The sequence below is a fragment of the Rosa chinensis genome, chromosome 1 (assembly GCF_002994745.2).
Source record: "Rosa chinensis cultivar Old Blush chromosome 1, RchiOBHm-V2, whole genome shotgun sequence".
In the NCBI taxonomy this organism is placed as follows: Eukaryota; Viridiplantae; Streptophyta; class Magnoliopsida; order Rosales; family Rosaceae; genus Rosa; species Rosa chinensis.
Window position 1 is genome coordinate 9,344,073 of NC_037088.1, and position 124,868 is coordinate 9,468,940.

The window sequence follows — 124,868 nt, forward strand, 5'->3', positions numbered from 1 at the left end:
CTTGCTTATTTGAAGATATTTGAGACTTGGATTTGTATATATTTGATTTAGAGGAATTGCATACTGTGAGGAGAATAATAAGGTGGAGAAGTTCTGCGGCAAGGTCAGTCCGTTTTGCTGCTGGAATTTTGAGATATTTTTTAATGTCATTTAAGGGTGTTGAATCTCTGTGCATATCATAATCAGCTAGACTGTTAGGTTACCAACATTGCTTTTTCTTCTGAGTTCAAATGAATTTGTTTTTTTGCATTCAGTCATTTTCAGAGACAGGTTTTTCTTTTGTTTGTTTTTAGTTGCATATGGTTTTGTGCAATTTGTCCTTAGTTTCTTAGAGTATTTTTCATGTTCTTTGATTCTGGATCTGTTTGTTAAGCATTAATAGTTGTTTCTTCCATGTTTGGTTTATGGATTTGCTTCTGACAACTGTTATCAATATATAGGTATGTATATACATATATATGTATATGTATGTGAGTCAATCTAGCAATGACAGATCAACCCTATTGTAGTAGGATTTATATTAGGATTACAGGACCACTCCGTTATGCAATTAGGTAGAGAAACCCCATTGTTTAGACCTAGCTAGGCCACATGCTTCAAATTATGATCCATCCCACACCTATTAATCTACAAAACAGCTTTAGGACAAATTGACCACGGACTTGAAAACCAAGTCCATGGTCAATTTGTCTATCTATTTGATCATCTAAGTAATCACTTGTTACAACTCTCCTGCATCCCTATATGCTTAGCTTAGCCTGGCTTCTGAAATTGAATTATTTCACCTACTTGGCTTTCATACAAAATTCATCTAGACGTTTCCATTGTCTGTATCTAATTTATCCAAGTTTGGATTTGTTAATTTCTCACTGAAGATGCTAACGACAAAGTTGTTGGAAAACTTGATTGAAAGCTATAATTGACACAAAGTGGCTACTGAATGACTTCGATATTTTATTCATTGACTGAAGGGAATATAAATAGCAATACACGAAACAAACTTCTCAGAAAAAACTGGAATCCTAATCCCTCAAGTAAACAAACCCGTCTACTGTTGAGATACTCCTAAAGACCAGGTAAACTCCTATTGACTAGATAAACTCCAGTTGACTAGAACAACTAGTACTTATTCAAATAACAAATCAACATATAGTAAACAAACTAACCAACAAACAGTAAACAAACTAACTCAAACATCCCCCTTAAACTGATGCCTTAAATTTCTTTAAGTATCAGTTTACATAGAAAGCTCCAGCAACCATCATCTGCTCCATTGCCAACCACTTCTTTCCTTGAACACACACCCAGTAGACCTCGGAGTTTTACAAACACAGCTGACCTAAGAGGCTTGGTCAGTAAGTCTGCAAATTGATCTTCCGTTCTACAATGAACCATATCAATCACACCATCCTTGCACAGATCACGCAAGAAGTGGTATCTAACATCTATATGCTTGCTCCTTCCATGAAAAACCAGATTCTTTGAGAGCTTGATTGCAGATATGTTGTCGCAATAAATTGTTGTTGGACCTTGTTGCTCATAACTCAACTCCTCAAGCAACTTCCTCAGCCAAATGGCCTGACTAGCACAAGCTGTTGCTGCGACAAACTCAGCCTCCGTAGTTGATAGGGTCACAATTGGCTGTTTCTTTGAAGCCCATGAAACTGGTCCTGACCCCATCATAAAAACATAAGCAGATGTGCTTCTTCTATCATTAACATCACCAGCATAATCACTATCTGTGAATCCAACAAGCTCTGACTTTTCTCCCCTCTTATAAAGAACACCAAAATCAAATGTACCTTTTACATAGCGCAAGATTCTTTTTGCAGCAGGGAGATGTTGCTCTGTTGGACGTTCCATAAACCTGCTAATGAGACTTACTGAAAGCATGATATCAGGCCTTGTGGCTGTAAGATACATCAGACTTCCAACAATTTGCTTAAAGAACGTGCTACCAACTTTCTTGCCATCAGGATCCATAGTTAACTTCAATCCCGGTTCTGCTGGAATTGCAACTGCATTACAATCCTTCATTTCAAATTTCTCCAAAACCTCCAGAGCATACTTTCTTTGTGTGATGAAAATTCCAGCCGATGATTGTAGTACTTCTATACCAAGAAAATAGTGCAATCTTTCCAGATCAGTCATCTCGAACTCAGCCATCATAGAGTTCTTAAATTTAGTGAACATATCATCATCATTGCCTGTGTAGATGAGGTCGTCTACATACAAACAGACCGCCAAAAACTTTCCTGCAATTCCAGATTTAATGTAGAGAGTATGCTCATATGGACACCTTTGAAAGCCAGCATTAGAAAAGTAGGTATCTATACGACTATACCAAGCACGTGGTGCTTGTTTTAGACCGTATAGAGCCTTCTTTAACCTATATACCTTCTCCTCACTTCCCTTTTTCACATAACCAAGGGGTTGATCAATATATACCTGCTCTTGAAGCTCTCCATGCAGAAAAGCTGATTTCACATCAAGTTGGTAAATAGGCCATGAGTGTTGTGCAGCCATCGAAATCACAAGTCGAATGGTATCCATCCTAGCCACTGGAGCAAACACTTCCTTATAATCCACTCCAAACTTCTGTTTGTACCCTTTTGCAACCAACCGTGCCTTATGTTTGTCCACTGCACCCTTTTCATTGAGCTTGGTTTTATACACCCATTTCACACCAATTGTTTTCTGCCCTTTCAGAAGGTCCGTCAGCTCCCAAGTATCATTCTTCTCTATAGCTTTGATTTCTGAATCCATGGCTTTCTGCCACTTAGGTTCCTTCACTGCTTCTTCAAATGCTATAGGGTCACAGTCTGCAAATAAGGCAAAATGAGCAGCAATATCATCATCAGACAACTCACCTCCACTTTCATAATCCACCATCCATGCCGGCCTCTCTCTTGTGCGTTGAATTCTTGTACTAGATGGATCTGTTGACTGGCCTTCATTTTGATTATTAGCAGATGAATCTTCATTAGATGATTGCAGCTGCTGGTTTGACTCTTTCTCAGTTTCTTCTTCATCAGGGAACACAGAAACTTGCTGCTGCTCCATTCCATTCCCATGAGTTGTCTTCATCAAACACCACATCACGACTGATAATTAACTTGTTGGTAATAGGATCAAACAACCTGTACGCCTTAGATTCCTCACTGACTCCAAGGAAGACACATTTCAAACCTTTGTCATCAAGCTTTTGTCTCTTCTCATCTGGAACATGTGCATAAGCTAGGCAACCGAAGACTTTGAAATGATCAACAGATGGTTTGTTCCCAGTCCAAGCTTCTTCTGGTGTCTTATCTTTAACAACAAGAGTGGGGCTTTTATTCAGAACATGAACACTCCAATTAACTGCTTCTACCCAAAAGCTCTTTGGAATATTTCTTTTCACCAACATGCTTCGCACCATGTTCAAAACTGTGCGATTTTTCCTCTCTGATACACCATTTTGCTGTGGTGAGTATGCCGCTGTAAGTTGTCTTCGTATTCCATGCATTGCACAAAAGTTTGCAAAATCATGTGAGTTATACTCACCACCACGATCTGTACGAAGTATCTTAATGGTCTTCCCAGAAGCATTCTCAACTGAGGCTTTAAATCTTTTAAACATAGAAAGAGCTTCTGATTTATGTTGCAAGAAATAAACCCAAGTCTTTCTACTACAGTCATCAATAAAAGTAATGAAATACCTCTTATTGCTGTTTGATGATGGACTGATCGGTCCACATATATCAGAGTGGACCAGCTGCAACACATCCTTAGCCCTCCATGCATTCCCTCTTGGAAAGGAATCTCGATGTTGCTTCCAATAACACATTCTTCACAGATTCTTGATGGACAAATGATTTTAGGAAGGCCTCTCACCATATGTTTCTGCTGCAAGGTCTTTAAGCCATTGAAATGCAAGTGTCCATAGCGAAGATGCCATAACCAAGTTGCGTCATCCACCTTTGTACTAAAGCAGCTTTGAGTATCATTCATAATATGTAATGGAAACAACCGGTTACCAGTCATGTTGACTTGTGCAATTAAACCCCTTACTGGATGTTGAATGCGACAGCAACCTCTTTGCATGATGACAGTGTACCCTTTTTCTTGCAACTGACCCAAACTTATCAGATTACTTGTTAACTCTGGAACATAAAATACATCACATATTTTGATAATGTGATCACCAATTTTCAGCTTGATATTTCCCTTCCCCATGACAGATATTCTAGAATTGTTTCCAAGCTTCACAGTCTCATTAAATGACTCATCCAATTCAGAAAATAAAGACTTGTTACCGCACATATGGTTGCTGCAGCCAGAGTCCAGGTACCACAAGTTTGACTTTGCCTCCTTATCATGATAGGCCATCAACAAGGTTTCTTCTTCTTTCTCTTCTTTCTCAGCAAAGTTGGACTTCTCTCCTCTGTCATATCGCAAATTAGCAGTACATTCAGACTTAAAATGCCCATACCCGTGACAGCGGTAGCACTCAATGTTGGACTTGTCAAAACCTCATCTACCTATGCCACTGCCATCCCGGTTGCCTCTACCTCCTCTTCCTGTCCATGCACCTCGACCTCTGCCCCTTGAGAATTCACCATTAGCTGCAACCTTCAAAGCAGCCTGCTCCGCTTCAGTACTCCGGTTGAGTTTTTGCTCATGAACAAGCAACGAACTCTGCAACTCATCAACTGACAGCTCATCTATATCCTTGGATTCTTCAATGGAGCAGACTATGTAGTTAAATTTCTCAGTCATAGAGCGGAGAATTTTCTCCACTATGGTGACATCTTGCATCCGGTCACCATGTATCCGCATCTTGTTGGCAATTGACATAGTCCTTGAAAAGTAATCTGAAACAGACTCACCATGTTTCATTTCAAGAGTCTCAAACTCTCTACGAAGTGCCTGGAGTTGCGAACGCTTAACCCTTGCATTCCCTTGGTACTTTTTCTTCATTGAATCCCATATTTGCTTAGATGTGTCCTTCACCAGAATGGTCTCAAGGACAGAACGATCAATTGCTTGGAATAGGTAATTCTTTACCTTGAGATCCTTCAGCTTCAGTTCTTCCAATGTTCTCCTCTGTGCAGCCGTCATCACCTCTCCGGCAGGGGGTTCTGCGATCCCGGTTTCAACGAGGCTCCAATACTCCTTTGACCTCAAAAAATTCTCCATTAGCATACTCCAATGATCATAGTGACCACCGAAGCGAGGGATGGAAGGTTGCAAATAGTTGTTGTCTGCTGACATACTTGCTGCTGCAAGTCACAAAGCTTCTGCTTTCTTTACCTCAGGCCCAGTGGGGGCTCTGATACCATAATGTTGGAAAACTTGATTGAAAGCTATAATTGACACAAAGTGGCTACTGAATGACTTCGATATTTTATTCATTGACTGAGGGGAATATAAATAGCAATACACGAAACAAACTTCTCAGAAAAAACTGGAATCCTAATCCCTCAAGTAAACAAACCCGTCTACTGTTGAGATACTCCTAAAGACCAGGTAAACTCCTATTGACTAGATAAACTCCAGTTGACTAGAACAACTAGTACTTATTCAAATAACAAATCAACATATAGTAAACAAACTAACCAACAAACAGTAAACAAACTAACTCAAACAAAAGTTGGGTTCTATTATATTGCATGCACACCATCTGTACTCCAAAACTGAAATGCCAGAAGCATGAAATAACCAAGCATTAATTTGGTTTGTTTTATCGAGCATGAAATTTGCAAAGGCTACTTATCTTTTGGTGAGTTCATCATGAAAATCACTAGCTAGCTAATTTATCTTTTGGTGAGTTCATCATGAAAATCACTAGCTAGCTAATACAGATGCTAATGAAGTAGATGCCAGAGCATGCATGCTTTGGGCATTTACAGGGTTTCAGTTTTGCTTTGGTTTCAGTTTGCCTTGGTTTCCAGTAAGTGGTATAACGCAAACAAAACACTATCTTATAAGTTAGTGAGGATGACCTCATGAATTGCATGCAGTTTCCTACCTCAAAGCTTTTTCTTCCATTTTGATAGAAATTCCAAACTCCAGAGGGGCTTGAAGTTGGAGAAGAGAATATGACCAAAAACCGGACTCAGGATTCAAATTTATATCCATGAATAGCTCACTATTATGGGATAGCCATTTAAGACTATGGTTAAAAGATATCCATGTACTGTTAGAGGGTTGTTGATCATAGTGTTCATGAAGATGTGCACAGCAACTACTGCATAACAAAATATTGCTTTGTTGGATATAAAGTCCTTTCAATAGGTTTGTTCTGCTTTAAGTTGTCAAGAACTAAGTGAAGCATGTAATTTTCTCTTCTATAGTTTCAATAATCATGTAAAATAGATGGCAACCAAGAATTCTTCCTTCATAAGTGATGCATTGGTTTCTGGCATTATTGATCAACTGAATTTGCTACATGATAAGTTGCTGTTTTTGTTTTGTGTTTTTTTTTTCTTCTGCTTTTTAGGCAATTACCTGACCATCTCATTTTAAGAGCTTAAAAGCTTTTTATGCACACTCATTGCTTGGAGAATGATATGGTTTTTGCTGCTGTTACTTTGTTCAAAAATCAGCAACTTCCTATGCTTAAAGATGCTTTAAAAAATATATCTAATGGCAAAAGAATACTATTTCTCCCTCCGACTCAAAATAAATCTGTCGTAAATTTAATTATTGTTTTCATTGCCTTTTTTCAGATCTTTATTTAAAAAGCAAAAGGATTCTGTTTTTTGCTGCTGTCACTTTGTTCTAAGTTTTGAAGCATCCCAGTTTCCTATTTTTAATCAGTTATGCATCCTTTATTATTTCTTACTCAATTTTGATATAAAATTTGTGTCTTTATGTGTCTTGAGTTACTATAGTGATGAAGTAGCTAGCTTTAAGCTTAATTTCAGGATTTCATTTTTGTTATGTGTAGCCTTTTCAGTTCCGATCCAAACAAGAGGAAAGCTCATTTTTCTATTATTGCTACTCTGTTAGTTGTTTTCCCATCTGAATATCTTATATCTAAATTGTAAATACTATATGATTTATTTTACACATTTGATATAAAATTACATGATTACTTGATTAGAGTCTTTAGTTTGATTCAACATTTCAAATTTTGATGATAGTTCTGGAATAGAAAGCACAAGAGGAAAAATTTAATCCCAAGGTTTCAAAATTTTTACTATTTGACTTTTATTCTTCTTTTGTCAAAGTTTCAATTTTTTTTTGTTTTGTTTATAAATTTGTTCCATATTTGAATGACTATAGCTGATTGGTTTAGCTATATATGTATACACAATCAACAGTTTGCTTTATTACTACAGTGTTTGAATAAAAGAACGAAAAAAGTAATAATTCTAAGTTTGGTTTGGAGAGCAACGATTACAAATTTGAAAATTCTTTTTTGCTATTATGTTCTTTTTCTCTTAATTTTGTTTGTGCTGAGATTAGAGGTATAAGTATTTAATTGGAATAATTTTATTAATTTTAGTAACTTAAAAACTTTTATCAACTTCGTTTAAATCAAATCAACTGTTTTTCTCTATAATGTCTTTTTAATTTATCAAAACTCAAAATTAAAGTAAAGTACTACAGCCTCTTATTTAGATATAGACTTGAACAATTTAAAGAATTCCAAGTCATAATATTTTTCTACTGTTTGAAAGCTTTGGTATTTCTATTGTTCAACAATGCGTTTACATAATAATCTGAGGTTTGATTTATCTATTTGAAATTATATGCTATGTTTTGTTAGCAAAATTTACAGTTTCTTTTGGTTTCTGATTTAAGTAAAACTATATGACTGTACTCTCAAATTCTCTGACTGTTTATTTCTCATTTATATTTCTTATCAAACCTGCACTTTTGCATTGATATTGATCTTAAGATTCCATGTTAGATTTTTGACTTTGGAATCAATTTGCATGTTTTGCGTGATTGAGCTGAAAGATTCAGGCTTTATGATTTTCTATTGGGCATTGATTGTGTTCTTGTGCATGTTTAATCTGATTTTTGAGGGATTTGTCTGTGCATTATTGGGGGTTCTTATCTGGGTTTGTTATTATTAAGTCGATGTTTTGAGGCCAATTCTGACTTCGTGTATGATTATTTGTATCATGAACCTTTCAAGTACTTGACAGTTGACAAGCTCTAGTTTACAAGTAAATTGATGAGTGCTGCCTTGTACAGATTCTTAAAATACTCTATATAGCCTCCATCTGAGGAAGGTGTTTGCCTGTAATTTTTCTTCTGTTATACTATAGTTTTAGAATTGCTTTTTCCAGTTTCCCACTACTTTATGGAACAGGGGGTAACTATATACCCTGTACTACCCTGCATTTGCTTTAAGCAATTCTCTGCTTCAAAAATTTAGCTGCAGTTTGTGGTAATTTAGCTACTTCATGGTTTTAAAGTTTCCTTTTTCTGATTGTTCACCACTTCAGCAAACAAAGCTATTCTTGTATTAGAATAATGTTGATCCTCATTGTTTGTTTTTTTGGTTGTATAGACCATGTGGTCTGCAATAATTTGTTGCCCAGAGTAAAACATATGTCTACTTCACCAATCTTGCTATAGTTTGTAATAACATCTTTCTCAAATTCTTCCACTTATGTGATTGGACCAAAACTTTTTCTATGGCTATCTTTTGTTTTTGATTGAAGATGTGTGTGCATGAGTGTGTGTTCAGACCATCTCTGAAACTTCATTTGTATGCATGACCCCTTTTCATATATTTTATCAAACTCTGGGTTTCATATCTTTTGTGGCCTATTACCTTGGTAGAAAGACAGCAGATGTTGCCAAGTAAATTTGCATGTTCCTTACTAGCCTGATGTTATTGTGCTATTGTCAATCTCAATTTGAGCTGAGGTTTGACGGCATTTATAAAGACTTACTTAGCTATACGCTCTCGTGTTTATCTATGCTTATTTATTTTATAACTAACTACTCTTGAAAGATATGAATTCATTGTGAAGTGACCAATGTGTGTCGAAGCTATTCCGGCTTCCAGAAATGAGTTGAATGTCATGATACTTGTAGCACATTGTGTGGAGATAGAACATAAAGACATCTGATTTGTGTGTTGGGGCTCTTTAATGTTTTCTTGAATATCCGTTCCAAGATAAAGCCACCTCTACACTAAATAATGTTCGTACTTGGGGACCCTAAGTACAAAAAATCCCCCAAGTACGAAGATTTTTGTTTGGGAATTAAATACTACACACTAGATGTGTTGGTGCATTAAAAGAATGTCTGGAGGAAATTTAGTTGGTCATTCACACAACCACATCCCTAAGTTCGAAGATTTTTGTTTGGGAAGTAAATACTACACATTGGATGTGTCGGTTCATTGAAAGAATATCTCAAGTGAATTTAGTTGGCCATTCTATACAGCCATGCTGCGAACCATCTCTATCTCCCGGACTCCTCTGAGGTCCCTCTTCCAAAACCGAGCTCATCATTGTTCAATCCCAAACCAAACCGCATTACCACCGTCCGCCTCTTCCAGTTTGATCTCCTATTCTCTTTACTCGACGTCAGCAAAGCAAGAGAAGGAGGACAGAAATGAGGTTGTTTCGCTTTTCAACAGAGATCCAGCTGCCCCTCCGAGGCTCTTTGTGGTCCAGCCCCGGCTTCGTCCCGATTCTATCTTGCACGCTAAGCTCAACGAAGCTCTCAGCCTCGCCAACTCTCTTGAAGAACAGCGAAATGGTTGCTTCGAAAACAATTTGTGCGATAAGGAAACACCACCGCACGTTGTTGTTCAAAACCCAATAGTGAGGCACCAAACTCGTGCAGGTCAGCTTTCACATTCCTTTTTGATTCAATTCAGTGATTCTTCATTTAAATTTTGATTTAAAGGATTGCAATAATGTCATTTGTTTAGTGTCTGGAAAAATTCACAATTACACCTTGTGCAGATACATATTTTGGAAAAGGAACTTTGGAAGCTGTTAAGTGTTATCTGAATGCTGCAGAAGAAAAGGAAAGACTTTTTTTTTTTTTACTTTACTTCTTTTTTATTTTTTTTTCTCTTCGGTTTTAATCCACATCGTTATGGAATGTTAATGTGCATTTCGAATTCAACAGGATCAAGTGGATGCTGTTTTTGTGAATACAACTTTGTCTGGAATTCAGCAGAGGAACTTGGAGGCAAGTAGTGCTGCTTATTCAACTTTGTTCCTTTGTTTGGTGGATGGAGATATTGATTTGTAGTAGTGCTGTTTTGAATGGCAGAGAGTGTTGGGCAAACCAGTCTTGGACCGTGTGGGTCTTATAATAGAGATTTTCAATGCTCATGCTTGCACAAAGGAGGGAAAGCTTCAGGTATAATTGCAATATTTGGTTGAGTTAGTATGGTAGTGGGACTTTTGAATGACCTTTGTATGGCCATTGGCCCTTTTTTCCAGGCCGAGTTAGCAGCACTAATGTATAAGAAAACAAGACTTATACGAACGCGTGGTCCAAGTGGACGCTTAGGTTTTGGAATGGGTGGAGAAGCCGAAGTTGTTAGCGCCCGAGGGTATTGTATTCTTTAACTTGGAAAAATAAATAGACTAAACATTTACCTAAGTTTGTGGCACATATAACACTAAGAAATGATTTTGACGGTTGATGGGTGCTATTTCAGGAGAGGAAATGCTGGACCTGGATTCATTAGTGGGGCAGGAGAAACTGAACTTCAACTTCAACGACGAAGGTTCATTTCCTGATACTGATATCTTATGTTATCTCTATGCTGGACACTTTGGTTTTTATGTTCCCTTGACTGCAAGTGGCTCTTTCTTAGCTTATGAAGTCAAAGAAATCATTTTTTTTTTTCATAAGGTCAGATGTTTGACAAGTTTCTGCTAAAATATCATTGGATAGTTTACACCAATCTAAATGGCATTTTGCACTAATCAGCCACTTAAAGTCCTGATGATGAAAATTATTCTCTCATTTTTTGTTGGTTTTCTTTTTCTTTTCTCGATTGAAGTTCATAGTTTAGTAAATTATTGAAAACTAGTAGGAGTAAAGTGTCAATGACTACTATTTAGACATCTTGAAGGCATTTCCTTGCATAATTGCATCCACTTAATATCACTATCATCTCAGAATTATAGAAAGGAGTAGTCTGCTACAGAAAATTCAGATGTTTGACAAGTTCCGTGCTAAAATATCATTGGATAGTTTACACCAATTTAAATGGCATTTTGCATGTCTCAGCCATTTAATATCCTGATGATGAAAATTTTTCTCTTTTTCTGTGGTTGTTTGTTTTCTTTTGCAGTTCTTTTTCTTTTCTCGGTTGAAGTTCATAGTTGAGTACATTATTGAAAACCAGATCTTAGAAGTGAAGTGTCAATGAGTGTCAATGACTACTATTTAGACATCTTTAAGGCATATATCCCTTGCATACTTACTTAATATCACTATCGTCTCAGAATTTTAGAAAGGAGGAGTAGTCTGCTACAACAAATTAAGGATGTTCGTCGTACTCGAGCTGTGCAACGTGCTTCTCGCAAGAGGCATGGAAGCTCTGGTCAAGGCTTAGCTACTGTTGCTGTTGTGGGGTATACAAATGCTGTACGTGGTCTAACTTGGTTTTAATTTTTTTCTTTTCTTGTTGCTATTACACAAGTGTCCCAACATATTTCACTTATTGTGACAGGGGAAATCTACATTGGTGAGTGCCCTCTCACATAGTGATCTCTACAGTGATTCTCGGTAAAATATTTAACTTAATAAAGTACTCTTTTATAGATAATTATTTGGTTATCTGAGCCTTGATGTTCACTTTTAATATCTTATTGCTCATGTATTGTATTTTTTCAGATTGTTTGCAACAGTTGACCCTAGATTGAGAAGTGTACTTCTTCCTTCAGGGTAATATGGTTGAAACTTGAAACTGACAACTATTTCTAGTGCTAATGTATATTGACATTTTAGTGATGAGTTTTTATTGGATGACTTTCTAGAGCTTCTTTACCACTTATTCTGAGTTTCTAATGTTCAGGAGGAAAGTGCTTGTTAGCGATACGGTAGGATTTATTTCAGATTTGCCAGTGCAGGTATGTAGAAACCATGTTCTCTGCTTTCCTCATTTATTCTATCTTATCTTTAATCCTCTTCATTACTACTGGAAAACCTGCTTGTGCAGTTAGTGGAAGCTTTTCATGCGACTTTAGAAGAAGTTGTGGAGGCTGATCTGCTTGTGGTATGATTAGTTACTTTTCCTTTATTTCAGGGCTTAGGCATTTACATTTTAATGAGATCTTATGACAACACATTAAGATGCAATAAATGAAGTCAATCTTTTGACATATCTCTGAGATTCTGTTTTGATATCGTCCATCATATGATATGAATTGACAATGAAATACATAGAACACAGCATGGAGATGAACTATTCACTAATAGTCGATGTGGTACACAGGCCATGTCTAATGGTCATAGCTTTATCCTTGCAGCATGTGTTGGATTGCACTGCTCCTAATCTTGAGGAGCACCGATCAACGGTGTTACATGTTCTTGAGCAAATCGGCGTATCCAAGGAGAAGCTTGAGAATATGATTGAAGTTTGGAATAAGGTATCGGTACTGTTCCCAGTTGTACACTTTCCAAAACATAATGAAACTAAAAAAACTGATGCAATTGTATCTTTTTCAATTCTGCAGATTGACAGTGAGGGAGAGGATATGGGAATGGATGTTAATGAATCTCTTGATGATGGTGAAGATGGTGAGGTGAGCAGCCTCTCAGGAGAAGATGATGATGTGGAGTCTGAGCTGTCAACAGGAGCAGCAAACTGTAGGGCTGATGATCCTTTGTCTGAGCTGTCAGCAGAGAATCCCGAAGCCATGGATGACCAAGAACTCGATTCAGAAGATAACCAAGATCATTGGGGTGAAGAAGGTGGTTTCAGCATGGGCCCTAAGACTCTGAATGACCGACAAAGTGAGTACCCTAAGGACTGGGCAGTGGAAAAGCAATTGCAATCACGAGCTCCATCTGGTCCACATGTTAGAACTTCTGCCATAACAGGAGTCGGCTTGCAAGAGTTGTTAGAGCTCATTGATGAGAAACTGAAAGTCCCAAATGTTCTGGAAAAGGGTGTATTTGATCGAAAATGGAGGCCCTCTCGTACAGAGGAGGCGGGTCTAGCAGTTGAACAATGATAAATGCATGTGAAGATGTTTGTTCAATTATGCCATCTCTGAAGAAAGACAGGCTTCGGATTGGAAGGCCCGGCCTATTGACAGGGGTAACCGACAACTATAGAGCAATTCTTCAGGAAGCAATGGTGGCTCATGGGAGAATAAATGTCAAGAAGGGACTCATCTTTCTAGCATCAAAGTTTCTTACAAGTACATTAGTTTGAACACCTTCTAGCCTTAGCCGTTGGGCGGTTACTTCCGGTGCCCTTTGTGTGCTTTCTGTACCTAGTAGAAAACAAAAGCAATTTTGGGTGAAGAAATCTGGAATGTCTCGGTTTACACTTTTTTTTTTTATTGGTCTGTGTGTGTGTGAGATAGGTGGATAGGCAAGGAGGAGCTCCTTCCTATCCTCTTATCTATACTATTATTAAGAGAAGAGAATTTGTCGAATAGAATTTTTTTATCAAAATATCCCTCAAATATTAAAAAACATTTAAACTGAAATATTTGAGAAAGACAAAATAGTCAATTCACAAATAAAAGAAAAACAAAAGAAATTTAAAAAAAATTCAAAAATAAAAAATAAAATATGTGCAGCAATTTTCTCCACATTCTGTGGAATAACTTCCCACATAATTATCCACGCCCATAGGGTGTGTTTGGTGTCTAGTAATAAGAAAAAGAAGACTAAATTACAATGGCGGATTAAGCCAAAATCTCTCAAAAGAACAAAATTAGACAAACATGGAACTAGCCACAAAGTTTCTTACTATTAATTTTTCTTTTTAAGTTGCAAATATCAGTAGCCAAAAACCTCGTGCAAATCCACCATGAAAGCCGGCGAGTTTTGGAGTTTGATCTCCAGATATATTAACAGATCTGGAGGAGAAGAAAGGAGATGAAGAAAACAGAGGAAAGAAAGAAGAAATAGAATAATCGGAGAAGGAACAATTGAGATATTGGGCTATTGATATTTGCAACTTAAAAAGAAAAATTAATAGTAAGAAACTTTGTGGCTGGAAATCTTGAATGAAGAAGAAAGAGAGAGAGAGAGAGAGAAATACTTTTTTTTTTTTTTGGATATTAATGAAATTTCATTAATAATTACCAATGAGAGTAAACTCAATGGAAGGTGCCCAAAACAAGGCCCGAGTACAAATAAACCTAATAAGGAAAATTATAACTCAACCATAATTCACATGGATAGGGCAAAAGAGTGTAACCCTAAAAATTAAAATAAACATCAACTCCTACACTAGCACAATAGCCGCCGCCCAACCTTTTCCGCACAACCGTCGCTGCAGTCGCTGCCGCTGCCGCTACCGCCGCCAGAAGCCAAGAGGATGCGAGAAGTGCTGAATCGAAGTGATGAGTACCGAATAGCCGTTGTGAACAATCCCAAAAAGCAAATCCAATCAAAACCAAAATTAAAGGGGATGAGAGAAAAGAACCAATACCACACACACACACTCTCTTCTCCATCAGAGAGACTCAAACTGGGAAGGGAAGACAGCCATCGAGATGGGACAAAAGCCAAAAGCAAAGAAAAAATCCAGCGGAGAATGGGGGGTGAAACACCCATGCGTGAGCACCCATAGTCCATACGGTAAGTGACTTGCACTTTTAAGAGGTAGCCACGAAATCCTTCATGGAGAAGGTCTTTGGTAGATGGAGGGGAGCTGGTGTGAGGTGATGGGTGAGGGGAATCATGGAGTTTTTTGGATCTGAAATTTTTTTGGGTTGATCGGCAAAGAAAGGAGGAACAAAGTCCTCTATAACTAGACATAAGCCAGCAAAATCACCACAAGATGGGTGTAATTCACCACAGGGGTGTGAGAGAAGCAAGAAAAAAAGATGAAAGACAGAGGAACTGAGAAAAAGAGAGGCCAAAATGAGAGAGCCCGCCCCCAACTCTCAAGCCTTCGATCTAGATCCGAAGGGATCAAGATCCGGGCAAAGAGAAGGGGGAGGGAGATGGGTTTTCTCAGATCTGTTTTCTCTCTCTAGATTTTAGAGAGAGACGCTCCTAAACCCTATACTTTTAGAGATTGCAAAACACGAGAAGGATGATGATAAAGTGTTTTTAAACTATTATACAGATATATGCTATTTTTGTTTGCAATATACCAATACCATGCAAGTGGTCTGGTGGTTGGGGCTTTCATTTGCATATGTGTTGGGGTGGGTTCGAGTCTCTCCAACCTCAAAGTCTGGAGTTTATTTTGAATTTTTTCATATCCGGTTGGCCAGGGTCATTTTGGGAATTTGACTTCCATGTGGGCCCCACTTTTGCTAAGTTGGAATGCCATGTCAGCACCTTAAGGTCTGAAATTGACGAAATAAAGACGGAGGGCCTATTGGACAAGAAGATGATATTGTGGGGGTGCTTTGAATGAAATTGAAAGTCGAGGGACTGAATCGATGTTTGGCTCATACCACAGGGTACTAAACAGTTGGTATTTGACTTCCATGTGTGCCCTACTTTTGCTGAGTTGGAATGCCATGTCAGCAGCTTATCGTCTGAAATTGACGAATCTCGACGGAGGGACCTATTGAACGAGAAGATGATATTGTGGGGGTGTTTTTGATGAAATTGAAAGTCGAGGGACTGAATCGATATTTGGCCCATACCACAGGGTACTAAACATTATCTAGCCCTTCAAACATATATGGGCATTTGAAGGTTGCCTGTCTACATATGATGAGACTAATATTTATTGTGGCTCTGTTGATTTATGGGTCATGAGAGATTATGATGTTGTTGATTCCTGGACTAAGCTATTTAACATGAAGGTTTCCAATCAGCCTGACAATATTACTGATTTCATGCCGATCTTGGTTATGAAAACGAGAATATTGTAAAAATATGTCCTCCAAATGGCATGAGATGACTAGTCGGCGGTACCATCTCATCATCAAATATTTTATCATGTGATGATTTAAAATAGTTTTTGAGATGCTCATACCAGTTTACAGTTTAAAATAATTTTCTTGAACTCGTCATGCATGCTTGGTTTTTATATGAAAGTAAAGTTTGGAGATCATTAAATTTCTTGCGATTATTTATTTTCGTTCACTCACTCCAACAATTTTTCTAAATGCTTTCCCTTGGACTTTTAGGTTTTTCGTGCCTAGTTTACAGATTAGTTGAGATCGAGCGTGCGTAGGAGTTGAGGCATAGTGTCCACCACTTCCATTCTTGTTGTAGGTTACACATTCAACCTACTTGTACCTTATTCAGTTCATTGTCTAGATTGCTCTGATTGTCAACTTTCAGTGTATTAATAATAATAACAATAATTTGAGACTCGAGATTTGAATTTAAGTTTTCTTGTATATCTTGGGGGAGTTGAATTACTAAGGAGAGCATGTAGGCCCTTGGAGTTATAGTTGGAAATTGTATAAGTGTTTATTTGTTTTTACAGGTTTGCTAGCCCATTTTTAGGGGTGATTATGCCGCAATTTTGGTGGAATTCTCCTAAAGTGGGCCTCGTTGAGCCACTTCAGATTTCCTCGTGAAATCTGGAGCGGGTCCTGTGTTATGTTCTGGATCTCAAGTTACTGGTTTACTAGTCTTTCAGACAGTAAACGATAACTGTTTTTACTTTCAACTCTGTTTCGATCTTTTAGGGGGCCCTAAAAGTTGACTTTTTGTATCGTTTGTCATTTGAAGAAATTTTCTTCTGGAAACTCGTAGAGGACATTAAACCCAGTCTGTGCATATGTGGTTCGTTTAAATCGGATTTCGTATGCGAAAGTTATGGACGAAAAAGTAAAGTTACTGTTCATGGTAACTTTTTATATGATGCGGGAAGCGTGAACACGATAGTAAATTAGTAAAAGGCTCCGTCAAGCGTCGAAAGCCATATGAGATGAGCTAGAATCCATTAGCAATTACGGGCACAGCCATAAGAAAGATAGAGAAACTTCTCTAATATTTGGTTTTTTATTGATAACTTGAATGAAAATTACAATTTAAGAGGTGCCTTATATAGGGCACATAGCATAAACCTAATACAACTAGAAAACAAAAAGAATAATTTATTATAGACTAAAACTAAAAAACCTAATTAAACCTTATTAAATAAAAATCAGAAATAAAATCCTAGATACTGAAGAATATATATTACGCTTGGAATCCCAATCAAGATTTTGCTCGAGAATCCCGATATATCCAAAAGAGTAATTGATGATTAATTCTATCATTAAGAAGCTATTTGAATATCAATTTTCAATATTCAAATTATTCTTTTTAATGTGAAGACACTTCTTTCTTTTTGAGATTTTTGGTTGAAATTCGCTAAAATCTCGTCCTACATCACTATATATATGAAAAGTTACTGTGGTAGGTTTCATTTTCAAAAACCTACCCCCCGTTACCTTCTCTCTCCCCGTTACTAAGACTTGAAATTGAGCTTTGTCACAGTTATGAAAGATGTTTAGAATGTTGAGATGATCATGTTGTTGAATTTTGGTGACCGTAATCGAAGTTGGTCGGTGACGCTTTCGGCAGTTCCTGGCGGCTGGTTTTGGTCTGTTGGGTAGTGCATGTTGTTATGGATGTATAGATATATGTTTGGTCGAAATCGGAGGAGGTTTCGGTATAAATCGGAATTTCTGAAGTTTTGAATTTCCGAGTAGTGATTCAAGAAGATCAGACTGTTGGATTTTCTTCAATTTTCACTGGGATTTTAGAATAATTAATTTGGCGTAAACCTGGAAGTTAGGATTGATTCCGATGTGATTTTCGATTAGTTAATGAATAATTCGTGCAAGGGTTTTCAGATTTTATTTTAGAATCGTATTTAATTTGTTGAATTATTGTTTACGGATTATAATTGTACAGAGCGACGTACCGAGCTACTGTTCGACGAATAAACCTGTATGCGTGCTCGCCTAAATAGTACTGTGAGTGGACTTTTGTTTTAAATTAATGATGCATGTAGTATTATATTTTAATTATTAAATTATCGTGTTGATTTATGACTTATTTATAATTTATTAGAATTTCTTGGCATTATATTTCCGACAAGTTATTTATGAGTTATCGAGAATTCTTGATGCCATGTTTTTCGAATATTGATTTATATGATGATATACGAGTACGAATGATTTATTGAGATTTATTTATGATTTACAAGATTATTAGTGGATTTCCTTTCTGAGGGCTTTCATTATTTATCGAGGCTATATTAAAGTATGAGTTATTGAGATTTGGTTTCGGAAAGTGATTGATTGAGTAAATATTATGAGAAGTAAGGATTTTTGAGTATTTGAGTATCATTGATTTGTCGAGATTTCATGATGTTAATGTCTAAAGTTCAGCGGTAGCTAAACCTTGGTTAACGCTGGTCCGGGGGGCGGACCGCTACTCGGATATGATCGATACTCCCGCTACCTGTCAAGTAAAATACAAAGGGCGTCAAAGGGAGACTGCGCTGGGCGGTCTTCTCTTCTCTGATGCCTAAGTTAGTCAATGTATTTATGTTGACAGAATAACAGTAGGTAAGTAGTAAATGCGTAATTAATGAGGAGAGAGGAGAGAGCCTTTTATAGGTGAGGAGAGAGCTGATCTTCTCGATGTTTTCGATGTGGGACTGATATGCTTCAGTCCCCAGCTTCTGGAGATTCTGATGCTATCTTGTCGTTGCGTGTGGCGGCGCGTCAGCAGTGATCTGGGGGTAAGCCGGGGCTCAGGCGGTAGCCTGGTTGCATGTGTTCCCGTAGGTCACTCCTTTGGCTGGAGTTGGTACAGCTGGTGGTAGCATGAGCGTGGCTCATTATAGCTAATTATGCTTGCAAATGCTTATGTAAGTACAAGTCCCCCAAGTCCCCAGTCAAGGAGGGCAATCTTGGTTAGGGAGTTGCCTAGCGGTTCGAAGCGTTACTTCCGCTAGACTTGCAAAAGCATAATTAGAGTCAGTGCGTTGTCAACCATGGACTTACTGAGCAAATGCTTAATACCCTTTCGGGTGGGCCCTGCTAGGCCCTCCAGGGACTCCCCCACTCCCCGGCTAAGATAGACCTCTGTTTGGGCGGTGTATTGTTTGTTGAGGGGAGCTGCGTGGAGCAGAGGGTGTTGGGTAGCGAGCCCAATCTTTGATACCCGAGTGGCGGGGGTCAACATGCTTGATCAAGGCCGTCGTAGGCTGTTGACAAGTCCCCCTATCCTGTAGGGACGTAGCTTCTGCGACGCCGCGTGGCAGTCGTCGTAGGTTTGACTATAACGCTGCGTGGCGGTCGACGTCATAATCTGGCGTTACCTTGAGAATCGCCATTGGCGGAAGTTCCTCCGCTGATAGTAAGTGGCACGAAGTGTCGCAGGGACCTGGCTGGTTGCCGTTCAACAGACTGTCGCTTGCGGGAGGGAGAAGTTATGCTAGCGGAGTTGCGTTTAGTGGAGACTCTCGCTTGCAAGAAGAAGAGAGAAGTTCCGCTAGCGGAGTTGCGTTTAGTGGAGACTCTCGCTTGCAAGAAGAAGAGAGAAGTTCCGCTAGCGGAGTTACGCTTGGCGGAGACTCACTTGCAAGAAGAAGGGAGAAGTTCCGCTAGTGGAGTTGCTCTTAGCAGAGACTCGCTTGCAAGAAGAAGGGAGAAGTTCCGCTAGCAGTGTTGCGCTTAGCGGAGACTATCTCGCTGATTTGTAATCTTCCTCTTCAATGGTTACTTCGGGTAGACGCTTCGTTGACGATGCCCAACACTTGGCCGTCACGTATTGGGTTAGCGTGCGTGATAACGTCTCCTCAGCATGCCCGTCTCTTCGCCATTAATGAGAGTAATTATTGATTTTGTAATCGAGGCGTCACCTCGGTTAATCCGGAGAGTAAGTGAGTTCGTGGGGCACTTGTACGGTTGTGGTGCGATGTCGTTTTTCAGCGGACGGCCTAGATTGGTTTGATGTTGACATAAAAGAGAGGAAAACCGAGTAGTTTGACACTTTGCCCTTTGAACTAATATCGTTGTCTTCAAACTTCGCTCTGAGATCCAAGAAGAAGATTCTATGATTCCGTGAAGTTATCGATTTTTAGAGGATGAAGACTTCTTGAAGCGACGATGAGCATCCATGTGCACACCAGAGTTTCCATCTTTGAGGTTGGTAGCCTGAATCTCGTCCCTGTTCTATTGGATTTTTTTTTTTTGTTTAAGTCAGTTCTGGTTTTGTGGTTTCGAAGTGATTTCTACCATTCCCGTGTATCTAAGGGTCCAAAATTGTGTTTGAGGGTGGGTTTTAGGTGTTTGACAGAGGTTGAGGTTTCTTGCCTTGCTAGATGGTCGAATCTAGGTTTTGAGTGTGGATGAGTTTTGTTCTTGTTTTGGCATTTTCTGGGTTTTCTGGGAGTGGGTGTTCTTGATGTTCTTGGCTACAATCTGACATAGGCACAGTTTAGATCATTGTTGAACTGACTTACTTGGGTTTTAGGGTTTGTGATGGCTAACGCCATAGAGATCTTAAGCAGTGAGGATTCCGAGTCTGACGTGTCGCTCAGCGTGGCAGATAGGATATTTATTGACTCGTTGCGTCCATATGCCCATGCAGGAACCTCACTGTCTGAACCGGTAGATATTGAGCCGCTGCAGACCATACCTTGGGAGGTAGCAATGGGTCTTGCTGGGCGTCCAGAGAGCTCTACGGCAAGGGAGGACGTTGCCGCTCGTAATAGGTGCGAGGAGAGGCTAGCGAGCAATAGAGCTGCTAGCGGTTCTGTTAGCGGGGGAGAGGCTAGCGGTGAAGAGATAGAGTCCGCCTGGGTTCTATGTGACGGTACTGCAGTTGATGAGTCGGGAGGATCGATGACTGTGGCTGCCGTCAACTGTCTGAAGTAGGTGTTCCGCCTGCTTGGAGTGGTGAAGTTGCACCCACCAACCGCTGATGAGAAGGCTTCCATTCTACCGGAGGGGTATGCTGCCGTGCACGAGGCTATCTTTCGCCAGCGAGTGGCATTCCCACTACTGCCAAATCTCTGAATTTTGGTTTGCGAGTTTGGCCTCGCCTTTGGGCAAATTTGCCCTAAGGCCATCTCCAATGGGGGGCTAAGAGCTTGATATAGCCCAAAAAATAGTGGAAACCATCTCCAATTGAGGGCTATGCTATTACAAAAATGAGTTTGGAGGGGGGAAAAGGGCTATGGGCTGGGGTATATATGGCCCCTTGTTTAGCCCTTGGGCTTGTGCTGTGTGGGGACCACGCTGTACACAAAAAACCCAATCTGATGTATTTGCATGGCTGATGTCAGCATCAGCTAAGTCTAACTGTAGGGATACTTTTTTCTTTTTTTTGGTCGGCTAAAAAGTAGCCGTTTGGAATTTTTTTTTTTGGTCAGTTTTAAACTAGCCGTTGGGCAATGGTTTTTTTTTTTCCTGCTTGAATGCAACGGCTAATTTGCAGAAAAAATAATTAAAAAATCTATCAAATATTCCTATAAATACCTCCTCACTCCCATTTTCATTTCTCACCTTCACTCATATTTTTTTTCTACCTCCTCACTGCAATACTACTTGTTTCTCATTGTGCAATTTCTCTAATATCTTCTTTGTTCAAAAATGACCTTCACCACAAAAAAATTAGGAAATTGGATGCCAAAAGAAGATGAAGCTCTTACTACTGCTTATGTCAAAGTCTCGGAAGATATGGAGAAGGGTACCAACCAATCAAAGGAAGGGCTTTGGGCACGAATCCAACAAACATACTTGGAGTATTATGAAGGCACCAAACTTCCGAAGGCAAGATCGGAAGAGAGTTGTAATTCTCGATGGAAAAAACATATATTTCCAAACATGAACAAATGACACCAATGTCTCAAGCGTTCCGAAAGGAGGGATCAAAGCGGAGCTAATCTCCAAGATATAGTGAGTTTTTATTTTTATTAATTTAATGTTTTATTTATTAGGGAGAAAAATTGTAAACATATTTTTTTTAGTGTTTGTTGTGTAATTTAATTTTGTGACAATTTTTGTTATTGATTGAATTTGATAGCAACGGCAAGCCGAGTGTTTCTATAGGGACGACTCCGGCGGACAACCATTTAAGTTTGGTAATTGTTATAATTTGTGAAAAGATTGGGTGACGTTTCAAGATCCACCTCAAGAACAATTTGGTCCAACACCGGTTCAACGAAACACCTCAATTTCTTTGGAGGAGGATAAGGATCCCATTGAGGATTCTCCTACTTCATCTCAAATGCAAATTCCTAGGCCTATGGGAAGAAATGCCACAAGAAAAACAAGACAAAAGGGCGAAGAGGCGGAAGTCAAAGCCATTGGAGAAGAAATGGTTGCCAGAATGAGAGAAATGGCGGCACAAATGAAAGAGGCGGAAGAGGAAAGGAAGAGAAGAGAGAAGAAAAGGGAGGATCGAAGAGAGGTTGCTAGGTTAGAGGCTATTTTAATGATGCAAACCATTGATTTTACTCCAAGGAGTAAAGAGTATTTTGATGGGAAGAAAAGAGAAGCTCTCCACAAATTCCAAGGATGTGAATTGTTTCCAAATTCCGGTAAGACATCCGATGTCTATCGTCCACAAATGCCATCCGATGAAAATGAGGGTTAATTTATTTAATCAATTTAAATTTGTGCTTAGGTTAAGTGTTTGGGTTATGAAGATTAAGTTGTTGTAGGTTATGAAGATGTATTTTTCAAGTTGAGAAATAAATTGGTAGGAAATTTATTTGATATTTATATTCAAGGTACATTGGGGTCATACATTAAAAAAAAGTGTATAATTGAAACAACTTTTAGTCATCATAATTAAACAAGCCACACAAAAATATAACAATGAGAAAACAAGCTACAAATTATGACAATAAATTGTCAATTATTGCAACCACACACACAAACAAAACAAAGATAAAAAACGACGCTCATAAGTAGGTGCTCATCGATGTCCTTGGCCTCTAATTTCCCAAAGATGCTTGATAAGATCTTGTTGTAGATCATTATTTTCAGCTCTAGAGCGTATTAGCCTATAACAATGCATGTATTCCTCCATTGAGATTTGGCCGGTTCTCGGGTTGCGAGCTAAATTTGGATCATCATAAATTCTTGCCTGGGTTCTTCTTGACCTATTTGGATCAGGTTCATCACCGTCGGAATCACCATCATAATAGTCATGACGCTCATCCTCGACGATCAGATTATGAAGTATTATGTATGTAAGCATAATTGAGTTGAGTTTTACGAGACTCCACTCCCTAGCAGGTTGTCGAATGATTGCAAACCGTGCTCGTAGAATCCCAAATGCCCTTTCAACATCCTTTCTGTATGCATCTTGTTTAGTGGAAAAATACACTTCTTCTTCAGTTACAGGACGCCTAATTGATTGGACAAGCGTCGCCCATTTTGGATAAATACCATCAGCAAGATAATAACCCATATTGTGATCCTTACCATTGATTTCATAATCCAGGTATGGTGATTCGCCAGCTGTGAGGGCATCAAATAATGGTGAATGCCCGAGAACAGTGATATCATTTTGCGCTCCTAGGATCCCCAAAAATGCATGCCATATCCAAGTGTCAAAATCTGCCACGGCTTCCAGAACAATGGTGGGTTTTTTTGCTTTGCCGCTAAAGCTTCCCTGCCACCTTGTGGGACAATTCTTCCACCGCCAATGCATGCAGTCTAATGACCCGATCATCCCTGGAAACCCTCATTTCTCAGCTTGTTGTAGAAGCCTATCCAAATCATCTGAGGTGGGTGTCCGGAGGTAACGTCCCTGGCAGATTGTGACAATGGTATGACAAAATTGTCCCATGTTCTCGATCGCAATTGACTCAGGCATCCTAAAGGATTCATCCAAGGAATCTGCTGAGTATGCATTGGCAAGCATACGGAATGCACATGTTATCTTTTAATGGGGCGAGAAGCTGGGTTGGCCGGCGTTATCATATGACTGCCTAAAATAGGAGTTGGCAGTCTGAACATCGTCTAGCATGCGAAGGAAAACTTCGCGCCTCATTCTGTAGCGTCGTTTGAATTCGACCTCATTAAACACTGGATTATCCAAGAAGTAGTCATTCAACAACCTTTGGTTTGCTTGCCCACGTTGTCGATTTTTGTAAGCGCGACCTGCAAGTGAGCCACCCCACTGTGGTTGTTGATGAAGTTGCTCATAAGGCTACCAATTTGCAGCATCCGCCATCATTTTATTTGCAATTTGGAGCCTTGCATCAACTTCTTCCTCCTCTTCCTCTTCTTTGGAGGTCATCTCCTCCCACTTGGCAGCCCAATTGGAATTCATTGCAGAAATTGATTAAAATATCTACGAAAGAAAGTGATTGAAGAGGAAGTAGTTGAGATGGTGAAGAATGTAACCCAAGACTTGCCTTTTATTGAGTTTTAGAGCGGAAGATAAGATGTGCCACATGGACATAAAATCTGCTCAAAAATCTCGATAACGAATTATATCTTGACACGTGGCGAGCAAAATCTAAGCTGAAAATTTTGAGAAGATGACATCGGGACAAGCGTCGCATAAAATCTAGTCGAAAATCTCGAAAATGAATTATATCTTGACACGTGGCACGTAAAATCCAATCTGAAAATTTTGACAAGATGACATCGGGATAAACACTCAAACAAATCTAATCAAGAATCTGAATAATTACTAACAACGTGACATGTGGCACGATAAAATCTTATCTAAAAAATTAATAACATTTGATCAAAAAAATAATTATATAAGTGGAAATAGTAGCATAGTTATAAAATACTATATATTAGAAATACATAATGAAAAACAATAAAATAATAGGGAATTTAAAATTATAGCCGTAAGGGTTGGAGATGGTAAAAATTATAGCCCGCACTATTTGCATCAATAGTGATTATGGGGGGCTAAAATTTAGCCTGGGGGGTATTTTAGCCCCCCACAGCTGGAGATGGCCTAACATGTGGCGGTTGCTGATGGCGCTTAACTCGCTATGGTGCTTGTCCCGTTGCGAGGGCCCAACCGTGGCGGAGGTACTACATTTCTACGAGTTGGTGTACATGAAGCGCCAAGGTTGCAGCAGGCAAGTGAACTTGAGCCGCCGCCAGGGGGCGCCCAAACTAATCGAGAACTTGAAAGATTCCATGTCTCCCTGGCGGGGGACCTTCTGCGTTGCCACCGCTAGATGGGAATATCAAGCGGGGTCAAATGAAGGGGCGCTGACATTTAGAATTAAGTCGGAGTTCCAACCTATCTGAGGTTGTCGCTGGCGTCCGCCACCCAGAGTTGGTTGTTTTGCTTGTATTAGGATCTCTATTTTGTTCTAACGATTACTTCATTGTTTTTGTAACGGGCCTGCGCTATAACCTGACGCGCGAGGAAGAGTGTCGCGTGGCAAGGATCAGAGGCTGTTGGCAGAATCGCAATCTGCTTGACCCTCGTCTTCTCACCAGGTTGGAGTTGTTGGTCGCTCAATAGTTGACGCGCGCCCTTGGTAAGTAACTTTAGCTGATCCGTGACTTAGCTCAGCTTGTGTCAAGCTGACCTATTGTTCTTGTGCAAATTCTCCATCGGGTAACAAAGCGAGTCGCGACGCCATGGCCAAATCCATGGACCGTGCAGAGACAATTTCCTGGAGAGCATGTACGCAACTGGGTGGGCGGCCCAACAGACCGTCGTTGATCCCCAGACACTGGCGGTGAGCCAGTCCAAGATTCCAGTGGTGTTGCCGATGCCTCATCACTAGCATCTCGGCCCCAATGGTTCGCCCGTGGCTCAGGCTATGACTGGCTTCAATCGTGGGGTTGCCAGCGGGAGCTAGGCCCCTGCTGCTCCCTTGTAGCTGAAAGAGAGAGCGCCGGCCAATAGGCGTGGGCCCCAAAAGAAGAGGATGGCACCCTCGAAGGAGCCCGTTACCATTGCGGGGTTGGAGCAGCAGATGACGTCGGGGCCTGTCACTACCACCACTGGTGCGACACGGGCGGTTCTGCAGAGAAAATGGCTACATAATGACGCTGACAAAGAAGAAGAGGTCGACGATGCGGAGGTCATTAGTGTCCGCCAGTAGAAGAAGGCGAGACAAGCCCCGTCGAAGGTGGCCGTGGCCGTCTCTGGGGAGGTTCAGGCGAGTGGCCTAGATTCTTTTGGCACCTACGCCGAATTCTTGATGGATCCAGAGCAGGAGTTCCTCTTTTATCTCTGCGAGCGGTTGGGGTTCGGCGGTTTGGATGGGACCGTTTGCCCGACGGCCCTCCAGCAGTCGCCATTCAGCTTGGCATTTGGGCATCTGTCCGTCGGGCTGCATGAGCTGTTCCTTGCCGCTTCAGACCAGTCTTGGGTTGAGCGACAGCTGAGGGAGGAGGTCAAAGGTCTCCAGAAGGAGATGGGGGAGGCCAAGGACAAGCTGGCGGATGTTAAGGAGCCCCTGACGAAGGCAGATTGCGATGCCATGGATGCTCGATGCAAGCTGAGTGTCACCATTGAGCGGGACCTCGAGCGGAACGATTATGTCTCCCAGTTAGAGCAAGAAATAGCCCTGTTGAAGGATCAAGTGGTGGTTAAGGTTAAGAAAGTCGAGATCCTTCAGTGGGATTCTGCCGCTAAATCTGTGGAGGTGAAGCGGTTGGAGGGTGAGGTTGCCTGTCTAGAAGCTGAGAGGAACCACCCTGAGGTCACCGCTGTAGAGGCGTTCAAGCTATCGGCGAAATATAAGCAAGCAATGATCGATGCGGCGAAGGCCGGTGCAGTTGCTAATTTGGACCTACTGAAGCAGAAGGGCGCCATTGATTGGGTGAAAGCGTCCCAATCCGCCGGCCTGTCTGGTCTGCGGGAAGTCGAGAGCAATGTGGTTCCTACTCCAGCTGGGGGTGTCTGCTCGGGTAGTGGAGAGAGTGGTGAGTGTCCGGCGGATGATCCTCACCGGACTCCACCTCCTACCCAATCCGAAGTTTCCCGCGCTGACTTCATGGTCACTCATACCCGAGCGGATGGCGCCATGATGACGCCAAGCCCTACAGTTCATGGATCTGATCAGACGAGCCGTCTGGATGGGTAACAACCACCGCTGGGGGGTGATAATGTCGTCGCTACCCTCGAGAAAGTTGTTCCATAGCTTTTGTAGTGCCGCTGAGGCTTTGCTCTTTCTTTTTTTTTTAGTGTCGCTAGGGCTTTTTGTACTTTTGACAATATTTTTGGGTGGGGAGTCCCAACCCTGAATATACTTTTGACATACCGCTAGAGTTTTGACTTAGGCTTTTGTCGATCAACGAAACATTAAAGGAATTAAAATTGTTCCAAGTGCACGATGTAGCGGACGTGGTCCGCTGAATATTGTTGGCTTTGCCAGTTAATTCTTGTGCTTAGAGTTGGTGAGAATGGTTTGAATAATTCCTCGTTTCATTGATAGCTGGCAGATCAGCGTTTACAAAAGCGGGGTTGTACCTGTTGGGTAGCTTCCCTTAGCTAAACATAGAACAAAAATTTAGCTAAGTCAAGATGCTCTTGTGTAGCAGCATGACTATTTGTAATAATACGGAAGGTGTTCGGTATTCCAAGGGTGGGTCATTGTGACGCCATCCTTGTCCATTAAGTAGAAGGTGCCGGGGCTAACGACTTCCACAATTTTGTATGGTCCTTCCCAAGTTGGGCGGAGTGCCGTTGGCGGTGGAATGACTTCCTTCATTACCCAGTCTCCCAGTTGGAGGTTCCGGGCTTTGACTCTGGTGTTGGAGAAATGCGATACCCGCTGCTTGTTTTGTAAGTTGTGCAAATGGGCCTTGTGTTGTTTCTCCTCGAGGAGGTCCTTGTCAAGGCTAACGCCCTCACCGTTGGTCTCGGAGCAGTAGCCCTCGACCCTAGCAGTAGGTTGGGTGACCTCAATGGGTAGGACGGCCTCCGTGCCGTACATCATACAGAATAGTGTTTCACCAGTGGCAGAAGTTGGGGTAGTCCTGATGGCCCACAGAACTTCCGGGAGTTTCTCCGCCCATAAACCCTTGCAGTCATCGAGTTTCTTTTTCAGCAGCTTCTTGATTATCTTGTTTGCTACTTCGACTTGGCCGTTGGTTTGGGGGTGAGAGACAGCTACAAAGCTCATCTTGGTGCCCAGGTTAGCGGTGAAAGATATGAGTTCCTTGTTGTTGAACTGCGTGCCATTGTCTGTGATGAGGGTGTGGGGCACGCCGTAGCGGTAATATATTTTCTTCCAGAAGAAGTGGGTTACCTTGGCGGTAGTTATTGCCGTCAGCGGTTCTGCCTCGATCCACAAGCTATTGTAGTCTATGGAGACAATGATGTACTTGAACTGACCCCTGGTGTTTGGAAATTTGCCGAGCAAGTCTAGGCCCCACATGGAGTGAATCCACGGACCAATGATGATTGACAAAGGATCCGCCGGCGCATGGGGGAGGTCAGCGTACTGTTGGCATTTGTGGCAAGACCTGGAAACCTTCCTGGCGTCGTCGCCAAGTGTGGGCCAAAAGTAGCCATGTTGCATTGTGTGGTTGGCCAGAGATTTGGCGCCGGAATGGTTTCCACACTCCTCAACGTGTATCATTGCAAGAACGACCTTTCCTTCCTTTGGGGTCAGACACCGGAGGTTGGGATGAGTGAATCCCTGGCGGTAAAGCTTACCATTCTAGATGTTATAGCGGGTTGCTCTCCTCTTGAGCTATCGTGCTTCGACCTTATCCCCTAGCAGTGTCCTATTACGCTTGTATTCGATGATTTCATCCATCCAACTGGGATTGACTTCAATGTTGAAAATCTCCGCTAGGGTTTTCGTGGTACTTGGCTTGTCAAGGCACTTCACCCTTGTGTCCGCTGGACTTTGGTGTGGTTGAGCGGTTGCTAGTCTTGCTAGTGAATCAGCCTTAGCGTTTTTTTCCCTGGGGATCTGTGTCATGGTGTGAAATTTGAATTTTTTGAGGAGCGTCTTGATATACCCCAAATATGCCACTAACTGTTGGTCCTTGGCTTGGAAACTGTCATTGATCTGGTTAACGACTAGCTGGGAGTCGCTGAATATGTTGACACTGTTAGCCCCTGAGTCGATGGCAAAGAGTAAGCCGGCAATGAGCGCTTCATACTCTGCCATGTTGTTTGAGGCTTTGAAATTGAACTTTAACGCGTATTCCACGTTTAGTCCCCCTGGTCCCATCAAGATGACTCCGGCGCCGCAGGCCTTGGCGCAAGCAGAGCCATCTACGTGAAGGTTCCAGTCTGACTGCTATTAGGGGGCTAGTTCCTCAGCGGTTACCACTTTTGTGTTGGCCTACTATGCCCTTAGGTTGGGTTCATCCTAACGCTCGGTCAGTTCAGCGCTGAAATCTGCCACTACCTGGCCCTTCATGGCGGTTCTTGGCTTGTAGTCAATGTCGAACTCGCTAAGCTCGATGACCCACTTGCTGAGGCGCCCTGAGTGTTCAGGATTTTTCATTATCTACCTTAGCGGTTGGTTTGTTAAGACATGAATTGTGTGGGCCTGAAAGTATTGGCGGAGTCGTCTAGCAGAAACAATGAGTGCGAGAGCGAGCTACTCCAGGAGAGGATATCTTGTTTCCGCCCCGTTCATGCCTCTACCGGTGTAGAATACAGGGAGCTCTTCCTAGCCCTCTAGCTGGACAATGGCGCAGCTTACCGCTGTCTGTGATACCGCTAGGTATATGTACAATGTTTCCCCTTGCACAGGAATGCAAAGAAATGGGACTGCTGCCAGGTATTCTTTCAAGCTCTAGAACGCCGCCTCACAGTCCGGGTTCCAGTCAATTACTTTCTTGTGGGTTGTCTTCAGAACTTTGAAAAATGGGGGACATCTGTTAGTAAGTCTGGAGATGAACCGAGAAAGGGCGGTTAGTTTTCCTTGGAGGCTCTGGACGTGTACCTTCCACTCCGGGGCCTTCATGTTGAGGATGGCTTGCACCTTGTCATGGTTGGCCTCTATGCCCCGCTTACTGACGATGTAGCCCAGAAATTTGCTAGCGGTGACTCAAAGAAACATTTTTCCTGGTTGAGGCACATACCATAGGCCAGGAGGATAGCAAATATGATTATGAGGTTTGCCACGTGTCCACTGGCTTTGATGCTCTTGACCAACATGTCGTCCATATAAACCTTTATTATCTTGCTGAGATGATCAGTAAACATTGCATTCATCAGCCGCTGATAAATTGCCCCAGCGTTCTTCAAACTGAAAGGCATGACATTATAGTAGTATAGGCCCTTATCAGTTGTCAAGGTGGTTCATTCTTGGTCGGCTGGGTGCATCTTGATTTGATTATAGCCGGAGAAGGCGTCCATCATGTTGAGTAGCTCGTGTCCAGCGGTTGCAACGACCAATTGATCAATGCGGGGTAGCGGGAAGCTATCCTTGGGACATACCTTGTTGAGACCCTTAAAGTCTACGCACATCCACCACTTGCCACTAGGCTTCTTAACCATGACCAAGTTGGAAATCCATTGAGGATAATTGATTTGGCAGATGAACACGATGCCTTGGAGCTTGGCGATTTCCTCCCCTATTGCACGATATCTCTCTTCGTCAAAGGCCCTTCGCCGCTGCTTGACTAGATAGAACGATGGCTTTATGCTCAGCTTGTGCGTGATGATTTCAGGGGAGATGCCTGGCATATCAGTGTAGGACCATGCAAAGACAGCGGCGTTGTCATGTAGAAACTGAGTGAGCGCTGCCGCTATCTCTGTGGCTAGCTGAGCGCCTATGCAGATTGTCCGCTCAGGGTGCTCGTCGGAGATGCTGATTACCCTCAAGGATGTTTCGGGGCTGACAGGCTCATTTTTCACATACTTTGCCTCGTCATCCTTAGGGTCCTCAAAGATATTTGGTGCTGGTACATGGCTTTATACCTTAAGATCTCATGGCGACGTGTCGACCTCGACACAGTTATTGCATAACACTTTCATGCCAGCTGCTGACTTCCTTTCACACAGCCTGTCCCATTGGGAGTAGGGAACTTCATGAGAAGCATGTACCCTGCTATGATACACTTTAGTTTGTTGAGCGCTAGTCGATCAATGATGGCATTGTATAAGTTGAAGCAATCGACAACGATGAACTCTATATGTATTTCTACTGTGCATGGGCTTGAGCCGATAACCAGGCGCATATAGTCAGAACCAAGCGGTTGCTTGAAGTCGCCAGAGAAGCTGAGCAGTGGCTCATGATCCTGGAGTAACTTTCTGTTCCGCTGGAGTTGGTTGTAGCAGCCATTGAAGATGACATTGACAGCGGGGCCGCTGTCAACAAGGACCCTTTCCACTGACCATTTATCGAGCATGGCGTCGATCAAGAATGGATCGTCGTGGGGTAGATGCACTCCATGCTCTTCTTCCTCTGAGAAGGTGATGGGTTCCCAACCAGATCGTGGGAGCTTAGCAGATCACTCATAGCTGATGTTGCAAACTTCCTTGGGGTGGTTAGCGCGTGCATAACGCTTTCTTTCCCTATGAGACATGTTTGTGATTAGAGCACCGCCTTCGATGGTGTTGATGTGGCGCATGGGTTCAATGTTGGCGACCACGGGTGGTGGTTGGCGCACCTTGAACCGCTCCATCTTGCCGTCATGGTACAAAGTCTCAATTGCCGTTTTGAGAGCATTACAGTTGTTGGTGTTGTGATCGCTGTCTTCATGGTATTTGCACCACTTGCTAGTGTTTCTGGGCTTTCCCACCCTTGGGTACTTTCTTGGGGGTGGCAGCAGAATCTGGTCCTTGCACTGGTCGTATATCTCCTCACATAATGTTGTGAGGACTGTAACACTACATACCTCTGGGAGGACTCCATCTGTTTATTACGGTTATCCCCATGAGATGAGCAGTTGCCCTTGTTGTAATGGTGGTCCTTCTGCCGCTTGCTTTGGTAGTTGCCCTGTTGCCACTCTCTCTTCTTATCAGTTGGCAGCGAAGCAAGGTTTTGTTAGCGGTCTCCTGATGGATGGAGGAAGGCTGGGTGGCCTTTACCGGTGTTGGCGGAGGAGGTAGGGTCTCTGCATATGTGATGAATTCTGCCTGTGCATGGATGATGGCTTCGCACATGAAGTGGTCATACGCAGCGTTTGGGTGGTTGTAGTTGAGATGATAGAGAAATGGCCCCTTTAGGAGTCCTTGCTTGAAGGCTACCAGCGCCATTGTTTTATCAAGATCTTGGCACTAAGATGCCGTCGCTCGCCACCTGGTGACGAATGCCTTCAATGTTTCCTTTGCACCCTGTTTGACGTTGAATAACTGACTTGTGTTGTGATGTCCGACGGCCAACAGGATGAACCAGAAGAGGAAAGAGTTTGATAGTGCGTGGAATGAGTCGATGGATCCTGGCGGGCACTCAAAAAACCAACTCATTGCCTCACTATCCAGCGTTTCGCTGAACAAGTGGCAGAGGGTCGCGTCATCAAACCCCTTGTTGTTAGTGACTTTTTTGAAGGTGTCCATATGGACAAAGGGGTCAGTCATGCTGTCGTAATGCGACATCTTTGGTGTCATTGCATGTGTCGGTCGGATGGCATGCAGGATCCTAGCGGTGAATGGTTCGATCCTAGACGCGAAGAGCGGGTTTGAGATTGGCGTTGGGGCTCCTGCCTCCACTTGGATTAGCCTTTGTTCTAATTGCTGTACCTTTTCTAAGATTTGGGCGGTTGCGTTGCCGGTGGGTCCCACTTGGAGATTCCGCTGGAACAGTTCCCACCTGGGGATAGGTGGATTTCCTTAAGTTCTAGCCCTAATTGCCGAGCGGTTGGTGTGTGACTGTGACTCCGCCTCCTGCTCCAACATTAGTCTGGGTTGAGGAGGTGGGCCCATTCCCAATAGTTCTGGTAGGTTCAGCGATACCTGCATCTGTATGATTGGTACGGGTACCAATCCGCCGGCATTGGGTCAACTGCATCTGGTGCTCCGCGATTGCTCGCTTTGCGCTAGGTTAGCATTTGCTTCCAGCACCTTCTTCAGTTCGTCAAATCTTAACATCAGTGTGGCCACCTAGTTTTGGGCCTCGGCCTTTTCTCTGCGCTCCTGCTCGCTCTCCCTATTTGCCTTGTAGAGGTCTGCCAGTGCCAGCTCATACATAGCGACAAGGTCCTGCACAGGTGGGCGACTGCCACTCGGCCGAGCCTCCGCTGATGTTTGAGTTGGCGGGACTTGGGGAGTAATCTGGGGTTCCACGTTGGGGTTGACCAGTGTGTTGAATAGTGAACGGTTAACGTTAACCGCTGGGTTAACGTTAGTCCTTGGGTTGGTGGGATGGGGGTTGGGGGATTGACCGGCCTGCTCTTCAACGTTTGCCCCGCTACCGTTAGTCATGGTGGTTGTTTATGGTGAGATGACCTTTTGCTCAAGGATTCCCACAGACGGCACCAATGTTAATGTATAAAGTTTAGCGGTAGCTAAACCTTGGTTAACGCTGGTCTAGGGGGCGAACCGCTACTTGGATATGATCGATACTCCCACTACCTGTCAAGTAAAATACAAAGGGGGTCAAAGGGAGACCGCGCTGGGCGGTCTTCTCTTCTCCGATGCCTAAGTTAGTCAATGTATTTATGTTGACAGAATAATAGTAGGTAAGTAGTAAATGCGTAATTAATGAGGAGACAGGAGAGAACCTTTTATAGGTGAGGAGGGAGCTGATCTTCTCCATTTTTCGATGTGGGACTGATATGCTTCAGTCCCCAGCTTCTGGAGCTTCTGATGCTATCTTGGTACTACGTGTGACGGCGCGTCATCGGTGATCTGAGGGTAAGCCGAGGCTCAGGTGGTAGCCTGCTCAGCTATGTTCCCGTAGGTCACTTCTTTGGCGGGAGTTGGTACCGCTGGCGGTAGCATGAGCGTGGCTCATTATAGCTAATTATGCTTGCAAATGCTTATGTAAGTACACATGAGTTAAATATTTATGATTTATGGAGATTGAGTTTAGTTTAATTGAGGAGGTAATATGTTAGTGCATGCATGCATTACCTAGTCGACAGTCCCCTCCAGGTAATAGTCTGGTCAGCAGTACCCTCCAGGCTATATTCCGATCGGCAGTACCCTCTAATGCGTCATCTGGTCGGCAGTCACTTCCAGGTAGCATGAGATAGCTAGTCGGCAGTACAGTTTAACTATCTATGGTTAATCGGTAGTACCCTCTGACCATTACCTCCTTGTGTTCTGGTCGACAGTACCCTCCGATGCGTCCCTGGTCAGTAGTCCCCTCCAGGTGACATAAGATGACTAGTCGGCAGTCCCTTGTAGTCATCGCTTATTTTACGATACGAGCATTTTATGAGATTTCAAGAGTCGAGTTGAGATTCAGTTTCAGAGAATGATTAAGAGTATTTTCAAGATTTTACTGCATGCGTAGTTTTTAAGATAATAATTTGGGAAAGCATTAAATCTTATATTTGTTTTCCTTCAAGATTACTTACTTTTCGTCCACACACTCTAACGGTTTTTAAATACTTTTCCCCTGGGCCCTTCGGTTTCAAATGCCCAGCTTGCAGGCTAGATTAGTCGAGGTCAGGCGTACATGGAATTGAGGCATAGATGTCACTCTTCCGCATTGTAGGACTTATCGATCCTTTACTTTTCTATTTTATTTTTCTGTATACCTTGTGTCTTAGATTGCTCTGATAACTTGTGGGGTTAATGTCGTTAAGTTGAGACTTGTGTAATGTGAATTGGGAGATGTTGTGATTTGGGGAGCAGGGTGGCTCCAGGAGTTGATGATGGTGTTTGATATTAGAAGTGTAAATGTCTTTCTACAGGTTTTGGGTAGTCTACATTTAGGGGAAGGTCCTCCAAATTTTTGGTAGAATTTCTTCTAAGGTGGGCCCCCCAGTGCCACTTCTGATTTCAGGGTGAAATCCGGGGCGGGTCTTGTTATCCTGTCATTTGTATCGAAATATTCTACGATTCATCCATGTGTTCTTCATTTTACATCTTACACATTCTACATCTTCAAAAGGAAAAAGAAAAAAAAAAGAGTTGCAGGAGGATTGCTTTCATCTTGTTAACCTTGTTGCTAATTGATTATCTCCCTACCGGATCGATGATCTCGGAGAAAATTGTGCCAGTCAACCCTTGGACGGATTCGTTCGATCCACTGCTTTGCTCACCAGAATAAGACCCTTCGTTGTCCTTGATCAATGCAATCCTATCTTGAACTGCCATTTCAATGCGAACAGTATAGTCCCCGTTGTTTTGTTGCATCTTCAATGCAAATTGAAGCTCTGTAACGACATCGTCCATTGACTGCCGATTGATCCCATTATCATCCATGCAACGCATTACGATGGAAACATGTTTATGTAAGCATCTCACTACAATTTTACCCTTCAAATTTGGGTCAATAATTTGATCAAGTTTCCCATTACCATGACACTTCTTGGCCCATTTAGCTAAGCCAACTCGATCATTGTGCACGGTTGTCACAGCTAGTGTTTGCTCAAAAATTATCTCGGCCACGTGCCACTCGACCGAGGTCTTCTTGGCTTACATGCATCCTTCTAGCTTGGTGTCGTGTGCGAGGGCGTGCCAACTTGCGGCCGAGAGGCCAAGCGAGGTTTTGATCTAGGTTACTAAGTTTGCTCTAATCTGACTTCTAATCAGTTGATTGTAGGCTGAGGAAGGATCGATTTAAGCCGCAGGGTTCTCTCTGCCTTGGATGTAATTACACGATTCAGCATTGCTAGCCGGAGTGTTCGTGTTGTGTAACTCGGTGAATGAATGTGAAAGTGCGAGTGACAATTGCTAAATGCATAGGATGTAGATACACACAAGTCACAGTAAAAACAAAATCAAAGTATAAGGTATTACCCTGATGCCTTGATTCAATAAGAGTATGGACAAAGATACGCATGAACCCTAAAGACTTTTTTATATGATTTTCTCAATATGATTTGTGAAAAAGTAAATGCATGAGAGTAGATGCAAAGAAATCAAGTGCAGGAAAAATAATGAGCAAGGAATTAAAGAACAACAAAATAAATATGCAAGAATGTAAAGTGTAGGAAAGACAAGAAAAATACCAGTAAGTAAAATAATTGACGAGAGATACTGTAGATTGATAGAGTGTAGAGATGCGATAGAGAATTTGAGAATATTGAATTTGTATTGAGCTGTTGTGTTTTTGGTCATGGACCCCTAACAAAGATGTCTACGGCCTTTTTTATAGTACAGAATAAAGACATGAAACAGATACGATCTTAGCTTTAACTGTTGAGACCAAATTGATTACAAATTGAATTCTAAGAACAAAATTCCTTTGTTGTGCATAACTAGCGATCGACCATTATGACTCTTCAATGCTCATTCTCTAAAATTTCTTTGGTAACAGTCACACTTTGTGCTCTGAACTTATGATGTGATATTTAGTGACTTTTATTGCTCATCAGCAACCTCAACTGAATCGAATCGAGCCTTGGCTAGGGCTAGTTGAGGCACTGTTTGTCTTAACTACGACTAACTGGACCTTGGCTAAAGTCGGGTAAATCTCGGTTAAGCTAGTCTAGCTATGGCTAGAATTGGTCTTATTTAAAACTAGCCAGACCGTGGCTAGAGTTAGCTAAACCTCGGCTAGGGTGAGTAGGACCACGGCTAAGAAGAGCCGAACCTCGGCTATGGTGAGGTGAGCCGGACCTCTGCTAAAGTGAGGTGAGTCAGACCTCGGATAAAGTGAGCCGGAACTCGGCTAAACATTTGTTCTGTTACGGACTACCATGGCCCAGTCCTGCCTCATGTGGGCCCTAGCTTAATTATCTGCCACGTGGGCCTTGCCAAATTTAGGTTCAAATAGCTAGCCTTCCACACAATACCTCGCACAAAATCACGCCAAATGAGTACACATAAAACTTCTCAGTCAATTGTTGACGTCGATAGTATTCAGGGTCAAGATATCTGAAACAACCCTTCACCTTTGTGCTAATGTGGGTCTTGGAAAGGGTGATTGGCCATTCTTCAACAACCCAAAATCTGAAACTTTGGCTACCCATTTCTCATCCAATAATATGTTTGTGCTCTTCACGTCACGGTAAATGATGGTGCCTTTAGTACCTGTATGTAGATATTGCAAACCTTGCGCTGCACCAACACAAATTTGAAGCCGTTGTTCCCTTGAAAGAGGTGGATTATCAGTGTGGTAGAGATGGTCACCAAGAGTCCCACGTGCCATGTAATCATACACCAAGATCGTCTCACCTTCATCGGCACAGTATCCAATAAGAGACACTAAATGGCGGTGATGAAGTCGAGAGAGCATCGAAATTTCCATCCTAAAATCACGGACCCCTTGTGATGACATGGCCTTCAACCGTTTGATTGCAACATGGGTAGCCCCATCTGCAAGAAATCATTCGTACACATGGCCAAACCCTCCAACTCTAATGATGCGAGAATCATTGAAGTTTTGAGTGGTGGCTTTCATTTCCGGTAGTGAAAAGTAATGACACAAACTGGACGGTAAAGTCAACGTTCCTAGTTGGCTGGAATTACTAGACTCCTCGACTTTCCTTCCTCGCCTGAAAACTAAAATTCCAAGAACAGAGAGAAGTAGGACTCCGGAAAGTACACCAACTATGATGGGCACTTGGGCAGCAAAGAAGTATGTGATTTACTTGTAGTTGAACTTTTGAGGATTTTCTGCACCAGCGTTGGTGGAGGTGTCTTATAACAATCTTAGTGGACCAATACCCAAATTCCCAGCCGGAACTTTCAAGTATACTCTCTCTCTCTCTCTTGCTACTGTGATTTATTAAATATCCATGTATTTGCCAAAAGATTTTGTTAGTAGTTAGGCATATCTTAACCAACCCAATATCTCAACTTGATAGGAGCGTAATTGTACATAATTTATATCAAATTCCTTTATATTTTCATTGTTAGTTCTTGATATTTTCTAGTTATTTACTTTGTTTATATGTTTTGTAGGTATTTTAGAGCAAAGAAGAAGAAAAGAAGCAAAAGAGAGATTGAAAGCCAAAATCAGAAAATCTGCCTGGGCAGATTATTCAACTTCGACAGAGTACTGAGAGTAGCTTAGGATGATCCAGATAATGATCTTTATATTGATGGAAAGCCTCAGATGTCTAGTATCCAAAGCTTTTTACGGTTCATGAATATGATTTTTCTAGAAGAAGTTATGACTGATTTCGTACAAGGAGGTCAGGCTGCACGCGAATCTCAGTCCAAAGAAGGAAAGATTGTCTCCTAGAGCTATAAGGGAAGAAGAATTAAAAGTCCTTCTTTAATTAGAGATCAAATTCCTTCGTTCTTGGAGAAGAAGAAGTCTTGACGCAATAACTATATAAAAATGAGTCTAGGGCATCATTGTAGACATCTTTGGACGCGCAACATCAGTCCATTGCCACCATTCTCTCCTCCCTCTCTTTTCATGTTTTATTTTATTTCTTTTATGTATTGCTTATAGTTTTTGATAGTTAGGGGCTGCCTAAGCCCTAGACATGTGTAAATTAAGACTTTGGCGTTAATTTTATAGTTTCTTGGATATTGAATGTTTGTTAATTCATTGGTTTATCATTGATAAATTCTGGTTTCGTTTATTATGGTTGCAAACATAGTAAGCATGCTAGGATTTTATTATGGTTGCTATGATTTCGTGTTTAGATCATCATGTCAAGCATGTTATCTAGAGTAGCACATGAGTGATTTGAGCCCCATTCATATGAATTAGCATCTAGGTAGATTAGGACAACATTAGTACCGAAATTGCCTAGCTTTATTCACAACCTTTTTGTTCTTAATGAATTTTGACTTGAGAGCTGTGCGAGAACATCACTCTAGGTTCCATGTTATAAGCTAGGTTAGGATGCAGACATCATGCACTTAACATATCAAGTATGAAAAGTTAATAGGTTAAGTTCAACACATCATTGGCTTACCTTGAGTAAAGACATTCAATTGAAAAGAAGCATATAGGTTAACAAATCTTAGGTGAAACATGGTCTAGTGGTGTATGGTTGTTCCTAGGTATTGTTAATTAATCTCATCTATTTCAAAAACCCAAAAACAATTCTGTATTTTCGTCACTTTCTGTTCTCTGTTTTATTTTATTTATTTAGTATAGTAAATTAACTCCGATTCCTCTGCAATTTTGTATGAATCTTTCTTAGTGTGTCTAATTCGTGTCTGTAAATTTTCATAATTTTTTATTAAGTGTAGATAGGGTTTTTAATTTCGTCTTTATTAGAGGTCAGTTTTAGTAAGTTTTCGAGTCTAGATTTGCATATTAAGCGCAATCCTCTGCTGGAGACCCCTTCTTTTCTATACTACAATTGACAAATATTTGTGATTGCAAGGTTAAATTATTATGCTTATTTTAGGTGTACCACAACTCCCATAAGCTTTACTGTACTTGAGATAGTCTGCTAGGTGTGATATTCATGGTGTGATATTCATGGCCAAGTTTTAAACCAAATATGCTTTTCTTCTTATTTGAGTTTTCTGTACTAAGCCAAATTACATGTAGGACAATTATGACTCTCATTCCTGCAAATTTGGTACTTGCTCAAATTGAAAAGAATAGGAAAAAGATGTGCCTGCATGTTACTGCTACATCCCTATAATATACTAGAGATTATAGGACAATTCTTATACTAGAGATTCTGGTATCTGCATCGTTCTGTTCTTTGATCTTGGTGCAGCACATGTGTAATATAATTCTAGCTAGGGGTCATCATGGCCAGGCTAGGGCTGGCCCTACCCTAAATTTTAGGTCTTAGGATCGGGTCGGGTCGGGCCAGGCCTAGTCAAAGTCAACAAAATTTAGGGCCAGGTCGGGTCGGGTCGGAGCTTAAATATGCTAACCCTTACCTGCCCGAAAAGCCCGATCCGCTAGGGCCGAAAGGGCCGGGTTGGGCCCGCCTTCCAAATAGGGCCGAAAAGGGCCTTATTTTGTTTAACAAAAAAAAAATACATTATTTTTTTTCTTCTCAAAATATGGCTCAATGATATATATAGGTAATAAAAGACTCATTGTTTTTTATTGATCATATTTAAGATATGTATATATATACACACACACATATATATAGGAATTAATTTATAACATTTATTAATATTAATTAAGGTGGTTATATTCAATTAACTATCTATACAAATCTCCCAATATTAATTGTTGTGTAACAAAGAAAATAAAAATTAAAGAAAACAAAACTTATGAAATCAATTACAAAGAAAGAGATAAACTGCATATTATAGAAAAAAAAAACATAATTAAAAAATAGAAAAAATAAAAAATTATTAGGGCTTAAAAGGCCGGGCCGGGCTTGGCCCTAACGGGCTCAAACGGGCCGGGCTTCATTTTCATGGCCCATACCCTATTTTAGAAAGGGTCGGGCCGGCCCACCCTAATACAAGGGCCGGGTCGGGCTTCGACCCTACGGGTTGGGCGGGCTTAGGGCCGAAGGGCCAAATGATGACCCCTAATTCTAGCATGTTATGTATTACGAGATCAAAATTAGACGATGTTTTATTGTGTTCATGGAAGCACAATGTCTGGCCCATTAACTTCATGAAGTTACTTGAATATATGTCACTATTAGAGGTAAATAATGTTATTCAGTTGCATAACTGTGGCTCATGTCAGTTGCTTCATCCTTTAGACTCTGAGTGCATCTTGTATTAGTTTGATTAGTTCAAATGTGCCTGCTACTGTGCTAGGGAAACACTGAGTTATCTTGAGCGGTGGTATGATAATGGTTGATGATTGGAGGCATGTTGTGGAGTGCAAGGGTGGCATCGTCGTCTTCCATTAAGCAGGAGTAAATTGCAGCAGTAATATGAAATTTGGTGTAGCTTCAGAAAGCAACAAAAGCAACTGCATGTGAATGCATAGAATTCAAGGCTTTGTCTGCTAGACTAAGTCAAACAAACAAGCTAAGTCTAAAGAAAGGGTACGGCAATTAAGAGGTGGTGATGTAGGACAGATTGGTGACGTCAGGCTTGTGATGATGGACAGATTGATGACGATTCAAGGATTGTTTCGAATTTCAAGGTGCAGGTATGCTCCGATACCAAGTAGAAAATAAGGGTTTGCAATACTTCAAATTATATTATTCATCTCCAAAATAGGAGCTTTATAAAGAGATACAAGAGTAGTCCTAATATGAAAACATCTTCTATAATTATACAAACAACGTAATCCACACTTACAAGGAAAGTAAATATTTATAGAATATTCTACACTTATTGTCCTTATTGGTTGAGATTTTTACCTAATTAAACTCGAGTAAACAAGAATTTGATAGATTTAGTTCATGCCTGAATTGCTAAATTGGATGTTATAAAAAGTACTGATCGGATATGGACTAATTGTGATACGTCCGTCGTTTTGGACTTTGAAAATCTCGTAATGCTTTGAAACTTTTCAGGTCAGACATGGGCCTCGATTTTCCTGTATGTACAAAAGCTCTTGAAAATGCTAGTAATGCGGTTCACGTATTCAATATAATGTGAAAATGTAGTTCATGAAAATGCTACATTTGAAATTGTGACTAATTTAAGTTTAAATATAATGGATAATTTTATAAAATGATCATTTTCTTTTGTCTACTTTACAATTTTGGTTGCTTAGGTTAATGTACTGTGAAATGTAAAGACAAAGTTTGGAGAATAGCTCAGAATGGAGAAAATATCCAGGAAAAAAACCAAATTTGGGTGTGCAAATATTCTTCATGAGCCATTTTACGGCATGCATTTATGTCCATCCACGGTGTGCAAAAGTGTTAATTTACAGCGTGCATTTTGCTAGTTGCCGGTGTGCACTGGTGTACATTTATGGCATGCATTTGTGTTCATTTACAATGTGCACTAGTGTCGTGAATTGACATTTTTAAATTGACAAGGGATTTACGATGTGCTTTTAGGTTCATTTAGGCATGCATTTTTGAAAAATTAAACTCAATTTTACGGCACGGCTTTTTTTTAGTACAGTAAATGACCTATTTTCCTATAGTGAAATATGCTAAAATCGGAGTTGTAACGAAGAAGTTATAAGAGTTTAAAGAGAGTCGCAATTTTGTAACTTTTCTGGAAAAAAAATATAGATATTATAAATAGCAGTTTTCATTTTTGGAAATAGCCATTTTTGGAACGTTCCAAAAATGGAAAGTCGTCCCTAAACCCTGAAATATTTCCTCTCAATGCCGAAATTTTGAGGCGTCACGGCCGTCTCGTCCGGCCACCTATGGCCATGATATTGGTACCGACCTCTTCTTCTTGAAATAACCTTTCCAACCATATATGTCTTGCACCCTCTTATTCACCATACGCAATGAATCGAAAGAGAAAAGCTTCGGCCTTTTCCTGCATCTTTTCCAAATTTTAGCTAAATTAGAGAGGGAGACCTACTAGGCTTTGTTCGTCTTGTGATGCTCTACAAACCTGCGAAGTTTCTCTCAATTCAACTCGAGGAAGACAAATTTCGGATTTGAAGATTTCTGGCCATCGGAGCTTTTAAGGTAAATTATGGTTTCCTTATTTGGAGTTTGACTTCGTGATAGTTAGGAAAGTTTCTGTGCTTGTTGTGATTATTCTTTTAGCATAGGTCTCGCAACCCAAATTGGAGTTCCATTGGAGGTGCGTGGGGCCCATGCATAGCCACTTATGGCTGTGCGTGAGGGCACGTGCTGCCTGTTCAGGCCCTCTGTTTTAGCTCGTCAGGTAGGTAGAGCCCAGATTTAGCTCGTCAGGTATTGATTTATATTTATAGTAAATGAAGTGTGACATTCGAGTTTTAATTTATGGTTGAATTTTGAGATTTCATAAATTATATTTTCGATGATTTGTGATAAGTAACGACATTGGTTAAGTTGATGTTGTTTTCCTTTGCGAAAGTTTTGTTGATTCTTCAAGTTATTTGAAATTTGAGTTCTAGCAAGATGATGCCATTATTTGAGTTACTTGAGATTTTCTTTCGGAAAGATGATGATTTAATTTATATCTTATTAGAGTTAACGACTTTGGATTTATGAATAAGAGGAGGAAATTATGTTAACGCATGCATGCATTACCAGGTCAGCAGTACCCTCCAGGTAATAGTCTGGTCAGCAATACTCTCTAGGTAATAGTCTGGTTAGCAGTACCATCCAAATACATGAGATGGTTAGTCAACAGAACCCTCTAACCATCGCCTCATAATATTCTAGTCGACAGTACCTAGCGATGCATCATCTAGTCAGTAGTACCCTCTAGATAACATGAGATGGTTAGTCGACAGTACCTTCTAGCCATTGTCTCCTCGTATTTCAGTCAGCAGTACCCTCCGATGCGTCATCTGGTCGGTAATACCCTCTACATGGCATGAGATGACTAGTCAGAAGTACCCTCTAGTCATCGCCTATTTTATCATGTGATGATTTGAAATTGTATTTGAGATGCTCGTATTAGTTTACAGTTTAAAGTAATTTTCTTGAACTCGTATTGCATGCTTGGTTTTTATATGAAAGTAAAGTTGGGAAATCATTAAGTTTCTTTGTTTACTTTTCTCGTGATTATTTATTTTTGTTCACTTACTCTAACAGTTTTTCTAAATGCTTTCACTTAGAATTTTTGATTTTTCATGCCTAGTTTGCAGACTAGTTGAGATTGAGCGTGCGTAAGAGTTGAGGCATAGTGTCCACCACTTCCATTTTCGTTGTTGGTTGCACGTTTAACCTACTTGTACCGTATTCAATTCATTCTCTAGATTGCTTTGATTGTCAGCTTTCAGTGTATTAATTAACAATAATAATTTGAGACTCAAGATTTGAATTTAAGTTTTCTTGTATATCTTGGGGGTAGTTAAATTATTGAGGAGAGCATGTAGGCTCTTGGAGTTATAGTTAGCAATTGTAGAAGTGTTTATTTATTTTCACAGGTTTGATAGCCCATTTTTAGGGTGATTTTGCCGCAATTTTGATAGAATTTGTCCTAAGATGGGCCCTAAAGGGCCTTTCAGATTTCATAGTGAAATTTGGAGCAAGTCTTGTCATTTGTATCTAAATATTCTGTGATTTATCCTTGTGTTCTCAAGTTTACATCTTACATATTCCACATTCTCAAAAGGAAAAAGAAGTTGTACAAGGATTGCTTTCATCTTGTTAACCATGTTGCTCATTGACTATCTCCCAACCGGATCAATGATCTCGGAGAAGATTGTGCCAGTCAACCCTTGGACGGATTCGTTCACCCCACTACTTTGCTCACTAGAACAAGACCCTTCATTGTCCTTGATCAAAGCAATTCTATCTTGAACTGTCATTTCAATGCGATCAGTATAGTCCTCGTTGTTTTGTTGCATCTTCAATGCAAATTGAAGCTCTCTCACAACATCGTCCATTGACGGCCGATTGATCCCATTATCATCCATGCAACGCATTGCGATGGAAACAAATTTATGCAAGCATCTCACTGCAATTTTACCCTTCAAATTTGGGTCAATAATTTGATCAAGTTTCCCATTACCATGACACTTCTTGACCCATCCAACCAGGCCGACTCGATTATTGTCCACGGTTGTCACGGCTGGCCTTCCAGATAATACCTCGCACAAAATCACGCCAAATGAGTACACATCAGACTTCTCAGTCAATTGTTGACGTCGATAGTATTCGGGGTCAAGATATCCGAAACTACCCTTCACCTTTGTGCTAATGTGGGTCTTGGAAAGGGTGATTGTGCCATTCTTCGACAACCCAAAATCTGAAACTTTGGCTACCCATTTCTCATCCAATAATATGTTTGTGCTCTTCACATCTCGGTGAATGATGGTGCCCTCAGTACCTGTATGTAGATAGTGCAAACCTTGCGCTGCACCAATACAAATTTGAAGCCGTTGTTCCCACGAAAGAGGTGGATTATCAGTGTGGTGGAGATGGTCACCAAGTGTCCCATGTGCCATGTAATCATACACCAAGATCATCTCACCTTCATCGGCACAGTATCCAATAAGAGACACTAAATTGCGGTGACGAAGTCGAGAGAGCATCTCAATTTCTGTCCTAAACTCGCGGGCCCCTTGTGATGACATGTCTTTCAACCGTTTGATTGCAACATGGGTAGACCCATCCGCAAGAAATCCTTCGTACACATGGCCAAACCCTCCAACTCCAATGATGCGAGAATCATTGAAGTTTTGAGTGGCGGCTTTCATTTCCGGTAGCGAAAAGTAATGACACAAACAGGACGGTAAAGTCAACTTTCCCCGGCTGGAACTAGACTCCTCGACTTTCCTTCCTCGCCTGAAAACTAAAATTACAAGAACATAGAGAAGAAGTAGGACTCCGGAGAGTACACCAACTATGATGGGCAGCAAAGAAGTATGTGATTTACTTGTAGTTGAACTTTTGGGGATTTGCTGTGCCAGCGTCGGTGGAGGCGGGTCGGGGTTGGGTCCGGCAAGATTCCGACTCGGGTCACTGAGCTTGAAGATTTCTAGCCCGTTCAAGATGGCATCGTTGTATGTAGTATCCGAATCATTCTGTAGCGCTGCAAGTTCTAGAAAGAGGTTAACTTTCTTCTGGCTTCCAACCTGAGACATAAACATGCCCACAACATAGTCTCTGTAAACTGGATTCCCATTTGCTCCACTCCATTGGATAACATCTGCAATATTTTCTGCCGTTTGATTGGCCATGGAGATTTGAAACGCTCGATCTCTGAACTTGGTAATTTCAGATTCAAACTCACAAAAATGAAGTCTCACCAGGTAATAAAACTTGGGATCCACGGGAAATACCCATGTGAGGTTATAGCTCTTGTTGATGGTTTTGTTCATCCCCATTGACCGACCTGTTGTGTAAACTGGTTTTGGGGCAGAGTATTCTGGAATTTTGACGAAGTTGAGCTTGATTGTATTGTTCTGCGGTAGCACGCTTTCTTTTTTACTTATATCATCCAAATAAGTTTCATCGGCAGTTTCCCAAGTCCGGTACATTCCGGAGTCTCCTTCCGGTGAGATGGGGGCTCCGCCGACGTTGATTCGGTACACCATCTCCAGAGCTGTGTTGTTTGCGATCAGATATGTGCTTGCGCTGGTGTTGATGAAATTGGCTGAAGTATAGTAAAAACCGGTGGGCATGGACACGATTTCGATTCCGTTGATGAAAGCGTACGCATCTTCGCTTGGTGTGAAGGTGATGTTGAGTCTCTCTCCTGTCTCGATGTTAACACAGAATTCTATGACAAGTGGGGACTCGCCGGAAGAGTCGGCGGTGACGGAGGCGTTGAAGTCTTTGAGGAGAGTGAAGCCGGCGGCGGTGACGGAGAAGAGGGAGTTGGAGCGTTGGAAGTTCGGGTTGTATGTATCTGGATTGAAATGCAAGCGGATGAACTTTTGGCCCGGAGAGAGGGGAATTGTGTAAGTGAATTTGGAGCGAGAGAGCCGAGCTTTGGTGTAAGGGACGTCGCTGGCGGTGGACGACCGCGGTGCATCTATGGATTGGGATGCGTTACCTATTGGGGTGAATTTTGAGTCGATATCTCCACTCCACTTTCTGAGGTCGACATTGGAGCTCGGTTGGCCGGAATTGCCGCAGGCGAGGGTGATATTGTCAACAGGAGTGTATGGTGGCGCCTGACCGGCGACAAAGAGAGTGAGGATGTGGAGAAACAAGGAGAGGTAGAGAAGAGTGATGATTGGTTTCATTGTAGGTGGAGAAAGATGAGAGGATGAAGTTGAAGAGGGGGAGTTCCGCTGCTTCTGATATGAAATCATAAGCATGACCAATGTTCTGGTCCTTGTCTAGTCCTCGGGCAAATTATAGGGTTTCTAATCACTGATTGTATTGGGTATATATTAAGTACCAGAGCTGCAGCAACAATGACTTTTAAAGGTCTTTCATTTAGAAATTTCGAGTCCTTAATTATTAAAGTGTCTACGTAATCATCAACTTCAGTGCAAATTGAAGTTGAGATATCTTTTTCTTCAGGTCTGGTCTTAATCGTTCTATTCCACATCGGTGAACAAAGACTGAATGACTTGCAAAGTCTTTCATTAGGAAAGGACCGAAGGCAACTGTTACGTCTGAAATAAATCTTGGAATTACAACCAAGACAAAAGGTATGTGTTTAGGATTATGTAATTGCTAACCCATCTTCGTATCAAAAAAACTGCTAACCCATCTGTTAGTAAATCTGGTCGCCCCAAATCTAGATGGATGTAGCCTATGCCGGGTTGAGTGAGTATCTGCTTGGATGGGGTCTTTAATCCTGTTACATTAGAGGGAGGTGTTGGCCTTATTGCTAGAGATAGTAATGGTATTTGTATGGGAGGCCGGGCTAAGTATATTGATCGTGCTTCATCAGCTGAGCATGAAGAGTTATTAGTGGGGTTTGAGGCTTTGGATTTTGCACGTTCTTTGGGTCCGCAGGCACTGAGATTTGAGACGGATTGCTCTAAGTTGGCTGTTTCTATCGATCTACCATCAGACTCCGATCCTAGTCTTCGGTCGCTGTACCTGGACCTAAAGCTTCTTCTTGTCAATCTACCTGGTTGTTACTTCAAGCACATTTATAGAGAACATAATGGAGTTGCTCACTATTTGGCTGGTTGCATGGGCGCTTCATTCCAAGGATTTTTCTTCTTTTTAATCTCTTTCAAATTTTTTGGTGGATTTGTTAATTTCTGATTGTACTTAAGCCAATAAGCCCGATTCAATAGTGTTTACATTTTCTCAACAAAAAAAAAAAAAAGACAGAAGGTATGTGTTTGAAAGACATACCAAATTTTTAAATCAAAAAAATTTGAGTCAAAAGTGTAGTGTCACTTACTACAGGGCTTGTTTCTGATTTACTGATTATATTTCTTCTGTGGAATTTACCAAAATTAATTACTTTCAATTTACCTCATATTGTTATAAAAATTAACTCTATTCCTCTGCCTTACTTTTATCAATAAGACCGTATCGTTTGGGGACCTACTGGTCATGTAATTTCACTATTAAATCTGCTTCTCAGTTACTTATTCAACATACTGTTGCACATTCTTTGGCTGTTAATCAAGCAAAGATATTGATAGATCTTGTCAGTTCTGTCATTCAGATATTGAAACAATAGATCATCTTTTCTTTCATTGCTCTTATACCAGACAGGTTTGGCAAAGCAGCTTTCCTTCTTTCTCTTTTGAGGATTGGAATTATTCATTTATTGAATGGCTGGATCATTTATCTTCTCTCAAAGATGATTCATTTTCCATTGCTCTTATCACTGCTTATTGTATTTGGAAAGCTGGAAATGATGCTACCTTTAGGGATAAATTGTCCTTACCTATTCAAATCTTTTATGCAGCTTTTACCATGTTTAATGACTTCAACATATGTAATTAATCCTAAACCCACTTAGAAACATGCTTCTAAAGATCTTGTTAGATGGAAGCCTCCGAACCATGGTCCTTTACAATTAAATTTTGATGGTTCGGTTCTTCATGACAGTAAGAGTGTTGGTGGGTTTGTGTTTCGAAATACATATGGAAATCCTATATTAGCTGCTTGAAACAATCTGGGATGTAATGATATTTTTATTACAGAAGCACTACCTTTACAATTTTCTTCATCTTCAAGTAGAAGGAGATTCTAAGCTCCTCACAGACAGCATAAATGGTCAGTTTTAAATATATACCTTGGAGGATCGTGTCTATTGTCCAAGATATCTATACTATTGCTGCTAATTTGGAATCTGTCTATTTTAAACATATCGAAAGAGAAGCAAACTTTCTTGCTGATGTCATTGCGCACACTGGACATAGCTCTTCGCCTCAAGTTTGGAGCAACTCTCTTCCTTTATCTGCTAATCATTCTTTTTTTTTGATTCCTTAGGTTTAGGTTGTTTAAGAGGTTCTGTTTTTTTGAAATTTCTCTTTGTATTATGATTAAAGATTCTAGGATTTGTGCCCATGGCATTGCCGTCAGATATTCCCAATCCACATCAATCAATTGGTTGCGTTCTCATGAAAGAATCTTAGTGCACATCAATCAAATTCTTGTATCGCTTAATGCACAAATGTCTTGGTCTTTGGCATTTGGCTCTCAGTCTTTAGGTCTCATAAAACCATATTGCGCTAGTTACATTTACGGTCAAGTAAATTTTATTTACCAATCAAAAAAATTTCATTGTCAGACAGTAAATTTACTGTCATACAGTAAAAGATGGAACTGATAAAGAAAATTGTTTATTGTTTAAATGGGTAGATTTCTAAATTTGCTATCAAATAGAGAGTTTACTACTAAGATTCTAAAAAAAAAAAAATTTATAATAATAATCTATGCTGCTCGTGTGTGTGGTTGGGTTTCTCTCCGATTCACCAGTTAGACTTTGACCATTAGAGCAACTCCAACAGCTTCTCCATATTTTGATTTTTCTCAATTTTATGGAAAAATTTGACTGTTTTGCTCTAACAGATTCCCTATAATTATCCCTAAAATAGAGATAGTGATGAGAGAGAAAACAAAATTCCCTATATTTACAGCAATCTGTAAAATTTTAGGGAAGGATTCAGGAAAGAATTATGGAATCTGTAAAATAGATAATCTGTTGGAGTTGGAGCAGAAATTTTTTTAGAGATTTTAATTTTTGCTTCCCTACAATAGAGAAATTATAGAGAAGCTGTTGGAGATGCTCTTAGTACATTGGGTGCTTACTCTGCTTTTCAGTTGTGGAGGCCAAATAAGGCAGCTGGCTTGACTCACTAACGAGTCTTCTGCAATATGAAAAAGTCTTTATTTATTTATTTTTATTTTTTGAAGATAATTGGGAAAAGTATGCACCAATCATATGCTGAAAAGGTTGGAAAAAAACTTTATTTTTGGATAACGTTTTGCACGACCACACTCATCTTTTTCTTTGGAAAAACAAGTGTCTTCATATTGTGCCTTGAGAGAAATATTTTCTTCTGCTTACCATTGGCCACCAAGGACTACTTTTTTCTGGGACTTTCACCCAATCTTTAGGGAATCTTGTCAACTTCTTTAAAACATTGTGCCTTCAGGGAGCCTTGTCAACTTGACACTATTGTGCCATCTTCAACTTCATCTTCAGACTTTTGCCGCTTCTAGAGAGCATTTTTCTCTTGGCACCTTTGTGCCATGCTTCTTTCAGAGATTTATACCATTCATTCCTTCTTTTAGGGACGTTAACCCTTCATCTTCTTTTAGGGACTTTAACCCCTTCACCTTTTTTCAGGAACTCGACTTGATACACATTTACGCAAGCGCACGTATTATTATCAAGTAAGAAAAGTATTTAAACTTTGATTATCGTACCTCGGGGATTAGGCGTTAGACCTAAAAGAGGTAATTGGCGCTAGGTAACTCAAAAGCATACAAGGAAAAATAAAAATAAAAAGATAAAATAAAAGCTATAAACAATCAAGGCACGAAGCCTTGGGAATGCTTGGCTTAACTCACACCAAGCCTAATCAAAGCTACTAACTTATAGCCCAAATGACTTATACACAATGAAAGGTAGTCATTTTTTCTTTGGAAAAACAAGTATCTTCATGTTGTGTTTTTAATTTTTCTTTTTCTCACAAAAAAAAAATACTGGTTGTCAAGTTGCATATCACTTCTTAATCTCCCACATTATCTTTGGCTTATAGTTCCCTTATTTTATGTAAACAACCATGTCAACATGGGCGTAGCTACCATAAGGCAAGAAGGGTCAATTAACCCTTCTCATTTTCAAAAAATAAATATGATTGGTTGAAAACTTGAAATATTTGGACTTCTGTCAATAAAAATGGGATATCAACTCTTCTACTTTTGTCTTGATGTGTCTCACATTCCTTTTATAAAACTGAACCTCCAATGATTATTGTGATCCCAAAATAGGAGGTATAAATATAGTAAACCATTTATGGCAACAATCAAAAGATTCAAAAAAACTACGATCTTATATTTTTTTTTCTTTTCAGAATTGATTTACTCATGCATACTTAAACATCTAACGATTGATTTACCGTAATATAATCAAAAAATGGATCTCCCAAACAAATTTTAGGGAAGGATTTAGAGAAGAATTATGGAATCTGTAAAATAGAGAATATATTGGAGTTGGAGCAGAATTTTTTTTAGAGATTTTAATTTTTGCTTCCCTACAATAGAGAAATTATAGGGAAGCTGTTGGAGATGCTCTTAGTACATTGGGTGCTTACTCTGCTTTTCATTTGTGGAGGCCAAATTAGGCAGCTGGCTTGACTCACTAACGAGTCTTCTGCAATATGAAAAAGTCTTTATTTATTTATTTTTATTTTTTGAAGATAATTTGGAAAAGTATGCACCAATCATATGCTGAAAAGGTTGGAAAAAAACTTTATTTTTGGATAACGTTTTGCACGACCACACTCATCTTTTTCTTTGGAAAAACAAGTGTCTTCATGTTGTGCCTTGAGAGAAATATTTTCTTCGGCTTACCATTGGCCACCAAGGAATACTTTTTTCTGGGACTTTCACCCAATCTTTAGGGAATCTTGTCAACTTCTTTAAAACATTGTGCCTTCAGGGAGCCTTGTCAACTTGACACTATTGTGCCATCTTCAACTTCATCTTCAGACTTTTGCCGCTTCTAGAGAGCATTTTTCTCTTGGCACCTTTGTGCCATGCTTCTTTCAGAGATTTATACCGTTCATTCCTTCTTTTAGGGACGTTAACCCTTCATCTTCTTTTAGGGACTTTAACCCCTTCACCTTTTTTCAGGAACTCGACTTGATACACATTTAAGCAAGCGCACGTATTATTATCAAGTAAGAAAAGTATTTAAACTTTGATTATCGTACCTCGGGGATTAGGCGTCAGACCTAAACGACGTAATTGGCGTTAGGTAACTCAAAAGCATACAAGGAAAAATAAAAATAAAAAGATAAAATAAAAGCTATAAACAATCAACGCACGAAGCCTTGGCAATGCTTGGCTTAACTCACACCAAGCCTAATCAAAGCTACTAACTTATAGCCCAAATGACTTGTGCACAATGAAAGGTAGTCATTTTTTCTTTGGAAAAACAAGTATCTTCATGTTGTGTTTTTAATTTTTCTTTTTCTCACAAAAAAAAAAAAAATACTGGTTGTCAAGTTGCATATCACTTCTTAATCTCCCGCATTATCTTTGGCTTATAGTTCCCTTATTTTATGTAAACAACCATGTCAACATGGGCGTAGCTACCATAGGGCAAGAAGGGTCAATTGACCCTTCTCATTTTTTAAAAATAAATATGATTGGTTGAAAACTTGAAATATTTGGACTTCTGTATATAGAAATGGGATATCAACTCTTCTACTTTTGTCTTGATGTGTCTCACATTCCTTTTATAAAACTGAACCTCCAATGATTATTGTGATCCCAAAATAGGAGGTATAAATATAATAAACCATTTATGGCAACAATCAAAAGATTCAAAAAAACTACGATCTTATATTTTTTTTTTCTTTTCAGAATTGATTTACTCATGCATACATAAACATCTAATGATTGATTTACCGTAATATAATCAAAAAATCAATCTCCCAAACCGTTGATTAGAAATCCTCAACTAGTCTTCATTAAAGTGGTTCTCATTAGAAGTGCTCCCTAATGATTATTGGTTGATTTCAGCTTCTTCTACTGCTTCATCTTCTGTTTCTAAAGAAGTACTTTTGCTTGAGAATGAGATTGTGTGAATGATGCTAGTATTGAAACTGTTACTGTGATTGGTTCTAAGAGAAAAAAAAATTTTATTGAAAATTCTGCGTATGTATCACACAGAAGATTAGAACATGTTTCTAAAGAAAGATTACATCTTCTAGTTAAACACGGAATCTGAACTTAATTGACTGCATTGAATGTGTAAAAAGCAAGTATGCTAAATAGAAAAAGAAAACAGCAACTAGAAGCACTATTTTCTTGCAATTGATTCACATAGATATCTGTGGACCTTTTGCGACAAAATCTTTATGGCCTCAAGTTATGTGACAGTTCTACTTAGGATGAGACTACCTTGCTTCTATATTCTGCCCTTCTCCACAGATTTAAATGGAACAAATGCTAGTTATGCCATACATTTCTAGAATAAAAAGGGAGGACGGTCAAGTGACACTGCATTCAAATCTGTTCTCTCTTAACTCACAAATACCCTTCCTCAATGACACTTCATTACCCTATACTCTAAGATATAACACTGAGAATCCAATTCATCCACCCAAAAATGGTTTCTAAGAATCCATGTGAAAATAAAGACTGAGTGCAAATTCACTAATTACTTGTAGGTTTACTAGTGACCAGCTTTAGGTAAAGTTGCTTTAGGATTGGATGGACTTCCAAAAGAGAAATCAACTTTCCATGCTATAAGCAGTCTGTGAGAACAAAGAGATCATTTGATTGAATTCTATACTCCTAACAAATAGAGTAAAGCACTTCTACAGAAACAACAACCAAGGATCAAGAGGTCACATGAACTCACTTGCTTCCTTTTGTTTTACTCATTCAAGACTAAACATTAACAGATTATGGCATAGAAGTTTGAAACACTGAGAAGATATGGCAAGCCTAAAATATCCCTTGCTGCCCCACCATCAGTTGAAGTAGTGACTGCCCCCTCGTATGACATGGAATGTTAGATTCGTTCTACCTTTTAGGTGAGGTAATTATTTCCACCCCCCATTAAATATCATTCTTTATGGGCCAGAAGGAAGGACGGACAGTCCACATGTTCTTATCAAGCATGTAAATTAGTGTTCAAGAGACCTCCATACTCAATCAAGACAAACTTAACCATTTAAAGATTATCCTTGAACATAGGAATGATTATGTCAGCAAATAGTTACCTTCTTGTCTTCCAACTTGTACTTCCTTAGCAGATGTTTCTTTTCTTCAGTAGAAAGTATCTCATACTTTGGCTGTAAAACATGCTTTGTAACATTGACCAGCAGTTCAGAGATCTGAAGCAAAATCACAAGTGTTGTGGTAAAATTGAAACTCTTCAGCTAAACAAACAAAAAGAAAGAAAATAAAGAAAAGAAAGCATAGACAGCTGCATTGCTTGTATAAGTTTATACATTAAACTTCCATCTAAATTGATATATCATGAAACTCACGTTGAAGACCATCAATTTAAATAGAACTTTAACTCTTGAAATCTTTATACTTATGAAAGGGAGGAAAAGGAGAAGAAGAAAAAAAAAATTACTAGCTAAAACAATATATTGATCTTCTTTGTTCTCAAGTCATATTTCTAAGTAACTCTTGATCTTCTGGTAGTTAACCTATCTAGCTATTAATGTATCTATATAGTGCTGCTGGACTACTAGTTTGTGCTTTGTACTTGTTCAGTTTATGACACTAGGATTTTGATTCCTCTACTTTGCATATCAAGTTATTCAATCACTGTGACCAGTCCCAATATCTTCCAAAGTCATATATGTGATCCAAGCCATAAGCCAGAATGTTGCCAAATGCGACGTTGATTTAAAACTAACAAAATGACTGAAGGACAGAGGACCAATATTTAAACAGAAATGTTCTACATATTTTTGTTTCAGAGCAAAAGCAGACAAAGGAGCGAACTTGTCAGTTAGGCAAAGTTGTCCTTAGGCCTTTCAACATCTTTACAGTACAATAACGTAGAATAATTATGAGGCAACTTACGTGAAAAGTTTCAACTTTGTAAGGATAGTTTTCCAGTTCTTTTCGAGCATAGGAGTTCATTTTACTTTGCAGGACAAGCATGAGAGAGCTTATATCTTTGTTCAGGAGGTTAGCATAAATGGCACGAACACTCGCCTTTCTGATTTCATCAGTTCCACAGAAGATGACCATAATCTGCAAAAGAAATCGACTTTTAATGCATCACCACTACAACAACCGCCTGTAGACACTTTGGAGTGAATATCAACCAAATATGTGGTGTGGAAAACGAAAAAGAGAATACTTGCATACAGTTGCATGAGAAGTATGTAAAACATGTAGATAACTATAGATTTCATCAATTGTTGAAGCACTACACGCCAACAATGTAAAATAATTAGCACTTAGATGACTTCTTAGTGACTAAGCCTCTTCGAACAGAAAAGGAAATTGAGGTTCACATGTCATTTACCCATATGAAACCTGGTTTACTTTTCCACCAAGCCAGTGTCTAACCAGAGAAACTGAATTTGATCATTTCATTCATCTCTTGCTCCAACACTGACAATTTTCTTAGAATCATCAGCAATATCAGTTTACAAGAGTTCCTTATTTCATTATTTATCCATAGCTATCTCAAATCATGATCAATAAATCTATAACAACAAATTTATCATACAAAGAAACAGGAACTGAGGCTTTGCTCTGTAAATCTACGAATACAGAGAGAGAGAGAGAAGAAAAGAAGAGGCACCTTGTTCTTGGAATTGGAGCGGAGAGAGGCGCAGATGGTGAGGCGGTCGAGGTCAGGGTTTTGGCCGAACCCGGTACGGAACTCAGTGAGCGAGCGAGTGAGGTCCGAGTCGGCGACGTCGTAGCCTCGGTCGCTCAGCATCTCCATCACCGTACGACGAGACACGTAGTACCTTTAGCTCTCCAAGCTCCCTCCACCGACGACGTCGTGGCTCGTCATGCATCCCGCCCGGCCTCCTCCACCGCCACCCGAAACGGCGTCGTCCAGCACCACGGTAGCCATTCTCTCTCTCTCTCTCTCTCGTCTCTTTGGTTTTGGTTGTGAGAGAGAGGGAGTGTTTAGGTGGAGTGGGGAGGGGGAAATATCTAGCGTACACTTGTACAGCTTATTCATTATGTGTCAGAGTGCCCCTACTCGCTTCGACTAGTTTTCAATTTCGTTACTCGCTCTTGTTCGTTGACACGCTCCTATAATGACAATTTGGTTTTGATGCATGACATAAACCTGTGTATACTAGAATTTTCGAATATTTTCATGCTCAGGAGTAGCTTAGAGAATCTCCAACGGATTATTTAAAAACCTTGTGTCGAATTTTAAAGATGTATCACGGTTAGTTATATTTATATATTATTTTATGATTTTTTAAAATTTTTATAACAAAAGAAAACTATTTTTTTCTCTTTCTTCTTTATCTCTTCTTATCTTCGTTCTTCTTCTTCTTTGAGTTTTTTTTGTTTTTCTTTGATGGGCAACAAGCCAACAATAGATGGCTTGATTTCTCAGCTTGGGTGTTGGTCTGCAGGAAAATGATTCGACTTTTAATATTGGTTTTATATGGCTTGATTTCTCTCATCAGTATTTGTTGATAGAGCAGTGGTTAATCTCTTTCTTTCATCATCAACAGATGCCCAGATTCTAAGAACAGATCTAGGTAGGAAGAAAGAGAGAAGAAAAGAAAGAAGGAGAAGAAGAGAAGGACTCGGCATTAAAAAATGAAAAGAAACAATTTGACAGAGTTGTGAGATCTATCAAATTTGACAGTGAGAATTGGAATGTCAAATCCACGTAGGATTTGACAGATCTGTTGGAGCATTTTCATCTTTCATTTGTTGTCGTTGAGTCTCCACCGTGTCATTTGACAGAACGGTTGGAGATGGTCTTAGAGGCCAACTAACACAGATCTCTAGCCTTATGACCTATAAGGTCAAAAATTTTAATAAATTTTTTTTTTTTATGAATAAAAGAAATTACAACGAGAGAGCTTCTATTCATACCTCCAGAATTGATATTTGGGCCTCTATATTTTTCTAAGTAATAATTTACTTTGTCAACTCATATCAAATTACCAATAAGGACACAATGAGGGAGATTCTTTTTTTTTACTCAACAATCATCTTAAATATAACAAAACTCCAGCAAAATTTAGGACAATTAAATTATTCCCGACTCATCTTCAGGACTACAAAAGAAAAAGAAGAAAAATCTCTCATATTCAGTTAGCAAATCGGTAATAACCTTGTGCTGCATCCTATTCTTTTTGTTCACCAGTATGTTAGCTTACATTTGCTCGTTGTTCTACACTAGGCTTATCTGATCTTTTGAATGCTTTACTTTCTAGTTGTCTTCCTCTGTATGTCGACAACACATATAGACCAGTTAATTTAATAGCCCAGGTGTTGATGGCTTGTTTTCAACTCTTATTATGATTTGCTACTCCAACCTCTAGTTTTGTAGTCCAAGTATTTGTTATTTTTATCTAGCTGGCATGATGTTCTGCTAATTGTTTACAATGATCTTTTGGTTGCAATGAAAATGCTACATTTTGGATAACAATGCTTGGTTGTGTCGTTTGATCAGAGGAAAGAAGGAATGTGGGTTTAATCCTGACAACCATCAGTTTCTTCCTGTTGTTTCTCCCGTGCATCATTAGTGAGTTTGTAAGTCTCAGCATTGGGCTTTCCTGAATCGTTTGACTGAGTACCTCCCAGTAGATAATTAATTGAAGAACTCAAAGATTGGAGTGGCCTTCATGGGTTTACCTTATTCATGATCTGGTATATACGGATCACTTTACAATATTTCATTAGAAAACCCTTGATTCTTTTTATCAAAGTTTATTTAGTTTCAGGAATAAATAGGTTTTTATTGATTTTATTAGACGAGGGGCATTATGGAAAAATGAGGGAGGTGTAGATAGAATATTGGTTACTTATAAAAGTAAGTTGGAGGTCTATTAAGCAGAGAGCTAGTCTATTAACACTATGCCAAAAACTGCATCAGACGACAGACAGAAACTGTTGTCTGATTTGGAGTGCCACCGTTGTAGAGCGAGCCGTTGTCTGTTGAAAATTCAGACAACGGTGGAACACAGTTGTCTGATAAACAAACAGGCAACGGGTATGTGTTATAACTGTTGTGTGATGGATCGACAGATGGCTCGGCAGATGCCATGCGCAGCTGCGCAGCAGTTGAAGCGCTGCCTTCAGACAACAGTGCTTGGTTTCAAACTGTTGTATGTTATGCATATCAGACAACATACTTTTATTTTTTCTGTTGTCTGATTGATCCTCAAACTTCAGTGCTTGGACTATATCTGTTGTATGATCAACATTTGGGACAACGGAATTCAATTGCCACTGTTGTCTGATTTAGTTTTTGGACAACAGAGTTCAATTGCAACTGTTGTGTGATTTAGTTTTTGGACAACAGAGTTAATTGCTTCTGTTGTATGATTAATGTTTAGGACAACTGACTTTAGTTGCTTCTGTTGTGTGAGTAGAAATTATAATACACTGATTTGTTAAGAACCGATGTGTGATATGAATCATGGCAATCAATTTCTGCCCCATTTTCGGCCATTCAGACAACGAGCAGTCGACATTATATATATTCTGTTGTGTGATCACCTGAATTAGATTGTGCATTCATTTCGGCTATTTACCAAATGGACAGTACTCCATCAAACACGAATATTGAAAACCATCAAATGAGTAATCTAACCAATACTTTAAACTTCAAAAGCAAAAGAGGTGCATTTCCAAATAAGAAAGCCAACATTTTAAACAAGAAAAGCATTCTAGTGCATGCCCATCTACTTGGGACATCAAAAAGCTGATACACATATATGTATTGTTCCAAAACATGCCACATGGTGCGTGACAATAATGTACCAGCAGAGAAGCACAAAAAAGATGCTTTCCTTATCAAAATTGTACCAGCAACAAGTGCACTACTTCAAGGCTCATGCACGTATGTGTTGACAACAAATTTTCCCCACTCATTTCGCACTTGATCAATATCTGCTTGGGTGTATTGGCTGCTGCCTCTCCTCTCCCACTGAAATCAGTTTATTATATCAAAAGAATTAGTAACCAAACTTATTGGTGAATAAGGCATGGACATAACAACAAAGTTCTGAAAAATTGAGTCTAGTTACTATATTTATAGCTATATATATGTCGATACCTTCATAGGAAACAATGACATGTCTTTATCCTCAATGATATCTCTCATGTATCGCATGATAAAGTATCCACACTCCTTGTTGCTAGGTTGGGGAGGAATGCCCTAAACACAATCAAATGACTCAAGAAGTGAAATCGGACAAAATGAAATATTGTTTTCTGAAATCAGAAGTAGTGAATCTTACAGCCAAATTTTTCCATTGGACTGAACTGCGGCCTTGCTTTTTCTTTTCAGCATTATACATACGCATAGCACTACACCAAAACAACAATATAATCAATACTTCTGCCATATAGGAAAGGAAACAACAAGTACTGTATTCAACAGATTTTATAAAATTGAGGCATGTGTGATCAATATATAAACCAGTGACTCACGTTTCCACGATAGACATCCAATCTCCTGTGGGTAAGCGTCTTTTTAGCGGGTCCATAAAATAGGCGGTTTGTTTGTCCGGATCAACAAGTGTTAAAGTCCAATGATCACTACATGCATGCAAAATGTCATATATCCTTAACACTAAATTTTGTTTCTGACACAAGTTACTTAATTATGAAAGTTTGCAAACCTTCGTGAACTTACCCCGAGTTAAATGGCAACATGAACATCTGTCCTGGTTTAGCAGTTGCAAGCCTTTCTTTGATGTGTTGGGCCCTGACAGTTCCATTCCCACACCCCACAGCACCAACAAGTGAAGGGTCAACAAATGCAACCATGTCAAGCATTTTATAAGCCTTCAATTGATCATAGAGGTACCTGATAACAAACATTTACACAATGCAAGTTTCAGCAACTGCATTTCTTATCAAGGCAACAAACATTTACACATAGTAAGTTTCAGCAACTGCATTTCTTATCAAGGCAACAAACATTTACACCAAGTCAGTAAGTTTCAGCAAGATGCATTTCTTATCAAGGCAACAAACATTTACACAAAGTAAGTTTCAGGAACTGCATTTCTTATCAAGTTAACAAACATTTACACCAAGTCAGTAAGTTTCAGCAACTGCTCCGATTATCAAGGCAACAAACATTTACACCAAGTCAGTAAGTTTCAGCAACTGCATTTCTTATCAAGGCATTGGGGAGAAAGAAAAAAAAAAAATATATATATATATATATATATAATAACAGTACTGCATATTTCCTACCTCTGGTACACTACAATGCATGTTCCAGTTAATTCCCTCATGCTTGCCAATCGCCGAACATCTTTTCCCAATATATAAGTCTTGCGAGAAAATCCAAACACTTCAGGCTCCATGTAGAAGCTGATTGTATTCCCATCTTTGAATGCATCTTCACCCCACAAACATAACATCTTTAATGAAGCTGGTAATGATGGTGCCAATTTAGCCAAGCCAAATTCAATCTCCGAGTCTTCTTCCCCTATCTCTTTCCTTTTCTTCTTCTTTTCAGCACTATCCTTGGGAGGTTTCTACAATAAGAAAATAAATGTGAGGTATATATCATAAATATATGCTACAAATCTAAAGTTATGTGAATTTCTATAAACAATTGAATGTTACCGAAGTATCTATAGATTGAATTAGACTGAGTTTTTACCTTGAGATGTGATTTTATGACTAGGTGTTTAGGCCATGCTATCCAACTCCCCATAGCCTGCTTCACTGTTTCAATTTCATCTTTCACAGGAAATGGCACTTTTGCTTTCTCCTCAAGCGCGGCATAGATAGAAACGCGCACATTGCCATTCCCTAGTGGAGTGCCATGAACAAGTTGGGAAGGATCCTCGCACTCCATAACAGTGGCACAAGCAACAATATGTTCAACAGAACCTATTGCCAACTTGCATTCAACCTCAGCTACCTTTGACTAAAATGTAGACAAAAAAAAACAAGATTTATAGCTGGAAAGTAACAATAACTTGCAAGCTTGAGACAGTTTCAAAAAATTGGAAACATGAATAATAGTTATTCACCACCAACTATTGTTTCTTCGATTTGCAGCAAAACTTTCCAGATTTCAAGTAGACATTCAAAGATACTATTTTCCAGAGTTTCATGCTATTCGCAATGAAATTCTTTAACTGTGCAGTAACTTAAAAATAGCATAATGGACTCACTTCAACTCTGTTTTTCTCCAAACCAAGTTCAAAATGATCATTGAAGATTCGCCTTTAAGCTACCAAAAACTGAGAGTAAAACAAGTACAGTTTTTTTGAAAAATCATGAAATGACCGACTGGTTTAGTTTTGATAATTAAACTTTGATCTTTTCCAGTTCATTATTGGCGTTAAGTAAGACCAAATTACCTTTGATGTGGGTGGACACATCGTCAAATCCACGTATTCTACCCCCTCCTCATTCTCCGGCTCCTTGGTCAGATTGACATTTTCTTCAACAGCCTCAGTGACATCCTCACGATTGACAACTGCTTTCTCAACCAACTTGGGAAACTCATTACCTCTGTTGGAGCAAGGACGTTTATCCAACCTACCTTCCTTAGCGATCTTTGTCCGTTTCCTTTTATGTATGAGGGTGTTGTTTTCCATTGCTTCAAAAATGCTCCGAATTTTAGTTCCATCCACAATGTTTGCTACTTCTTCCAACGGAGCTTTATCCGATTCTTGAGCAATCTCATCTACTGTCCTTGAGCAACTTCCTTGGCCAGATGCATGTGGCTGAATAGTTGCACCTTCTTTTCCATTTACCTTTGCTTCAAGTGCAGCAAACTTGGCCTCCCACATAGCCCGCTCATCTGCAAGTATTTTTTCTTTCGCTTCCTCAATTATCCTCTCCCTTGCCTCCTCTACTATCTTCTCTCTCTCCTCTAACAATATTTTCTGCACACTAACTCTGACAGTAGCTTCTATGCTCTCCTTTCTACGTTTAGGGAGGTGGAAGTAAGTAGAGGGAGTGACAAACCTCCTATTCCACGCACTCTTCCCCCATGCTCTGGAGTCCCCAAAGCCAATGTCAAGACATCATTTGTCCCTTCAGCATTTAGTTCTCCACTAGCAACCTTTCTCTTCAAGTTTGCCTGAAAGTTTAGAGTAGGAAATATCATTACATATCATGTTCAGAAACCTTATACACCTAGTCATAGGCTTTCTATATTGGACTTACTATCTTTTCAGCAGTCCTTTTTGACTCCTCATCCTTGAAACTGCCATCCTTTGTTTGCCGTCCTTTTATCCACAAAGTGGCCCTATCAACTTCTTCGTCACTCATTCCGGTAGCCTACAAAGTGAAATAGTTAATGCATGCATTACACATGGTGTAAACTCCATACTAGTAAGGTAGAAAACAGTTTCACTAACCAACTCATCCTCCAACCCTGCATATCCCTTACGGGACATTCTATGAGGATACTTATTCAAGCTGCGCCTCTCTTGTTGCTCACGACGCTTTTCCTGCAAAATAAGGATACTTAGTTAAATGAGAAGTCTATATATACATAACTGCATTTGATATTTGTACAAGTAAATGATTTTAATAGAAGTGCATTTATACCAAGAATGAGGCCTTCGTCCGCATTTTCACAAATTCTGTCCAATGGTCAGCAAGGATGAAAGGATAATCATCCGGAGGATATCGCAAGGCTTCATGGTCATCCAAATAGGGGATAATGTACTTGGAAGTAAGTAGAGACTTGAATTGCCTCCACTTCGTTGCAGCAGATTCCAAGACCAATTTTTTAGCTTCAGGACCAATCAAAATGGAACCTGTGCGTGTTTCGTTGCTAAATATCAGTTCAAGGTTAAGAAAATAGCGAAAAATTGAAACAATATAATGAACACTATTATACCAAACTAACTAACTGCACCTTTAATTCTTAATAAAACTGAGACTGATTTGCATACCTGAACACGTTGCCAGATTTTGTTCTTCTCTTCATCAGTTGCCGCTTTCCAGTTTTCCCTTATTATCGGTACTTTCCTTCTTGCCAATACACCAATGTAGCTTTGCATTTGCTTAGCCACCTTCCCACAAGGGGTCCCTTTTCGGTTAAATAAAACAACCTTCTTCTGAATACGATTCTTGCGGCTTGTAATGCGTGACATAGTCACCGCATGCCGCTTCAGCAACTTTAGGCCCCCGGTTGGTTCAACTTCTTTCTTTTTGGACTTTCCCTTATTTGAGTGAGATCCATCAGAAAATGAAGATGTTGTTGGTGACTTCAAAGACTTGGTCTTCTTATGCTTCGCACGTTTTTCCTTCGACTTTGTCTTCTTCGATACACTAGCAGATGGTGATCCCGCCATTATCTACACAAATGTTAGCCCCATTAGTACAGCAAAACAGAAAAATCATAGTCATTTCCAAAACAAACACTTAACACATAGTAGTACATAAATCTGCAAGTGTTTAAAATAACACACTTTAACACATATTACTACACATAATTAGTGCAGAAAATAAGAGTAATTAAAATAACAAACACTTAACACAAATTGAAGCAGAAAGTAAGAGTAATTAAAATAACATAAACTTTAACTTGGTACATTAAACTTAACAGAAAATAACCAACGTTGACCACACATTTAGTTAGCCAAATATCCTTTACACATGTCAATTATAAATTACATGAATACTACTATGTGAACTACTCTCCCTCAACTACTATATCCTCATCCCCTGCACGCCTATAACCCATTGGCTCCTCATCCGGATAGTTATCAAGTGACTGAATAGTAGGCATCGTAGTTGCGATGGGGGGTGAGAAAGAATGGTGTCCCCAACATCATCATACTCAACAGATTCATGGTAGTCTCTTTTTGGGACTCTTACCACAACATGCCACCTACGATCTACAGGGTCTTCAACATAAAATATTTGCTCCACACTTTTTCCTAAAACAAAACTATCGTTTAGATAACCTTTCCTATTCAGATTAACCAAAGTGAACCCAAGATCATCTACTCTAACACCCTTTTGATTCTCTACCCAATCACACTTAAAAATAGGAACCCTAAACTGACCATAGTCAAGTTCCCATATTTCAACAATCACCCCATAGAAGCTCATGTCTTCAGTAATAAGGTTTTTGTCCCTAGCAGTAGCTACTTGAGGTGTTTTGGCAACCAAATAAACCCCACTGCTTTGTGTCGACCGAAGATCATCGCGAAACTTAGTGTTATATTGCACCCCCCTATTTGGTAACCACTAAACTTCGGGACTTCATTGCTTGGTTCATCTGCTAGCCACCTCACAATCTCTGGGATGTCACAACCTGGTTCTGCAAGCTGTGATTCAACCTACAAAATAAAATATAGCAGTCAACATTTCTGTGCTCAAATCATCCAAAACATTTCTAGCTACAATTATATACAAGAAATGGAGAATACTTACCCTCTCCTTCACCCACTGGCCAAAAGTCTTGTTTTGTTTGTCCAGCAGCCATTTTTTATTCTTTTTGTACTTGGGAAACTCCCTCTTCAAATGCTCCATGTGTTCCCTACAAGAATATTTGTAAAGTGTTAAGTGTATAAGCATTAGAACAACAAAATAAACAAAACTGTAAAAACAGAATTTAATGATTGACTTACAAAAAGTAGCTTCTAAATTCATCAGTGTTTTGAAGCACGCATAGATGAGCTTGCTGAAATTCTTTGCCATAAACTGACTCAACAGTTGCACCGGAGGTAGGCTTGTCAACTATGTATTTTTCTTTTGGGATGCCAACAGTCTTGTCATCAAGGAGAAGTTCAGCTAAGAACTCAATCGCCTCTTCAGCTATATAACACTCAGCAATGCACCCTTCCGGATGCCTTTTATTTCTAACATACCCTTTGCACACCTTCATATACCTTTCGAAAGGGTACATCCATCGAAAACAAATCGGTCCACATAGTTCAACTTCTCTAACCAAGTGGACTGTTAAATGAACCATTATGTCGAAGAAAGATGGCGGAAAATACTTCTCAAGCTCACACAAAGTTTCGACCAGATTACTTTGTATTTTTGGAAGCCTTGAAGCATCTATAGTCTTGCTGCAAATTTCATTAAAAAAAGGCAAAGCCTGATTACTGCAACTCTGACCGGTTTTTCCAACACCCCTCGGATAGCAATTGGGAGTAGCTGTTGCATTAAGGCATGACAATCATGGGACTTAAGTCCGGTCAGCCTCAAATCATCCATTGAAACAAGGCTCGAAATGTTTGAACAATAGTTTTCAGGAACCTTCATGCCATGAAATGATCCACACATACATTTTTTCTCATCTACTGTTAGGTTCCAGCTTGCCAATGGCAAGCGCTTCTTTTTCGGACCATCTAGATTTGGGTGCAGCTGTTGCCTTATACCCATTTCCGCCAAATCCAAACGAGTTTTCAGTCCGTCCTTGGTTTTTCCGGGAATGTTCAACAACGTCCCTATTAGACTATCACACACATTTTTTTCAATGTGCATGACATCAAGGCAGTGCCTAACAGGGAGATACTTCCAATATTCAAGCTCAAAGAATATCGACTTCTTCTTCCAACATGGCCTGGTTTCATCCTCAGCACCCCTATAAGTAGGAGGAGGTTTTTTTTTCCAAACGGCCACTGTGGAACTTCCTCCTCCAACCTCCTCAACAATTCTTCTCCACTCAATGGCACTGGAGCTGTTGCATGTTCTGGCTGGTTATTGAAAGCAGCCCTTAGCTTTCGATAAGGATGGTGTCTTCCTAAAAACCGCCGATGAATGGTGTAGGCCATCTTTCCTCCATGAACTAGCCTTGTAGGTTCTGTTTTATCAAGGCAAATAGGACATGCATTATAGCCTTTCACTATACTTCCTGAAAGGTTACCATAAGCTGGAAAATCATTGATTGTCCAGAACAGTAAAGCCCTAAGGGTAAAATTTTCATTCTTAATGGCATCGTAAACTCCATTCACCCCTTCCCATAACAGCTTCAAGTCATCTATTAACGGTTCAAGGTAAACATCAATGTCGTTTCCCGGTTGTTTAGGGCCTGATATCAATAAGGTCAGCATCATGTGTTTCCTCTTCATTACCAACCATGGAGGCAGATTATAGGTTACCAAAATAACGGGCCAACAACTATACTTGCTACTTAAGGAACTATGGGGATTGAACCCATCTGATGACAATGCAAGCCGTAGGTTTCTTGGCTCACTACCAAAATCTGGCCATTTATCATCTACCAACTTCCAAGACGTAGAATCTGCAGGATGCCGAATTAAGCCATCCTTGTTTCTATTGGTGGCATGCCAAGTTAAACTCTTCGATGTTTCAATTGATTGAAACATTCTTTTGAACCTAGGAATCGGTGGAAAGTACCACAACACTTTTGCAGGTACTCCCTCCCTTTCTTTTTTGTTTTTGCAGACTTCCCACCTAGAAATACCACATGTAGGACAACACATTTCATCAGCATACTGTTTTCTATATAGAATACAGTCATTCGGGCAAGCGTGTATTTTGGTGTAATTCATTCCCAATGCACTCAAAGTCTTCTTTGCCTCGTACACAGAGGCAGGTATCTCGTTTCCTATGGGCAGAAATTCAGCAAAGGCAATCAACCAGTCAGAGTATGCTGCATCACTCATACCATGCTTCGCTTTCAAGTTGTAAAGCCTAACCAACACATTCATCTTTGTGTGCCTATTGCAACCCGGGTATAAGGGTTTGTTGGCATCTTCTACAAACTGCCTGAATTCATTACACTCAGTTGAAAGCTCATCATTCTCATTGCCTTCCAACTCCACATCACTATCTAATTGTACTTCATAATCTGCCCTTGCATTACCCTCCACAGATTCAGATTCAACACCCTCTGTCTCTGCGCTATCAATATCACTATCTGATTCTGACTCTACCACAACCTCCCCATGTTCTGTCCATTTATCATAACCTACGTCTATCCCATTCATAAACAAGTGATCCTTTATCACTTGTGCAGAAAAGTCTTTCACATTTCCACATTTTGTGCAAGGACAACAAATGCGATTAGGGTCTCTAGCATTATCAACAGCAAACTGACAAAACTCCTTCACTCCTAGCTTATATTCATAAGACCTCCTATCAGCATGCATCCATGACCTATCCATCTACATTACACGAAACTAATTTATAACACAAACCAGGCCTACATTTACCAAACCATTTAAAAAGACAGCAATTTGCATATATATATACTCCGATATCAAGTGACTAAGCAAAGCATCTATATAAACCAATTTACATGTCAGAGAAGTAAAAACAAAATTGTTCGACCAAAAATTCATTCAAAAAGTACCTTAACAGTGCTCAGAAATATAAAGGTACTCAACATCAAATTAGTTCAGTCAATACATGATATAAACAACAATTAGCATAAATATATGGATATTACGAAATGCATCTCTTTTAATAAACTTCTAGTAGCCTACCTGTCTTATACATTCAAAATGCATTAATTAATCATGGTAAATGCAGATCAATGCATAACCATAAGACACCAAGTCAAACCATACCAAAATGTTTGGACAACATTTTCCCAACTAATAAACATGCTCCACACTTAGTTTGATGTAATATTTTATTGTTTTCTACAAAAACTTACTGCCCACACAGAGATAAAACAGCCTATTTCAATAAACAAACAACATAGATGCAGATCAATGCATCATGGTAAATGCAGATCAATGCATAACCATAAGACACCAAGTCAAACCATACCAAAATGTTTGGACAACATTTTCCCAACTAATAAACATGCTCCACACTTAGTTTGATGTAATATTTTATTGTTTTCTACAAAAGCTTACTGCCCACACAGAGATAAAGCAGCCTATTTCAATAAACAAACAACATAGATCAATAATTCACAACCATTTTTTATGAATCATATAAAGAATACAAAGAATCATTTTACAGAAAACCTTACCAGTTAAGCTCCCAGCAATACTCTTGCTTAACTCTAGCTAGCTTCAATCTCCCAACTCTAATGGATAAAACCCTATACAACAAAAGCAGTGGTTAAAAGCAAAACCAAAACATGGAGCCGAGAATTTAAGGCGGACCTTCAAAATTAAATACTCTTGTTTTGTATAAACCAAAAGCATATCCAGACTAAATTAATAGAGAACTGAAATCCCTACATCAATACTTCACCAAAACTCAATGCCTTATCAAAGTTATTCACATTGTCAAAAGTGGGAAAAAAACTCAACATATAAGCCACCCTCATTGACCAGTTCACATTACTATGTACTTCAATTAGGTATCTTGATTACAACAACAGAACATAAGGCGGTTTATTTATACTTTTAACTTCATTACTATATGTTAAAAAAAAAACAGGAAAACTAGTTTCACTCTCATAAGTCTACCTCTAAAAAGTTCAGTTCTTTTGCTCTCAAACAGTGTAGTATACATTACAAAACGAACTGCAATTTGAGCTCATAATATGAATAATCCTTGAGCCAAAAAAACACACCTGAAGTTTAACAAAATGGGAATGGTATCCTACAGCATTGACATTCCATTTTCTTTCAACATCCACATTTAGAATCAGAAGCAAATTTCGACCCAGATTTGTTGTTCTTAGAACTTCGATTCCTCCCTGCAATTCGAAAACCAAAACCAACTTCAGAACAACAAAAAAATGTAAACTTGTTTCATTCAATGCACACACATACATAGGTTTCTACTCAAGAAGATTTACTAAGTACCTACAGACAACAAGAATATCTAAATTACAATCAGGTTGTTCATACAAAACATAATAAAGAAAATTTCACCAACAATTCAATAAACAACTACTAACCACAAAGTCCACAAACCAATTAACAAAACGATCAAATAAGTATAATCTACCAAGAATTAACAGACTAAAAGAATGGTCTTTCACCAAACAAAGATGGCACCCACTTTTGGACAACTAACATTTACATTTGAAAATATACCCATCTCTTTAACACCTGACAGAAATCGGAGGACTTGACAATCATCTAACAAGGTAAAGTTAGAACAACCAAAGAGAAGAATATGAACGATTGCACATGCAGTACCAATTAAGGAAGTCGCACTCACCCCAAATTCCTAAACGGAACAAAAATAGAATTCAAACACATGCAGCTCAATTATTTTTTCCCAATTCCAAACTTTACCTTGACAAACAGACCACCTCGGGCAGAGGATATCGACGATGATCTTCTTCCGCTACTGTTCCAAGTAACCCAGCTCGTTGTTCTTGTTCTTGTTCTTGTTATTGTTGAGTCTTCGTCTTCCTCCTCATCTTCTTCATCCAGATTTAACTCCCCCCTCCCTCCTTTTCCTCCTCCTCCAAATCCCCAAATTGAAACCCTAATCCCGTGTTTTCAGAAGATGGTGTTCTAAGAAGATGGGTTATGGGAAGAAGATGGGTTTGGAGATGAAGATGGGTTCGATCCGTAAAGAGAAGAACACGGCGGGGTTTTGCTTTGAGATATGAGTTTTCAGGTTTTTGTCGAAGACTAGCTACACCAGTGTTGAAAACGGCCAAGTACATTTAAGTTTCGCTGTTTTGTCGAAGATGGGAGACAATATGAATGCCCTAGCTATTAATTCTTGTCAGTGTGGTAGCTAGACATGCGTTTAAGTTTAGTTTTTTATTTGTATAACCAATTCAGACAACACAGAAATTCATTTTGGTTGTCTAATAATATACAATGAAACTTCAGCATAGAGATCCATGATTAGCAAATCTCCCGCCCAGACAAATCACAAACTCATTTTTCCCTCCAAGGATTACCATCGCACATTCACACAACAAAAATAAGTCATTCCGTTGTAGGAGCTTACTATCGTGTAACAGCATTTCACTCAAATATTGGTCTTTTTGCGATACTCACTCACATTTTGGGGTACATGTGATTTTCTTCCTAACTTGCACAACGGAAACAAAAAAATGCGTTGTATGTTATTTTGCAACTTACTCTCATACAACATATACAACAATACTGTTGTGCAAGGTGAGTCAAAATTTCGACCCAAATTTGAGCAAGGTGAGCGGGAATTTTTTTTTTCATTCAGACAACAGACAAATCCTTAAAACTGTTGTACAATAATCTTGGACCCAAAAAATTTATGAACAACCCCTTATACAACGCCAATCTCATTAAACCTGTTGTGTGATGCAGTTTCAATGATCACACAACGGAAATTTTTTTTTCGTTGTCTAAAAAGTGTAGTGTGATGCATTTTTTGGCATAGTGTAAGCAGAGATGTCTAAATAACAATTTTAGAGGTATGAATAGAAGCTCCCTTACAACAATAAAGAAAAACCTCTAAACAAAATCCATTCTCAACTGATCCAGATAGACCAAAAGATATATAAAACTTTACTAAGTAATTCAACACCATGCTTATGCTTACCAATGAATTGTAACCAAGAGATAATACTTCCATTCCAACTAGTTGGGTCTAGGTTTGCAAAATGAACCCAGACTTGTTTAGCATAATGACATAGTCAAAATAAATGGTCTATAGATTCAGGTTCTTTATTACATAGAGGACAATTTAGAAGAATATTATGATTAAAGGGAGCCAGCTTGTCTCTAGTCTTCAATCTATTTCTAAGAAGCAACCAAGAAAAAATCTTAATTTTAGGAGGAATTTAATAAATTACATTGATATTACATATGTTTGATGAAAATTTTGAATATTAACTGAATACCATGTAAAAACTAATTTCAAATTTTTTTCGAACACCACTCACATATCAATAAGGTTAAATACTTAGATTAGAAAATTTTCAATATTTTGAAAATTTTGAACCGGTTCAAACGACCGCGTTATAGACCAGTATCTCACATAGAAACCCTAAAAACCCCCTCCAAAAGCTAACCATTTCTTTGCAGTAGTATACTAGAAGAGTGACTGAGCCAATTGTTAGTTATAGATGGCGGATTACTTGCCGAAAGACTTGATAGTTAGAATCATAGCTAGGTTGCCAATCAAATCCCTAATCCGCTTTCACTAGCGTTTTAAAACACTGGTGTTTCATCATACTTTGAAAGTTCTCTATTGTACTCAAGTAAGGCATTTCTGCCTCTAGCACATCTTTGTCTTCATCTTTTCGATGAAAATGACCCTTTTTAGGATTAAGACTACGGACAATCGTGGGTGTGCTTGAAGGCTTGACCTTGTCAAAACGCTTAAGCCTCCATCAACATGGTGCTCAATTTCCAAACTGAGATAAAATTGTGTTCTCCCAATATCCTTCATCTAAAACTCAGATTTCTACTGTTCAGCGGTTTCGGTTAACTCTTTAAGGGCTTCCAATGAAGATCATGTTACCAACATGAATTGCAATAGAATCCTGAACTTGTTATGAAAATGCGCGGGCATATCCCTTTCCAATCAAGTAGTCACTTTAGTGAGCGTTCAGACTCTTTGCAAAAGCACTCCGTGGTCTAGAGCCACTTGATTTGGGTAAATGAAGTTCACTATGAACCTTCATGTATATTGGTATCTAGGTCCCCATAGAGATACATAGTGACCACATTCATAAGCTGCATGTTTAGTTATTCGGAAACTACCAAATTGACAAGATAGTGGAGTGCAGTGACATCCATTATGAGAGAATGTCTCATCGTAATCGATTCCAAGGCGTTATGTGAGAAGCCTTGTGCTATAAGGCGAGATTACCATCTCTTTTTCTCATCACGCTTTCTAACGAAGACCTATTAATCAATCGGTTTTATGTTAGGAGGTGTTGGCATAACTTGCTCGAAAAACCTTCCTATTCGTTAGAGAATCAAACTCTGTCAACAGTACTCTGTAACCATCGCCTCATAATATTCCAGTAGGCAGTACCCACTGATGCATTATCTAGTCAGTAGTACCCTCTAGATAACATGAGATGATTAATCGACAGTACCTTCTAGCCATTGTCTCCTCGTATTTCGGTCGACAATACCTCTGATGCGTCATCTGGTCGGTAATACCCTCCAGATGACTAGTGGGCACTACCATCTAGTCATCGCCTTTTTTTATCATGTGATGATTTTAAATGATTTTTGAGATGCTCGTATCAGTTTGCAGTTTAAAATAATTTTCTTGAACTCGTATTGCATGCTTGGTTTTTATAAGAAATTAAAGTTGGGAAATCATTAAATTTCCTTGTTTGCTTTTCTCGTGATTCTTTATTTTCATTCACTTACTCTAATAGTTTTTCTAAATGCTTTCCCTTGGACTTTTTGATTTTTCGTGTCTAGTTTGCAGATTAGTTGAGATCGAGCATGTGTAAGAGTTGAGGCATAGTGTCCACCACTTCCATTCATGTTGTAGGTTACATGTTTAACCTACTTGTACCCTATTCAGTTCATTGTCTAAATTGCTTTGATTGTCAACTTTCAGTGTATTAACAATAATAATTTGAGACTTGAGATCTGAATTTATGTAAAGTCCCGACCAGAATTTACTGATTTACTAATCATTAGGACGATAAACGACATTTACTTTCACTTTTATTGTCATTTTAGCATTTTTAGTGGCCCTAAAAGTTGACTTTTTGTTCGGGTCAAAATTTGAGAAAATGTTCTTCATGGAAGTTGTAGAGGACGTTAAACCGAGCGCGTGAATATGTGGTACATAAAAATCGGAGTTCGTATGCGAAAGTTATAAGCGAAATACTAAAGTTACTGTTCATGTGGTAAGTTTCTATAAATAGCCAAGTTACTGTGGTAAGTTTCCATTTTTGGAAACCTACCGGGCTTTCTCTCTCCTCTCCCCCGATCCTTTCTCCTCTTCGGCCGATTGCTTCTTCCTCCGATTTCTTCCTCCTCCGGCCACCCCACGATGGAATCCGGACATCAGTTGGCTCGCCTCTTCACCCTGGTCACGTCTGTGGTGGTGTTTTGCAGCGATTTGGCCAGAAGAACTCGATTTTGAGCTGTGAAGGTTACTGTAGCAGTTTGGAGTTTTCATCGATTTCCGGCGATTCCGGCCGTCTCCGGCCACCAAACCGGCGTCGACGGTTCGGTTTTTGTCAATGATCATTTCCCCTAAGGTCTTTCATTTCAATTTGCAGTGTGGAGGTCGAATTAACGATTTGCAATTTCTAGGGTTCTTGGTTTTTCTGGAAAAATTTCATCGGCCAAATTGGAGCCCTTCAATGTAAAATTGGAACTTGTTGTAGTTGTGAAAAATGTTGGGTCTGTTGTGTAGGTGGTGCTGCCAAAATTTGGTGGCCATCGGAGGTGGTGGCCGCCGGCGCGTGGGGCCTACGCGCTGCCACTGTTGGTGGCGCTTGGAGGTGTGTAGGGCAGTGTTTTAATTCCAGTTTTTAGCCCAATAAATTGTATAAATGTTGTAGTGCTTGTATGTGAAGTTTGGTGAATTTTGGAGGAGTTTGGAATTATTTGTGAATTTTCGAAGTTTGAAGTTTGTGATTGAGTTGTTGGAAATCCAGCCGTCGGATATCCCTCGTTTTCGTTGTGGAATATGTTAATTGAGGAATTGGTGTTGTGGGAGAGATTTGGGTTGAATTTGAGAAGTAATGGATATAGGGATTTTCAGGTTTCGTTTAGGTTTGTAATTATTTTATCGGATTGCCGTTTACGGAAATATAATTGTGTACAGGGCAATGCCGCGAGCTACGGTTAAATGAAGGAACTCGTTTGCGTGGTCGCCCAATAGTACTGTGAGTGGACTTTTGTTTTAAATAATGATGCATGCGTTTATTTTCTTGAATTAATGCTTTATTTAATTAACATATTACTTTCCGAGCATATGAATTGATTTTGGAATTTGATTTCGATTTATCTCGTGAATTTGCTTTCAATATTGATTTTCATGAAGTATTTATGATTTATACCGGTTGTGAATTTCATATATTAATTTGTTATGCTTGGATTCGAATTTATAATTGATGTTGAATTTCGAAGAATTATTTTTCCGAGGTGATTTCCGGAATTAATTACATTTCTATTCGATGTTTTGAGATTTCTGGAAAGGTTTTCGAAATGGGATTTCGATGAATTATTTCTTATTTATCTATCGACTTTCGGTTTTGGCATTGGGAATGCCTTGATGATGATCTAATTATTCTTTTAGCGTGTGGGACACGCTGTCGATTTATGTGACTTTCTACGAGAATTTTTGGATACGGTTGGGAATCGTACCCGTGTTTTTGTTTTATTCGCGGGACTTATGGGGAAGCCTTACTGATTTTCGATTTTCGTATGATTTTAACCCACCATACCTGGGTCGTCATATTTATTGCTAGCTATTAGTACTCCTCCCTGCTTACTATGTGTTCGTGGGTGAGTAAGAGCAGAGCATGGGATGCTCCAGAGTGTGGGACACTCCGACCCGAGCCTGGGAGGCTCCCTTCTTTCGTATGGTGAAACTTCTTCCCCAAATTTTATCGTTGCTTGACTAGCGGGGCTAGTCCGATTTTCACTGTAGCCAGTGGGGCTGGTCTTATCTTCTTGAGAAACGAGATTTCGGTTTTACGATATAGTTTTCGAATGTGGTGACTAGCGAGGCTAGTCGATTTATCGTTTTGAAATTCTTGGATTTAAAGATAAATGTGTTTTTCTAATTGTTGCATGCATCGGTTTTTAATGAAATAAATGTGGGAAAGTATGAAATCCTTTTTCTTTTAAATTGTTTCTTTTTGTCCACTCACGCTAACGTTTTTCGTCTACTTTCCCCTGGGCCTTTCGGTTTCTAATGCCCAGTTTGCAGGCGAATTAGTGGAGGTCGGGCGTACATGACATGTGAGGCATAATTGTCACTACTTCCGCAGTGTAGGATCCCTTGATCCTTTACTCTTCTTTTTATATCCCTGTGTATAGTGGTATTGCTCTGATAACCTTTGGGATTAGTATTGTTGAGTTTTGTGTTTTGTGTTATGTGAAAGTAGAGTTGTTGGTAATTGGGAGCAGGGTGGCTCCAGGAGTATAAGGTTGGTTTGCTTGAAGTGTTTCTGTGTGTTTTACAGGGTTTTGGGTAGTCCATTTTAGAGGTGATTCTGCCAAATTTTTGGTAGAGTTATCCCTAAGGTGGGCCCCACAGGGCCACCTCGGATTTCAGGGTGAAATTCGGGGCGGGTCTTGTCAATTTAAGTTTTCTTATATATATATATATCTTGGGCGTAGTTGAATTATTGAGGAGAGCATGTAGGCTCTTGGAGTTATAGTTGGCAATTGTAGAAGTGTTTATTTGTTGTCACAGGTTTGGTAGCCATTTTTAGGGGTTATTTTGCAGCAATTTTGGTAGAATTCTCCTAAGGTGGGCCCCAAATGGCCATTTTAGATTTCATAGTGAAATCTGGAGCGGGTCTTGTCATTTTTATCTAAATATTCTGTGATTTATCCTTGTGTTCTCAAGTTTACATCATACATATTCCACATTCTCAAAAGAAAAAAAGTTGTACAAGGATTGCTTTCATCTTGTTAACCATGTTGCTCATTGATTACCTCCCAACTGGATTGATGATCTCAGAGAAGATTGTGCCAGTCAACCCTTGGATGGATTCATTTGCCCCACTACTTTGCTCACTAGAACAAGACCCTTCATTGTCCTTGATCAATGCAATCCTATCTTGAACTGTCATTTCAATGCGATCAGTATAGTCCTCGTTGTTTTGTTGCATCTTCAATGCAAATTGAAGCTCTCTCACAACATCGTCCATTGACGGCCGATTGATCCGATTATCATCCATGCAACGCATTGCGATGGAAACAAATTTATGCAAGCATCTCACTGCAATTTTACCTTTCAAATTTGGGTCAATAATTTGATCTAGTTTCCCATTACCATGACACTTCTTGGCCCATCCAGCCAGGTCGACTCGATCATTGTCCACGGTTGTCACCGCTGACCTTCCAGACAATACCTCGCACAAAATCACGCCAAATGAGTACACATCAGACTTCTCAGTCAAGTGTTGACTTCGATAGTATTCAGGGTCAAGATATCCGAAACTACCCTTCACCTTTGTGGTAATGTGAGTCTTGGAAAGGGTGATCACGCCATTCTTCGACAACCCAAAATCTGAAACTTTGGCTACCCAATTCTCATCCAATAGTATGTTTGTGCTCTTCACATCACGGTGAATGATGGTACCCTTAGTACCTGTGTATAGATAGTGCAAACCTTGCGCCGCACCAATACAAATATGAAGCCGTTGTTCCCACAAAAGAGGTGGATTATCAGTGTGGTAGAGATGGTCACCAAGAGTCCCACGTGCCATGTAATCATACACCAAGATCATCTCACCTTCATCGGCACAGTATCCAATAAGAGACACTACATGGCGGTGACAAAGTCGAGAGAGCATCTCGATTTCCGTCCTAAACTCGCTGGCCCCTTGTGATGACATGGCTTTCAACCGTTTGATTGCAACATGGGTAGCCCCATCCTCAAGAAATCCTTCGTACACATGGCCAAACCCTCCAACTCCAATAATGCGAGAATCGTTGAAGTTTTGAGTGGCGGCTTTCATCTCCGGTAGTGAAAAGTAATGACACAAATGGGACGGTAAAGTCAACGTTCCCTGGCTGGAACTAGACTCCTCAACTTTCCTTCCTCGCCTGAAATCAAAAATTCCAAGAACAGAGAGAAGAAGTAGGACTCCGGAGAGTACACAAACTGTGATGGGCAGCAAAGAAGTATGTGATTTACTTGCGGTTGAACTTTTGGGGATTTGCTGCGCCAGCGTTGGTGGAGGTGAATCGGGGTTGGGTCTGGCAAGACTCCCATTTGAGTCACTGAGCTTGAAGATTTCCAACCCGTTCAAGCTGGCATCGTTGTAAACAGTATACCAATCTCCCCGTAGCGCTGCAAGTCCTAGAAAGAAGTTAACTTTCTTCTGGCTTCCAACCGGAGACATGAACATGCCCACAACGTAGTCTCTGTAAACTGGATTCCCATTTGCTCCACTCCATCCAATGACATCTGCATGTGCTTGTGCAGTTTGATTGGCCATGTAGATTTGAAACGACCGATCGCCATACTTGGTAATATTAGATTCAAACTCACAGAAATGGAGTCTCACCAGGTAATAAAACTTGGGATCTAAGGGAAATACCCATGTGAGGTTATAGCTCTTGTTCATGGTTTTGTTCATCCCCATTGACCGACCTGTTCTGTAAACTGGTTTTGGGGCAGAGTATTCTGGAATTTTGACGAAGTTGAGCTCGATTGTATTGTTCACTGTTAGCACGCTGAGTTTTTTACTTATATCATCCAAATAAGTTTCATCGGCAGTTTCCCAAGTCCGGTACATTCCGGTGTCTGCATACGGCGAGATGGGGCCTCCGCCGACGTTGATTCGGTACACCATCTCTAGAGCTGTGTTATTTCCGATCGGATATGAACCATCACTGGTGTCGATGAGATGAGCTGAAGTAGTATAGTAAAGACCGGTGGGCATGGACACGATTTCGATTCCGTTGATGAAAGCGTACGCATCTTTGCTTGGTGTGAACGTGATCTCGAGTCTCTGTCCTGTCTCGATGTTTACACAGAATTCTCTGACCAGCGGGGACTCGCGGGAAGCGTCGGCGGTGACGGAGGCATGAGGAGAGTGAAGCCGGCGGCGGTGACTGAGAAGAGGGAGTTGGAGCGTTGGAAGTCCGGGTTGTATGTATCTGGATTGAAATGCAGGCGGATGAACTTTTGGCCGGGAGAGAGGGGAATTGTGTAAGTGAATTTGGAGCGGGAGAGCCGAGCTTTGTTGTAAGGGACGTCGCTGGCGGTGGACGACGGCGGTGCATCTATGGATTCGGACGCGTTACCTGTTGGGGTGAATTTAGAGTCCTTATCTCCTCTCCAAGATCTGAGGTCCATAGAGTGCTGTAGGCCGGAATTGCCGCAGGCCAGGGTGATATTGTCGACCGGAGTGTATGGGGGCGACTGACCGGCGACGAAGAGAGTGAAGATGTGGGGAAACAAGGAGAGGTAGAGAAGAGTGATGATTGGTTTCATTGTAGGTAGAGAGATGAGAGGATGAAGTTGGAGAGGGGGAGCTCCGCTGCTTCTGATATCCTTATGTAGTCCTTGGGCAAATGATATCCTTTTCTTTAGGTCTGATCATAATCGTTCTGCAATTCCACATCGGTGCACAAAGACTTACTGACTTGCAAAGTCTTTCATTAGGAAAGCACCAAAGGCAACTGTTACATCTGAAATAAATCTTGGAATTACAACCAAGACAAAAGGTATGTGTTTAGGATTATTTAACTGCTAATTAACCTATCTTCTTAATTTCGTATCACAAAAACTGCTAACCCATCTGTTGGTAAATCTAGTCGCCCCAAATCTAGATGGATGAAGCCTATACCGGGTTGAGTGAGTATCTGCTTGGATGGGGCCTTTAATCCTGTTACATTATAGGGAGGTGTTGGTCTTATTGCTAGAGATAGTAATGGTATTTGTATGGGAGGCCGGGCTAAGTATATTGATCGTGCGCGCTTCATCAGCTGAGCATGTAGACTCTACATGCCAGGCCTAATGTAGAATTATTAGTGGGGTTTGAGGCTTTGGATTTTGCACGTTCTTTGGGTCCGCAGGCACTGAGATTTGAGACGGATTGCTCTAAGTTGGCTGTTTCTATTGATCTACCTTCAGACTCCGACCCTAGCCTTCGGTCGCTGTACCTGGACCTAAAGCTTCTTCTTGTCAATCTACCTGGTTGTTACTTTGAGCACATTTATAGAGAAAATAATGGAGTTGCTCACCATTTGGCTGGTTGGGCGCTTCATTCCAAGGATTTTTCTTCTTTTTAATCTCTTTCAAATTTTTTGGTGGATTTGTTAATTTCTGATTGTACTTAAGCCAATAAGCCCGATTCAATAGTGTTTACATTTCTTCTCAGAAAACCAAAAAAAAAAAAGACAGAAGGTATGTGTTTGGAAGACGTACTACAGAGCTTGTTTCTGATTTACTGATTATATTTCTTCTGCAAGGTGTGGAATTTACCAAAATTACTTTCAATTTTACCTCATGATATAACAATTAACTCTACTCCTCTGCCTTACTTCTATCAATAAGACCGTATCGTTTGGGGACCTACTGGTCATGGAATTTCACTATTAAATCTGCTTCTCAGTTACTTATTCAACATACAGTTGCACATTCTTTGGCAGTTAATCAAGCAAAGACTACTTACTAGAGATGAGATTTTTTCTAATCTATACTATTATTAAGAGAAGAGGATTTGTTAGCCAAAATCTAGAATTTTGACAGAAATGACCCTAAAAGATTAACAAACTTTGAGAACTAATTAAATCAGAAGGATAATTAAAACATTTATAAAATATATTTTTATTAAAAAAATAAATAAATAAAGTATTCACAACCCACTTTTCTCTCCACATGCATTATCTTTTCTCTGCAATAACTAATTCTGATATTTTCTTTTTATTAAAAAAAAATTAATAATAACTTGCACATACAAAACATGTGTGGAGAAAGACTAGTTATCATATTGATAGATCTTGTCAGTTTTGACATTTCCAATGTTGAAACAATAGATCATCTTTTCTTTCATTGCTCTTATACCAGACAGGTTTGGCAAAGCAGCTTTCCTTCTTTCTCTTTAGAGGATTGGAATTATTGATTTATTGAATGGCTGGATCACTGCTTATTGTATTTGGAAAGCTCTAGAAATGATGCTACCTTTAGGGATAAATTGTCCTTACCCATTCAAATCTTTTATGCAGCCATGTTTAATGACTTCAACAGATGTAATTAATCCTAAACCCACTTAGAAACATGCTTCTAAAGATCTTGTTAGATGGAAGCCTCCGAACCATGGTCCTTTAAAATTAAATTTTGATGGTTCTGTTCTTCATGACAGTAGGAGTGTTGGTGGGTTTGTGTTTCGAAATACATATGGAAATCCTATATTAGCTGCTTGAAACAATCTGGGATGTAATGATATTCTTATTACAGAAGCACTACCTTTACAATTTTCTTCATCTTGAAGTAGAAGGCGATTCTAAGCTCCTCATTGACAGCATAAATGGTCAGTTTTAAATACCTTGGAGGATCATGTCTATTGTACAAGATATCTATATTATTGCTGCTAATTTGGAATCTGTCTATTTTAAACATATCAAAAGAGCGAATCAAACTTTCTTGCTGATGACATAGCTCTTCGCCTCAAGTATGGAGCAACTGTCTTCCTTTATCTGCTATTTTTTTGATTCCTTAGGTTTAAGTTGTTTAAGAGGTTCTGTTTGGTAATTTCTTTGTATTTTCAAAAAATTTACCAAATAAAAGTTAGAAATTACAGTCATATATTACCTGATATGGGAAAATTGACAAAGCAATAGTGGAGGGGCCAGTTATTGACTCACAATTTAAAGCCAAAATAGACATCAAGATTCATCAACAGGAGAGATGAAAAGAGGAGAAACATGCTGGTATTTAATAATTGCATACAAGTAAGTTCGTTGGTTGAGTTTTTAGTACACTGGGTGCATACTCTGCTTTTCATTTGTGGAGGCCAAATTAGGCAGCTGCCCAGAGCTAGCTCTCAAAATGTGCAACAGCACACTTAATTTGAGAGGGCCCAAATTTTTTTTTAAAGGTTTTATGTGTATTAAAATAAGTAATAAAAACTGTGAAGAATGTAAAATAGGGCCCCAGAGGATCAACATACGAATCTGCGTTCACATTTTTTTGATTGAGAGAATGAGAGGGGCCCAGATTTCATTTTTTATGGCTTTGTTTTAAATAAATAAATATTAAAAATTAAAATAATAAGAAAGAGGCCCCATCCAACCAAAACTTATCATTTCCTTCTTTTTATGTGTTCTGTCTCTCTCCCCTCCTCAGTTCTGGACCAAAGCTTATCCTCTCCTTTTTTGGCGTTCTGTCTCTCTCCCCTCCTTAGTTCTCATCGACCTCAGTACCTCACTACTCAGCCACTAGGTATGATTCTTTGATTTGTTATTTAGTTATTTACAAATAAATTAATGTTTGCTTTAGTAGCACTTTGCTAAGTATGGTGATTTGGTATGAGATGTTGTTTGCTTTTAATAGGGTTAGCAAAGTGCTGCAGTCTAATAATATGCAAATTAATGTTGCTATAGCTGAAGTAAAAGGTCTAATTTCTTGGCTTGATAAGTTTAGAGAAACTGGCTTTACAGATGCAATAATTACTGCTAAAGAAATTGCTGCTGCATTAGATGTTGATCCTGTTTTTCAGGAAAAGCGTCCAATTCAAAGAAAAAGATTTTTTGATGAAAGCGGCAGTGAGCCATCTCCATCATCTTCAGGTCAGGAATCTTTTAGAGTGCATTATTTCTTAAATATTGTAGATCAAGATAAGGGATCATTAAATATAAGGTTTGAACAATATCAACATTATGATGATATCTTTGGAGTTTTATTCACTTCAGAAACTTTGAATTCCTTGAATGATAATGATATGAAAACTGCTTGTATTCATCTTGAGACTATTTTGAGACATGGTGATGGGGAAAAAGTATTGAACACAAGCCTCCAACAATCACTCAACAGACACAAGAAATAAGGAGTAGCAAACTCATAAAATAGGGCAAATCCATGCCACAAATAAACTGATATTATTCATAAACTATAAGCTATCTAACAACGATTACATTACCCATATTTATAGGGTTTACAATACTTGGAGAATAAGTAGACTTAAGCTAAAGTGGAAAGCTAATTAAATGTAAATCTTAAATTAAATGTAAAAAGATACCCTAAAAATATCTAAACAATGAAATATCAAATATTACAAATCTATAATAAAACAACAAAATAATGCATTTGATGTTGCCCCATATGCACCCACATCACATGGAGAGAGTTCAGATGTTGATGGGGAAGACCTGTTTAGAGACCTAAAACTCTTAAGGGAAATATTACCCAAACAGAGGATGACTGCTATTGATATATTGAATTTCTTACAGGAAGGGAACACTTGCCCGGTTGTTAGACTTGCATATCAAATATTGTTAACTGTGCCTGTTACTGTTGCTTCAGCTGAGAGGAGTTTTTCCAAGTTAAAGTTGTTGAAATCTTATTTGCGATCAAATATGTCACAAGAAAGGTTAAATGGACTTGCTTTGATTTCAATTGAGAACGAGTATCTTGGAAAAATCAATTGTGATAAGCTAATTGATCAGTTTGTAGTTAAGAAGGCAAGGAGATGGATTTTCAAATGAATATCAATCAACACTGTTAGAATGTGTTATTTTGAGGGTTTCAGATGAAGTATCTTTTTGTAATTATTTTTTGCTGCAAACTTTACGTTTGTATTGAATATTTAGCCACTTTTGTAGGCTCTTCTAATGATATTGATCATACATTGTTGGTTATTTGATTTTATATGTGAGTTTGTTCAAGTATAAATCTCATATAAGACTAAAGTTTGGAGGGCTGCATTTTAAACTTTCGCATAGGGCCTCCGAAGAGTTTGAGATGGCTCTGCAGCGGCCTTGACTGACTAACGAGTCTTCTGCAATATAAAAAATCTTTATTTTTATTTTTTTGAAGATAATTGGGAAAAGTATGCACCAATCATATGCTGAAAAGGTTGGAAAAAAAACTTTATTTTTGGATCACGTTTTGCACGACCACACTCATCTTTTTCTTTGGAAGAACAAGTGTCTTCATGTTGTGCCTTGAGAGAAATATTTTCTTCTACTTACTATTGGCCGCCAAGGAATACTTTTCTCCAGGACTTTCACCCAATCTATGTTGCACTATTGTGTCTTTAGGGAATCCTGTCAACTTCTTTGAACCATTGTGCCTTCAGGGAGCCTTGTCAACTTGACACTATTGTGCCATCTTTAACTTCATCTTCAGACTTTTGCCGCTTCTAGAGAGCATTTTTCTCTTGCCACCTTTGTGCCAGGCTTCTTTCAGAAATTTATACCATTCATTCCTTCTTTCAGGGACGTTAACCCTTCATCTTATTTGAGGGACTTTAACCCCTTTACCTTCTTTCAGGAACTCGACTTGATACACATTTATGCAAGCGCACGTATTATTATCAAGTAAGGAAAGTATTAAAACCTTGATTATCGTACCTCGGGGATTAAGCGTTTGACCTAAATGATGTAATTGGCACTAGGTAACTCAAAAGCATACAAGGAGAAATAAAAATAAAAAGATAAAATAAAAGCTATAAACAATCAAGGCACGAAGCCTTGGCAATGCTCGGCTTAACTCACACCAAGCCTAATCAAAGCTACTAACTTATTGCCCAAATGACTTATGCACAATGAAAGGTAGTCATTTTTTCTTTGGAAAAACACAAGTATCTTCATGTTGTGTTTTTTCTTTTTCTTTTTCTCACAAAAAAAAAAAAATAATAATAATAATGGTTGTCAAGTTGCATATCACTTCTTAATCTCCCGCATTATCTTTGGTTTATAGTTCCCTCATTTTATGTAAACAACCATGTCAATATGGGCATAGCTACCATAGGGCAAGAATGGTCAATTGACCCTTCTCATTTAAAAAAAATAAATATGATTGGTTGAAAACTTGAAATATTTGGACTTCTATCAATAGAAATAGGATATCGACTCTTCTGCTTCTGTCTTGATGTGTCTCACATTTCTTTTATAAAACTGAACCTCCAATGATTATTGTGATCCCAGAGTAGGAGGTATAAATATAGTAAATCATTTATGGTAACAATCAAAAGATTAAAAAAAAAAACCACGATCTTATATTTTCCTTTTTTTTTTCTTTTCAGAATTGATCTACTCATGCATGCATAAACATATAACGATTGATTTGCAGTAATATAATCAAAAAGTCGATCTCCCTAACCGTTGATTAGAAAATCCTCAACTAGTATTCATTAAAGTGGTTCTCATTAGAAGTGCTCCCTAGTCCTTAATGATTATTGATTGATTTCAGCTTCTTCTACTGCTCCATCTTTTGCTTCTAAAGAAGTACTTTTGCTTGAGAATGAGATTGATCTGAATGATGCTAGTATTGAAACTGTTACTGTGATTGGTTCTAAGAGAATTTATTTTTTTTTTGAAAATTCTGCGTATTTATCCCACAAAAGATTAATTAGGACATGTTTCTAAAGAAAGATTGCATCTTCTAGTTAAACAAGGAATCTAAACTTGATCTCTCAAACTTGATTGACTACATTGAATGTGTAAAAAGCAAGTATGCTAAATAGAAAAAGAAAACAACAACTAGAAGCACTACTGTCTTGCAATTGATTCACATAGATATCTATGGACCTTTTGCGACTCAAACCTTATGTGGTGACAAGTACTTTATCACGTTTATCTATGACTTCTCCAGATTTTGCTATGTTTATCTCATTTCAGAAAAATCACAAGTTTTGGAAAAATTTAAGATTTTTAAAGCTGAAGTAGAAAAGGAGTTAAATGCCAAAATTAAGACAGTCATATCAGATAGAAGGGGGGGGGGGAGTACAATGAGTGGTATACTAAACTAGGAAAGCAAAAGGGACCATTTGCCTTGTTTATGCAAGAACAAGGCATTCAGGCTCATTATACTACACCTGGTACTCCTGACTCCTGAGCAAAAAGGTGTTGCAGAGAGAAGAAATAGAACATTTATGTTTATGGTGAGGTGTATGATGTGCACCTCAGGTCTTCCAAGGATGTTGTGGGGAGAGGCACTTAAAACAGTGAACTATCTGACAATAGAATACCTAGCAAAGCTATTGTCAAGATTGCTTTTGAGCTGTGGAAGAATAGAAAACCAAGTGTACTCCACACACACGTTTGGGGCTGTAAGGTAGGGGCTAGTTTGTACAATCCTCAAGAGTCCAAGCTTGATTCAAAAACCATTTCAACTTTTTTTGTAGGCTATCCAGAGAACTCAAAAGGCTTTAGATTCTAATGTCCATCACAGACAACTAGAGTTGTTGAAACAAATAAAGTTGTGTTCATTGATGACGTAAATTTTGCTGACAAGTTTGAAGATTTTGAGTTTGATGAGTTAGCTAAGAGTGAGCCTACTGTGGTTGATAAATCTCTTTCAGAACCAGTAGTTGTTTTAGCTGATTTTGATACTCAAACTGCACCTGCAACTCAAAACCATGTCAAAGTAGATATTGCAAATCAAGTGGATGAGTGTGTGTACATGAAGACAGAAAGGAAAGATTTTATTTTTCTGATTTTGTATGTTAATGACATTTTGCTTGCAAGCACTAGTTTGAAATTGCTGAAAAACACCACAGGGTTCTTATTAAAGAAGTTTGATATGAAAGACTTAGGTGAGGCAAGTTATGTGCATGGTATAGAGATTAAAAGAGATAGAGTAAGGCATTTGCTTGGACGGTCGCAACAGGGCTATATCAATAAGGTGTTGAAAAGGTTTGATATGCACAACTGTGCAAGTGGTGTGGTGCCTATGTCAAACGGTGATAAATTGACTAAGGAATAATGGCCTCAAAATGAAATTGGAAGAGAGACTATGAAGACTAAGCCTTGTGCACAACTTGTAGCTGGTTTGATGTATGCACAAGTGTGCACTAGACCTAACCTGGCCTATGCAACATGCATTTTCTCAAGATCTCAGTCCAATCTAGGCCCTGAGCATTGGATAGCAGGCAAGAAGGTTTTAAGGTACCTTCAGAGAACCAAAGATCATCTATTAGTGTATAGAAGAGTCAAGGAACTTGAGGTTGTAGGCTATTTTGATTTGGATTTTGCCATTCACTTTCCTTCCTCTAAAAAGTTGACCTTAGGTTTTGTTTTCACCCTTGCAGGAGGAGCCATTGCTTGGAGAGTATCAAGCAAACCATAATTGCCACTTCTACAATGCAGGCAGAATTCATAGCAATTTATGAAGCTGTTTGTGAGGGGCTATGGTTAAAGAATTTTCTGGTTCAAACTAAGGTAGTTGACAACATCATTTCAAAACCAATGAAAGTTTATTGTGACAACTCAGTTACAATGTTCTTTACTAGGAATAATAAGAGGTCTACTGACACCAAACACATAGACCTTAAGTATTACAGTGTGAGAGAAAGAGTCAAGCATAGGGAAATTGAAGTTTTGAAGATTTGAACTCTTTTCTAGTTGGCTGATCCTTTCACCAAGGCGATGACAGTGGTTGCATTCAAACCGCATGTTATTGAAATTGGAGTTTTATCAAGCATATTAGATGCTTGAAACCAGTGGGAGTGTTTCATTTGAATAAGACTTGTGGTTTTTTGTGTTGTTATTTTCTGAAAATTTTCTCATTATACTGAATTATAACTTTTAATTGAGAAATTGGAGTGCAATGAAATTAAGTTTTCATTTTGATTTGCAGCCTTACTGAGTGACACATGTACTAAAGTTCAAGTTTTGGTTGATTAAATATGATATGGCTATCTGAATATCATTCTCAATGTTCTATTATATTGCTGCAATGTGTAGCTGTTCTATCTTGCTTACAGGTTATTAAAGTGAGTACATGAGGGAAAGTTTTCAAATTGGAAGTTTTGTACTCGGTTTCATGCATACAGAACCTTAAAGAGGACCATCTCATGTGAAATGCAAAATTGATACTCGTCAATGTATTAAAAACCTTAAGGCTTAAAAAGCGTGAGGCGCGGTAGAAATTGCCTTCGTTTTGTAGCTGAGGCGCAAAGGCGCTGCTGAAGGCAGCAAAAGTGTGGGAAACGGGTTTCAAGGCGTACTGGGCAAGTGCCTGGGAATTTTTTTTTTTTTTTTTTTTTAACACCAAAACAACGTCGTTTGGTGTCAGAAACCACATTCATTTAGGGAGATGAGCCAAGCAGAAAGCCAGAAATCAGTCTCAAACCAACCTCCTCCCCGACTCCTTAACTCTCAAACCCGTCAATCCCAATAGCTCCTCCACACTTTAGTTTCATGGCAGACACGGATGCCTCCTTCGCCCCCCATGTGATCGGGTCCACCGTCCCCGAAAGTTCCAGAACCCTCCGAACCGGATCTCCATTTTCCGCTTGAATCTCCACTAGCGGCAGCAACCTTGCCACCAGTCGCGAAGACCCCGCTGCCGGCCCCTACTTCGGCAAGTGTGGTGGATGGGTTGGGTGCTGCTCTGTTGGCCAAGTGTGAAATCAACAAGATCAAGGCGGTGCTTTGTGTCATCTGGCCGAAGTTTGAGACGAGAAGGATCTTTTGATTCTGATTTGTATTCCTGAAATGTAAAGGCAGGTTCTTTCTGGATTATTATCACTTAATGCTTGGAAATTTTGTGTCTTTCTTCATCTTGATAGTGAATTGTTGCTTCAAAAAAAAAAAAAAATCGGTGATGGAAGATTCAATCTTGTTTTTGTTTTTTTGATCAAGATGATTCAATCTTTGGTTGTTGTTTTTGGTGCACGTGGTAGGCACGTGATGCATACTACGGTGGTGACCCTTTGACTGTTGATGACAGGTTTGATAGAGTAGAGGACTAGAGGTACGACTGTGTACGTCGTTATGTAGCAATTTGGGATTTACAAACTGATATTTTTGATTGGATTAATTTACAAGTTACCATCTAGCTTGAGTCTATTGGATATTTTATCACCTGCAATCATATTACCATTACTTCTTCTAGATCGTCTTGCATAGATATGATAAAGACACAATTGTATTAATGCAAAGAAGTTCACTAATGCAGGTCATGTTGTGAGCTTTGTTAACTTCTAGTAATGAACTATGAAATTGGGAGGCGATTAAATTGGTTTCTTGGTATCTAACAATATGATATTCAGCATGCTGGATCAATTTTCTTTCATCTGTATCTATTGTTATCAACTAGATTACATATGGTTTTAGTACTTGGTTATTATGAATGGATGATAATTTATAATTTTTTTTTTGTTACAATACATGTTCAATATATAAGACTAATGATTGCATAAATACAGTTATACAACTCATTTATACGTAAGGCTTACGCCTTTCGCTTCAAGGCGAACGCCTTGCTGAGGCTCTCCTGGCAACGCCTCGGCTACGCCTCAGCCTTTTAAAACATTGATACTCATAGTTGTGTAGCTACTGTGTTTAGTTAACTAAACATAGTTTGTCTCTTAACTCTGTGTTATTTCAGCATTTTGACAGTTCATGTTATAAGTCTATAAAGCTTGTTATTTATCTCACTGCGCACTAAAGAATGTTATCCTACCTGAGACATTATGACTTCTTGTTATAGAAACTATTCCCAGTCCAAGTGGGAGAATGTTAGGGTGAGTGGACTAAGAATATTTCCTTAAAGCATAACAACCGTTATACAAATTAAAGCAGGCTAAACAACATGAGATATATGATAAACTTAAACTTGGTAATAACTATCTAATATATTTTGTTTAGATAAATACAAGACGGTTATGCATTTTATATATATTTTTTTTTTGGGTTCTTGGCCCACAACACCAAAATGAGATAAATTTAGCCCACTTACACCACTAAGAGATTTTTATTCCCACTAACCCAATTTAATAGCTAAATGATGATTTTGGGCTCCATCAAGTTAAAATTTGCAAATTGCCACTCACTCTCTCTCATCATCTCTCTCTCTCTCTCTCTCCTCCCTCTCTCTCTGCCGGCGCCGACTCCTTCTTCTTTCTCCTTTCCGGCATCGACCTCTTCTTCTCTCTCTTTCCTCCCTCTCTCCGTCAGCGTCGTCTTCTTCTTCTTCTTCTCTCTCTCTCTCTCCTCCCTCTCTCTCTCTGCCGGCGCCGACATCGACCTCTTCTTCTCTCTCTTTCCTCCCTCTCTCCGTCGGCGTTGATTTCTTCTTCTTCTTCTCTCTCTCTCTCTCTAGGGTATTGTCGGTGGAGGAGATGGTGAGGAGAGCCTGGCGACAAGGGCGGGGAACTTAATGGTGTGTTCGACGGCAAGGATCTTGGTCACGCCACCAGTGTAGTAGAGCTGGTTGTCATGGGGATGGCGGTGGTCAGGGACTTCGGCTTTGCTATCGCTGGTGTAGTTGCTCATGCTGGTCTGGGCCTTCGTTGTTACTCGTGCTGGTGTCGTCTGAGGAGTTGAATTGGAGGAAGAGTGCATCGTGGTGATGGATCAGAATCGGAATCGGAATCGTTGCTCCGATTACTCCTTTTCCTTTTTTTTTTTTTTTTTTAAGGTATTGTTGTTCTGGTTTTTTAGCAAGGAATTACATTGTTGTTTATTTTTATTATTATTATTATTATTTGTAGAAGAGGAATTGCATCTGTTCAAATATAGTTTTAGCTAATATAAAACTCATTCAACATTATCGCTGACTAATAATATTATGTAGAAAAGAATAGGAAGTAATAAAGGTCTATTGGGGGGCAATAAATGTTTTGAATTGATGTAATCTTCTCGTTTTTCTCCTTAATCAAAGTTTTATTTGTCTAATTTTAGGGAGATTGGTTCTCAATCTGACAACAGAAATGTCTACTGGGGGGGGGGGGGGGGGAGGGGGTAATACAGGTCTATTAGGGGCCAATACATGTCTATTGGGGGGGGGGGGGGGGGGGGGGGGTAATAAAACTCTCCGGCCTAGAATTGGGGGTAAATAGACAAAAACCTTTTTTTTAAAAATACCCTTGTCAGTGAGAATCAATCCCATGACTTTTACAATGTTGAAATTATAATTTACCATCAGGTCACAGCTCACCAACAAGAGGGTACGTTATGCATTTATCTTATATAACAATATAAATGAAGAATATGCAATGGAGTTGGATTGAATCTCTAACTCCTTGATGGGACTGAGCTTAGAGTGATCCACTTCTCTTTATAAATAGGAGTTCCTGTGTTCACTTTATATACGCTGAAAATACAGTAGCAACACCGTCTAGCTTTTCACATATTGAGTGCTTCACATGAGGCTTTTTATTGAGTTCCTCATTCCAGCTTCTGCTCATTTCCAGATGGCTCTTCAAGAACAAGGTTGGCATTTTAAGTCTCTTGATCATGCTTATATCAACGTGTATCTGATATGTTCTGGTGTATGTTCATTGATACACTACACCAAAAAACGAAACAGACAACGGGTAAAATCACCGTTGTGTATCGGAGCGTTGTGTGTTTAAAATTTGCACAACGGTGCTGCACCGTTGTGTCTTCTCTCGACAGATACCAGGCACAGCTGCCACACAGTATAGCAGGTGCATCCTTCATACAACAGATCTTGTTTTCAAGCTGTTGTTGGAAAGCCTAGTCAGACAACGTATTATTTAATTTCAGCGTCGTCTGATATACCATCACACTTCAGTTGTATTGTATGTTTGTTGTGTGAATTGGTTTTGGATAACATTAGTTCAGTTTTTATCGTTGTGTGATTGTAAAATGAGAAGACATTTTTTCTTTAAAACCATTGTATGATATGTAAAGAATGCATTGAGTGAATGGCCAGTTTTGTGTATTCAGACAACGTTGGATTGCCACACTACAAAACTGTTGTACGATCAATTTCATTTGCTATATTTTGAGCATAGCTCCATTTTACCTAATGAACAGTGATCAATTGGAAACAAAACACACTGCAAATCATCAAATGGATCCACCAAGATGCATTCATATTAGTCATTGTTCCACAAAAGCATGAAACCTAATAAGCCAAAGTGGCATATGTTCACTAAACAACCCAAAAGTAAAATGATCGACCTAGTACTTTGACAATGAATTGGTACATAATACTTGAGAGAAATCAAGACTTTTAGCTTCACATTGGGTGAAATGGTTGGAGGAAGTGGTGGGATGTGGGATCAATCTAGCTCTCCGCCTGCCTTCCCAGCACCAACTATGCACCATCCTTTATTTGAACAATATGATCTGCAAAGAAAGCAACACACAAGTCAGTATCAAACTATCAACTTTTTCTCTATCTATAGAGAAGGAAAAGTGCATCATCTAAATAGCATATGAGAGAGAGAGAGAGAGAGCCCTTAACTTACATTACATTTAGGGTCAAGTGAAGTTGATTTATAACACATTATAAGGTACAAAAATTTGGGCCTCATGAAAAGATGTAATGTAAATTTTCAGTAGAAGCTGAAATATGAACTTGTAAAGAGCAAAAATATAATGAATAGATACATTCGAAAATAGAATAGTAAGAGCATTTGCCCGTTGTACCTACATGTGCTAGAACGAGCATAATTAGCTATAATGAGCCACGCTTATTGTACCGCCAGAGGTACCGACTCTCACCAAGGGGATGACCTGCGAAGTCACGGCCAGGCGGGCTACCGCTCGAGCCCCGGATCGCCCCCAGATCACCGCTAACGTGCCGCCACGCGCCGCGTCAAGATAGCATCAGAAGCCCCTGACGCTGGGAATCGAAGCACATCATTCCCACATCGGAAACAAGAAGAAGATCAACCTCTTCCTCGCCTATAAAAGGTTCTCTCCTCTCTCCTCATTAATTACGCAATTACTACTCATTTATTGTTATGCTGCGCATATACAGTGACTGACTTAGGCATCGGAGAAGTGAAGACAGCCCAACGCGGTCTCCCTCTGACGCCCTGTCTATCGTGTTGCAGTAACAGGAATCACCTAATCCTAGGAGTAGCGGTCCGCCTACCGGACCCGCGTTAAGCAAGGAATCAGCTACTGCTGGACTTGAGCATTAACATTGGCGCCGTCTATGGGAACCCTTGAACAAAAGGTCATCCCGCCACAATCACCATGACTAATTATAGCTAGGGAAACGCTGAAGAGCAGGCAGATCAATCCGCCATTCCCCAACCCACCAACCCAGCGGTAGGCGTCAACCGCGAGTTATTCACCACCCCGGTCAACCCCGGCGATGAGACAAACCCAGGTAGCAGCCGCCCGCCAGGCCAAGACCTCGCCTCCCTGTACGAGCTGGCACTAGCGGATCTTCACAAGGCAAACAGAGAACATGAACAAGAGCGCAAGGAAAAGGCCGAAGCCCAGAGGCAGGTGGCCACGCTGGTGTCCCGCTTCGATGAGCTAAAGAAAGCGCTGGAGGCAACCGCCAACCCGACACGAAGTGAACAGTCACGAAGCACCAGGCATAGCTGACCCGGCACGGGAGCATTGATGCCAGCACCGGTCGTACACATGCAAGTCCCGCTGCACCCACCAGAGCTAGCGGCAATGGGACCACCCCCTGCACCCCAGCCAATGTTGGAACAGGAGGCGGAGTCATCATTGCGCACCCACCGCTCGAGACTTAGGGCGAGAACAGAGAGAGACCCGCCCGCTCCTGGGCAAGGATCAGTTCAGCGGAGTACCCGCCTAGACCCTGCCGGCGACGCAACCGCTCAAATACTGGAGAGGATGCAGCAGTTGGAACAAAGGTTAATCCGGGCGGAATCGGGCACCCCGGCACCAGCTTCAAACCCACTTTTCGCGGCCAGGCCAGGACCATTTACCGCTGCAATTTTGCTAGCCGTCAGACCGGCGTATGCAAAGACCCCTAAAATGTCACATTACAACGGCAAGACTGATCCCTTCGTCCATATGGACACCTTCAAGAAGGTCACCAACAACAAGGGATTCGATGACGCCACCCTGTGCCACTTGTTCAGTGAAACGCTGGACAATGAGGCAATGAATTGGTTCTTCGAGTGCCCGCCGGGATCCATCGACTCATTTCAGGCATTATCGCAAGCTTTCCTTTCTCGGTTCATCCTACTATCCGCCGGGCACCACAACACAAGCCAACTGTTCAACGTCAAGCAGGGTACGGAGGAGACATTGAAGGCGTTCGTCACAAGGTGGCGAGCGGCAGCATCTCAGTGCCGTGATCTCGATAAAACAATGGCTTCGGTGGCTTTTAAGCAGGGACTCCTCAAAGGGCCATTTCTATATCACCTCAACTACAATCATCCAAATGCGGTATACGACCACCTCATGAGTGAGGCGGTTATTCATGCCCAAGCAGAATTCATCACATATGGGGAGACCCCACCGCCACCAGCGGCATTGGCAAAATCGACACAACCCTCCTCCAGTCAGCAAGGGACCGCTAATAAAACCTCCACACCGCCAACTGACAAGAAGAGGGAGTGGCAGCAGGGTCAGTACCAAAACAAGCGGCAAAAGGATCAGCACTACAAGGGAAACCGCCCATCCCATGGGGACAACCGCAACAAAAATGCGGAGTCTTCCCAGCGGTATTCGGTATTTACAGTCTTCACGGCTTCACATGAAGAAATATACAATCAGTGCAATGATCAGATCCCACCGCCGCCCCTGGGAAAATACCCAAAAATAGGAAAGCCAAGGAACACCGGCAGGTGGTGCAAATACCACGAGGACATCGGTCACAATACCAACAGCTGCAACGCCCTCAAAACGGCCATCGAGACCTTGTACCGGGACGGCAAGCTTGAGCAGTTCAAGGTATGCCAACCACCACCTGTGATCTCCGATATTGAGCCCATGGGCCGCATCAACAAAATCGATGGAGGTGCTCCAATCACCAGCATGTCTCACAGAGCTAGAAAGCGTTACGCGCGAGCTAATCACCCAAAGGAAGTCTGCAACATCCGCTACGAAAGATCCGCCAAACTCCCAAGGTCTGGTTGGGAACCCATTACCTTCTCAGAGGAGGAGGAACGCGGAGTACATCTGCCCCACGACGATCCTTTCTTGATTGACGCTATTCTGGGCAAAATGTCAGTGGGAAGAATCCTGGTTGACAGCGGTTCCGCTGTCAACGTTATATTCGGCGGTTGTTACAACAACCTTAAGAGGAACAGAAAACTGCTCCAAGACCATGAACCACTGCTCAGCTTCTCCGGTGACGTCACGCAACCGCTGGGCTCTGACTATATGCGGCTCGTTATGGGCACTAGTCCATGTATGGCTGAAATACATACGGAGTTCATAGTTGTCGATTGTTCGAGTTCATACAACGCCATCATTGGTCGACCAGCGATCAACAAACTCAAGTGCATCATCGCCGGGTACATGCTGCTCATGAAATTTCCCACACCCAACGGCACAGGATGTGTCAAGGGAAGTCAGCAATTGGCACGCGAGTGTTATTCTACTACCATGGCACAATCAGCCCGCCGCCACGAGATCCTAGCGGTAGGTAGTCGGGCACCGCCACCAAACATTTTTGAGGACCCCAGGGAGGATGAAAAGAAGTACGTAAGGAAGGAGCCGGTCAACCCAGAAACATCACTGAGGGTTGTCAGCATCTCGGACGAGCACCCTGAGCGGACGGTCTGCATAGGCGCTCAATTGGACCCAGAGTTGGCGGCAGAGCTCACCTAGTTCCTACGTGACAACGCTACAGTCTTTGCCTGGTCATATGCAGACATGCCAGGTATCTCCCCTGAAATCATCTCACACAAGTTGAGCATCAAACCATCCTTCTACCCTATCAAACAGAAACGCAGAGCCTTCGACGAAGAGAAGTACCGCGCTATCAGAGAGGAGGTCGCCAAGCTCCAGGGCATTGGGTTTTTCCGCCAGGTCATCTATCCCCAGTGGATTTCCAATCTGGTTATGGTCAAGAAGCCTAGCGGTAAGTGGAGGATGTGCGTCGACTTCAAAAACCTTAATAAGGCATGGCCAAAAGACAGTTTCCCGTTACCTCGCATCAATCAACTCGTCGACGCAACCGCTGGACACGAGCTTCTCAGCATGATGGATGCTTTTTCCGGTTATAACCAGATCAGGATGCATCCCGACGACCAGGAATGCACCACCTTCACCACCGATAAAGGCCTGTATTGTTACAATGTGATGCCTTTCGGTTTGAAGAACGCAGGGGCAACTTATCAGCGGCTGATGAACGCCATGTTCACGGAACATCTAGGCAAGATAATCGAGGTCTACGTAGACGACATCTTGGTCAAAAGTATAAAGGCCAGCGGATATGTGGCAAATCTAAAAATCATAATAACCATCCTCTTGGCCTACGACATGCGCCTCAACCCGGAGAAATGTTTCTTTGGCGTCACCGCCAGCAAATTTCTGGGATATATTGTCAGTGAACGGGGCATCGAGGCCAACCCTGACAAGGTACAGGCCATCCTCAACCTGAAGGACCCAGAGTGGAAGGTGCACGTCCAATGCCTCCAGGGCAAGCTAACCGCCCTGTCTCGATTCATCTCCAGACTGACCGACATGTGTGCCCCATTTTTCAAAGTCCTCAAAACAACCCACAAGAAGGTCATCGACTGGAACCCAGAGTGCCAGGCGGCGTTCCAAGGCCTGAAGGAATACCTGGCGGCAGTTCTGCTCCTCTCCATTCCTGTCCAAGGAGAAACATTGTACATTTACCTAGCGGTATCTCAGTCAGCGGTTAGCTGCGCCATCGTCCGGCGGGAGGGCTAGGACGAGCTCCCAGTTTTCTATGCCGGAAAAGGCATGAATGGAGCGGAGGCACTGTATCCTCCATTGGAGCAGCTTGCTCTCGCACTCATCGTTGCCGCCAGACACCTCCGCCAGTACTTCCAAGCCCATACAATACATGTGCTAACCAATCAACCGCTGAGACAAGTTATGCAGAACCCTGAACATTCGGGGCGCCTCAGCAAGTGGGCCATTGAGCTCAGCGAGTTTGACATTGATTACAAACCACCAACCGCCATGAAAGGCCAGGCGGTGGCAGACTTCATCACTGAGCTCACCGAGCGTCAGCCAGAAACCAAGATCGATATACCGCTCGGAACAGAAATTGCTACGGCCGTAGAGCCTGCACCCCAACAATCGGACTGGAACCTACACGTGGATGGTTCGGCTTCCGCCAAGGCTAGCGGTGCCGGAATTATCTTGACAGGACCACGGGGACTTAACGTCGAGTATGCGTTGAAATTCAACTTCAAAGCTTCTAACAACATGGCAGAATATGAGGCACTCATTGCCGGCCTACTCCTCACCATTGATGCAGGAGCCGACAGTGTCAACATCTTCAACGACTCTCAGTTGGTCGTTAACCAGGTCAACGACAGCTTTCAAGCCAAGGATCAGCAGTTAGCGGCATACTTAGGGTACGCCAAAACGCTGCTCAAGAAATTCAAGTTCCACACCATCACACAAATCCCCAGGGAAAAGAACTCCAAGGCTGATTCACTGGCAAGACTGGCAACCGCCCAACCACACCAGAGCCCAGCAGACACAAGGGTAGAATCCCTGGACAGACCAAGTATCACCAAAACCCTGGCGGAGATCTTTAGCATTGAGGTCAATCCTAGTTGGATGGACGAGATTATCCAATACAAGCGCAACAGGACATTGCCAGAAGACAAGATCAAGGCGCGACAGCTCCAGTGGAGAGCAACCCGTTACAACATACAGAGCGGCAAACTTTACCGCCAGGGATTCACTCACCCCAACCTTCGTTGTCTAACCCCAGAGGAGGGAAAGGTCGTGCTGGCAACAATACATGGCGGGGAATGCGGAAATCACTCAGGCGCCAGATCCTTGGCTAATCGCACAATGCGACAAGGCTACTTTTGGCCTACGCTCGGTGATGACGCCCGGCGGATATCAAGATCCTGTCACAAATGCCAACAATTTGCTGATCTTCCACACGCTCCGGTAGGACCTCTGTCGGTTATCGTCAGCCCCTGGATTCACTCAACTTGGGGCCTGGACTTGATGGGAAAATTTCAAACCGCCAAAGGTCAATTCAAATACATCATTGTCGCAATTGACTACAGCAGCAAGTGGATAGAGGCAGAGCCACTGACGGCAATAACTACCGCCAAGGTAATCCACTTCCTCTGGAAGAACATCTACTGCCGCTACGGTGTCCCGCACGCAATCATCACAGACAACGGCACACAGTTCAACAATAAGGAACTCATCTCTTTCACCACCAATCTGGGCACCAAGATGAGTTTTGCATCGGTCGCCCATCCCCAAACCAACGGCCAGGTCGAGGCGGCAAACAAGATAATCAAGAAACTGTTGCAGAAGCGGCTCGATGAGGCAAAGGGTTTGTGGGCAGAGAAGCTCCCGGAGGTTCTATGGGCCATCAGAACAACCCCAACCTCCGCCACAGGTGAAACCCCTTTTTGTATGATGTTTGGGACCGAGGTTGTCCTGCCTATCGAGGTAATCCAACCAACCGCTAGGGTCGAAGGTTACTGCCCCGAGACCAATAGCGACGGCGTTAACCTCGACAAGGATTTACTAGAGGAAAAGCGAGACGCAGCCCATTTGCGCAATCTCCAGAATAAGAGGCGGGTATCACGTTTCTACAACGCCAGGGTTAAGGCCTGCAACCTCCAACTGGGGGACTGGGTAATGAAAGAAGTTATACCCCCACCAACGAAACTCCGCCCAACTTGGGAAGGTCCATACAAAATTGTAGAGGTCGTTGGCTCGGGCACCTTCTACTTAATGGACAAGGATGGCGTCACAACGACCCACCCTTGGAATACCGAACACCTTCGGTATTACTACAAATAGTCATACCGCTACCCAAGAGCATCTTGACTTAGCTAAATTTTTGTTTAATATTTAGCTAAGGGAAGCTACCCAACTGGTACGACCCCGCTTTTGTAAACGCTGTTCAGACAGCTATCAATGAAACGAGGAATTATTCAAACCATTGTTACCAAGTCTAGCACTGAGGGCAACTGGCAACGCCAGTCAGCGGACTACGTCGGCTACATTGTGCACTTGGACCAATTTTAATTCCTTTAATGTTTCATTCATGACCAAAAGCAAGTATCAAGACTTCTAGCGGTACACACATTATCACAAACAAAAAGAAACACTTGGAATTTGGGTGCCAACAAATTTCATTTATCTCAAAACAAAATTACATCATTTATGCCGCAGCGGCTACAAAAAAAAAACTTTCCTACTCCTATTTAGGGGTTGGTGGGGTTGGTAGGGTTTCTCAGGTCGGCCCCGCTACCATCAGCAGTTCCACCGGCGGCCTGGGGAGGATCGGAGCGGCTCGTCTGGTCAGACCCTCGGGCTGTGGGACTGGGAGTCTCTATTATGCCATCCTCCCGGGTGTGGGCCGCCAAGAACCCAGCACGGGACGCCTCAGACTGCGTAGGCATCCGCTGGGAGCCGCCTTCTGGAGGCTCGCCACTCTCCCCGCTACCAGAGTAGACTCCGGGACCAGGTGCGGCAGTAGGAGCGGTACTTGTTGTCGGCGGCGCTTCCTTACTCGGCTGCACGACCGACATTGCAGCTTTCGCCCAGTCAATGGCGCCCCTCTGCCACAACATCTCCACATTGGCCAGGGCACCGGCCTTGGCTGCGTAGTTGAGCGTCTTCTTGTGCTCCGCCGACTGCTTGTACGATTCAACAGCGGCAGCCGCAGCACGGCTTCCATCAGACTCCAAGCGAGCGACTTCACCCTCCAGCCGCTTGATTTCCGCTTGTTTAGCGGCGGACTCCCGCTGAAGGATCTCAATTTTCTTCTCCTTCGCAGTCACCCGGTCCCGCACCAGAGACATATCCTGCTCCAGCTTGGTGTACTGCTCATTCTGATCCAGGTGCCGCGCAATGGCAACGTTCAGCTTGCCCCTGGCATCCGCCGCATCGCAGTCGGCCTTTGTCAGACGGCTCTCGAAGTCAGCCAACATCTCCTGGGTCTGCCCCAAGTCCCTCTGGAGGCCCGCCACTTCCTCCCTCAGCTCCCGCTCATCCAGGGGCTGCTTGGACGCCGCCTGGAACATCTCGTGAAGCCCGACGGCGGCGTGCTGAAGGGCGACTCGCTGACGGCGGTCGACCTAACGATTCCCTCCAGGCCGCCGAACCCCAGCCGCTCTCAGAGGTGATACAGGAAGTCCCGCTCACCGTCGTTGAGGAACTCGGCGTAGGCAGCAAATGAGTCCAGGCCGCTCGCACCTACCTCTTTCGCCACGTCCGCAACAGCCCCGGGCGGAGCCTGCCTCGAATTCTTGGGCTGCTCTCGGGCCCCCGTTACCTCCACTTCCTCCTCTTCCCCACCGGAGTCCGGCTGGCAGCGTTTTCGCTGGAGCACCCGCGTGCTCCCAGCAACGGCAGGCCTCGAACCCCCCGCCAGCGGCGCCAACCCCGCTATGGTAACACCCTCGGTGGGGCGCACCGTTTTCTTTGCAGCGCCGCGCCGCAGGGCTGGCGCCCTCTCTTTCCTCGGCGCCGCTTCACTCGCCCCGCCGGTCCCCGCCTGGACGGCAGGCAGCCCATCACCACCGAGATGGGAGTGGTGCGGCATTGGCAGCACCACAGGAACCTCTGACTGGCTCAGCGCCAATGTCTCTGGGTCCACCACCGTCTTTTGTGCCGCCATCCCGGAAGCATAAATGGCTTCAAGGAAGTTGTCGATTTCAGCACGGTCCATGGCCTTCGCAAACGCGTCACAGCTAGCCTTGTTTCCCGGCGGAGTCTCTACAAAAATTAGTGGCAGGCCAGTTAGCATGGGACAACCTCACCAAAGGTACGATACGGCTAAGATTACTTACCAACGGCGTGCGTCAATTGTTGAGCTACCAACAACTCCCACCCGCTGAGGAGACGGAAGTCCAGCAAGTTGCGATTCCGCCAGCAACCTCTGATGCGTGCTACCCAGCACTCTTCCTCGCGAGTTAAGTTGTACTGCAACCCCGCTGCACAAACAGGTCATCATCAGTAGAGTACACAAAAAAAAAAAAAAAAACAGAAACCACGCCAGTCGTGTTCAGCGGAAACAACAAACAACCTCGGATGGGCTGAAAATCTGACTTAATTCTAAACGACGGCTCCCCTCGTTAGCCCCCGCCTGGTACTCCCATCCCGCTGTGGCAACGCAAAACGAGCCCCGCTAGTACGACATTGAGTCCCGCAGGTTTTTGATCAGCTTGGGTGCTCCTTGCCGACGGCTGAGGTTTACTTGCCCTCTACAACCCTGGCGCTTCACGTACACCAGTTCATAAAAATGCAACACCTCCGCCACGGTCGGTCCTTCGCAACCAAACAACCGCCACAACGAGTTCAGCGATAGCAGTAACCGCCACATGTTGGGGCACACTTGCCCAAAGGCGATGCCGAACTCGCACAGCAGAATCTGAAGGTTGGGCACCAGCGGAAGGGTCACTCCCTCGCGGAATATAGCCTCGTGCACCGCGGCATGGCCCACTGGCAAAATCGAAGCTTTCTCCTCTACCGACGGTGGACGTAGCTTCACTGCCCCGGGCAACCGGAACAACCGCTTCAGCCGGTTGACGGCAACCGCTGTTATCCTACCTCCCGCCTTGTCAACGGGAGTGCCGTCCTCGAACACCCACGCAGACTCGGTATCCTCCCCCGTTTCACCTCCCCGTTCCGCTGGCGGCACTATTACTTTCTAGCCGCTCTTCATGCAAAGTATGCGCAGCGGTAGCCTTCCCCGCCCTAGAACTCTTCGGACGCGACGCACGACCCATATCTACGTCCCACGGAATGGTCTGTAGAGGCTCGACTTCTAGCGGTTCTGGCAGTGAGGTTCCTGCACGGGCAGACGGATGCAACGAATCAATAAAATTTCTATCCGTCGCGCTGAACGACACTTCAGATCCGGAATCCTCACTGCTCGAGATCTCTATGACGTCGGCCATCCCAAAACCCTAAAACCCAAATCAGTTAGCTCACACAGGATCTAACCTATCCCTATATCAGTTAGTGCCTAAGAACATCAACACTCAACCCAGAAAATGCCAAAACAAGAACAAACCGACTAAAACCCAGATTCGACCATCTAGAAAAGCCCTAACAACCCCAATTGTCAATCACAACCACCCTTCCCCAAACCCACTCACACCCTCACAGTACGTCGACAAAGAGCATATCACAGAAAAACCCAAAAATCCAACAACGCAGACACCCAATCAAACAGGAAAAAAGCCAGATTACCAACCTTGACAGTGGAGCCTCTGACAGCAGTGTGCACACTACTCTTCGCAGCCGGAGATCGTCTGTTCGTCCACGCACAAGAACTCGCCGATATCGCCTCGCCTTTCTTCTCTGATCTCAAACACAGAACACTTGAAGACGACGAATGCACAGTTCGAAGTTTAGAGCAGTGCCAAATATGCGACCTTCCCCCCCTTTTATGTCAACGTCAAACAATCCCACGCCGTCCGTTTAAAAAACAACATCGACTGCCAGCCGTACGCGTGTCCCACAGCTGCAGTTACTCTCCGGATTAATCGAGGTGTCGCCTCGGTTATGAAATCCATCATTACTCGACATTAATGGCGAGGAGACGGCTCGACGAAGGAGACACGCCTCTGCACGCTAACCCTTTAGGGGTTTGCCACGTGTCCACCACCATCAGGCGAAGCATCCGACAGAAGCCACAACTTTTGGGTAAAAGGCTCCAAGTATCGAAGTCCGCTGAGCGAAACCCCGCTAGCGCAACTTCTCACTTGTCATCCTCTAAGTATCGAAGTCCGCTGAGCGAAACCCCGCTAGCGGAACTTCTCACTTGTCATCCTCCAAGTATCGAAGTCCGCTGAGCGAATTCCCGCTAGACTTCCACTTGACATGGGCAACCTCGGCTATACATGGCACTGCCGGCAGAGCCCTCTCCATCTTGCAAACCCCGTGCGTTGCTGAGCGCAGTTCCGATCAGTAACCACCGCCGAACACGTCTACCCGACGTTGTTTCCTGCTACATCCAGCGGGGGGTGTCTGCCAGCGGCGGATCCTGAGGCTACGCCTCATTCTGACAACGACCGCCACGCGGCGTTACGGTCAGATTGTCCCTACGGGACACGGGGACTTGTCAACAGTCTACGACGACCCTGATCAGGTACGTTGACCCCCGCCACTTGGGTACTAAGATTAGGCTCGCTACCCAACACCTTCTGCTCCGCGCAGCTTCCCCTCAACAAACAATTTGCCGACCATCCGAAGGTCCGTCTTGGCTAGGGAGTGGGGGACTCCCTGGCGGGCCTGGCAGGGGCCCACCCGAAAGGGTATAAAGCGTTTGCTCAGTAAATCCATGGTTGACAACGCACTGACGCTAATTATGCTGTTGCAAGTCTAACGGAAGTAACGCTTCACACCGCCGATCAACTCCCCAACTAAGATTGCCCTCCTTGACTGGGGACTTGGGGGACTTGTACCTACATGTGCTAGAACGAGCATAATTAGCTATAATGAGCCACGCTCATTGTACCGCCAGAGGTACCGACTCTCACCAAGGGGATGACCTGCGAAGTCACGGCCAGGCGGGCTACCGCTCGAGCCCCGGATCGCCCCCAGATCACCGCTGACGCGCCGCGTCAAGATAGCATCAGAAGCCCCTGACGCTGGGAATCGAAGCACATCAGTCCCACATCGGAAACAAGAAGAAGATCAACCTCTTCCTCGCCTATAAAAGGTTCTCTCCTCTCTCCTCATTAATTACGCAATTACTACTCATTTATTGTTATGCTGCGCATATACAGTGACTGACTTAGGCATCGGAGAAGTGAAGACCGCCCAACGCGGTCTCCCTCTGACGCCCTGTCTATCGTGTTGCAGTAACAGGAATCACCTAATCCTAGGAGTAGCGGTCCGCCTACCGGACCCATGTTAAGCAAGGAATCAGCTACCGCCAGACTTGAGCATTAACACCCATAGTATCAAAACTATGAAGAGTTTGTGATAAACATAAATATTTGAAAGCAGAGAGCTGACCAAGGCAAGTGCATGAGGTTGTAGCTCCCTGCAGAGGCTGCTTACTTCTTTCCTAATGGCAGCAACATTATCTGTTGATAAGTACCCATATCAAAGGAATGCCACATCAACTTCCAAGCAAATCAATGCATACAAGGTCCTCAACGTAGCTAAGACATTATGCAGCAGAAACAAACAACGATCAGTTATTGGATTTATTCTCACTACAATACTCACTAGAAGAACTGAGTACTCTTTGCTTTCTCCCTGTTTTTGTAGTTATGACACTTCCATAATAAAGCGATTTAGTAGATCCCGCTCTCTTAAGGAAAATGCATCCATCTAATTTAGACAACAATGAGAATTTTAACATGACTAATCTATAGCGATGCATCCAATATATTGTGAAGACAAACCACAAGTTTTGAAAAACTATATCACCTAAAATTCGAGATTGTGGAGAGTAGAACTTGTAAGGTTAGATGGACTGACAGGGGAAGGTTTATTCATATGTTCTGATCCCAAAGCTTTAAATGGTTTGCTTCTCTTTTGAGCTGTCATAAACTCTGCAAGAAGTGCCTTGCTGACCTGTGTTAAAAACCCAAAATATTCCACTGCTTTAGAAATTACTCTGATGTCAGAGAAAAATGTATTATTTATTAGTAATTCTGATGAATAACTGACTAAATAGTACTTCTCCAATAGCATATTTTCACCATTTATGGCTCTGCCCATGATTTGATAAACATATTCTTCCTTACTAATAACATATGACCCTAAGCAATTTCAATATATACCTATAATACGTAGTACAGAGCCAACAGCTTATATCTGTTATTCCAAGGGGTTCAAATTTCCGCATGGTTCTCATTGAAACTATGCAATAATTAACTAATCTGAGTGAGTATGAAGTATACAATCAATTTCAAACAGAACAAACTTGTAATTGGGAGGACAAAAAGTAATGTATTTGCAAGGCCATTCTTATTATTCCGATAATTATGTGTCATACTGCTATATCCACTGAACCATTTGAACACACACCACATCTCAAAATACAATGTTTGTGTTTTTTTTTTTTCAATTAAAAACTTTCTTTAGTTGCTGACAATTCATATCAATAAAAATGCTGTAGTTTGAACAAAGCTCTATAATTGGCAGTACCTGCTGCATCAGAACGTTATTAAATGATCAAGTATATAGTTCCCCTGACATACAAGGAAAGACGAATAACCATAAATGATATTAACCAATAACAACACGATCCCCAGACTGCAGCAAGAAAACAAACCAAAAAACAAAACAAAAAAAGATAAGTGCATGTTATGAAATAACAAAAGAACAAAGGCTAAAGGCAAAAACAACCATCGTTGTATGGATCTGTGATTGAGAATGTGAAGAAAGCTTACCTAATCTTAATTTCTTGGACATGTTTATCTGATATGGAGTACAACATTGTATAGTTTTTAGAGCAGATACCATGTATATACTGATCATAATGGAAAACAAAAATTAGATAAATCAAGAACAAGAAGATGACCAAGAGAACTGTACTAGAAATATAAGAGGTCAGGTGTGTGACTGTGTTTGTTTGTTAGTGGCAGAGGGGTGGAGGTATTCACGTACTCAATCCTAGTGTTTCTACATTTCAAAGAACTGAAATTGTGATTGGAGAGTCATTGTTTTTATTATAAAACAAGCTTCTTATAACTTTGCAAGGATTAACATTCAAAAAGCATATCCTCCATGAACTTCCCGGAAGTAAAAACTTATTTCAGTAGATCCATATAACATTGAAAATCCAAATAGAACAGCTACTACCTCGGCTAAACGCTGACCAAACACTAGATTGCGCAAGAGCAAACACAATGTCACGTGCTAATACAATTTCAATAATTTTTTACCTCTTTTGCAAAAAAGGCAGAACCATGGCGCAGGTAGTCTATATCTATCAGAGTTTATAATGATTTTTATGACTAATGAAGCTTAAGTGCATTAAGATTTTCAGCAAAGATTGTTAAAAGAATCGAATACAAGTTCCAAACTTCAATCTTCAAACTTACAACTTCCTACTGCAACCTAGCACCTAAGCCTTATTATACAACATGCTTTCCAAGTATTGGTATCAATATCACACAAAAAAAGCTCCAAATGCAAATCCTAAGTAGAGCCTGTAACAAGTTACTATCACTAAGAATTCAGCACAGGAATAAAAATTAACAATTAACAAGTAACATAAGCATATTAACAACAAAATCCCATCACTTATTTTTCTACTGAATTAAATCCAAACCAGCACAAACCCCAGAGCTCTTCATAAAACTCCAACCACCAAACCATCGAAAGCCCCAAATTTTCACCTCCATTAAAATCAAAAGCAACTATATATTTGTACCTGGAGATGAATATTGTAAAACCTCTCCCGGGCATCGCTCATAGTGATAGCTCGGTCACGCTTGGAACTGATTTCACGTCGTTGAAGCTTCTTAACGTTGTTAACGAACCCCATTCACACCGCCAATACGGGTCGTTTCCTCACCGCTGCTACCCTTCGACCACTACACTGCCGAGGATTTGCCAATATCCTCCTCTCCCCTTCCATCAAACGAAACTCAAAACACTTCCAAACTTCAATTCAACTCATAACGGACACTCACTCCTCCTCTTCCTCTTCAATTTTGCAATTTCTGATCTTCTGTAGCATCAGAGAAACCCTAGATTCTCCAAGAAAGAAAATTTGGGGGAAGAAAAGATTAGGGATTTAGGTGATTAGAGAGACGAGAGGAACTCTCTCTTCCTCTTTTGTCTAGGCTCGTCGTACTGATGTTGACAAAGGAGAAGGTGGTGGAGACGGCGATAGATCGGAGAGGCAGTTGCAACCCTGACGTAGTTGGGCGAGAGTTCAGAGCCGGACGGCAGCCCGGTAACGACGAGGGAGTGGTTCGAAATTGAATGGAAATTGGGATTCAGAGAAATTAGGGATTGGAGGAAATTTGGGAATGGAGGTAATCTTTGATTGGATTTCTGTGAATCGAAACGAAAAGGAAACCAAGAAAAAACTGAAGACGAAGACGTCTGGGTGTTTGGTGATTTGAGATTTCAAATTGATTCAATTGGGGAAAAGTTGATTGAGGAGATGGGTCTGATCCCTTGAGGAGATGGCTCGAAAAAAAAGGAAAAAGACTCTTTCGTCCAAGTGTTGAAGCTAAACTTGAGTTTGGAAAAAGAGGGAAAGTTCCCGCTATATGCAATCAAAGTATGTAGTTTGGCACATAGGCATTACTCATTCACACAACACAAATTATTTATTTCGTTGTGGAAGCATGCAATCACTAGATATATCTCGATTAAAATTTGGAGGTTTTAGGAGGGAATGGGTGCCATTTTGGGGCAAATCTAGACACGTCCGAATCTTCCCAATATATCTTCCTTTATCATACAACAGAAAGTAAAAAACTGTTGTATGATATTTTACAAGTTACACTCATATAACAGATATAACTATTCTATTGTGCTATGTAGTTCCAATTTGGAGCCATATTTGAGTCGAGCTAGGAAGAAAATGTGCCACTTTTTTTTTTCATTCACACAACAAACTATTCTTATTAGTGTTGTGCAATTACCTTCTAGCTAAAAACTTCAAAACTTTAACAGCCTCATACAATGGAAGTTTTTTAAATGTGTTGTATGATTCAATTTCCCTCATCACACAACAAAAAAAAAAAAAAAATTCGTTGTGCAAAAAGTGTTGTGTGTTGAGGTTATTGGCGTAGTGATATGTAAATGACATGTTTGAATGTGTTTGTGTTGTTAACGATTGATTGTATATTCTGTCGCAACACCAAGAAGATTCAAGGGGATTGAAACGAAGCCAATAGCTGCCATGGTTGAATTTTCAAAGCAGTGCCTTAAAGCTTCATGGAGAAGGAAAAGCCTGATTGAGGCTTAATGAGGTTAGCTGAGAACTATCAGTAAACCATCAAAGAAGTTTGGTTTTGGAAACTCACTGTGATCAAGCTCATTCATCCAAAATACATGAGTTTGATCATTAACATACAAGGCCAATACCCAAGGCCTTTTTATCATTTTTAAGCTTGGAAGCATCTCTTTTATCTTAAAATATTTGACATGAGTTGGAAGCAGAGATTGCGAAGACGTACTCTTGGTCGAGAGATTGCATATGAGCTCGAAAAGTGGTTATAACTGATCATGCATATCAAGTTGTCAACATGACTGCCAAGCTGCAATTTTCTCGTTAAGGTGGAAGTTCGTCAGAGATAGTTGATAGCATCTGGGATCAAAGTCCCATGTACTCATGTTTCTTACATGGTTATCAGTCGATAGTTAAATATGCCACTATTTGAATCGTCTAGCTACCTCACTGCTCGTCAAGGTGACTTAATAACATTCAAGCTTCATGGCCTATTTAGAGGCCTATACAGTCAGACCAAAAAAAAAAAGGGGGTCTATACAGTATACATGATCGGCTAAGCGTTCTCAGTTTGCACTTATCAGTTAAGCCAATGCAAGTGGCTTGGAAGTATAACAGCTAAGTCGAGACATTTTCCGTCAAGACTGAGACCTATGACTTCAAAGTCTGGGGGAAAATGTTTGAGCCCAAATTAACATTTTCCTAATATTTTATCAAATTAATTGACTTTGTATCCTACGTTCATGTCATATTGATGAGATGAAATAACAATATGATGAATTTTCTCTTCATAAATGGGTCAACACGTAATATTGTGTAGAGTTACTTCTCTTCTCTAGTATCTGTAGCAACATGTCATTCAAGACTCAAAAGCAAGACCCACAAAAAGTAAGTGCTACAAATAGCAATATCTATGGAGATATCTTCAAACTTGTTAACTGACCCACAAACTAAATACTCCATCAAATCAAAACCTGCTTTTGTACCTGGTGAAAAACCTATCTATGATGTTAACTTCTTTTTTGTATGCCATCACTGCATAAAGTGGCATACAATAAATCTTTTAGAAGGATCAGACAATGCAACGGTAAGTTTTGAGGGCACCAACAGCTCCACCACGGTAAGTAATCTTTACCACCTGTCCCTTCTCCAATCCATAGTAGCGTGCAAATGCATCGGTTTCCAGCATGAGAGGGAGCTGGGGAAGAAACATAAGAATCAATTGGTTCAGTAATTTAATCAACCAAATTATAATTGTTGCATGAATACAAAGAAATATAGAATCCATTTTAATCATGTATTCAGCAGAACTTCTACCTTCAATATTTTCATGAAACACACATAAGATAAAGAGGTGGTAAAGTCAGCAAGAACATGATGTAGGATTAGATTTATTCACACAGCTGCCTATTTTCATCACCCAATTAACAGTCATTGCAATTACTTACTGCAATAACCTTGTGTTTACTACAGCATCAAATTTCACAACTACACAAAATTGTGGCCTCAAATTCTTCAAGCTCCTTTAGATTAGTTAAGTAAATGCAATCAGTAATATGACAACAAAATCTTTATGGCCTCAAGTTATGTGACAGTTCTACTTAGGATGAGACTATCTTGCTTCTATATTCTGCCCTTCTCCACAGATTTAAATGGAACAAATGCTAGTTATGCCATACATTTCTAGAATAAAAAGGGATGATGGTCAAGTGACACTGCATTCAAATCTGTTCTCTCTTAACTCACAAATACCCTTCCTCAATGACGCTTCATTACCCTATACTGTAAGATATAACTCTGAGAATCCAATTCATTCAGCCAAAAATGGTTTCTAAGAATCCATGTGAAAATAAAGACTGAGTGCAAATTCACTAATTACTTGTAGATTTACTAGTGACCAGCTTTAGGTAAAGTTGCTTTAGGATTGGATGGACTTCCAAAAGAGAAATATACTTTCCATGCTATAACCAGTCTGTGAGAAAAAAGAGATCATTTGATTGAATTCTATACTCCTAACAAATAGAGTAAAGCACTTCTACAGAAACAACAACCAAGGATCAAGATGTCACATGAACTCACTTGCTTCCTTTTGTTTTACTCATTCAAGACTAAACATTAACAAATTATGGCAATGAAGTTTGAAACACTGAGAAGATATGGCAAGCCTAAAATATCCCTTGCTGCCCCACCATCAGTTGAAGTAGTGACTGCCCCCTCATATGACATGGAATGTTAGATTCGTTCTACCTTTTAGGTGAGGTAATTATTTCCACTCCCCATTAAATATCATTCTTTATGGGCCAGAAGGAAAGACAGACAGTCCACGTGTTCTTATCAAGCATGTACATTAGTGTTCAAGAGACCTCCATACTCAATTAAGACAAACTTAACCATTTAAAGATTATCCTTGAACATAGGAATGATTATGTCAGCAAATAGTTACCTTCTTGTCTTCCAACTTGAACTTCCTTAGCAGATGTTTCTTTTCTTCAGCAGAAAGTATCTCATACTTTGGCTGTAAAACATGGTTTGTGACATTGACCAGCAGTTCAGAGATCTGAAGCAAAATCACAAGTGTTGTAGGAAAATTGAAACTCTTCAGCTAAACAAACAAAAAGAAAGAAAATAAAGGAAAGAAAGCATAGACAGCTGCATTGCTTGTATAAGTTTATACATTAAACTTCCATCTAAATTGATATATCATGAAACTCACGTTGAAGACCATCAATTTAAATAGAACTTTAACTCTTGAAATCTTTATACTTATGAAAGGGAGGGAAAAAAAACTTACTAGCTAAAACAATATATTGATCTTCTTTGTTCTCAAGTCATATTTCTACGTAACTAATGATGTTCTGGTAGTTAACCTATCTAGCTAGTAATGTATCTATATAGTGCTGCAGGAGTACTGGTTTGTGCTTTCTACTTGTTCAGTTTATGACACTAGGATTTTGATTCCTCTACTTTGCATATCAAGTTATTCAATCACTGTGACCAGTTCCAATATCTTCCAAAGTCACATATGTGATCCAAGCCATGAGCCAGAATGTTGCCAAATGCGACGTTGAGTTAAAACTAACAAAATGATTGAAGGACAGAGGACAATATTTAAACAGAACTGTTCTACATATTTTTGTTTCAGAGCAAAAGCAGACAAAGGAGCGATCTTGTCAGTTAGGCAAAGTTTTCCTTAGGCCTTTCAACATCTTTACAGTACAATAACGTAGAATAATCATGAGGCAACTTACGTGGAAAGTTTCAACTTTGTAAGGATAGTTTTCCAGTTCTTTTCGAGCATAGGAGTTCATTTTACTTTGCAGGACAAGCATCAGAGAGCTTATATCTTTGTTCAGGAGGTTAGCATAAATGGCACGAACACTCGCCTTTCTGATTTCATCAGTTCCACAGAAGATGACCATAATCTGCAAAGGAAATCTACTTTTAATGAATGGCATGAAAAAGTACGAAGTTACAACCACTGTTAGAAAGAGAAACATGTAGATAACTATAGATTTCCTCAATTTTTAATGCACTATATGCGAACAATGTAAATTATTTGCATTCAGATGACTTCTTGGTGACTAAGCCTCTTCAAACAGAAAAGGAAATTGAGGTTCACATGTCATTTACCCATATGAAACCTGGTTTACTTTTCCACCAAGCCAGTGTCTAACCAGAGAAACTGAATTTGATCATTTCATTCATCTCTTGCTCCAACACTCACAATTTTCTTAGAATCATCAGCAATATCAGTTTACAAGAGTTCCTTATTTCATTATTTATCCATAGCTATCTCACATCATGATCAATAAATCTATAACAACAAATTTATCATACAAAGAAACAGGAACTGATGCTTTGCTCCGTAAATCTATGAATACAGAGAGAGAGAAAGAAGAAGAGGCACCTTGTTCTTGGAATTGGAGCGGAGAGAGGCGCAGATGGTGAGGCGGTCGAGGTCAGGGTTTTGGCCGAACGCGGTACGGAACCCAGTGAGCGAGCGAGTGAGGTCCGAGTCGGCGACGTTATAGCCTCGGTCGTTCAGCATCTCCATCACCGTACGACGAGACACGTAGTACCTGTAGCTCTCCAAGCTCCCTCCACCGACGACGTCGTGGCTCGTCATGCATCCCGCCCGGCCTCCTCCACCGCCACCCGAAACGGCGTCGTCCAACACCACGGCAGCCATTCTCTCTCTCTCTCTCTCTCTCTCGTCTCTTTGGTTTTGCTTGTGAGAGTGAGGGAGTGTTTTGGTGGGGTGGGGAGGGGGAAATATCTAGTGTACACTTGTACGGCTCATTCATTATGTGTCAGTGTGCGCCTACTCGCTTCGACTAGTTTTCAATTTCGTTACTCGCTCTCTTTTCGTTGACACGCTCTTATAGTGACAATTTGGTTTTGATGCATGACATCGTAGAATTTTCGAATATTTCATCTCCAGCCTTGATGGCCTATAATAGGCAAGGGGACATGTGGGATATATATATATATATATATATATATATATATATATATATATATATATATTCTCAACACGCTCCCGCACTTGTGGTAAATTTTCAAGCCATATACGTGGACAATTTTTTAGTGACGTGGAGCCCGTGTGGTCGTTAGGCATGCACACGTGGGTTACCCGCTCTGATACCATGATAAAGTAATCTGGGGTTCACATCCAAAACCAATTGTCAATAGATGGAGTGACCCAAACCCTTATAAACTCATAGACAAGGTCCCATTTTTTCCATATGGGATATATATATATATATATATATATATATATATATATTCTCAACAACAGGGAGCCTGATATTACACATATTTTATGAAAATTTTGAATTTTTTTTTTTTTAGAAGATGAAAATTTTGAATATTAATTGCATACTACGTAAAAACTATTTTTAAACACCACTCACATATTAACAAGGTTAAATACTTATATTAGAAAATTTCCAATATTTCAAAAAATTTGAACCGGTTCAAGCGACTGTGTTTCACACCAGTATCTCACAAAGAAACCTTGAAAACTCCCTTCGAAAGCTAACCATTTATTTGTAATAGCATTCTAGAAGAGCGACCAAGCCTATGGTAGTTATAGATGATGGATTACTTGCCAGAAGAGTTAATAGTTATAATCCTAGCTAGGTTGCCGATCAAATCCCTAATCCATTTTCACCTATGTTTCAAAACACTGGTGTCTGCGACCTACAATTCGCCAAAACCCATTTCAAAATAGGTTGCGGGTAGCAAACCTTCCACCGCAGACTCCTCCTCCCCACTGCCTCAAAATTCAAGATTAAATTATGAAACCTGGAGACGCCCTTGTCGTCTCGGGAAAAGTCCTCCACCAGAAAGGTTAAGTGCCCAATATTTATTGAGCCTTCTATGTTTGAAGGCTGCATATGATGAGACCAATATTTATTGTGGCTCTGTTGATTTATGGGTCATTATTGATTTCTGGACTATGTTATTTAACTTGAGGGTTTTCAATCAGCCTGAGGGTATTACTATTTCATGCCAATCTTGGTCATAAAAACGGGTATATTTGTGAAGAAATGGGTTACTCCAGTGGGGGGTTACAATTCAAGTTGATAAGGATTGCTCATGAGGAAGATCAACTTGAGACGTATATGGTTAGCAGCATTTTTATTAGTGACAAGATTGAAAATCATATTATGAACTAATTACGGAAAAATACAATAATAATCTATTAGAAAACTCTCAGGCACCACCCCATCTGTAAATACAGATGGGGTGGTGCTTTGCTTTCATGAATTTGCATAGGATATTGTTTTTCAACTAAACACTTATATGATTTCCCTCTCCAAAACGAAAACTGAATACTCATTGATTCATACATGTACATTTATTTCTAAATTCTATATGCACAGAGTGTGAGCCTTATGATGATGAAGAGTAATTCTGTTATGTGCCAAGTAAATTGGTCAAACCATGCTCAAATGATGCTACTATGTTGTATCACTGCTACCTAATTGAGCTAGATCAGAATTTTGGCTTTGAGATTCTAGTTAATGATACTGTGCTTGGCCTGAGGAATAATGTCGATTCTAATATTGCAAATTGGCATTCTGAGTTAGAATTTGGCAAGGGTCATTTAACAGTGAACTTAAAATAGGATGGAGAGACCATTTTAATGCAAAGCAGGTAATGTTCACTTATCGTCATTAGTTTTATAGTATTATATGATGCATTAGTGTGTTAGTATTTCTGATTAATTTTATTTGGTAGGTACTTCTCTGGAGAAAATTTCAAATCACATGATAGGGCCCGACCACTACTTGGATCCTGAAGAGCGACATACGAGCTACTTAGTTATGGTGGAAGTTGGCCAAGACCTCACCGGGAGGCCACTCTCTTGGCCTCACCAAGTAGCTTTATAATTAGCCTTGTTGTACACTAGAATAGTCTTTGTATATTAGACTTGCACTTTTGTATCCCACATAAAAGATGAGGGAAAGGATGGAGCCTCCCTTACCTATAAAAGGGGACACCCTCACACTTAGATAGCATTCACAAATATATAGTATAAACTTTCAAGTGGATGTAGCCATCCCAAAAAGGGTGGTGAACCACTATACGTATCTCTCTCTCTCTCTCTCTCTCTCTCTCTCTCTCTCTCTCTCTCTCTCTCTCCTCTCAAAAATCACACCTAAACAAATATAGAATTAATACGACAATTTCAGTGTTTCAAAAACCAGTGTAATATTGATGTTTTATATAAGATTGAACATCAATACAAATCCAACACGCGATGTCCTAGGAGTTCTTGGACTTCTTTATATAATTAAAACTAATGTGCCTAAGACTACAAGACACCGTATGTGTTATGAGTATGATGTTAAAATGTATTATTGTGTTGTTGGACCTATACTTCATTAAGTATAAAATGCAAAAATATAAAGGTTTGATAATAGCTAAACATACAAATTTGTTATCATTTTACATCGATACAGATGGTAAACCGATGTTTATTTTTGTTCGGGACATCAGTTAAAAACCGAAGTCTGAATTTTCATAATCTTTCTCTACAACTACTAATACATCAGTCGACTTTTTGTTCTACATCAGCCAGAAACCGATGTCTGATGACGTAATTTTAGTATTGTGAAGAGTATACATGTGTATGTGATCAAATTAGAATTCTAACGAGACAAACAATTTTAGGTGTAAAGTTGAGAAAGGTGAAATATATTTAATCCTAATAATTAATTAAAAGAGGATTTGTTGCATAGTACCCAATATAACAACTTCATTTTTTAGGCCACAAGTCCAACAATCTTGCAATTGTACGAAATAAAATTTTCATTACATGTTGTTCATTACATTTTGCAACTATAGTAAAACATTTTTTCAATCTTAAAAGAAGGTTAGCCCCGTTAAATACTGATGTAGTTTCCATATACATAAGCTATAATTGTTAGATCGAGAGAGAGGTGTAAAATCATCACTAGAAGTAAAAGAGAGTAGCTATATCCTTGTAAGAAGCATGCATGAAGAGTGTTTGAGTGGTAACAGATCCCAAAATCAAGAGGAAAAGGTAAGGAGATAGTGGTGTAGATTATGGTAGGTAATGATGGAGAAAATATAGGAATTACACCCTAAAACATGGAAGATTTTTGGGTGATGATGACGATAGACTTTTGGGTAATATGGAGAGTTGAGATGGATTGGAAAAAAGGTAAAATGTATGGAGTAATGTTTGGGATTTAGTTGTGATAAAATAATGATGAATGAATGTAATGGAATAGGTACTATGTTACTCTTCCTCCTTGCTCCTCCATAAATATAGCCAGAAAATACAAGATTGGTGTGGGCTGCTATTTGTGGTGGTTTGCCGAAATTTGGAATTTAACATTTTGCTCAACATTTTACCGTCATTCTTCCTAACTCCAATTCTCCACTTCAAAGTGCAAAATGGATGCTTCCTTCACTCTTGCAATATTCCTAGATCAATAAGAAAATGATTTAGTGAAAGCTAAAATAGACTTAAAAACAAGTTAAATTAACTATTTAGGAAAATGCATATATATGTCAATTATGGTCTAACACTTATGTAATGGCTTTCTTTGTCAGTCCCATTGGGGCAGCTCGTTATGTAGTTTTGTTGAACTATTAATGAATTGACAGCTTGAGATAATTCCTCTCACCATCTCCAAGCGCCTCCTCACCAGACTTCATCACATTTCTCCTCCCCCACCTCCGGTGAGGCAGTTGCAAATGATATGGATATCGTTGAAACCGCAGCAATAGAGAAGAGTGGGATAAGTGAGGGCAGAGGTACTTTTGCTGTCTCTTTCGCTCAAAATGTCATTCTCTCCCAACAAGTGAAATCTCTCAGATTGACTGCAGTTGAACTCGAATAGTTGGTTGACGAGGCTCTGCCAACTCATTGATAGGGCGCATTCCTCTGCTACTAGCTCCACAGGCTTGTTGCAGTGGTGTTTGTGGTGGTGGTGGCGGACGAGGAGAAGGTGGTGATACGCTTAGAACAAGCGCATAATTTAACCCTGAAATGTCATCGTTAGTATATAGTAAATAGGGATCGTTCTATTCCGGGGATTGAGGGTACACCTGTAATTGCAAAAACAAATTAATAAAAGTAAAAAGTATTCTTTACAAAAATAAAACAAAGAATAAAAATATATACAAATGAACACAAAATGGGGTTTTAGGATTATTAAATTAAAAACTAAAATAAATAAAATAAAGAAAATGTAAAAAACATATATACAAGGGTGGAACGCAAGGAACAAAGACCAAAACCAATTCCATGTAATCAAATTCGATTCAAACCCTATAATTGTTCATCTAAGTCATGAGAAAGGAGTTGATCATGTGAAACATTCGAAAGCAAATGATTTCCCATATTTTACTTTTCAATGCTAATTAACCTAAGCGAAAGCACCTAGATCAATCCTATCAAACATGCATTCAAGCACTAGAAAGCTAGTTAATCATAACATGTTTAACGCATTACACATAGTGTACAACTTAGTTATGGAAAAGTCCACCTAATTGCAATCCTCTTCAATTAAATTCGATTCTTGTCCAAAACCTTTACTACTTTTGATTCAAGTTACACAAAGCAAAAAGTTGATTCATGTTCTTAAACCTAGCACCAATTACATGCAAATCCTATAAGTGTCGACCCAAATAAGATAAACATATAAAAGTTTTCTGTAAAGCAAATTTAATCGAACAAACTCACATAAGCAACTTAGAATCTCAATTATAGAATTCGAAAACTTTATTTAAACATAGAAATTGGGCTTAAACTTTGCCCTAAACATTATTGTTAACTAGAAACAAGTTCATACGAAATCAAACAAGGAAACCAAAAAGGTTACAAGGAAAAGGAACGAATTACATCGTGAGTGGAGATGGAGATGGAGATGGAGAGCTAGATGGTTGGATCTTGAATCTTGGAAGCAAGCCTTCAAGGTGGATGATGGAGGATATGATCTTCACGGCTCATTCTTCTTCTTCCTCTCCTTGCTTGAAAACGCAGAGCTTTGCAACTAGAGAATGGAGAGAATTTTTCTGAATGAAGAGGTGTTGTGGTGTTGTTCTTCTGTTTGATGGTGTGTTGGTGTGTAGAATTGTGAAGAGAATGCTCCTATTTATAGGAGGATGGCAACTTAGTCTCCAAGTCTTCAAGATTGATCCACACAGCATTAGCCAATTAGAAAACGCCACGTCAGCTCTGCTATGTCGTCCAACCAATAAGAAACCTCCAATTTAACACCTTGATTTAGGGAGATTATTTTTGAATTAATTGCATGATTATTTTCTGATTTATCTCCTCAAATAACTATCCAATCATGCCACACAGCTTCGACCAATGAATTAATGCCACGTCAGCTCTGCCATGTCATTCAACCAATCAAGAAGCTCCAAAATCAATCCCTAATATATTGTTGCTGATTTTCCCAAGATTATTTCTGATTTTTCTCTTAATTTTCGGCCAAATATCTAGGCATGAACCTAGACAATGTATCTGGATGCATTTTGGACCTTTCTTCCCTTAAATCTCTCCATGGCTTTATCCTTAATGTCCTCCCCTTGATTTTCTCTTGATTCCCACATTAAAATTGCAGATTTTATTCTCTAATTTCAGCCAACATATCTTGAGGGAATTAAGGAACGAATCTGGACTTGTTTTGAGCCTTTTCTTGTTGCACAATCCCTTGAAACTCTCCCTTGATTTTCTCAACGTAATCTCCTTGATTTCCACATTATCTCCATCATTTCCCATGCAAAAATCAGATTTAATCTCCCATAATATCTTCAAGCCATGTAGTCTCCTAATGCCTTCAGGTTTCCTAGCCTCATCAGGATTCCTGCGTTGACTAGGATTCCTAGTTGGACCAGGAAAACTCCATTTCTTCATTTCAGCTCCATTTATTCCAAGGTACCTAGAAAATAAAAATTATATTAAAATTTATTTATTTAAGGAAATAACTAAGAAAAATATGAGGAAATAATTATTAAAATGTCGCATTAAAATGCTCCTATCAGGTGGTGCTTCATTGTTGGAGTTAGCACCCAGGGAAGGCTTCAAACAATTCCCCATTAAGTTTGAAATTATGAACAATTTATGAGAATTTGGAAGTGTGAAAAATTAATGAGGAAGTTGGCAATTTAAGAGCAACGAGCTCTCATCCTATCACTTTCATCTTTCCCGACATAAAAAAGTGAAAGATGGTGCATGTTTTTCTGTTTAAATTGCCAACTTCCTCATCAATTTTTCACACTTCCAAATTCTCATCAATTGTTCATAATTTCAAACTTTATGGGAAACTGTTTGAAGCATAAAAGATGAGAGAAAACATTTTTCGATACGTTTTCTCATAATGATTCAAGTTTTATCAATTGAGATTTATAAGCAGAGTAAGAAAAAAAAATCGGGTAGATGTAAGATATCCAACTTTTTCATGAGCTTAATGAGCCAAGTATACAAAACTTCAAGATTAAGTTGCTACTTTCATGAAGACAACACAAGCCGGATGAGTTAAGTTTGAACTTTATCGAATCAATGACCTCTTCAATCCATTTTTCTATTATTTGGAGATCAAATCACTATGGATATACTTGACTTCATTTGGATAGGGTATGGATATGACAATACTTGTGAGAAAGATGAGGTTTATGATGTGAGACTGTTAAAGATGAAAGGTTGATATATATATATATATATATATATATATATATATTTTTTTTTAATACCGGTCTTCACTTTTATTCTTAACTTATACTTATTTATATTATCCAAGGTATTTATCTCATCTTTTCATTTCTTTGTAGTTAGTTGAATTCATGAAACAAACTTAGTTAGTTGTTGAGCTTCAACACAACTACATCGTGCCATTTTATGAGATAAACTAGCAATGTTTCAAGCTACATAAAAAATATTGCAATTTAAGATAGTTGCAAACAATGTGAGTATCGTTGCTACCGCAACAATGGAGAAGGGTGTGATAAGTGAAGGCACAAGTACTTTTGCGGACTCCTTCACTCAGAATGTCTTTCTCTCCCAACAAGTGAAATCTCTCAAATTGACTGCAGTTGAACTCGAACAGGTGGTTGACGAGGCTTTGTCAACTCATTGATAGAGCGCATTCCCCTGCTACCAGCTCCACGGGCCTGCTGCAGTGGTGCTTGTGGTGGTGGTGGCGGAGGAGGAGAAAGTGGTGCTTCATTGTTGGTGTTAACACCATGGGAAGGCTTCAAACAATTCCCCATTAAGTTTAAAATTATGAACAATTTATGAGAATTTGGAAGTATAAAAAATTAATGAGGAAGTTGGCAATTTAAAGAGCGGCGAGCTCTCATCCTATCACTTTCATCTTTCTCGACATAAGAAAGTGAAAGATGGTGCATGTTTTTTTATTTAAATTGCCAACTTCCTTATCAAATTTTCACACTTCCAAATTCTCATCAATTGTTCGTAGTTTCAAACTTCATGGGAAACTGTTTGAAACATAAGAGATAAGAAAACATATTTTTTGATACGTTTTTTTGATAATAATTCAAGTTTTACCAATTGAGATTTATGAGCAGAGTAAGAACAAAATCAAGTTGATGTAGGAATGTATCCAACTTTTTCATGATCTTAATAAGCCAAGTATACAAAAGTTCAAGATAATTAAGCCGCTACTTTCAAGAAGACAGTACAAGCCGGATGAGTTAAGCTTGAACTTTATCGAGCCAATAACCCTTTTCAATCCATTTTTCTATTATTTGGAGATTAAATCACTATGTATATGCTTGACTTTATTTTGATAGGGTATGGATATGATAATACTTGTGAGAAAGCTGAGGTGTATGATGTGAGACTGTTAAAGATGAAAGATTGATATTTTTTTTTATCCCGGTCTTCACTTTTAATTTTAATTTATACTTATTTATATTATCCAAAGTATTTATCTCGTCTTTTCACTTTTTTGTAGTTAGCTGAATTCTGGAAACAAGCTTAGTTAGTTGCTGAGCTTCAATATAACAACATCGTGCCATTTTATGGGACAAACTAGCAACGTTTCAAGCTACATAAAAAATACTGCAATTTAAGGTTTGAAAGAGGAAGAGTGGGTCTATTTGATCACATTTTCGAAAATGATTTTTAAAAATAAAAATTTTAAAATCAAGGTTTTATTTTTCAAATCTGAAATGCATTTGGTAGTTTAGTACTAAAAACAATTTTTCATATTTTCTAAACTAGGAGAAGGAAAAAGTGCAAACGTCAAATTGTTGTTTTTAGTTTTTTATTATTATTAGAAGTAATTAAGTAAAGATATTTTTAATTTTTATTTTTTTACAATTTCAATAATAGGTTGCCAAATGCAGTCTCACCATATTTTGATTTTCTAAAAATGAAAACATAAGTATGAAATTGTAACCGAATGCCTAAGTATTGCAGCACCCCACCACTCACCCCCACCCCCACCCCCACCCTTCTTTTCTCCTTCACTCTTGGGAAGTGGATGAAGCGTAATCATCTATTTGTGTTTCAAACTTTATTTTCTTTTGCATAAATGTTACTGTTTGGAAAAGCTTGTGAATAAATTTTTTTTCTCATACAGGTGTTGCCATGATATATCTGCACAAGAAAGACATTTTCAATATTTGATTAAAGGGGTGACCTATCTGTGAAAGAGTATGATAAGTGAGTTGTTTGCAGGATATCCCATTTTCCACCATAAATGCTTAGCGTCATAGATGTTAGACATCAGTATAGTATTGATGCTGTGACCTGATAATCTCATATTGAAATGGCCTGATTTCTTGGATGGCTCTTGAGCTCTACAACAATGAGAAGGCGGTTACTATGGAGGTAGATAAACAATAGCTTTGCTTGCACTATATTCGTTTTTACTTCTCAAATTTCTTAAAAGATGCACACATAATCTCGTTTCATTTGTAGAAAGGAAACTAATTCTAGTTCCATGTAAGGAGTACGTATTGGGTGATGAGATGTATTGCAGCCCGCCCCCCCCCCCCCCCCCCCCCCCCAAAAAAAAAAATCCTTTCTCACACACACACATACAAGATGTATAGAAGCAACTCAAGCAAGTAAATGCATGAAGATAGAAGGAAGATTAGAGAAAAGCACTACGTACATAAACAACTATATATGAGTAAATGTATGCCAATACAAAAATGTTAACAGATTGGTATTAAAAAACTCATGTATCTCCACAAATGTCAGAGCGTATATTTGAAAGATGCTGACCCAATTACACACAAAATCAAAGGAACCTAAGCCCCAACTGCTAACGAAAAATGAAGCCAACTGAAATTTCCCACAAATCTCTGATATTTTCATTCCCATTAAAAAAGTGTTTCCTTTCCTTTTACACCCCAAACACAAAAAAAGATTGGGTTTTCTTTCCCAATACTCCAATTCACAGATAACAAATTCATTTTCTACATATTTCTCCTATCACTCTCTAATTTCAATAGTTTTTGACCTTCAACACTCTTCTTTGCATTGCATAATCCTCTGCTTCTCTATTAGCAAATCAACTCCATATTCTTATTTCCAACATGTCTTTTCCCTACAACAATGTTTCCTCCGCATTTGAAGATGCATACAATCTTGCCTATAATAACACTCAAATTAAGTAGTCAAGACCACAACTTTCATGTGCTACTACTAGAAGGAATGAAACAAGTAGTTTCTATAAGTAATTATGTATTAACGTAATTGCATATGTCATTCAAATAATTATTATTAGTATTATATTTCTTTGATGAAGAAATAATTAACAACATGCTATGATCAATTGATTTTGGTCGATATTCATTTAACATATGTAGACTGCAACATTAGAGTTGAAACAAATGTAAGGGAAACCGATTCCAGCTCTACTCCTCACAATCAAATGCCCAGAAGAGGATGACGTCATCCCCACAAGCAGTGAGAAGGTGATCAATTTGACTCATTTGCTTTGGTTAAAATTAGATCTCTCAATTTAGATTGTTGTTTATGTAATCTCACAATTAATATTTTTCTCTTAATTTCCTTCCAGGATTTAGAGACACTACTTAACTATAACCAACGAAAGGCTACGATGCTGCTAATGAGAGAAATAGAGGTCTCTTTTCATTTACCCGAAGATCTAGCAATACATGAGTAAGATCTTGAGAAGGTATAGCTTAAGTAATAATTTCATGCATTATTTGATTACCTATTCAGTAATAAAACTAAACTATAATATCTGTCATTTATCATTTCATATAAACACACACACACACACACACACACACATAGAGGCACATATATCTATATTAATAATATTTTCCTTGGGGCTAGTGGTGAGTGGTGGTGGTTTGTTGGGCCGCTAGGTTTGATTGTTCTGATTTGGGTCGCGGGCTCCTCTTTGGTCGGAAGGGCGATGGTGGGTTGTTGGATCTGGATGCGAATGCAGGCACAGGTGCAGGGCGGTGTTGTGACGCCGGAAAGGTTAGGCTCCAGGCTCCCTTTTTCCGACAGGTGTTGCAGCAAGAAATCCAGGTGCGATTTAGATGGCGGAGGATGGGCTGAGGGGCAGAGATCATGGTGGGTGGGGCGACGATGGAGGGGTGATGGTGTCTGGCCATCAGGTGCGGTGGTGGTCTGGCGGTTATGCGACTAGACTGGTGATATCATGGTGGCGGGTTTGATGTCTAGTTTGTGGGCTTGGCTAGTGGGTTGGTTTGTTCCCTTTGTTGATTGGGCCCGGATTGGCCATGTTTTACTTTTCTGTTGCTATGTTTTTCCAATTGTTTTTGTTTATTTCTATATTTTAGTTCAATTGCGCCATGTGCGAGCAATAAGTCCCTATATAGATTCTATAGGGCTAGTCGGGCATTGTGCCTGTGTATACACTCTAAGTGCCTTGTCTGGCCTAGCAAGGCGACGATCAATTGTTCAATGGTCGCAACCTCCTAGTGGCAGGATGAAACTGAGTGTCGTCGGATTTATTTCTCGGCGGCAACATAGTAGGAAAGCTATGATTTTGGTAATTATACTTCTAATTATGTTTCATTGTAATCGAGTTATCTTTCCAGTATGTCACCACAATGTCAAAGCAAATGGAGAAGCCAGTCGAGCACTCTTTGCTAATTGGTGCTTTTTAGAATACATGCATTTTGTAGAGACTCCATATATTATTTCAGAATGTTCTCTATATGCTTATTGTACTCAGGAGTTTAGGCTCAATGTCCCCCCCCTTGTATTCAGCGGTTTCATTAATCAAGTCTTAAGGGCAGCCGCACCAGCCCTTCATTCAAAAAAAAAAAAAAAAAGACCTTTACTTCGAGCATTTGACAATTTACCATCTCAGCAAGGCTTACTGGATGGAAGATCGAGCGTTATTTAAGAGTTAAAAACCCAAAACAGCATGACATGGTATAGAATTTGATTAATTAACTGCTTGATTTCTTGAACCATTTAAAAATTATAGTTCCAAATGATATTTTTGTAGTTTACAAATTGCTAAATGTAAGTTACAAAAATCTTATTTCTTTTTAATCTTTCATAAAAAAACCCTAAAATTTTAAACATTGAATGTCTTTTGGTGGATCAAAAATTGAAAAATCCTTATTCTTAGTCCTTATCAAATTAGAATTTTTTTTTTCCTTTAAAATGTAAAATAAATAAATAAAGTTTAGAATCTAACCAGAAAAGTTAATTTCATAGAGTATCTTCATCACCATTAATCAAGGGCGAAGTTTTGATCAGTGGTTGAGGTGGCGAATTTTATACTTTACGAGATATGCTCAGCTGACATTATTGCTACTTCTCTAATAAATGTGGCGAATTTGATACTTTATGAGATTAGCCTTCTTAGTAATCTCAGTTTTCTCATCTTCAGAAGTATTAATGAAATACATGATGAGGAATGTCACATAAGATTACGCGGAATGAGCAGGACTATCTGGTATGTTTGAAGTCGACATACCTCGATCCTAATGTGGAGCAGAAGGATGCACACAAGGAACTGTTAAGTTTCTAGGGCAGCAAGGGGCAAGTTAACAATGGACCCACAGATGAGCTACAACAAGGGATATACATTCTGATGAAACCAACAGTCGAAGATGGTCTATTCGATGTGCTTGATGGCATTCTAGAACTTCTTGATGTGGAAGAGCGCTAGGATCCATTAAGACTTGATTTATAGTACTTATCATGATACAGATATTTGATCGATAACTCTCTAAACTTATTTGTTTGTTTTGTTAGACTAAGATGTCGTCTATTTAGGAAATCTCTTACCCTTGGGTATATTCTTGTGTGTGCGAGGAAAAAGAGTGATTGTCTATATACAAGATACATTCCTATAAACCATTTGTTTTATAAACCTTACGTGTTAAGGTTTATTTGTCATGATGTCTGATCTACTTCAAATCTTAGAAAACTCAGTGATGTACATATTTGTGATGAAAAGTATTTAATGATCAGGTGTTAATCATCCTCAAGTTCAAACGGTGAGAGAAGCATATACACATACGGCAAACTCAATTTCTATAAGCATCGTTACATTACAGAAAGACTAGCTAGGTAGACATATCAGGCATAAAATGATGGAACAAAGAGGATTATAGGACCGAGTCATCCTTTTTATTTTTTATGTCCATTAATTAGAGTTTTATTACTTGACCATGAAAAATTACTATAACCAAAACAACAAACCTTGTGAAAAGTAAAAACAACAAAAATGTGTCTTGCTTACAGAAAACAATTTCTGTTTGAAAAGTTATGTCTTCTATTTTCTTAGGAACATCCATAAATACACAAATCAAGTGCTGCAAGAACAAACAAAAGGCACATTCTCATTGGGACTGAAGCAGAAAGAAATGTTGATAAGAAGGCATTCGAGGTCAGGGTTTTGGCCGAACACGACTGAGGTCCGAGTCAGCAATGTTGTAGCCTCGGTTAGTCAGCATTTTCATGACCGTATGACTAAACATGTAGTACTTGTATCTCTCCAAGCTCCCTCCTATCACATGCCTCTTTATGCATTCCGGTCGCAGCTACCGGCAACCATTCTTTTCTTTCTCTGTCGTCTCTGCTTTGCTTGTCAGAGTAAGTTGGATAAAGAGTGTTTCTTCTTATAGCTCTTCAATCTGGATGCCACTGACGCAAAAAATTAAGAAATCATTAGTTAGAGGACCATAAAGTAAAATGCTTCTAATAGCATTAATAAAATCAAATTCTATTAGCTTCTTGAGAACCAATTCTATCGTCAAGGCTTAGATTGTATGATTGTACGAGGGACAAAATTAAAACCAACCAAGTCGTGCAAGATGCACAGAAGACAAGAAGTATGGGGATGGCACCAAATGATGTATAACATTTAGGTGTTTTAACTTAATATGATTCATCAGATCTCTAGCGTATGTGTTTATCTATAAATTTCTGCAGATATCTGGTTCCTTGAGTTTAGCCGGAAAGAAACCACCAAATACATGAACTTTGTCATGCATACATGTTTCATAGTCTGGGGATTCTCTTAATATCATCAATATATAGTCAATATGTTTTTCTCTCTTCACAAAAAGAGACCGTATATTCAATTTTCTAGAACAATCATGATATAAAACAAAGGCAAAGTACATTTATAACTCATCTGAATTGTTCGATTAAAGATCACCACTTTGCACTCTTGAATGTTGTGCTCATCAATAGTACTACAGAAAAGTGTCTACAAAAACTAAACATAACACTAATGCCGAAATAAGGGAAAGTATACCTCCAGAAATATCAGTATGACCACGAAGACTAGCCTAGGCTTACTTTTCCTGGTCCCATGCAGGAAAAGATCATGTTCATTCTCCAGTATGAGAACCAGCCCTTAAAAACATCACTTCATTCTCTATGACATTGGCTTTCAGAGAGCATCGTGTCCCGAATATCCACAGTGAAGCGGTGAAAGTCTCTAATGTGCTCAAGGTTCCATTGCTTCAGCTTCCATCTAAACAAGAAAAAGGCAAATTAGTTCGGGCTAAATATCATGATCCAATTCAGACTACATCTTTCAGCATAGGACTATATCTGTACATTAATATACAAGGTCAAGTCTACATGCACGAACAAGATGGTTTTATTTGATATAGTTTCTTCTCTTCAACTTTATTGCATGAAACCATATGTCTTGTGCTTAAGTTGTGCAATTCATCCGTCTATGTTTCTTTTGGTTAAACCAAGGT

General features: G+C 40.2%; 8 protein-coding genes, 1 long non-coding RNA gene and 2 pseudogenes across 13 annotated transcripts; 2 read left to right on the top strand and 9 right to left on the bottom strand.

The window, feature by feature from the left end:
- The first annotated feature begins 9,289 nt into the window (after window positions 1–9,289).
- LOC112190022 (GTP-binding protein At3g49725, chloroplastic) lies at window positions 9,290–13,485 on the top strand. The gene is made up of 13 exons (XM_024329439.2): window positions 9,290–9,801; window positions 9,924–9,988; window positions 10,093–10,155; window positions 10,240–10,329; window positions 10,413–10,525; window positions 10,634–10,702; window positions 11,430–11,571; window positions 11,657–11,712; window positions 11,821–11,871; window positions 12,002–12,056; window positions 12,146–12,202; window positions 12,456–12,575; window positions 12,663–13,485. Exons 1-13 carry the CDS (start codon window positions 9,399–9,401, stop codon window positions 13,161–13,163), a joined length of 1,785 nt encoding a protein of 594 aa, XP_024185207.1. The 5' UTR covers window positions 9,290–9,398; the 3' UTR covers window positions 13,164–13,485.
- A 9,528-nt stretch (window positions 13,486–23,013) lies between these two features.
- LOC112200090 lies at window positions 23,014–23,775 on the bottom strand. Its single transcript, XM_024341110.1, has one exon. The coding sequence runs from the start codon at window positions 23,773–23,775 to the stop codon at window positions 23,014–23,016; it is 762 nt and encodes a 253-aa protein (XP_024196878.1).
- A 13,058-nt stretch (window positions 23,776–36,833) lies between these two features.
- On the bottom strand, window positions 36,834–37,393 carry LOC112200099 (annotated as a pseudogene).
- Window positions 37,394–44,004: 6,611 nt separating this feature from the next.
- On the bottom strand, window positions 44,005–47,758 carry LOC112186084 (receptor-like protein kinase FERONIA). The gene has a single exon (XM_024324449.2). The coding sequence runs from the start codon at window positions 46,760–46,762 to the stop codon at window positions 44,162–44,164; it is 2,601 nt and encodes an 866-aa protein (XP_024180217.1). The 5' UTR covers window positions 46,763–47,758; the 3' UTR covers window positions 44,005–44,161.
- Window positions 47,759–52,294: 4,536 nt separating this feature from the next.
- On the bottom strand, window positions 52,295–55,754 carry LOC112186110 (DNA-directed RNA polymerase V subunit 5C). The gene is made up of 3 exons (XM_024324470.2): window positions 55,384–55,754; window positions 54,651–54,824; window positions 52,295–53,944 (listed from the first exon to the last, which is right to left on the bottom strand). The coding sequence occupies exons 1-3, from the start codon at window positions 55,528–55,530 to the stop codon at window positions 53,816–53,818; spliced, it is 450 nt and encodes a 149-aa protein (XP_024180238.1). The 5' UTR covers window positions 55,531–55,754; the 3' UTR covers window positions 52,295–53,815.
- A 2,530-nt stretch (window positions 55,755–58,284) lies between these two features.
- Window positions 58,285–63,839, bottom strand: LOC112186105. The gene is made up of 14 exons (XM_024324467.2): window positions 63,603–63,839; window positions 62,675–63,079; window positions 62,325–62,477; window positions 62,132–62,224; window positions 61,938–62,051; window positions 61,795–61,851; window positions 61,124–61,753; window positions 60,415–60,684; window positions 60,000–60,286; window positions 59,431–59,604; window positions 59,226–59,333; window positions 59,033–59,102; window positions 58,849–58,950; window positions 58,285–58,719 (listed from the first exon to the last, which is right to left on the bottom strand). The coding sequence occupies exons 1-14, from the start codon at window positions 63,837–63,839 to the stop codon at window positions 58,618–58,620; spliced, it is 2,802 nt and encodes a 933-aa protein (XP_024180235.2). The 3' UTR covers window positions 58,285–58,617.
- Window positions 63,840–64,793: 954 nt separating this feature from the next.
- On the bottom strand, window positions 64,794–66,662 carry LOC112200110. The gene is made up of 3 exons (XM_040518827.1): window positions 66,644–66,662; window positions 65,355–66,600; window positions 64,794–65,238 (listed from the first exon to the last, which is right to left on the bottom strand). The coding sequence occupies exons 1-3, from the start codon at window positions 66,660–66,662 to the stop codon at window positions 64,794–64,796; spliced, it is 1,710 nt and encodes a 569-aa protein (XP_040374761.1).
- Window positions 66,663–66,675: 13 nt separating this feature from the next.
- On the bottom strand, window positions 66,676–69,046 carry LOC121050058. The gene is made up of 4 exons (XR_005801665.1): window positions 68,912–69,046; window positions 68,239–68,364; window positions 67,687–67,758; window positions 66,676–66,868 (listed from the first exon to the last, which is right to left on the bottom strand). It is a non-coding gene; the product is annotated as an uncharacterized LOC121050058 (long non-coding RNA).
- A 6,073-nt stretch (window positions 69,047–75,119) lies between these two features.
- Window positions 75,120–78,078, bottom strand: LOC112186093 (annotated as a pseudogene).
- A 2,460-nt stretch (window positions 78,079–80,538) lies between these two features.
- Window positions 80,539–86,072, top strand: LOC112182340. Of its 4 annotated transcripts, XR_005803978.1 has the most exons (3): window positions 80,539–80,675; window positions 80,894–85,342; window positions 85,486–86,020. XR_005803978.1 is itself a non-coding variant. In XM_024320818.2 (2 exons), exons 1-2 carry the CDS (start codon window positions 80,749–80,751, stop codon window positions 85,521–85,523), a joined length of 312 nt encoding a protein of 103 aa, XP_024176586.1. In that variant the 5' UTR covers window positions 80,551–80,748; the 3' UTR covers window positions 85,524–86,017. The 4 variants fall into 4 exon arrangements, 2 of the variants coding, with proteins under 2 accessions (XP_024176586.1, XP_024176587.1); XR_005803968.1 differs by having other exon boundaries at window positions 80,539–85,342; window positions 85,486–86,072; XM_024320818.2 differs by having other exon boundaries at window positions 80,551–81,022; window positions 85,486–86,017.
- Window positions 86,073–106,933: 20,861 nt separating this feature from the next.
- On the bottom strand, window positions 106,934–110,419 carry LOC112181735 (DNA-directed RNA polymerase V subunit 5C). Of its 2 annotated transcripts, none has more exons than XM_040511183.1 (4): window positions 110,068–110,419; window positions 109,409–109,582; window positions 108,604–108,675; window positions 106,934–107,358 (listed from the first exon to the last, which is right to left on the bottom strand). In XM_040511183.1, the coding sequence occupies exons 1-4, from the start codon at window positions 110,347–110,349 to the stop codon at window positions 107,233–107,235; spliced, it is 654 nt and encodes a 217-aa protein (XP_040367117.1). In that variant the 5' UTR covers window positions 110,350–110,419; the 3' UTR covers window positions 106,934–107,232. The 2 variants fall into 2 exon arrangements, with proteins under 2 accessions (XP_040367117.1, XP_024175889.1); XM_024320121.2 differs by having other exon boundaries at window positions 108,604–108,717; window positions 110,068–110,418.
- Between the last annotated feature and the right edge of the window lie 14,449 nt (window positions 110,420–124,868).

Excerpts from the sequence above, each read along its gene's own strand:
- LOC112190022 (XM_024329439.2), top strand. The coding sequence starts at position 9,399 with ATGCTGCGAACCATCTCTATCTCCCGGACTCCTCTGAGGTCCCTCTTC. Across the intron at positions 10,156-10,239 it reads TTCAGCAGAGGAACTTGGAG|AGAGTGTTGGGCAAACCAGT; the intron begins GCAAGTAGTGCT and ends TTTGAATGGCAG. Across the intron at positions 11,872-12,001 it reads AGTGTACTTCTTCCTTCAGG|GAGGAAAGTGCTTGTTAGCG; the intron begins GTAATATGGTTG and ends TCTAATGTTCAG.
- LOC112200090 (XM_024341110.1), bottom strand. The coding sequence starts at position 23,775 with ATGATCGGGTCATTAGACTGCATGCATTGGCGGTGGAAGAATTGTCCC.
- LOC112186084 (XM_024324449.2), bottom strand. The coding sequence starts at position 46,762 with ATGCTTATGATTTCATATCAGAAGCAGCGGAACTCCCCCTCTTCAACT.
- LOC112186110 (XM_024324470.2), bottom strand. The coding sequence starts at position 55,530 with ATGGAGATGCTGAGCGACCGAGGCTACGACGTCGCCGACTCGGACCTC. Across the intron at positions 54,825-55,383 it reads GCTCCAATTCCAAGAACAAG|ATTATGGTCATCTTCTGTGG; the intron begins GTGCCTCTTCTT and ends TTTCTTTTGCAG. Across the intron at positions 53,945-54,650 it reads ACAAAGTTGAAACTTTTCAC|ATCTCTGAACTGCTGGTCAA; the intron begins GTAAGTTGCCTC and ends ATTTTGCTTCAG.
- LOC112186105 (XM_024324467.2), bottom strand. The coding sequence starts at position 63,839 with ATGAGCTTCTATGGGGTGATTGTTGAAATATGGGAACTTGACTATGGT. Across the intron at positions 62,052-62,131 it reads CAGGGTTGGAGGATGAGTTG|GCTACCGGAATGAGTGACGA; the intron begins GTTAGTGAAACT and ends TTCACTTTGTAG. Across the intron at positions 59,334-59,430 it reads ATGTTGCCATTTAACTCGGG|TGATCATTGGACTTTAACAC; the intron begins GTAAGTTCACGA and ends GCATGCATGTAG.
- LOC112200110 (XM_040518827.1), bottom strand. Across the intron at positions 65,239-65,354 it reads GAGGAAGTTCCACAGTGGCC|GCACTGCCTTGATGTCATGC; the intron begins GTTTGGAAAAAA and ends TCTCCCTGTTAG.
- LOC112182340 (XM_024320818.2), top strand. The coding sequence starts at position 80,749 with ATGGTGATTTGGTATGAGATGTTGTTTGCTTTTAATAGGGTTAGCAAA. Across the intron at positions 81,023-85,485 it reads GCCATCTCCATCATCTTCAG|GAGGAGCCATTGCTTGGAGA; the intron begins GTCAGGAATCTT and ends TCACCCTTGCAG.
- LOC112181735 (XM_024320121.2), bottom strand. The coding sequence starts at position 110,349 with ATGGCTGCCGTGGTGTTGGACGACGCCGTTTCGGGTGGCGGTGGAGGA. Across the intron at positions 108,718-109,408 it reads ACAAAGTTGAAACTTTCCAC|ATCTCTGAACTGCTGGTCAA; the intron begins GTAAGTTGCCTC and ends ATTTTGCTTCAG. Across the intron at positions 107,359-108,603 it reads TCAAGTTGGAAGACAAGAAG|CTCCCTCTCATGCTGGAAAC; the intron begins GTAACTATTTGC and ends TTTCTTCCCCAG.